The following is a 144,179-nucleotide window of genomic DNA, read 5'->3' as shown; positions in this document are numbered from 1 at the left end:
GAGCCAAAAAAGGGCTCTTGATTGGATCCACATCATTTTCAGTTACATTTTAAAATCGTTTGAAAAAGTAAAATCAATTTACATTTGATGATGTGAAATCCAATCAAGAGCCTTTTTTGGCTCTTTATGGAGGGCTCCCTTGTATCTATCATTCCTCCTAGAATTATCTTTTGCCTTGGTTATGTTTACTCATCAGGGGTAATTGTATTGTATTCAAGAATAATAGAAAATCCCTAATTTCTTCATATGATTTTGTCAAGGGAAGGGAAATGATATATTTACTCCCTTTTCTTTCCTTCCACCCCAATCTAATCATATAATATCTAATAATATCTAATCTAATATCTAATAGTTGCATCAACGCACGGGAAAGAAAAACAAAGAATCAAATGAAGTGAAAGACCATATATAAATTAAAAGGAAATACAAATCCGAATTAAGAATTGAAAGGGCAACTTGAGAGAGAGCCCATCTCCAATCCCTTTTCCATCTCCCCCATACAAGTAAACCATTTATAAATTAAAAGGAAATACCAATATCCGAATTAAGAATTGAAGGGGAACTTGAGAGAGAGCCCATCTCCAATCCCTTTCCATCTCCCCCATACAAGTAAAAAAAGTCAATATATTACCTTTAAACAAACTCCCAATTTTTTATTTTTTTTTAAAAGAGATTATTTATGTACCACAAACTATTTATAATTAAAGGCCCAACAAATAAATGGTCTGGATGATCAAACCGTTTAGGTCACTTCACTGAAAAAAAAATGTGTGATTTCGCACAAACATAATATAGAGGAAAACACGACATGCGGATATTTATTGCAACATAGTATGGAACGTTGATACCTTTTATCTTATCGACCAAACACGTACAATTCTTCAAAAAGTGGTCCGAAAATGACCCTAATGCCCTTCCTGATAGAATCAGAGCCCATATAGCCTCCTTGTATTTGGTGCAAGGCAGTACCCCTCAATCATTCTATTTGCAGCCCCCTTTTCATTGTTTTAGTATTCCTTAATAAGAAAATGGGGCTGCACTTAATTTATCTCTCGTTCCCCACTAATGCATGGATGCTGACAGAATTGCACAAGTAATCCTCGCTTCCTCTCCATGCTTATCTCTATACACATCAAATAAAGGAAATAGTGCTTGCGTTTTCAAATAGACGCTATCGTTATCACATATAAATGTTGTTTTCCTTATGTAAAGAGCGTGTGAATTTTAAAGATTGTTTAGAACGTTGCCGGTATTTGGTTTATGTATTAACTCATTCAGGTCAAGCCTTCGGGTATGCGAAAATCAAATATGCCGCCAGAATTTCTAGGTTCAAACACATGTTCAAACATATCAAGTTGCCGCCGGAATTTTTCGGTTCAAATACATGTTCAAACATATCGAGTATGCTGCCAGAATCTCGAGTACCCCACCGAAATATCTCAAAGCCAGCAGTAAAGAAAGACGCCACCATTCCATCAAAATCTGTCCACGTGTCAAGGATCCACCCGTCTCTGCTTATTTCTGACGGCCAAGACTAAAATGAACCCAAGGTTTTTTGAGTTCAAACATATGTTCAAATGAACCAAAGGATGACATCCAAGGTGGCCTTATGTTTACTCATCAGGGCTAATTGTATTGTATCCAAGAATAATAGAAAATCCCTAATTTCTTCATACGATTTTGTCAAGGGAAGGGAAATGATATATTTACTCCCTTTTCTTTCCCTCCACCCCAATCTAATAATATAATATCTAATAATATAATATCTAATAATATCTAATAGTTGCATCAAAGCACGGGAATGAAAAACAAAGAATCAAATGAAGCGAAAGACCATATATAAATTAAAATGAAATACCAATCCGAATTAAGAATTGAAAGGGGAACTTGAGAGAGAGCCCATCTCCAATCCCTTTTCCATCTCCCCCATACAAGTAAACCATATATAAATTAAAAGGAAATACCAATATCCGAATTAAGAATTGAAAGAGGAACTTGAGAGAGAGCCCACCTTCAATCCCTTTCCATCTCCCCCATACAAGTAAAAAAAGTCAATATATTACCTTTAAACAAACTCCCAATTTTTTTTTTAAAATAGATTATTTATGTACCACAAACTATTTATAATTAAAGACCCAACAAATAAATGGTCTGGATGATCAAACCGTTTAGGTCACTTCACTTCTTTTTTTTTAAATGTGCGATTTCGCACAAACATAATATAGAGGAAAACACGACATGCGGATATTTATTGCAACGTAGTAAGGAACATTGATACCTTTTATCTTATCAACCAAACACGTACGATTCTTCAAAAAGTGGTCCGAAAATGACCCTAATGCCCTTCCTGATAGAATCAGAGCCCATATTGCCTCCTCGTATTTGGTGCAAGGCAGTACACCTCAATCATTCTATTTGCAGCCCCCTTTTCATTGTTTTAGTATTCCTTAATAAGAAAATGGGGCTGCACTTAATGTATTTCTCGTTCCCCGTTAATGCATGGATGCTACAGAATTGCACAAGTAATCCTCGCTTGCTCTCCATGCTTATCTCTATACACATCAAATAAAGGGAATAGCGCTGTGGTTTTCAAATAAACGATGCCGTTATCACATATAAATGTTGTTTCCCTTATGTAAAACGCGCGTGAATTTTAAAGATTGTTTGGAACGTTGCCGGTATTCGGTTTGTGTATTAACTCGTTTAGGTCAAGCCATCGGGTACGCGAATATCAAATATGCCGCCAGAATTTCTAGGTTCAAACACACGTTCAAACATATCAAGTACGTCGCCGGAATTTTTAAGTTCAAATACATGTTCAACCATATCGAGTATGCTGCCGGAATCTGGAGTACCCCACCGGAATATCTCAAAGCCAGTAGTAAAGAAAGACGCCACCATTCCATCAAAATCTGTCCACGTGTCAAGGATCCACACGTCTCTGCTTATTGCTGAAGGCCAAGATTAAAATGAACCCAAGATTTTTTGGGTTCAAACACATGTTCAAACGAACCAAAGGATGACATCCAAGGTGGCCTTGTGCATCACGCCATCTTCCCTTGCATTAATGGGGGACGTGAAATGCATTAAATGTAGCCCCAGTTTCTCTCGAAAATAATACTAAAGTAGAAAAAAGGTTCCTACAAAGACAATCATGACAAGTACTGATTCTGTTAGGAAAGGCATTAGCGTATTTTGTGGACCACTTTTTGAAGAATTGTGCATGTTTCGTAGATAAGATGAAAGATATCCGTGATTCGTACTATTTTGCAATCATTATCCGCCTTCCGTACTTTTCTCCATAATATAATATCACTCATTTTGATTTACAAAGGGACGTGAAAGGAAATGGGAAAAAGAGCCCTACCCGCTTGTGCGTTTCTTGAAGAAGAGAGAATGGAAGATGAAGTGGATGATACAGACAAACCTAAATGTATCACAGTTACAAAGATGAATCGGATTTGTTTCTCTCTCACTCTCTAAATGATAGGAGGAGAGTTTGCTATATAGAGAGATTTCATGATAAGGAAGAATATCTTTTCGTTACCAAAGATATCTCCAAAAGAATAAAAGATAAGTATTACATGGTTTCATGGGGTAAGAAAACACACAACTGTACAATGCATACGGTTTTCACATCTCTATTAATTAGGAGACAGCTGGCCTGCTAATCTTATCTTGAGATTCCGTAACAAAATTGTGGTTATCTGCTTTTTTTTAAAGTAAAAAGCATAAAGGAGAGGGTAGGATTGAAAATATGTGGGTTGAATGGGTGCATTTGTTAAAAAAAGTCAAAAAAGTGATGTGTAATTCTCATAGAATTTTCAAAAAATTCTCTTATTTTCTCTTCTGCTATGTAGTATATAGATAGATACATGTATACATATGTATATATACATAGATATATATATATATATATATATATATCTCTCTCTCTCTCTCTCTCTATATATATATATATATATATATATATATATATATATATATACTAGTGCGACACCCCGTGCGATGCACGGGGAGTGGGAAAACATTATATTTCGCTTCTCATGATAGACAATAGAGAAACTGCATATTATGGAAACCTTATAGATCGGAGAGTTGTGATCATCCCATCGAAATGATTTTGGGGCACAACCTATTTGCGTCGCGGCCTATCAAATGGACGGCTTGGATCATCCTATGGCGTTGACCACAAACTTAATTTGAAAAATCTGGGTGGGGCCTACAATTTGGCCTTAATGTTAACGCACAACCCACACCATAGGATGATCGAAACCATTCATTTGACGGGCCACAATGTAAATAGGTCGTGCCCCAAAAATCATTTCCATTGGATGATCACAACTCTCTAATCTATAGAGGTTTCCGTAATACGCAATTTTTCTTTAGATCGGAGGGCTATGATTATCAAATGGAGGGTTCGAATCATGGGGTGGTGCATACAATTCATTTTGAAAAATACAGTTTTGAAGAAATTAATATTTGGGCCCACCAATTGTGGGGGATAGACCAGTTCAAAGATTTGAAGAGATTAATTTTTGGGCCCATCAAAAAGATTTTGGAAAATATGGGAGGGTTTGACCGACCCGTAAAGGTCCGGGCGAACGGGCTAGGTCAAAATGACCGGGGGAAATTTACGGGTCACGAATCTTGGGCCCGTTGTAGACACCCCCCATTTTGCTACACTTTAAAAAGCAAAATATTTGGTAGTGTCATCGAGTCTTGAGTCGGTCTTCTGCATTTTTGCATTTTTAGGATAAGTTTCGTCTCATTATAGGAGTTTTGAAGTTGATTCGCGATCCTGAAAGTCTCTAGGGAATTCCATTAGTCTCCGGAAGATTAGAATTCAAGTTTCCAATCAAGTAAGAAAACCTGCTATTTTTGGAATTTCTCAGGGTTTTCCCTAATTTCATCAATTTTGCACAACAGGGGTAATTTTCAATGTGTTTCATTTGACCCCCGGGTTGTGTCTGAAAAATCTTGAGTGATTCCATGAATTTTAAAAAGCCTGCTAAATTTAGACCTCTTAGGGGTTTCGCTCGATTTGAAAATTTTGAGTGTTGAGGGCATTTTGGGCATTTTCAGGAAATGTCAAATGATCCTGTTTGATATTACCTACCAAAAGAAGCAAACTTAAAAACTTTCTATTTTTGAGGTTTGACTACGAAAACTTTTCATTTTTAACTTTCTCCTTTAAAAAATGAACCAATTTTGAGGGTATTTTGGTCGTATTTTGGTGAGTAATGGTCAAATAGGGGTGTTTTGGTCCAAAACATTTGTTTATTTAAAGGGGATAGTTCAACCATATATTAGGGGTGCACTATAAAGGTCACATGGGTTAGGTCCATCCATAAAATATTGAATTTAAAAGAGTTTTATTAAATTTTTATGAAAAAAACCTAAAACCCATGTGAGAAGGCCCATTGGGCTAAAGTCCAGAAGATCGGGGTCCATGTGGACCAGCCCATGTGAGTCAGCCACATAAGTGGGTGCCCCACATGAGGAGGCCACATGCAAAAATGTCCAACATGGGATGGGGTGGTTGGTGACATCATATTTGTTTTGAAAAAATAATAAAGAAAGGAACAATTATAATTAGAAAGGGCTTGTAAGGTCAGGTTAGTAAAATGGTCATAACTTTTTACCTTCTTGACTAAAAACTTCATAACTATACTTGTTTCGAACGTTTCGAAAAGATCTACAACTTTCTAGTTTATGACTTTTCCTGAATCAACCTCTAAATAGGTAAACAATGAGATCAAACATCGGGCAGCCCTTTTTGGACGAAAATCATTCATAAAAGCTAGTTTCCTATGTGAGAAGGCTTCTATATTGATCTTGAAGGATCTCAATTGTGTAATTTAGCATTGCTTGGCTTGCAATAAATCAATATTAGAAGTAAATCCAATTTAGAAGGTAAGGGAAAAGCAAGCCATAAGTGAGAATTGGAAACTAACTAAAGGTAGGAGTCCTCACATTGGAAACTTCTAAATCCAATCTAACCCTAAATTTTTCTATAAAAACAAAGCAAGCACAACCTTTGGCTTCTCTTTAGAAAATTCATCTTTTTCTCTCTTCCTCCTTGGAATTCATTCATCTCTTTTGTTGCTTTGGTGTTCATCTCTCTCTCTCAAGTGTTCTTCACAAAAGGGATTCTTAAATTCCTTCTTCTTCTCCAAAGCATCACACAATCAAGGATTATTGAAGTGTTCTTTGGATCTTTTTTGAGCGTATAAAAGGGTTGGACAAAGCGTATATCTTGGATCACCAACCCTAGAGACAAGGATCGCGATCAACGGTAAGAATTCCCTTCTATGCGAATTAGAAAAACATGCTAGGGTTTTATTTTTTTGGAGCATCAAATCTATGAATTTTATTTTAAAATTCCAGTATGATATAACATAGAATTAAGTTTTTAAAATAAAAAATTTCGCCCAAAAATTAGTTTTCCTCCATATTTAGATCAATTTTCTTTCTTTTCTTTTCGGTATGGTTTTAAACGAGATTTACAAAGCAAGTGTTTGAAAATAGGATCCTTTTCAAAAACCAAAATTTTTCTAGGGTTTTAAAAATTCCAAAACTACTGGAAATTGTGATCTTGGACCATGGTTTGACCGTCTCGGTTTCCGTTAGATTTTTCGAAAGGTAACCCAGCAAAGGGTTATTTTTTGAAGAATAAAATGGAAAATAGATCACATCAAGTCAAAAGTTGATGGACTTTTGACCCGAAACCGATTTTAGAATTTCCAGTTTACCCAAAAATGTTCGAAAGTTTTTGAATCTTTTTAGTCGGATTTTCAAGTAACTTAGATTTCGGCCATTTTTAATAAATATCAAAAGGTTTTCAAAATTGATGAAACTCTCCAGAATTAATTTTCAATAATAAATTAAATTTCTCATCAAAAGAAGTTTCGAAAAAATTTTTTTTTATCCGTTTTCTAATCGCTTCTTCGTTTTACGTGTTGTAATTCTTTTTTATATTAAATTAATGAAATTTCGAATCTTTTTCCTACAAACCAGTAGTTTAGGCTATTAGAAAGTTAGTGAAAAATTTTCAAACGATTTTACAAAGGTTTAATATGATTTTACAATTTTCTTTTAAAAAATGGGTTTTAATTCCTAGGAAACGAATTCTCCTTTTTATTCAAAAATTAATTTTATGGAGTATCATTAATGTTTAGGTCTTGTAGTTTTGACAGTAAATCATATAACCTATTTTATATCTACTGAAAATTTTACATGATTTTAGGGCACCATTTAATCTACTTTTTAAATGATTCATTGATTTTATTCGAATTTCATGTGAATTTTAATTGGCATCAAATCTTGATAAAAACCTTGGAAATTTTTGTAGTAGTCTAAAACCATGATTCTATATATGCTTTAAAAGGTTTAGTTGATTTAAGATTTGTATGCTTTTAGTTGATTTGTTAATTTGTAATGTGACCTAAATTTTGGAAATTCTGAAATTGACAGCAAAACTTGTTCTAAATTCATGAAACTCTTCCAGTAGTTTAAATGCATTCATTACTGGTTACTGAAAAATTTTCAATGAATAGGAAGTTTGATTGCTTATGGTTACTGTGTAATCCTAGCAATCTGGTCTTAATGTCGATAAATCACAATTTAATGGCAAATCAACACAAAAGTCAGTAAAAATCTTCAAAAAAGCTTAACTTGTCATCATGAATCCAATCCCTAACTTGTTTGAAACAGAAACCTTAAGGTTCAGAGATCTCCCATGTAAATTCGCTATATCGCGATAGTTTAACGGCCGAGATCGCAACCGTAATCGTATACCAAAATACGATCAATCTTGCATAATTGGAGTGCGTAAAATTATAGTGTGTTATTGGGTCCATTGTCCAGGAAAATCCTGAGAAATATGTCAGGCAATAAGATACTATAACTTACGTGTTAAATTATACAAGGATTAAGAGCACGATTCTCATCTATGGTTGCGATTCAAGGCCGAAACTTGCGAACCATAGAGCCTTTGGTATTCTTTAGATGTTTAGGAATCGAAAAATCCTCAAAAATTGAAAATTATTAAGTTCAACAAATTGAATTAACTCGATCCACGTCTTTGGAACCGTTCGATTACAGTTTCCTATCGTAGGAACCCTTAGGGCCTTCTTAGGAACACCTACGTCGCGTTGTGTCCTAGGTTTTAAGGGAGTCCTAGAGTTAGGAGTCCAACCTCATCACGGCCGTTTGCTATGGATAGCAACAGTGCCATAGATCTAGTTACACTAGTCACCCAATTTTCTCCTAGGACAAACGTAGTTACCTAGGATATAGGTTAACCTGCATTAGTCTAAAGGATGACTTGCACTTAGATAGGACCATATAGCATCTTAGATGAAATTCTAGGATAATAAAATCTTCAACTTGAACTAAATAATTTCTCTTAAACTGTTAAAACAGTAAATCCAGTCTAGATCGGTGTCCTAGATGAGTTAGGCATAAGTAGCTTAGTTCAGGTGCACCGAACTACGAACGACTCTGATTCTAGTGAGGCTGGGGTACGTAGGCAACTTGGATACTTAAGTGGCATACCAAGCCCGAGTCGGCTCCACACATAAGCGGTGGAGTTTAGTATATTAATCCTTAAATTAAAAGTAATTAAATCACTTAGGACTTTCCATGAAATTAGGATTTTAGGAGAACTTTCACTTAAATTGAATTCAAACAAATTAAGAAAATCAAGATACACATTTAGGAATTACATTAAAATTAGATTTTAGGATGCATGTCACGTAGTTCGTACATTCATATAGAGTTAAATGAGCAATTTAAAATAAATTCAAAAGAGTTAACTTTTGGAATTGAAGACCGATTATCGGGCAAGAATGGTGCATGTGGTGGTAACTCCCCATACCTTCCATTCTCGTAACCAGATAACGAGTCTAGATTTATGGTCAATTATGGGTCATAGATCCCTCATTTAGGTGGCGACTCTGTCACTCTCTTTTGCGTGGAATTCGGATTGCTTTAGTGATCCCAAGTTCACGGAAAGGATGAATTAAATCACACCTTGCTAGGCTCGACGGCTTACCCATGCCCTTATGGGTACTGGGTTACACGTTTGTTTGCACCCTATGGCCTGGTTGCTGCCTGCTTGGTTGGGTAATTAAGATCAACAATAAAAAGCACACGCCATTCGCGTGGGTACGAGAGACCAAGAGAGAGGGAGGCGGCTCGCGGGATCGGGTCCCACACCCGTACCCGGCCCAAGAACTGTACGGACCACATTTCACAGGTTGATCCAAACCGTCCATGTGATGGAATACAACATCAACAGGTTGTGCCCCAGAAATCATTTCCTTAGGCTAATCCTAGCCGTCCAATCTATAGAGGTTTCCATAATATGTTGTTCCTCTTACATGGGATGGTTAAGATCACCCTATAGATTTTTTATTACAAAAGCATAAAGGAGGGGGGGTAAGATTGAAATTTTGTGGCTTTCATGGGTGCCTTTGTTAAAAAGCATAAAGGAGGAGGTAGGATTGAAATGATGTGGCTTTAACAGGGCTAGGATTGTAAATATGTGGGTTGAATGGGTGCCTTTGTTTAAAAAAGTAAAAAAAAAGTGATGTGTAATTCTCACAGATTTTTGGGAGAAATTGAAATAATTCCCTTAGTTTCCATTCGTCTATAATATATATATATATATATATATACAAGCAACTATGTCCATGTTCTACATGTTTCAGTTCGTCTGGGCTAGACTGCTTTTACCTCTTTTGATAGGGGAAGCTAGCTCTGAGATCATAATCTTCCGACTGTGTACAATAACGCATGAAGGCATTGTCCTTGCTTCGATGGATTTTAAGTTTTTTATTTCTTTTTTTTTAGAAATTGAATAACTCTTCTATTGATTTACTCTGTGTTTATGAATAGGGTGTTGAATGTGGAGTTTATTTCATTGTTTAAATTTTGATTGTTTTCAATTTTATCTTTTCTCACTTCTTGGATATCTTTTTGACAAGTAGCCTCTTTTTCTCCTGTTTTTTTATTATCTTCCAATTTAGGAGTTGAATTTATTTTGTTTGCAGATCTAGGGGAGAAACTTCTCCTCTCTTGGTCCAGACATGAGCATCTTCAAGGGCTTGCGTACTGATTCTCTCTATCATGTTCTTCTTTTTTCTCCTTCGTGGTTGAGTTCTGAGCTGCGGTCTCATTATTTGCAACAATGTTTTTGCTTATTTGCATATTATTATGTGTCTATTTGCAGGTGTTTGATGGATTGCTTGACCGAGAGATCGCTTTGCTTTCCTGTTCGTATGCGTGTTCTTGTTGTGGACGACAATCCAACATTCTTGAAATTCTTAAATTCTTTTCTTTTTTGCGTCTCTCTCTTATTTTTGAAACGATGAAATTTTATTAGAAAAAAGAGCAAAGGGGGTTTTGGGACTCTTTCCGTGTTATGAATTAGAATTTACATGATTAGGGTCATGTTTTGATTCTTCCTCAAGTATTTGATGTTTATTCTGCAAGCATCTGCTTCTACAAGTAGTAGAGTGTACTGTCCCAAAAATTATGAATACTCATTTGTTAAGAATCAAGTGTTTCAACTGATAGTCTCATTGTTGCCTTTAATTGAATTTGAAGATTTAATTCATTGTATTTTTTGAGTTTACTTAGGCAGTGCACTTGAAATTTAGAAAAGATAAATTTCTTTGATGATTTGTTGATGGATAAAGCGTATAACACTGTTCCAAGCGAATTAATTCTACATTTATTCTTTTTTGTATGGTTTCAATCCACAGTTCCCGAACATCGCACAAGGAGCCACCTCTTATGAATTTGTGCTCCAAGGAGTGTCATTAGAAGACAAACAAATCAATCTATCACACCAAGGCCATGTAAGAAGACCTTATGCATGTTTTTGTGTTTTAAAATTCTGTATCATCTTTGAACTTCACTAATGTTTTATTTTTTTGGGGGGTATTATTGATGAAGTAGCATGTATTTTAGCCAACTACATTGACCAAAACTTTTATATAAGGAGAGCCATCATGGGCTTCTCATCCTTTACCATGTATTTTTTTCTTCCGATTGATATATGATTAGATTTGATAGAGTATCGCTAATTTGGAATCTATACCGACTCCAATTTTCGAATATTTTTATCGAATTATGTATTTTGGTAATAGACAATTCACAAGGATTTCTCATCCTTTTTTTCGCATGAGATATTTACGGTCAGATTTGAAGTTTTATTTATTTTTATTTCTTGATGAAATGGTAATTATAAGCAACACAGTACAAATGCTTTATATGTGTTCTTTATGCTTTGGTTTTCCTTGGAGGTATTTTATTTATATTGGCTATTTCTACCACTCATATATAAGATGCATTTGTTGGTCCATATGGTTTTTATTCATTGTGGCATTTTGGAATGCTCTTATTGAGACATGGGAGTGATGGTATCTAGCTAAGTATTATGGATATACTGCTCTGTTTTCTTCTCTCCTGACTATGAAATTATCCACCTTTCTAACTTTCGTATATGGGTACTTGTGGACCCCGATCCTGAGGAGGCGGAGAGGAAACGGGTCCTCCATCGGTCCTTTGGGATCTCCACATGAAGAGAGCTCTACCAAGGAACTCTCAAAATAGGTGCCACCCTCATAGCATGGCATGAGTGGCAATAAAAATGAGATACCTCTTGATCAGAAGCCAAGGCTCGAAACCAAGACGCATCTAAATTTACTCAGAGTCGCCATCCAAGGAAGTCAACCTTGGAACCCGAAAACAAATCCTCTGTGAAATGGATAACCAGAAATATATATGGGCTCGTGCCTGATTATGAATGAGGAAGGTCCGAAGAGCATCTCAATCCTCCCAAGTGCAAGCACTTGGTCTCTTATGCCATTTTAAAATTAACTTTGATGAATTTTGGGCGAAAATCACATGAAATGGGAACAAATATCCCCGAGAAAATGTTTAACTAAACATGCATGTTCCGGGGATGGGCAAAAGAAAATAAAACATCCAAGTCCTGAGAGAAATGATGCCAGTATCACCCGACATGGGAATAGACACTAGAATCCACTATCTCTCAAAGAGGTGGAGAAAACTAGAGTTAATCCCATATCAGATAACCCTGTTATCTGTCTCAGCACATCCATCTAACATATATACCTAAAGAGAGCTAACATCAGTTTCATCTGTTATTAGAACAAACACTAGAATCCGCCATCTCTCATAGAGTGGCTTCGAAGACTAATGCTACTCTAATACCAGATAAGCCAGATATCTGCCTCTAGTCATACATCTAATACTAACCAACACATCTAGTAAGCAGTAAACAAACACATGTATATCTATAAAAACTAAACACGATGTACCTGCACAAGGAACAAATGTCAGATAATAAAGGCTACAGCTAAACATATAAGAGCTATAACTACGCATGTAAGGAACAAGTAATAAAAAACAACAAAGAAACTACAATTAAACATGTGATGGCTACAGTTAAGCATGAGAGAGCTACAACTAAGCATGTAAGTAAACAAATAAGAAAATCAACTAAGTCAGAAAGAAAACTCACTATCATACACATAAGCAAGAAATAATGATAATCATAAACACAAACCCTAAAACGCTAATATAGACACCCCATTTTGACCAAACCCCAAGTAGGTCATTTTGAATAAAAATCTTATTAGACTAGTGTTTTAGAGTCCCAATTTTTTTCTTGAAGTAGGTTGGAATCTCAAGTGGGTCCTCGCAAAATTTCGTCGAAATCTGTCTTGGTTTGCCTGGCAAATAAGACGGGTAGATTGTGTAGTGTAATATAAGCAATAAGGGGGTTGAATTTGTCAAAGCAAGGGCTGTCCATGGGAAGAAAATGAGACAAATCTATTATTTTTTACAAATGGGGGTGGATATAGCCCTTTTTTACGCATCTTATTCGCACACTCATCACATTTTGTGCGCCCATCACTTGGGTAGTGCCAATATCGGTGGTTGATTTTTTTGTATAAAATCCGAAAATCAACAAGAAAATGGGGGATTTCATTTTTCTCGTCAAAAAATCAAAGAGAGAGAGAGAGAGAGGGATCTCCGATCTTCTCCGATGAGATTGACCAGAGCTCCGGCCCGTGAATCTTCCTCTTTATCTGGTATTTTTGAAGACCTTTATTCTTTTCCCTTTTACTATTTTTCTGACCCCTCGGGCCTCCATTTTTCAACACAAATCCTAATTCCGACCAAGATCCATCGATTCCGGCCATACTTCGACCAGTTGTTCAACTAGATTTTGATCTTCATCGTCAAATTCAAGATCAGATCTAGCTTTTCTAAGCTCTTAAATCTCAGATCTATATTCCTTTCATGATTAAAACCCTAGATCTACCATTTCTTCTCTCATTTTTTTTCGAACCATAATCTGCCCAGAGGAAAAACCCAAATCATCGAAACCTTAACCCATTCTATATTTTTCCGATCCATAGACCTTCTTCTCCGATCAAATTCTGCATCTCCGGCCAAATCATTACCGAAATCTGGATAGTCCATGATAGCGGCTAATCTTTCTTCTTCTGTTTTTCCTAAATCTCTGCTGTGTTCTTCATTTTTTTTATGTCTTTAAACCTTTAAATTTAGTTCTAGAAACCTAGATCCATACCTATAAACCCTACCTTTGTTCTTTTCCTTTCTAGAACCCTAACTCAGAGAACAAGATAGGAAAAGAGATCAGAGAAGAATTAGCGAGGGAAAGAGACCTGTGCAATTTATTTTCTTTGATCTATTCCATGATCTCGATGATCTCATGAGTTCCTGCCTTTGATCTATCATTTTCAGCATCTTTGGCTTCAATTTGCATCATCGGTAAAGAATTCTTTCGACTCAGGTAATTTTACTTCCTCTTTATATAATTTGTGTGAAAGTGGTTTTAGATTGATTATAGTTCTTATATGATTAATTATAGAGTTTTTCTTTCTCTAAAATTGCTTGGATAAGTAGTTGATAAGTAGTTTTTCATGTTATATGAGATAGATCTTATGAAAAGAGAACTTGATTCGAAAGTTTAATGTTCTGATTGCATTTTGTAATTTTCTTGTGATAAAATTTTTGTTAATAGCTTGTTATTTGGTCCTCGAATCATATGCTTTGGTGTGAGATTTTGATTTGGTCTCAGAGTATTGTTGTGGCATTTCTCCCTTTGAGAACCAGTGAAATCAGGTGTTAAAATGAAGGAAATAGCCTTTTCTTTGTTAAGACACAATAATGCTCATATTAATCTTTCATCTTGTTATTGAGACCTGACTATGCTATGTTTGAATTTAAGAGAAACTGCTATGTGAAATTCAGCAGAGGTTCCATGTCTTAGATATTTGGTTAAAACTGAATGAGGTATTCCCTTAGTATCCATGCCGCGAGACTCACTTTTTGCTCCCATGACTTTTGAATTCACATGATCATTTGATTATTTTGTTGCTAGGTGATCTATGATCTTTGGGCATTTGTTTCCTGTACTTTATAACATGAAATCTAGGATGTAGAATGAGGTTACTCACTGTGTATCAATTGAGAGCTGTATGGATTTCTTGATTTTTTTTACTGATTAAATACTTTAGTGAGAATAATCAAAATATTGAGAATAGTGTTGAAGATTTTAGCTCAGACTATAGCTTTGGTATGGATGTGATTTTAGCCCAGAGCTTGTGATCCTTCGAAATTCAGTAGACATTTCAATTACAATGTCTGGTGATTGTGTTGATCTGTGATTGAAGCCTTAGTGTTTCATGCTTGTAAGATAATTTGATGCTATTTTTCAAAAACTAATGTTAGCATGAAAAAAAAAAAGGAAAATAGTTAGATGTCAATATGAGGAGTTTATGACTAAATTCCAAATATAATTTTATTACAGTCTTGGTCTGTATTTCTGGAGTAGTACATTATTTTGGCTGTGCTTACTTGTGTGAAATTTTATTTTGACCGTTGATATTCTCGTCAATAAATTTGGATAATGTGATTCCCCTTCATTATTATTTGTAGTGAGCATCTATTGGTAATAACTTTGTTGAATAGATGAAACCGATTCTCCCTATTGCATGTGTGTACATGAAAAATCAGAAAATGTTCAGTTATATTTGTTCATGGGGTTCAAAGCATGTCCAGCTATATTTACCTATAAAAATTTAAAGCATGCTTAGTTGTATTTGTTGAAAAGGGTCGTACATGCTGCTGATGTGGGTATTGTCATGATAATTGTACTTCTTTAATTGTTCTTTGGTTTACATACTTGTGACAATAACTATTTCTTTGTTGTTCATGGGAAGTTGGTTGTGGTGAGAATGTTATATTTAAGATTTTCTAGCTTCCATTATCATGATCATGAGAGCACCCACTCTAGCTCTAGAACCCAGATTTTATAGCCTTGAGAAATAATTACAGAGGGCAGATTTGTAATTCTGTTTTGGGGTAGTAAATCTATCTAGATAGTTCAATCTATAATTCACCCCAAACATGTTTAACTGTTGCAAAGATTTTGTAAAAAAAAATTGTTGCAAATGGAACAACCTGAAACCAGTTGGTATATAGTTTGCACAGTTGTCTATTTTTGCTGCTGTCAGTATGTTCAGTTTACTCTATAGGGCAGATTTCATTGCATCTTCAGCTCAATGAACATATTGTCTGTTGATGTACCGGTAAGAAGTTAGGATGAATTGGTACAAATTTTAGAATGAAGTTGTGAAAATACTAGTTTTGGGAATATAAACAGGGGATTTGTATTAACTGTTTATGGTATCCGACCCTTATAATGAACAACAGATAATGTGAGCTTATGTTGTGTTGAATAAGATTGTGGTAATGTCATTCCATAGGCAATTAGTATTTGCATTACTATCTTTTAATAATGGCACTATTGTTGCTCTCATCCCCTACATGTAATAGTTGCATTACATGCATAGATTGCTATGGGCATAGTCAATTTTGATTGGATAAGTGTATGACAAAGCCAGTAGTGTTGTTATTAAATGTAATAATGCTACTGTTGAGTCGTTGATACTAATGCTTCTAATCTCTATGTTGTCATGAGTTAATAGCTACATTAAATCAGTTCATAGGTTCCCTTTACAAATTCTTTCAAAAATTGCAAAGGGTTTGATTGATAAGTAAACTAATATCTGTCTTGGGAAATATCTTGAAGTTGATAACCTTGATTTAGTATGCAAGTGTAATGATGTTTTGCTTGGTCATGGGGCTGATTCCATACACGTTTTCTCTTGATACTTTGTCCTTGTGCGTGTGATATTTTGGTGCAAAACTATGGAATTTCTAAGGAGTTATCCCCTAAAGAAAATTATCTTAAGGAGGCAAGTGTATATTTGGACCTATTTTATGTCCTTGAGGATAGGGTAAAGATGTAGTCTTATGCTCTTTAACCCAAATTCTATTAAGGTGTTGAGTATCTGTGGCGTATGAGTGGCTAAGAATGTATATGTGGGTGAGTATGGTTTGTGAGTGTGTGAGCATGGTTGTGAATGTGATGTGTGCATGGCATATATCATTCAGCAGGGTGTTCAAAAGAGAAAACACAACCCTCCTGAATAAATGAATTTAGCACTTGCATATTTCTGTGTTTATTAGTAATAATAGTTCAGTATTTTTTGTGGTTTAGTGCATGTACATACATATGTGGAATAGTATCTGTGTAGTTCAACACCTGTACATTCCGTCCATGCTAGTTAGAAATCCTTATTAATTCAGTGCCAGTATGATTTAGTGTTCGTATATCCTAGTTTTCATGATGGTATAGTGTATTGTGTATGAGTTCAATGATTATAGAGTTACATGTTCATATATATGTTCAGCTCATTCATTTGAAATCTTGTTCATGTGTTGTGTGATACAAGTTCAAGCCCACGAGCCAGCCCTGTTTTGCACTGATTCAGCCCCTGTTATTACCCCATGAGTCAACCTTTTAGGAGACTATCCAAGTCTCAAGTAGAGCACTTCCTTTTAGGTTAAAGACCAACTTGGTCTGTTAAATGCCTTACCCTCTTTTATTCATTGCAAGAGCAATGATAAGTATACTTAGAGCCCGCCTTTGTGTATAGGAGGCATGACTTGCCTCATTTATAGAGCTCTCTCTAAGTTGTACCCCAACTTGTACCCGTACTAGTTGGAGACCAACTTGGTCTATTAGGATGCTTGGAGCCCCATAGGAGACATGCCTTGTCTCATTAGAATTAAATGACTTCCCCATTGGAGACGGGCTTTGTCTCATTTAGAGTGTTTATCCCTTTTAGGAGACATACTATGTCTCATTAAGGCAGTTCTCCTTAGGAGGCAAGCCATTTAACTACCCTGAAATATGATAAAGGCAAGGTAATCTGCTGCCTCCCTAATACTATCAACCTGATTTTTAATAGAGCATTAAACCCATGGTAACATAAACCAACAAATACCCATTTGGATCATTAGAGCTTTACCATAGACTCTCAATATAGATCAGATCAAAAGGAATGTGAAAATTGGTTATGGGAAACTACAAAAGTGATGAAACATAGAAACACACAGGATATAAGGAGATTTCAAAAAATTAGCTATGGGCAGCACCATAAATAGGGTACATTCCAAATTGGACTTGGGTACTCAGGTTACTCCCCTAATGAGCATAATCTTAAGTTTGACTTGAGCCCTACCTTTTTCTAATTTCTATTTGTATATACACTCCTGTTTATTTTTGCCAAATGAAAAATGAGAACGTGAATAATTGGAAATATCAGCACAATACTCAGAGCTTATATTGGTTTAAAACTAAATAGCCACCACAAACAAACTAAGAGAAATCCAGCTGAAAGCATATGAATGATAGAATGTGGGTATGTCCCATCTCATCAGAACTGATAATGTGAAATAGGGGTACAACACCATAAAGCAATAGCACCATTTTAATCTCAAGCATGGATTGCAATACAGTTTCAAACCTAATAAGTTGGTCACATCGGCCACAATTTTCCAAATTTCCTACATGTTAAGAGTATTCCTACAGTGATGCACAAGACTAAAGAAAAATGCTTACATAAATTCAAAGCTTATGAAGTTAAATATATACACCCAAGTTACACAAACAGATGAACACAACCGACATTAGTTTGACTTTTAATCATGAATAAAGAAATTTTCCTAAATCTTTTCTGGCCTAAAATATGTCAAAATACATTCAGTTCTCATGAATTTGATAAGTAGGCAAATAATCTATTGTCAGACAAAACATCTACTGGTGAGAATAGAAAAGAATAAAATACAGCCACATAATTACCAAGCAATTACACCAAATATATGAATGATTACACCTCAACTCATCATAACTTTTATCCATATTACACAAGTTTTCCCTCTTTTCAAAGGGAAACATGATAATGAAAAGAATACAAAATTAACCTAAACCCATGCTAATTAAATAATCTAAAACCTTACCCTTAGTTCATAAATCTTAGCAAAACAGAATGTGCTAATTTTACATTACAACTGATACGGTTAATTTTGATCCATAAAACATGCTGATCATGTGAGTCATAAACACAAATTTCATGCCTTCTATTAGAACCTACTAATGCTGCTCTAAATAAAACAGAGTATGCAGATTCTCTAGTATGAAATGTCTACAGATATCATTGGTAAAAAAAAAATCTTTGAGGTAAAAATGAATAGACCTGCTAACTGATGTTAGAAAAAATTTCCTAAATTAGTAAAGAGAATAAGGAGCAAAGAAAAATATAGGGAATCACCAAATTCATAGATTTCTAAATTTTTATCTATACATTTCTCTGAACAAATCTAATTTTTATTTGGAAATTCAAAAAATCAATTTAGATCCTCATCATATCTCAACATAGGTAACAAATTCAAGAGATCCAAATCCTAACCTTCTCAGCATTTGAAAAATTCTAATCAATCACCACTCAGCAAGACAAATAACAACCAATTTTTTTTTTAAATCAGGTATAATAAAGAGCAGTAAGGAGAACCAGCAAGAAAAATGTTCAGCAAGATGCATAATCCAAGGAAATCCTATTTATTCATCTTATTATACACACATTCAAAGTAATAAATTCCAAAAATTGCACACAATAAGCCATGATCAAAGTAACCTCAACAATTTATAAGTAAAATGATCTCTTCTTAACGACTAATGCCATTTCAGTGATCTACATAAGATAGGAAATAACCTCAATAATCTGTAGCTAGCCACTGAAATTATGCAATTCATACTTTATTTCAAAAGATTCGTGCATTAGCTGAAGTTTCAATGTAAATAAGCTTACCTGAATCGATATTCCTTTTTCTTTTTCTTCTTAAAAATCCGAAGCTTTCCTCTCTGTTGAAGATGTGCGTTCCTCTTTCTTTCAGCTCGATTTGGAGTACGTTCAGATTTTTGCCCTTCCTTCTATTATTCTCCTTATGCTTCAATCACCCTCAGCAGATCTTTGATTTGAAGCTAAATTGGCTGAGATTTATGACTTGATATTTCAGATCAAATGCTAGGGTTTAAATGACATATTTTGAGTCTTATAAAGCATGAATTAGTGGTGGATAGATGAAAGAATGAAACTGTGAGATGAATAGCAAGAAAATCCGGCAAAGATCAAGCCGGAATCTGGCAAGAGTAGTCGAAGAAGATGAAGTAGGTTAGGGTTTGGACTTGGAAAACTACTCTTTTAGAGCTCTGCTAGGTTTTAATCGAATCCCTCTAATCTAAAAAATGAGGCCCAAGCCAAATATTTATAGGCAATTGTCATACTTTTTTGCCCCTATACGTTACCTGGACAACCCCCATATAATGTATTTAGCTTGATTTTCAGTGGAAGTAGTGGTCCATGGAGAAGGTATTTAATGAAAAATTAGGGAATTAATTCGTGCCCCTTTAAGTCACCGGAAGACAACCCTCTGCTGCAATAAACACTAACTGGACCACCCTTAAACTGGATAACCACCCCCCTTCTGCTACACTATACTATACTACGCTACTTACTATACTCGATTGCTAAGCAAGCCACAACGGATTTCAACAAAATTTTAAAGGGACCTACATGGGACCCTAACCTACTCTAGGGACAAATTTGGGACTCTAGTTCAATCATTTGATAGGGTTTTTAATCAAACATGATTATTTGAGGTTCGGTCAAAATGGGGTGTCTACAGTACTATGAACTATGAATTTTTTATATAAATAGTACATAATATACTAACTTTACGACTGGAATTAGTTAGGTCATGCTTTCTTTTAATGCGCACTTTATATTTGTCTCTCTATCTCCATCAATTTATTCTTTTTCCTCTTATGCATTCTCCCGAACTCCATCTCCATTTTTCAGTTTTTTTTTCCTTTTTAATTTTACATTTTTTTAGCATCTAGCTTTAACAGGTGTGTGCATATTAACGGCTAATGATTTTAGATTTTTTCCTTTTTGATTTTAGATTTTTTTTAGCATCTAGGTTTTTTTATTCTTCTTTTCTTTGTTTTTCGTTCTTGTGCAACACACGGGTCTACAACTAGTTATATAAGTAAAACAAAATCCTGCACTTTGTGAGTGCGCCACGTAGCAATCTCTATATATCCCGGTTTATCTCTCATAGTAATTTAAAAAGGTAAGTGAAACGTATATCACAAACTAATCTCTCTGCACTCTGTGAGTGCGCCACAAACCAATCCTGTGAGTGTGCCACATCAAAATCCCTCTACATCCCGGTTTCTCTCTCGTAGTAGTTAAAAAAAGGTAAGTGAAAAGTCAATCACAAACCAATCTCTCTCTCTCTCTCTCTCTCTCTCTGGAGGCATGGAGAAAATCTCACCACTGTGCCGTGACGGATTGTATTCCTGGATTTCCACGGGAAATCTTTTTTCTACAGGCAAGGTTTTAGGGGTGGTTTAAGGTTTCTTGAGATTGTGGGATTTAGGGCTTTTTTCCTATTATTTTTGCATATAAACCCTAGCTATGCCAGGTTTCTTGCTTTTTGGTATATGGTAGGACTTGGGATTATTTTAGGTGTTTTGGGCATGGGTTTTGATTTGAGGATTTTTTTTGGGAAACTTAAGTGGGGATGATAATTTTGATTTATTGATATCATATTTTTTTTGAAAGATAACTTATTGATTTCATGTGTTTGCAGGTGTTGCAGTTGTTGTCTCTCTATAATTGGAGGTACCTTACTTCTGCCATTTGTGAAATTTCCTCAATGCCTTTTGTTTCTTCGTATATCAAAAATGGAGTTTCGTGCACCTATTATTTTTTTCTATATATTTTGTGTTGGGATAGGCAATAATTTATCTTCTTTTGGACTAACAGTTTGGTAGGGCTGCATTATTCCTTTTTTCGGTTGACATATTTACGGTCAGATTTTAAGTTTTATTTACTTTTATTTCCTGGAAAAAATGGTGATTATAAGCAATACAGTGCAAATGCTTTGTATGTGTTTCATATGCTTTGGTTTCCCTTGGAGTTATTTTCTCTAAATTGGCTATTTCTACCACTCATATATACGATGCATTTCTTCGTCCATATGGTTTTTAGTCATTTTGGTATTTTGGAATGCTCTTATTGAGACAAGGGAGTGCAGGTATCTAGCTATGTGATCTAGATATGCTTCTATGTTTTGTTCTCTCCTGACTATGAAATTATCCACCTTTCTAACTTTCGTATATGGGTACTATGAACTATGATATTTTTAGGGAAAACTACTAAAAACTCCCTAGATCAAAACTCGTCTAGTAGAATCCCCTCAATTTTTTTTCAATTACCAATTATATCGTTCTTCTGCTTTTAGGATTTCTTTACCGATTTTACCCTTAATTACTTAGCATTAATTACAGAAAATGTTACTTTTGATAAGATTTATTAAAGGATGGCAAAAGCCAATTCCCTTAAATTTCCCCATCTCTTTCCATTAATAATAGCAACACTAATTGTTTTGACAAAAAAAAAACCAACCCGCTTCCGTGTCTCTCTCAAGGGTGAACTCTTGAGCTCTGTTGAATAATTTGTGTAATAGAAAGCTTTGTTTCTCCATGCTCAAAGCATAAGGACATGTTTAACACAAATCAATATATATATATATATATATATATATATATATATATATGAGTTAAGTGAAGCTACACATATGTGTAGCTAACTTAGCTACACCGACGGCTTAAAATACAGTGGGCCCACACTATTTGGGTGATCCAAACCATTCATTTGATAGGACCTCACATTGATAGGGTGTGCCCAAAAAATCAGCTCCATTGGATGATCTCAACCCTTCAAACTGTGGAGGCAAAAATGGACAGATTTGTGAAGGTTTTTACACGTCCATTTTTGCCTCCACAAATCGTAGGGTTGGGAAGATCCTATGGAGCTGATTTTTTGGGCACACCCTATCTATGTGAGGGCCCATCAAATGAATGGTTTGCATCACCCAAACAATGTGGGCCCACTGTATTTTAAGCCATCGGTGTAGCTAAGTTAGCTACATGTATGTGTAGCTACACTTTTCTCTCTCTCTCTCTCTCTCTATATATATATATATATATATATATATGTGTGGAGGTTAAACTATGGAGGATTAAAGTCATCTCAATATATCTGTTGTAGACACCCCATTTTGATCGAACCCTTGCACACTTTGTTTGAGATAAAATCCTATCAAATGATTGAGATAGAGTCCCAAACTATGTTTTAGAGTATTTTAAGGGGAGTGAAATATCCTGTAAGCCAGCCAGTTTTTACACCAGAGCAGAAAGGGGGGGGTGCATTATCCCTGTAATGTCGCCCAAGAAAAGTTTTACTTGAAATTACCCATTTTTTTTAGTTAAAACACAAAATATACAAGAATAAGGGGTTGTCCAATGTAACTTAAGGGGTGAAAAGTTTCTTTTAGTTAATTTTTCATTAAACTTTTTCCAAATGGCCACTCTTTTGCAATCAAAACTAAAGCAAATTTTCCAAAAGGGGTTGTCCTATCAACTAATGGGGGGCAAAAATTAATGAAAATCTATATAAATAGAGAGTGTGGGCTCTCATTTGCAAAAAAAATTAGGGTTCATAATCTAATTTTAGAGAGAGAGAGAATGCTTTCTAGAGAGAGAAGGAGATCTAGAGAGGGAAAGAATGAGAGATCCAAGAGAAGAGTCCAAGAGATGCTAGAATTTGAAGTTTCTCAAACAAGGTTAGTAGATTTTGAGTTTTATTTTAAGTTTTCTTTGAAAATCTAGCATAAAATGAGAAATCTAAGTGGAAAATGATTAAAAATTGTTAGATCTAGCAACCCAGGGCTAAAATCTATCAAAATATGTTTAAAAACATGTCTCATATGAAGATCTAAGAGAATTCTCCACAGATTTTGAGTTTTAGTTGAATTTCGACGTGAAAATAAAAAAGCTAGGTGCTGTCCAGCCTCCTTTTTGCTATTTTCATCAATTTCAGTTGTAATTCATAAACATTTCTCGCATAGAGATGTAGAACTCGTTGAGATCTTCGATTTGGTGTATAATGGCCCAACATTGGCCACGAAACGAAGAAGTTATGCCAATTCTAAGATTTCAGCTGAAAATTTAGGTTAAAATGGTGAATTCTTGGATGATTTTTGTGAAAATCTTTAGATCTGATGTGTTAGGCTTTAGAATTAAAAAATATATGTGTTAATATGTGTGTGATGTGAATATCTAGTGAAACCTAGAATAGATCTAGGGCTTTGATGTGAAATGCTCTTGTAAGATGTTGAGAAACTTCAAAAATACATGTTGTCCAGATTTGTATTTGTGAATTGTCGCTAAATTCTTGTTAGAATTCGCAATAGTGATACACATAAAATTTGTAGATCTTTTCAATACCTTCAATTGGACATATCATGGCCCTAATTTGGCCAAGGAATGAAAAAGGTATGATATTTTTAAGATTTCAGCCAAAAACCCCTTATTTCCAGCTTGTGGCGTGACCGGAGATGGCCTTTTTCGGCCACTTCCGGCCAGATCTAGCCAGAGTTGTCAACTCGTAAAATTTTTCTCAATGAATTTTCTAAAAATTTGGTCTTGAACACTTTTTCTAAAAATGTGTTTTGGTTTCTCTGTTTTGCAAAACAAAATTGGAACTTTTCAAAACAAAACTGCATAAATGAAATCTGAAATCAGCCTAAAGATGACCATTGTCCGGCCACTTCCAGCGAGAATCGTCTAAAGTACATAACTAATCAAATGTTCCCTGATGTGTACCCTACAACGGTTATATGTATCATCTTTACTAGTTTTGCCATTTGGATAGTGTGATTTTCAATAAAAAATTTCAGCTTCCATGTAGAATGCAAATGCATGCTTTTGATGCTGGATTCTTACTTAGCCTAGTTTGTGATGGATGGGATGAAATGCTTTGAACGTTTTGAGTTTAGTTTCTGATATTATACATATTATATGCTTTTATTCATACTAAAGTTAATTATTTTGAGTCTTGTTATGTTTAGATGCCTTGAATTCCATGCTTTGTGCAATGCTTTGTGATGCAAAAATGTTAAATGCATGCAAGTGGAACTCAAAACTGAAATAAAAGATGTTGGAATGATAATTAAAAGATGCTAGGACCTTGTTAGAGACAAACGACGAACACACTTGTTTGAGCTTCATTGATAACCTAGACATCTAAACTTATAGGATCACTTACATCATATCAAAACTCTCCAAATCATGTAAGTCTTATTAGGAGACATGTTTTGTCTCAGTAGGCCGTTCTCCTTTGGAGACAAGCCTTATCATCTGGAGCCCTCTTAGGATACATTCTTTGTTTAATTGGTAAATTTTTTCATTTAGGAGACCATTTTGGTCTCATTATCGAGTTACACTGGGAGACTACCTCGAGTCTCATAAGTTGAACCCCTACTAGTTGAAGACCAACATAGTCTGTTAGTTTTCTATACTCCTATTTACCATTGCAAGGGCGATGATAGGAATACTTGGAGCCCACCTTTGTGTCTAGGAGACTTGCCTAGTCTCACTGGCACCCTTGTTTATCTTATTTTCATTTATGAGTCATGTTTTGATTTATGTACGTCTATTTTTGGTAGCGCTATTAGTGAGTCTTTGACTTATGTACCCCTATATTGGTAACGTTATTAGTGAGTCTTTGACTTATGTATCCCCCATTTTGGTAGCGTTATTAAAGAGTATTTGACTCATTTACACCCCCTCTTTAGCGTTGTCAGTTAGGAGTTGTCCTTAGTGTTGTTGTCACTCTTTGTTGTTATAGACTAACTCAGTCTTATTAGAGCTTTGCTTACTTGGGATCTTAGATCATTTTTATGTTCTTGGGACACTAATTTACTCGTTTTGGAATCATTTCACTTTTGGTGAGTTTACTTGTTTAGCGTTTCTTTTCTAGCCCTAGGTTTTGCCCTAGGGTGTTGCTTTGTTTGTTTCCTTTGGCCTTTGACCAAAAGGGTGTAAATCATTTTAAAAATCTAAAAACATTAGAAATTCAAAATTCAAAAACATTGAAACATTTGAAAACTAGAAAAACTTCAAAATCATCTAAAGTGTTAAAGTTTTAGGAGTAGTTAGGAAAGTTTATTTTCGAACTACGTTGGCTTGATCCTCTCTCACGAGGTACGTAAGCAACTTGAGATTCTTATCCTAAGTCCAGTCAAACCTTTCAAAATAAACATTTCAAACTTTATAAATAAAACTTTTGAAAGTCTTTTAAACCTTTTACAATAAACCTATTTTCGAAAAGGTCTTCTTTTAGAGTTAGGAGTTTGGTCCTAAATAGAGTGTTTTAGTTGTTGTGTGTTTGTTTTAGAGTTAGAAGTTTGTCCTTATTAGGAGTCTGTCATTGCCTCTGTCCGATCAATTGGCGATCCACATCGCCGATTGATGACAAGATTTAGGATGCGTTAGTGATCCCATTATTTTTCTTAGGACACACAGCCTAGTTGCACATAGGATGTAGGGCCTACCTGCATTAGTCTAGAACTAACTTACATTTAGTTAGGGCATATAGGGTATCTTAAAATCTACAATCCACTTGAACTTAAATATCGCTCAAGAAGCTTTAAAAACTAGTCGAGTCTAGTTGATCGAATCTAGGGTAGTGGTCCTAAATGTCTTAGGCATCATAGTTTAGAATAGGCACGTAAGAACTACGTTGCCTTGATTCTTATGAGGCAGGGATACGTAGGCGACTTTGGATAAACATTAGACCATCCGAAGCTTTGGGCCCGAAAAATAATTTAGAGTCTTAGGGTTTGTTGCTAGTGTTTTAGGGTTTTGTGGTTATCACTATTTCTTGCATAGAACCGTGACTGTGCATTTTCTTTTGGACCGAGATTATTTCTTTATTCGATTACTCACGCTTAGTTGTAGCTCTCACATACTTAGCTGTAGTATTATTACTGTTTTGATCACATATTTAGCTATAGTTCTTTACAGTTTTCCTTATTACTATCTCACATGTTTAGTCATAGCTCTTTACCATTTTCTTTATTTGCATCACATGCTTAGTTGTAGTCTTTTATTGCTTTTCCAGTTTATTATATCTCATCATATCTGCTCATTATATTTATTATCACCTGTTTAGCTGTAGTTATGCATGCTTATGTTTACCGCTTTCTTAGATGTGTTGAGTTAGGATTAGATGTGATGAGTTAGGACTTAGATGCTTATTTTCTTTTACCCATCCCTGGGACATGCATGTTTAGGTAGACATTTTCTCGGAGATATTTGTTCTCATCTCACATGATTTTCGCCCAAAACTCTTCAAAGCTAATAAATAAATGGCATAAGAGACCAAGTTCGCTCGGGCGAGTTGGATGCTCTCCGGACCTTCCTAACTCGTAATCAGGCACGAGCCATTTTATTTCTGGTTATCCATTGCAAACAGAGCATTTATTTTTTGGGTTCCATGGCCTATCCATGGATGGCGACTCTATATTATTTTAGGTATGTCTTGGTTTCGAGCCTTGGCTCTGGATCAAGAGGTATCTCTTGTATATTTCGCCACTCGTGCTATGCTATGAGGGTGACACCTATTTCGAGAGTTCCTTGGTAGAGCTCTCCTTTCATGTAGAAGATCCAAAGGACCGACGGGGGACCCGTTTTCCTCGTTGCCTCCTCAGGATCGGGGTCCACATCTGTGTGTTTGGACCTATATAAAGAGTTGTACACTTTTGATGGTCTTGAGGGATTATCTTCCATAGACATGTTTAGCACCTCACTACTTGCAAAAATGCAACACCTCTTATAGCAGTCACCTAGTTAGTGGATGTGGGTCCACGTACGAACAAATTTCTTCAGTCTTTAAAGTTTATCTTCTAGCTATTGCGGAGAGAGAGAGAGAGAGAGAGAGAGAGAGAGAGAGAGAGAGAGAGGTATTTTCAAAATGATTACCGTTACCATTATTGACTGAAAGAGATGGGGAGATTTTAGGGATTTGTTATTTTCTATTAAGTAATTAAGGGTAAAATCAGTAGAGAAGAATTTTGAAAGTTATTTAAGGCACAAAACTGGAGAATTGGTAATTAAGATTTTTTCGGGGCAATTCTTGTATATAAGTTTTGATCTTGGGGGTTTTTAGCATGGTTTAAAATTTCGGTTTCGATTTCGGCTAAAACTTGGCAAAACAAAGAAAAGTATATTTTATTCAATATTAAATTTCAGTCAAAATTTCGGTGAAATATTAAATTAATTAAAAAAACATGTTTTTTGGGTGAAATTTTGGAAAATCGAAATTTCGACCGAAATTCTGGAATTTCTGCCGGAACCGAAATAAAATATCGTTTCGGCTTTTCGTGATTTCGGTGTTGGTCTCCACCGAAATTTCAGTCCGAAATTTCAGATTTCGGTCGAGATTTAAAACCATGGTTTTTAGTAGCTTCCCCTTTTTTTAATATAAATAGTACATAATATATGAACTTTATGACTGACATTAGTTAGGACATGCTTTCTTTTAATGCGCACTTTTTATTTTTCTCTCTCTATCTCCATCAGTTTAATTTTTTTCCTCTCATTCATTCTCCGAAGAACTCCATTTCCCTGTTTCGGTTTTTTTTCCTTTCTGATTTTACATTTTTTTTTCTGAGCATCAAGCTTTAACAGGTGTGTGCATATTGACGGCTAATGATTTTAGGTTTTTTTTAGCATCTAAGTTTTTTTTATTCTTTGTTTTTCGTTCCCGTGCAACTAGTTTGCTAAACACGGTAAAAAATACTACCTTTCTAACCACGGTTAAGAGTCACAAGTTCTAATTATGAAATTGCCATTTTAAACTGTCATTGAAGAGCGAATGTGAAGAGCTCAATGCCTTTGCTACAGTGTTCTTGCTATGGGGATTTTATGGCATTTTTATGTGGCCTTGCAAGACCCATTTCATTGCTCGTAATCAAACTCTCTACTATTGTATTGTAACTAGTTGCTGACCCGTGCAATGCAAGGGGCAAGGAAAAAATATGCTTTTAAACTGTTTTTCAAATTAAACAGTATGTCGAAAGATGAAAAAATCATTCAAATTGTTCGAGAATGGAAAAAAAATCCTTGAATCAATTAATTGTTTTGTAGATAATCATTTTGAACAAGAAACATGGTATACCTCGATGCCGAATGTGATAAATGATTTTCAACGGGCAATCTAAGTATAGAGTAATGGAACTAAGAACCTACAAATAACCGAAACAAAAAAACGCAAACGGCACCTTCATATACCCTTAAATCTAAGCAAAATCTAAATTTTATGTAAGACAGAATGCACATAAGAGCAGAAACCAAAATCTCATATGGAAAATCAGAAACTAATCCTATCAAGGACAAAACAAATATAAACCAATGTCACACTGTGGACACCCCATTTTGACCGAACCCTTCTTCCCATAGATGAATAAATTCTTGAGGAATCAAAGTCGAATACAGAGAGGGTCCAAATTCTGACTAGTTTACCATTTCTTTCGACGGGCATGATGTCTTTGAAAGGTTTTTAACATTTTTGCAAAAGTCCTTAGGAATTTTCATGGCAATCGGATGAAAAAACGCTGGAAAAGGCTAGCCAAGTTTGTGTCGTTATCAATATTGTAGAAGAAGGGTGTATTATTGAGACAAAGGAAGTACCTATATCAACTCATAAAGGAGGGTGCGTTATTTCAAGAGGGTTGTCCATAGGAAGAAAGAGTATGTATCATTAAAAATGGAGGGTGGTTTATCAAGGCAAGAGAGTGCCCTTACCAAATTTCCATGTACATCTAATCAAGAGAGGAAGGGGGTGAAATCCTCAAGATGAGTGGTGTTAATATCACAATGTGTATGTGCTAATATCATTAATGAGAAAGAGTGAGAAAGATAGTGGGTGTCATTATCATTTAAGGTGCATAATTTTCTTATTACCTACTAGTTGGACGGCTCATATTGATCAAAGGGGAGGGCAACTGTGTGAGGTAAGCCAAAGCTTTGGAGGTGGTAAACTTCCCCCTTATAAGGTAAAAGATTAAGAAAAGTACACTTATAGGGGCTGTCTATATAACCAAAAGAGGAAAAGACAAGTGCAAGGTGCAATTATCAAAAGAGGGTATACCAAAATCAGCAAAGTAATCATAGCTATAAAAAAACCATCCGATTAGATTTTGAAGGAGAGGTTTTCAATTTCATACCAAACAAATCAGAGGGAGGAGAAGGGTGTTCATCTACTGTTGCTACTTCCCATTGCTCTCATCTGTGGCTACTTTAACCACGGACACTCACCCTTTATAGTAGGACAAAAATTAAGGGGGCTGAACTTGGGAAGAATTAGCAATTTTCATTTCATAATAATGTAAAATGAAATCATCTCAGCCACACAAGATGGATGGATGGCTGAGATCGAGGAGAAGAAGAATTATCCAACTACAAAAATCAATGGGGCTGTCTAGTAGAGAGGAAGTGGGGTAGATTTACACTTGCAATGGATGGAAAAGACATGGTACCGTTGTGTGCCTGTCAAATTTTGGGTATTTGCGCGCCGATCATAAAGAGAAGTGCCAATATCACTTCAGAAAGAAGTATAAAAATAGAAGCAAAGCCTCATTTCGCAGAGGAGGGATCTAATTTTTTTCGTTGAAAACAGAAATCAGAGAAGGGGAGAGAGACGAAAGGGATTTTCGCCGGGTCTTCATCTTCTCAGGCAATGCTCGCCGGAATCCGGCGGATCAAGTTCTAGCTTGTACCTAGTTAAAATCATCTTCTTGATTCCTCTGTCTCAAACATCGAGATCATTTTTACTAGATCCTTGAATTTCTTCATTTGAAGCTTCCAAAATCCAAGATCTAGCCGTTTTCAAGCTCTTCTCCGACCAATCCGCCGGAGCTCCGATTGTGCTCTTTCAATGCTGTTGCTACTTACCTCCTTCATCATCACTCGCTCTGGATCTGATTTTTGCATTTGAGTGAAGAAACCCTAGCAGAGCTAAAGAAAGAGGGAAAGAGAAAGGGATTGCGGTTCTATCCCATCGAGTGTTCAAATGCGCTCTCTAACAACTGTGCAATTACTGGGGAAGAAAAAAATAGTTACAAAACAGTTCAATCGGACTTTCTTCTCTATCAGAGAGTTGATAAACTTTAGAAATTTCACTAATTCTTGAATTTTTAGATGCTTTACAAAGAGCCCTAATGTGTGTTTATATAAAACACCCGTAGGTATAAACATAGAAAGAGATCATGATAAGAAGGGAAAGAGATAAACCTAAGGGTGTCAATTTTGGCTCGGGCTCGGAAGCTCGCTCGAGCTCGGCTCGAGCTCGGCTCGAATCCTTACCGAGCCGAGTCGGCTTGCTAGGCTCGTTAAGCTTAACGAGCCGAGCACGAATGAGGCCAGGCTCGGCTCGGCTCGTTAAGAAAAACCCATATAAAAAAGTATTCCTAAATATAATATAAATAGTCGTAAATATAATATAAATATAATACAGCTGACGTATAATCATGACTTTTTTCCGTAATCATGACTTTTTTCCGTAAATGTCATAACTTACTACCTTTTAATTGTATTTTTTTTGTAATTGTCATAATTTTTAACCATTTTTTGATAATTTTCCATTTAAAACTTTATACATTCGCTGCTATTATACTTTTTCCCGTAATGATTACTTCTTTTTTTACTTTTTTTTTCCGTAATGATTACTCTTTCTCTTTGCTGTGATAATCCAAACCGTCCATTTGATATTCGAATATAACCCAAGCTCGATAGGCTCGCGAGCGGCTCGGGAGCCTAGCCGAACCTGACCGAGCCGAGCCTGGTTCGAGCCCGAGCCGAGCCTTTGAGCTTAACGAGCCGAGCCGAGCCTGGCCAAGCTCGGCTCGGCTCGGCTCGTTTACACCCCTAGATAAACCTAATCTAATTCACTAGCCTAATCTAACCCAACTACTCAATATAGCCCAATCAAATCAAATATGAGGAGATTTGATCTTAATCTGATTTTATTCTCTAACATGCCCCCTCAAACGTATATGGATTGAAAATCGATATACGTTTAATTACAATTGATATCCCCAAAACGAAATGTAAATTTTTTTTATGCACATTGTTACATTGATGTCCGCCTGTCGTTGATATTGCTGATGAAGAATGTGTCGCATGAAAGATGAACTGCGCAGAGCCTCAAAGAACTGAATTGGACTCGAGCTGGAATGGGCGAGTCTTTAGGTCGGTTTTGAATACCGAACCTTCTGGAAATGGGCCACAATGGACCAAAGCCTCGATGGGCGAAAGGGTGCCTTGATGTGCCAGACACATGGGTCGGCAAGTACCAATCCTCATGGAAATAAAAACTCTTTCAAGCACGCACTGCAAAAGAAATGAAGCACCTCAACTGAAAAGGGTGAGGGGTCAATATTTCAGGCACGCATCTTAAGAAAGGTACATCAACTGAAATAAGACAAAAAAGAAAGATAAAAAAGAAACATCGATGAAAAGAAACGGCAACAAACGGCTTGAAAGCTAACCGCAAATATCCACTAGAAAAGCATGTATTTAGGTGGATTATGAAATATTTCTTTGGGTGTGCAAATCAAATTTTGGGTTTGCATGTTTGCTAAAAGGTAAAGGAAAGAGGGGTGCCACTATCAAAATCATGAGGTTGAAGTTGAATAAAAGACAAAGGAAGAGAATACCACTATCGAATCCATGGTAAAGAGAAGGGGTGACTTTATCAACTTTGGGTAAGGATGTATCAAAGAAAGTGGCGTCCGCTTGACAACTATTAGGAAAGTTGGATAAAATTTAGTATGAAAGAAAGTTGTCCACCGGACACTACTCTAAGGAAAGTTGGATATAAATTCAATCCTCTTCTTTACATCACCTGTCACAAACTTCAACCATTTTTTTTAGGCATTATTGCCATCTCACCTCTTTGTTGCTCCTTTCTCAATCTTGGGCAGAAGGGCTTTCAGAGAACTCTAGAAATTGGGAAAATGATGAAAAGAGGATGCAAACTAGCCAAGCTGTGATAGGGCGATCTCAGATGCAAAGACTTGAGTACATATGTTGGTGATGGTTGGTAGCGACAAGGGCAATGAACAATAGTAGTAGTAGCAAATGAGAGAAGAATTAAAAAGTGTTGGTAATAAGAATCTAGAGCTCTACAAATACCAGGCGGACGGCTAGGTCAGCCGTCCGCTGGAAAACAACAACCCTCGTGTTGTGATCAAGGCAAGGTCTGATCGACCTGCTCTGATATCATGATAAACTTCAGAAATTTCACTAATTCTTGAATTTCTTAGATGCTTTACAAAGAGCCCTAATGTGTGTTTATATAAAACACCCATAGGGATAAACATAGAAAGAGATCATGATAAGAAGGGAAAGAGATAAACCTAATCTAATTCACTAGCCTAATCTAACCCAACTACTCAATATCGCCCAATCAAATCAAATCTGAGGAGATTTGATCTTCATTTGATTTAATTCTCTAACAAGAGTGCCATTAGGCAGTTGGGTTTGGGGTTTTGCATTTCCAGATGGGTTGAGCTCGTCCCAAGCTTCTATCCATGTGACCATGGCATTTGCTAGCATAAGCAAGTAGGGGTCTACCTTTATGAACAGTTGTGCAGTCCTTTGGAAAATTGGAAGGGTTGCAGATTGGAAGAACGTGATAAGCTCTTTCTACGGGTAGATCCCATTGTATTCCTTTTTGAGGTTCACAAATGGGTTTTTCTTGCTTGGTTGTGCCAGATGCAGGGAAGACCAGTCTTGATTCTCCATCGGATTTCAGTAATTCCACGTTCGAGGGTAAAATTGGATTACTTTTACATGTTCACCATAAAAAACCATAAGCAGATTAGATGAGGTAAGACCATAGTTGACAGGGTGGGAAACATATTCGGGAAGTGAAACGAAAAACGGAAACGGGAAACACAAGAAAAAAGAAGAGGGGAAACGAGAAATGAAAAAACAATAAAAAAATCATATGAAAAATGTCTTATGAAACACATTAGAAACGTTTCAGAATCGATGGAGAATCGTTAATGAAAACGCATGTGAAACACAAGGAAAACATGAAATATATGGCATTGTAGATTTAACTTTTGTTAAGTTCAAATTTTTATTTGGATATTTCATACTTTTAGTTTTTATTATGGTATACGTTGTTGTCTTTCATTTTAATATCTATTTCATAATTATTTTTTTGTGTGTTATTTTTTTAAAAAAATTCGTAAGTTTCACACATATTTCCCTCATGTTTTACATATGTTTTCTACAAGTTTTCCATACTTTTCTCACATCTTTCATATAAGTTCTTTATATGTTTCTCATGCATTTCGGTTCCCATCTCTTAGGGGAAACAAGTTTCCCACCTTTCCGAAATGCACTTTAGGGGAAACGAGTTTCCCACCTGCCCAAGGAGTTTTCGACTACTATGTACAAGACGCTAAAATTTGGGATGAAATTTAACCATTCACCCTTTTTTTATTTCTTCACTGCTTGAAAAAAAAAACACCTACCCAGTACCTGTTGGGGAAAACACGGATTGACAGCAGCAGATAAATCCCCCCTTCTATCTTTGAATCAAGAAACTAGCCATGAACAAGAAAAACCACAAAGCACAAAGATAGCAATCCACCATATAAATCAAGAACACAAGAGTTAACGTGGAAAACCATCCGATGTGAAAGGAAAAACCACGGGACAAATTCCGAAAGAAATCCACTAAGGAAAGAGAAATACGAAGTCTTTCTTCTCAAGTTTTCCCAAAAACTTGAGGTATACAACAATAATAGAAGAGAAACAATAAAATCTTGGAAGAAATACGGGTTGCCTCACAAACCCCTTGCAAGAGAATTTTTCTCACCTCAAGGAACCAAGTGTGAGATATCTTCTTCTTCTTCTTCTCCAAGAGCCACTTCAAAACCCTAAAGTTTTGGCTCCTTCTACTTCCCTCTTCTTTCTCCTTTTCAAAGACTTCAACCTTCAATGGAGATTAGGGCTTCCAAACCCCCTTTAGGATTTAGCCAAAAGCAAACCCTAGAATGCCACAAGAGAAAACCCTTTTTCTTCTCGCCTCTCTCTCCTCTCTCGTTTTTACTTTTTTTTTTACCGTTAAACTCCCTTCACGACTCTCTCTGATTTAAGAGACTTGCATGTTGGGAGTGGGAGCCTACATGGGAATGGACCCCACAGCAATCTCCCCCTCCAGCCCCATGAAGGAGGATCTCTGAACTGGATGCTCACGTGGCACCCATGCCTGCCATAGCTCTGCATAGTTCATGTTTCTCCCTTGGCACTGTCTTCGTCATCATGTCTGACAGATTTCCATCAGTGTGAATCTTCATAATCTTCATCAACCCATTTTCCAAAATATCTCTAATCTGGTGGTACCGCAAATCAATGTGCTTCATTCTGGAGTGGTAAGTGTCATTCTTGCTCAGATCAATGGTACTCTGACTGTCGCACATGATAATGTATTCCTTCTGGTCCAAACCCAACTCTATAAGAAAACGCTTCAGCCAAAGTATCTCCTTACAAGCTTCTGTGGTAGCAATATACTCTGCCTCTGTAGTCGACAATGGTTGCCACTTCTGCAACTTCGATTGCCATGATATGGTTCCCCCTACAAAAGTAAAGGTATCCTGAAGTACACTTCCTCTTGTATATATCTCCTGCCATATCTGCATCTTTATAGCCTTCCACCTTGGGTAATGTGTTTCCAAAACATAAGCATTGTTTTGCAGTGCCTCTTAGATATCTCAAAATCCATTTTACAGCTTCCCAATGCTGCTTTTCCGAATTTGCCAAATATCTGCTAACTACACCGGTAGCATATACTATGTCGGGCCTCATACAAACCATAGCATACATTATGCTCCCTATGGCTGACGCATTGGGAATCTTCTCCATCTCTTTCTTCTCTTCACTACTGATTAGAGATAACTTCTTACTCAGCTTGAAGTGACCAGCTATGGGAGTACTGATGGGCTTGGCATTCTTCATATTGAACCTTTCAATCACTTTCCCAATATACTTTTCTTGTGATTTGTTTCTTCTATCACGCTTGACCGTCATGCATAAAATATGTTTTAAAGGCCCTAAGATTTCATGTCAAAGACTTGGTTCAAATCTTTCCTTTAACCTGTCAATCAGGTTAGCATCTTGACCAACAATAAGCAAATCATCAAAATATAAGAAGAGAACAATGAAATTACCATTAGGAAACTTTTTGACATACACACAATGATCTGCAGCTGTTCTTTTGTACCCTTGATCAACCATAAATTAATTGAACTTCTTGTACAGCTGTTTGGAGCTTGCTTCAACCATACAAATTCTTCTTGAACGTGCAAACCATGTGCTCTTTGCCCTTTACATGAAAACCTTCTGGCTGTTCTATGTAGATTTCTTCATTCAAGTCTCCATGCAAGAAATCAGTCTTGACATCTAGTTGTTCAACTTCTAAGTCTAGGCTAACAGGTAGACCTAAGATAGAGCAAATGGAAGACATCATGAGAGAAAAAATCTCATCAAAGTCAATACCCTTTTTCTGCCGAAATCCTTTCACAACTAGCATTGCTTTGTACTTCATATTCTTCTTGTCATCTTTATTCTTCACTTTGAATACCTAATTGTTCTTCAAAGCGTTTCGACCCTTTGGCAACTCAACAAACTCATAGGTTTTGTTTTTATGCAAGGAATTGAGCTCTTCTTACATAGCCTTTTGCCATTGTTCTTTATGCTCATGTGTCATAGCTTCTTTGAAACTGTCTAATTCACCTTCTGTGAGTGTCACATACTTGATGATAGATATCTCGTCAAGGTCTTTCTTTCACTTTCCGATCTTCTCAGCATAGATAGCTCTTCTTGAAAGGGCGTCTCCCCTTGCTCAATATCACTAGGGCTACACATGGTTCGGTCCGATTCGGTTTATGGAGATTTCTTGATCTGAACAGATCCCATCGGTTTGGGAAAATTCCAAACTGTAACCGAACCGATGGGGAGTATAACTGAACCGAACCAAACTGATTTTTGACTGGTTCGGTTCACAGTTTATCCGTTTTTTGCTGCAAAATTAACGTATCACATTGTATAATGAAAAAAAAAAGACAGCTAACAAAATGAAAATAAAAATAAAAATCAGGGCTTATAAGTTTCGTGATACATTTACAAGAAGAGGCTTTTGACACCCCCTGAATGAAAACCTAATAAACCAAAACCTAGTGACATAGTGGAAGAACTCTAACCAAAACCGAATGAAACCCTAAAACCATAACTGGAATAGAAACCCTAACCAAAATTATGAGAAATAGCCGGAAAAAAAATCACAATGAAGAGAAATTTACCTGTTTCTTCTTCTTCTTCTTCTTCTTCGGCAATAACTCGTAGAGGGTTTTTTGGGAGAGAAAAAAACTCGGAGAGAAGAATAGTCGGAGTTCTGGGAGAGAAAAAAAAACTCAACGAGAAGAGAAGTTGGCTAGGGTTTTTTTGCTCAAAAGCCACAAAGTAACCCATATTGGTGTATTCCCGTAAATCCAAAGGGAAGTGATATATTATCCACCCCTTTTCTTTACTTGGGACACCCAAAATAAGTATAGGTGGCAAACTGGCCCTTTGATTTACAACGCTTTATAAATTATAACTCAAATGGCAAAACTGCCATCGGTTCGGTTCGGTTTTTCGGATTAAAAATAAAAAACCGTAAACCGAACTTATCCCATTGGTTTAGTAAAATTCATAACCGCGACCGAACCAATGTGTAAGCCCAAGGGTTCCCCATGGGTTCATTCAATCACCTTGTTTTGATGATTAACAAACGCAAATTGATTAGTCGTTTATGGACTAATCATCTGCCTTGAGTGTTGCTTTAGACAGGTCCTACACAAATCAAATCATACTAGCACATACCTTGTTGGCCTATGCTTGAAGATGAACCAACCAATGGACAAAGGAGCTAGAGCATTCTTGGACAAATCACACCTTGGAGGATCCACCAAGGAGAAGCTCAACATCATCCATATCAAGCATTGAACATACAGAGAAGATCATGAAGGCCAAAGCTGGAGGATCAAGAACCTAATGCAAAGGACCAAGGAGCTTGTACCACAACTTGAAGATGTCAAGCATGGAAGCTCAACCATAGAAGATCCCAGCTCAAAAGAAGAGTTCAAGAGAGTGATAGAAAGGGTAGAATGTATTCCTATCTCTCTTGCATATTTTCTTGTCAAGGCACATTGTTTAAACCCCTAAAACTATGTTTTTCAAAGAGACTAACACACCCTTTATGGACTTAAAGGGATAAGTGAATGGCCATGGTGGTGTACCAACATGTTGGGACCCATATGGCATTCAACACAAGAATGAACAAAACAGAGTTCCGAAGCAACAACCCGGACCAGCAACTAAATCCTATCAAAACTTATTTAAAACATTTTCAAATATTTTTAAAAATATTTTTAACAAATAGCTCTCATTTTTCTCATATCCATAGAGTATAAGAACATCGAAATCCGAAGAGAAATGAGGGAGATATGAATTTTTCAAATGAAACAGTGTTTGCTGGAAATCCAGTCTCGGAACTCCGAGAACATTCTCGGAGCTCCGAGAACATTCTTGGAGCTCCGAGAAATGGTCCAGATTCTAAAATTAAAAGCTCTGTTTGAATTCTCGGAACTCCGAGAATTTGCTCGGAACTCCGAGAAATGTTTTTCTTCAAAAAAAAAATATAGTCGTTGTAGTGCAACGGCTAGTTGAATTTTTGACCCAGTTTTGACTGTTTTACCCCCCAAACGGTCACATGGAGTTGGGACTTTATATATACCCATTCAAGGGTCCAAAACACATGAGGAACATTGTCCAACTCTAATAAACCCTAGAAATCCATTTGTGAATCATTTTTGGGTTAATCTCTCACCAATCCTTCATTGTGCCTTGACTTTGAGAAAATCCAATTGAGATTGGTTAGGTTTAAACTTGTTTATCTTTGAGAGCATCCTTGGAGCTCCAACTTGTAATCAAGCCTAGTAAGAGGCTAATACTTCTTCTTCTTCTTTATTCGATCGGTGGCAAGGGCTTCCGTTGTTTTTAATTCCCTTGGGTGAAGCGCTTAGAACTCGGCGGAGAAGGAGAGTCATTGTAAAGGTGGAAGGGCATCCTCATTTAATTCCCTTGGAGCCGGGCGTCGTGGAGGTCTCAATAGTGGAAATCCTCAAGTGCGACCTTGAGTAGAGTGGAGTAGGCCGTTGGCCGAACCACTATAAATCCTTGTGTCGCTTGCGTTGGTATTTCTCAATTTCTCACTTCCTCTATCACTCTCTTATTTGTGCTTGTCTAATTATTTAGAATTGAGTGAGTTAGCATTACCATCCAACGTGAATATCTTTACATTGCTAATTGGCCCACTAAATCTCCTAATTAAGTTGGTTGTTTAAACAAGGGTTTTTAAGCTTATATACATTTGTGAAAATTGGTTAAGCTTAACTAATTCAACTTAATTAACCAAAGGATAAAACTAGGGTGAAATTAGTAAAAATTTTCAAAAGGTAAAATTTTTATAAATATCCTATTCACCCCCCCTCTAGGTTGCCAAACCAAGTCTCTACTTAGATTTCACAATGGCTAAAAAAACCAAACAAACCAAACCGAAAGGCCCGGTTCGGTTCGGTTTAGCCGGTTATTTGTGCAGCCCTAAGTATCACCGTGCACGTCCTCATGCACATCATCTTCATCTGTTTGAGGGGCCTCACTACCCCAAGACTGATCTTCATCATCTTCAGCTTGTTGCTAAGGGTGTCAATTTTGGCTCGGGCTCGGAAGCTCGCTCGAGCTCGGCTCGAAAAAAGCTTGGCTCGAATCTTTAACGAACCGAGCCCGATTTAGGCCAGGCTCGGCTCGGCTCGGCTTGTTAAGGCTCGTTAAGAATTTAATATATTTAAATATATATATATTATATATTAATATATACACTAACAGGGTTGTCTAGGGAGTGAAAGGGGGGAGGCAAAATATGTCACTTCATTTTTGGAACCCCATTTGTTACTTGGACCACCCCTCATAGTGTAAAAAAAGTAGTCAAATTACGCTAGATAGGGCTGTCCAGGGAAGATCAGGGGTGTGAACTTAATATAACCCGAGCTCGGTAAGGCTCGCGAGCCTGGCCGAGCCGAGCCGAGCCGAGCCCGAGCCTGGTTCGAGCCCGAGCTAAGCTTTTGAGCTTAACGAGCCGAGCCAAGCCTGGCCAAGCTCGGCTCGGCTCGTTTACACCCCTACTTGTTGCTCATCATCATCAAATGTGGGTAAGGGCACTTGAGCTTCTAGCAGCTCAAATATAACATCTTTTGGTGTTTCTTCCTTACCAAAATCAGAAATCGTCTGATCTGCGCGAAAAACCTCATCGTGGCTTCTATGCTTCTTGGCCTTGGGATCCCACAACCTATACCCAAATTCATCATCACCATAACCCAAAAATATACATTGGGTTGCCTTGTCATCAAGCTTGCTTTGATTCTCCTTAGGTACATGCATACAAGCCTTGCGTCCAAACACTCGTAAATGTGAGTAGGACACATCTTTGCATGTCCATACTCTTTCTGGCACCTCTCCTTCTAATGGGGATAAAGGAGATCTATTTATCAAGAAGCACGTTGTACACATAGCTTCACCCCAAAACTCCTTAGGTAACCTAGCCGATGAAGCATGCTTTTAATTCTTTCCATTATTATGCGGTTCATTCTTTCTGCAACACCATTGTGCTGTGGCGTGCAAAGGACAATCTTCTCATGTCTAATCCCATGCTTCACACAATAATCCTTGAACTTTCTTGAGGTATACTCTCTGCCATTATCCGAGCAGAGACATTTCAAAGCCTTAGACATTTGCCTCTCAACCATAACATGAAACCTCTGAAAGATTTCAAATACTTCATCTTTGCTCTTCATAGCATAGGCCCAAACTTTGATAGATGCTTCATCAATAAAAGAAACAAAATACAATGCACCACAAAGTTTCTTAGTCATAGGGCCACATACATCAGAATAAACTAAATCAAGGATGTTAGTTTTTTTGTTAGATTTTGAATGCGAGAAAGAAACCTTCTGTTGTTTTCCAACTAAACAATGATCACAAGGAGTTAATGACGTACCTTTGAGTTTTGGAAGAGAATTGTTCTTCACCAAAATCTCCAAACCTTTCTTACTCAAGTGCCCAAGTCACAGATGCCATAAATCTGGTTGAGATTCTTCAAGGGCATTTATCTCGCCCTTATATAACTGACCTTCTGTATTTTAGTCTCATAGTAGTTTTCCCTTTTTTAGGACATTAGCTAAGTCTCATAGCCTTGTCCTCCATTTATTCTTGGGGGGTTTGTTCAGTTCGAGTAGCACTCCCTTCTTTTATTAAAAAGACTAGCCTAGTCTTTTAGACAAGAACCTTGAAACCATTAGACATTAGGTTTTTCTATTCATTGAACGGGCAATGACAGAGTCATCTAGAGCCCTGTTTTAGGAGATAAGCTATGACTCATGTAGAAATGTCATACCCTTTCAGGAGACAAGCTATGTCTCGTGTAGAAATGTCACATCCTTTGGAGACATGCTTGGTCTCATTGGTGAGTCTTCCCATAGGAGACTATCCAAGTCTCACGAGTAAAATACCCTTATTGGTTGAAGACCAACTCGGTCTATTAATCGCCCATACCTTTTTCTATCATTGCAGAGGCAATGATAAGGTTACTTGGAGCTTTTCATAGGAGACATTCAGTGTCTCGTTAGATGGTCATTCTCATTTAGGGAGACTCGTCCAGTCTCATTCTCTTGTCAATTCTTCTCTTTTAGGAGACAGACCATGTCTCATTGATCCTAATGGTCATTTTCATTTGAGAGACAGGCCTTGTCTCATCTGCACACTCTTTCAGAGAAGAGCAATGCAAGAATTTATTTCTGATTTAGTTCTTCTCCCTTCTTGTAGGGTTTAACTCAGTCTTCTTAGGTTTTCACACCTTCTTTGGAGTCCTTCCATTCTATCATCTATTTGAGACACCGATTTGCTTGTTTAGGACAACCCTTAGGCTAAAAGAGAGACCAGGTGTTTGCACTTGAGCGGATGAGGTGCTCTTCGGACCTTCCAAATTCGTAATCAGGCACGAACCTTCTTTTATATCTCTGGTTATCCATTGCAACAGACATAGTATGGGATCCAGGGCCTACTTCCTTGGATGGCGACTCTTCTTTGTTTAAGGTACGTCTCGAATCCGGGTTAGTCCCTGAATCAAGAGGAATCTCACCTTTCATCGCCACTCATAGTGTGAGAGGCACTCTTTTTTAGAGTTCCTTGGTAGAGCTCTCCATTCACGTGGATGATCTAGAGAGACTTTCTGGGGGCTCGTCCCCCGCCTCTCTCGGATCGGGGTCCACACACATCAAACTAATAATGCAATAAAAAAGAGTCCAGACTAAAACCAAAAAGAGTGCACACCAAAATAGAAAGCAAGCAACCAAGAACACAATGGGGGAAAAAGAAATAAAGAAGCTTTCAACAACAGTAAACAAATACCAATGGAGAGAGAGAGAGAGAGAGAGAGAGAAGAGAGAGTTCTAGAAGATTTCTAGTGACCCCAAGTGGGTATTCTTCACGATCAATTACAAAAGGCCATATGGGTTTACACAAATTCAATTCTTCCAATGATTGATGTGTTGGACTTTTTGGTCTTTTTCATTGTTTAATTCTAGGAGATTAAGTAGGTGGTTAACTCCATTGAAATAATATGGCCTAAAAGTTTAATCTTCTAAATTGGGTTAATTACGCTACCACCAAAGTGGGCTAATTAATACAATTTGGATGATAATCGAATACTATCATTTTATGTCTCCTTGAATATTTTTTAAGATGTTGCTTCAAATTGACATAGATGGCGATCATGCCCAAAGGTGGGTTATCATTCTATATAAATTTGAACGCTTCAAGAGAGGTTATGTGAATGTAACAAACTAAAGGAGTTTAAGCCTAAAGGATTAAATTCTTTGAAATTTTTTACAATTACCCTAAATAATCTTCAATTAAATTAAAGCTCACCATTTGAGAGAAAGCTAGTATGTTGCGATCTCGACCCAAAGGAGGGATTGCAATGATACATTATTTCTTCATATAATTGATCCCATATGGGTCAAGTATCCAGAAGGCATGAGTAAAGTTTTCTTTTGATTTTCATGCATACAGTATTTTGGATACTATATGGTGAGTAACTCATGATTTGTCTTGGTAGGTTTAAATATCTCTGCAATCACTAACAACATAGGTGGAATTGTACCTTCGAATGTTACAAACCTCTTTGATTGGAAACAACTTATAGAGATAGTTCTAGGAATCTTGGACCTAGATCAAGCTCTTTCTGAACCCAAACCTGCAATGCTGACTGAAACTAGCCATCCATATAAAAGGTTAAGTATGAGAAATGGATGAAGTCAAACAAAATAAGTCTGATGATCATGAAATGTTCCATTTCTAAGAATATCTGAGGTGGCACTGCTGATGAGACAAAGGCTAAGAGCTTTATGGCAAAAAGATACAGGAACAGTTTGTTGGCTCATCAAAGGCATATGGTAGTGCCCTAATGTAAGCCCAAGGGTACATCCCACTCTTGTTTTGGTGATCAACAAACCCAAATTGATGGTAGTTTACTAATGGTTGCTCTAGTGTTGTGATTAAGACAGGTTTCATTCATATCAACACTTGGAGCAAGAAGAACAAGGGCTAGTCTTAGAGAAAGTCAAGTCTTGGTGGTTATCCTTCAAGCCATATGGTGTATTGAAGAATCAAGGGAACAACAAGCACAAGAACATGTTCAAAGACTATCTCAAGACAAAGGAAGCACCCAAGAAGACTGAAGATCAAGAAGACTCAAGGTTCATATGTTTAGAATGCATAGGAGTCCTCTTGGCATTTAATGTTTGCATGTTTTGATATTTTCAAATCATATTTAAAACTATTTTTCTAAGTGTATTAATGTATTTGAAAACACATGTTTAAAGCCCAAAGACCAAGGCCCTAAGTCCCTCTCACAAATATTTTTAAAAAATAAGTTTTTAAAGCAGGGCCGGTCGACCGGGCTAGGCCAGGTGACCGCGGGATGCTACCTGGAATTCCAGGGCATCTCAAAATTTATCGGGCCGGTCAACTGGGCCAAGTCGGCCGACCGTGGGATGAATTCTCAATTTTGAGAAATCATCAAGGTTAGTCTCAGCGGACGACCGCGACCCCCTCGGTCGACCGCGATATTATTTTTAAGCCAAAATATTTTTCGAACAGGTAGCCCTCGGAGGGCGATGGCGGTGACCCCGGTCGACCGCGGCGATAAAAATTTTGAAAATAAAAATGAGGTGCCAGATAAGGGTTGGCGACCGCGGTGGCTCGGTCGACCTCGCCGGTTGGGCAAAAGAGCCGTTTAAGCCAGTCAGTGGTAGGTGCAACTACCCCACCTACCCAATTTTATTACGGTTTTGCCATTTAGGTTTTCTAAATCAACTATGGGTATTTAAACATGAAGAAAAACTTCATTTTATACCTTTTGAGCATTTATCAAGCCCTAGAACTTTACTCTTTGAAATCAAAAGGATTCTTCTTCAAATCTCTTGAGCATTCAAACTTGCATTCAATTCTTGCCAAGAGGTTCTCCTTAAGCTTTTAGTTTCAATCATTGGAAGTCTTGTGAGCTTTGAGAGTTGTATACGACTATAAGAGGCTTGAGTGTGTTTCATTTTCCTTCATCCCTCTTTCATTTGTATTTCAGATTGCAAAGAGGAGTTTCTTGCTTCATGGCTGGAGTGCAACGAAAAAGAACATCCTTGGAGGTGGATTTGTAATACAAGGATGTGTCCCCTTGTTGAGGTGGTGATGTTGTATACGCTTTGTGAGGCGGCGTTAAGGAGTCTCATCATAGTGGAGAAAATCACAAGGAAAGGCGAAGAACTTGGGTAGTGGAGTAGGTCAAGTTGTGACTGAACCACTATAAATCATTGTGTGGTCTCCTTACTCTTTCTCCTCCCTCTTGTGGTGTTGGTAATCTCTTTCCCTTTTATTTTGAATATAACTTGAACAAGGGTTAGAACTAATTAGGCTAATCTCACTTGCCCTAGCTTTTGGATAGAAAATTTTGAAAACACCAAGTCACCCCCCTCTTGATTGTTGCCCTTTGGGATTTCACTTGGTATCAGAGCTAAAGGCTCTTATAGAGATTTTAGATCCTAAAATCTACAAGAGAAAGATCCATGGCAACCGACCTCCGTATTTTAATGGACTAAACTATAGATATTGGAAAATTAGAATGGCCTTTTATTTAAAATTCGTAGATTTTAAAATTTGGGAGCTAGTCCAAGATGGGTACATTGAACCCACAACGGATAGGAAGGAATGGAGTCCCGCTGACAAGAGAAAGGCTACATTGGATGCCAAAGGAGTAACACTATTATTTTGTGCTCTCTCTCCTGAGGAATTCAATAGAGTCTCAACTTGTAAGACGGCTAGGGAGATTTGGACCTCACTTGAGACAACTCATGAAGGGACGACTCAAGTGAAGAAATCTAAAGTTAACATGCTTATCAGTGATTTTGAGGCATTTGAGATGCATGAAGGAGAGTCCATCTCCAACATGTTCACATGGTTTACTAATATTGTAAATGAGTTGAATGCCCTAGGAAAAACTTACCCAAATTATGAGTTGGTTCAAAGACTCCGTAGATGCTTCCCGGATTCTTGGGATCCAATGATCACGGCAGTAGAGCAATCAAAAGACCTGGATACCCTTGAACTCAATGACCTCATGGGTAACCTCATCACTCATGAGATGAAGATGAAGAAGAGGGAAAGCAAAAGAAAAGGAAAGAAGGAAGAATCTAGGAAGAATGATGTAGCTTTCAAAGCCAGTGTGGAAAGCGAAGAAGATGACAATGAGAGAGAGTTAGAAAAACTTAACTTCGGAAATGACTCTCCTCTCCAAAAGGATCTCTAGGTTTGAGAGATTCAATCGGAAAAATAAGAGCTCAAGAAGGAGCACCTCCCCAAAGAGAGACAAAGACAGAAGAAGAAGAGATAATGATGATGATCCTATTTGGTGATTCGGGTGTGGCAAAGAGGGACACATTCGTACTTACTGTCCATTATTGAAGAAGAATGAAGATAGAAGAAAAGGAAAAGATGACAAGAAGAAGAAGAGTTTTAGTGCTAATTGGGATGGCCTGAGCGACACATCAGAGAGCAAATCAAGTGGAGACGAGAAATCCAACTTTGTGTGCTATATGGCAAGTGATTCCTCCAAACTCAATGTAAGTCAAATCTTAGACTCTTTTGTTCAAAGTAGTGATAGTGATAATAGTAGTGGTAGTGAAAGTGATAATGAAAATGAACAACCTACCATGAATTAATTAATACACTTGTCAAAAAGTCAACAAAGCACTACTTCTTAAAGTTTCCAAAAATCAAAAATTGAAAAAAGTCTCTTGAAATGATGACCAAGGATTTTGGAAACTTGAAGAATGAGCTTGATGAAAAATCTTCATTAAATGATCAACTCTTTATGGAGAACACCTTACTAAAAGGAAAACATAAAAATCTATGGTGTAAATTTGATCATTTAAAAGAAGAAAATGAAAAATTGTGTATTGACATTAAAAAATTATATGATGAGAACAAAGTACTTAAAAGTGAGAATGATAAACTTATTCTTAGACATGCATGTGGGAAGGACAAACTTGATAAAATTTTAGCAAGCAAGGTTTCTATTGGGAAACAAGGTCTTGGTTACCAAGAGCCCCAAAAGAAAGTTGCTTATAAAACCAAGTTTGTTAAGTCCAAAACTCCTTACAAGAATTTTAACACTTATTCGCCGACATGTTATTACTGTGAAAATTTTGGACAGTATAATTATAAATGTAGATTGAGAAAATCATCTAACCTTGTTTGGGTAAAGAAGGATAAGTCTTTTGATACTAACAATGGAGGACCCAGCATAGCTTGGGTACCTAAGGGCAAGACTCAACCTCTTTTTGTATGGGTGCTTGAGCTCAAGAGCCACAACAGATAGATGGTACTTGAACAGTGGATGCTCAAGACACATGACCGGAGACCCCACCAAATTCTCAAGCATTGCCATGGGAAATCAAGGTCATGTCACCTTTGGAGACAATGGCAAAGGGAAAATCATTGGGGAAGGTACTATTAAATTCAAAGGTCTTAGAATAAAAAATATTTTTCTTGTTGAAGGCCTACATCAAAACTTGTTAAGTATTAGCCAACTATGCGATGTTGATTGTGAAGTTTTATTTAAAAATAACAAATGCATAGTTAAGAAAGAAAAAGAAAGTAAAATTAAATTTGTAGCGGCTACAGATGGAAGTCTATATTCATTGGTTCTAGAAGAGCTAGATGACCAAGACGTGAAATGTCTTTCCTCCGTGGAAAATAATTCATGGATTGGCATAAAAAGCTAGGCCATGCAAATATGGATCTAATGTCGAGGCTTGCTTCAAAAGAGATTGTGAAAGGTTCACCTAACTTGAAATATGAGAATGACATTGTATGTAGAGGTTGTCAACTTGGTAAACAGCATAAAGTTTCTTTTAAACCCAAGCATATCATATCTTCATCTAGCCCATTACAATTACTGCATATGGATTTGTTTGGTCCCATGAAAACATGTAGTCTTAATGGTAGAAGATATGTGTTTGTGATTGTTGATGATTTCTCTAGATTTACTTGGGTTTGTTTTCTTGCATCCAAAGATGAAACATTTGAAAATTTTTGTACTTTATGCAGTAGATTACAAGTTAAAAAAGGTTGCAAGATTTCAAAAATTAGGAGTGATCATGGAACTGAATTTGAAAACATTCACTTTAGTTCATATTGCAAAGAACACGGAATTGATCACAACTTTTCAACACCTAGAACCCCACAACAAAATGGTGTAGTGGAGAGAAAAAATAGGGTTCTTCAGGAAATGGCAATGTCTATGCTTCATGAAAAAATGTGCCTAGGATCTTTTGAGTGGAAGCCGTTAACACAGCTTGCTATGTCATTAATAGAGTCATGATTAGGCCTCACACTCACAAAACACCTTATGAGTTTTGGAATGATAGAAAGCCCAATATTAAATATTTTAAGGTGTTTGGATGTAAGTGTTAAATCTTGAATATAAAAGATAACCTTCACAAATTTGATGCCAAATCTAATGAAGGTATTTTTCTTGGATACTCTACTAGAAGTAAATCATATAGAGTATTCAATAGAAGAACACTATGTGTTGAAGAAGTCATCCATGTGAAATTTGATGAACTTAGTGAAGAAATGAAAAGATCACATGATGATGAAGATTATGAGGTTACTCCCCTAAACACAAACCAAAACAACATTGAAAATGAAGTGCCTATTGATAGTATTAGTGAAACCTTAGAGACACTAGTGCTAGAAAGTCCTCCTAAAGATGTTAATGATCAAGGAAAAGGGAAACGGAATCTATCCGGTCACCCAAGTACCCAAATCATCGGTGATACATCTCAAAGAGTCAAAACTAGGTCTCACTATAGAAATGTGTGAGGAAGTGCATGTTGAACAACCTCCCGGATTTAAAGACTTCAAATTCCCTAACCATGTCTATAAGTTGGACAAAGCCCTATATGGGTTAAAGCAAGCTCCTAGGGGAAAGCTTTGTTATGCGGGATCCTCACGCAGTAACAAGAAAGGGAAATTTGTTATGTGGAACCCTCACACAGTAACAAAAAGGAGAAATTTTAATTAGGTTGAACCCTCCCGCACTAATCAAAAGGGAAAGCTTTGTTATGCGGAACCCTCACGCAGTAACAAGCAAGGAAAATTTGTTATGTGGAACCCTCACACAGTAACAAAAGGGGGAGTTTTAATTAGGCGGAACCCTCACGCACTAATCAAAAAGGAAAGATTTGTTATATGGAACCCTCACGCAGTAACCAACAAGGAAAATTTGTTATGTGGAACCCTCACACAGTAACAAAAAGGGAGAATTTTAATTAGGCGGAACCCTCACGCACTAATCAAAAGGAAAAGCTTTGTTATGCGGAACCCTCACACAGTAAAAAGCAAGGAAAATTTTGTTATGTGGAACCTTCACACAGTAACAAAAGGGAAAGCTTTGTTATGCGGAACCCTCACGCAGTAAAAAGCAAGGAAAATTTTGATTGAGGAGTAAAATTCTTATGAAAAGATTGATACTCTTTGCTTTTGATTGATTGATTGATTTAGATTGATGGATTTGGATTGATTTCTTTGGAGAATGCTTTGTCTCTCCAAAGAAGCGGGAACTCTTTTTTTTTAACCTGATATGCTTGTTGGATTGATTGATTGATTGATTGATTGAATCAGATTGATTCCTTTGAGAATTTCTTTGTCTCTTGCCGAGAAAATGAGAGTGTGAGTTCCTTGCTGAGGACTGGACTCACATGATTTGCTGGGATTTTGGATATTGACCTTTTTTGAAAGAATTGGATTCTGCTGGGAGTTGAATACTTTGAGCAGTTGACAGCGGATCCTCTTGAAAGTGGACTTTAGGCTCCACCAGGGAACTAGTTTTGTTGATGAGTTGACTCTGTTGTAGAGTAGGCTTAGCTGGGGAGATTGGAGGTTTGACTCGGGATGTGCTCGAGCTTCTCTTATCTCAACTTGCTAGAGACATTGGTTTTGATTACCTTTGTGGATTTGACAGTTTTTATAACTTGGTGTGATTTGCCAAGTCATAAAAGATGCCCCTAGTGTATTTTCATACTTCCATGACTAGTGTCTTAATAAAGCAATACAAATGCAGGGAAACAAATATTTCATTTCATGAATATTGGATTTACAAAGCTCTGCGCGTAGAGGAAACATGAAAACCATGAGATCAATTCTGCCTGAAAGGTCTCTTTCAAATCTGCCAGCTGACAAAATTTTAATAGGCCTGATAGCCTGCTATTCTTCTGAACCTTGTTCTGATTTAATCTGTCTTCCGGAGACGCTACTTCTTGCTTTCGTGCCTGTCACCCCAGCTCTGGGAAAGGTACAGACCATACAAGACCTTGGAGATTTAGACTTGACACGCGATAGACTTCGACAAGTGACAAGTAAAAGACATTGACAAGCACAGGACTTGGATTTCAAGAAAGACTCAACTTGCTTCTTGTCCTGACAAATGTTTAAATGGTGAAGGTTAACCACTCTTAGAGTGACTTGAATACCATGCTTAAAAGTGATTCATTCCCTGTTCGGTATTACCGTCATGGTCATTAAACCCTTTAGATTGCTTAGTCTTGAATGCCCCTAGTTTAAAGGAAGGTCAACGCAAGTCATGCTGGCACTATTCAGACTTTGATGATGCCATTGCTGGGTTACAAGTTTTGTCTGCTTCCAGCTGTTCAGCTTCTTTAGAAATCACGGCCACTAACCAGATCGTCCTTTCAGGCTTTCAATCTGGCGGACCGCTTGCCTTAATTTTTGCCTGAATTGCCCTTGCAAGTTTTCAATCCAGCAAGCACACACCTTAATTTTTGCCTAAGCCGCCCTTTCGGGTTTTCAACTTAGCAGGTGAATGACCCTAACTTTTGCTTAGATCGCCCTTGCGGGTTTTCAATCTAACGGGTCTTCAGACTCCATTATTTTTATTTTTATTTTTTTTAGCCCCAAACCTTTGCCTATTGCACCAAAAGGACTTTTTAGGTAGGTTAGGGTTTGAAAGAACAGAATTTGGAATTATTTTCCAAGGTTTCGACCGAATCTGGACTAGCCAGATTGCCTACGTACCTCCAAAGGATGAGGATCAGGTCGAGCGTAGTTCAAGGCACAAATGCCCCTAGTTTATGGGTTTTGAAAAGATAATGGTTTTGATTTTGTGTAAGCTCAAAAGGGTTTTGCAAAGGATTCTTTTGATATGTTTGTTTTTTTAAAGGATTTTTGGTTTGGAGTTCTGGTCGGCCAAGAAGGCCTTTTGGTGTGCTAAGCATAATATTTCTTGAGTTGGTCAAGGTTTGTTGGCTCTGTTAGCTTTTCTCCATTTTCATCGAGGAGTCTGACAGCTTTTTTAGGCAGGACTTCGTGAACAATGTATGGACCTGACCATTTCGGCTTGAATTTACCCCTGGGATCATATACCGGTGCCTGGAAGGATTTCAGAACAAGATCTCCCTTCTTGAGGTCTCAAACACTAACTTTCTTGTTGAAGGCTTTCTCAACACGGCGTTGATACCCATGAACGTGGTACAATGATTTCAGCCTCTTTTCATCAATCATTTGTAACTCTTGATATCTAGCTTGAGCCCAAACAGATTCTAGCAACCCAGCTTCCATCATCACTCTCAGGGAGGGAATTCGCAGTTCAACAGGTAAGACAGCTTCCATTCCATACACCAGAGAATACGGAGTTGCACCTGTAGAGGATCTGATTGACGTCCTATAGGCCCACAAAGCATACGGGAGCTTGTTCGACCAATCTTTGTAAGTCTCAGTCATCTTGCTGATGATCACTTTGATGTTTTTGTTAGCAGCCTCAACAGCTCTGTTAGTTTGAGGTCTATAAGGCGACGACTTATGATGTTTAATCTTAAACTCCTCACACAAGCGCGCCACCTCCTTCTTGAAATGGGACCCATTGTCTGAAATTAGCTCATGTGGTACTCCGTATCTGCAAATAATATTTGCTCTGATGAACTTCGCAACAGAAGCTGAGGTCAATGACGCATACGAAGCAGCTTCTATCCACTTTGTGAAGTAATCAATGACAACCAAGATATACTCATGCCCACTAGAAGACTTCGGACTTATCTTCCCAATGATGTCTATTCCCCATACCGAGAACGGCCACGGTGAAGTGAGAGAATGCAACTGAGAAGGTGGTACATGGATGAGATTGGCATAGACCTGACACTTGTGACATTACTTCACATAGGCGAAGCAATCTGCTTCCATTGTCGGCCAGTAATATCCAAGTCTGAGAATCTTCCTTGACAACATCTTTCCGTTCATATGCGGTCCACAGACTCCTTCGTGCGTTTGCTCTACGAGTTCTGCTGCTTGATCCTCATCTATGCACAAGAGTTGGATCCCATAAAATGACCTTCTGTATAACTCTTCACCACAGATGACAAAGTTAGAGGCCAATTTCTGAAGAGACCTTCGCTCTTTTCCTGAAGCTTCCGGTGGATGCCCCTTGCCTAAGATGAGGTTTTTGATATCTGTGTACCAAGGCTTGCCATCTGAACACCTCGCTGCTATTTCAATGGCGTTAACATATGTCGAGGCCCATTGAAACCTTACTTCTAATGGCTGAACCTCCATTGTTGCAGAAATATTGAGCATTGAAGCCAGAGTAGTTAATGCATCTGCAAAATGATTCCTTGTTCTAGATAGGTGCGTGAATGTGATATTTCTGACTTTTCTGACCAAAGACTCTAGGTACGTATTATACGGAATCAACTTATCTTCTCTTGTTTTCCAATTTCTGTTGATTTGACAGATGATCAGAATTGAATCTCCCAATACGTCTAAGTCCTGAATGTGCAAGGCCATGGCTGCTTCCAAACCTGAGATACACGCCTCGTATTCTGTCATATTGTTTGTGCACTTGAACTGAAGTTTGATGGATATAGGGATATACTCTTTTCTTGGTGACACCAACACCGCCCCTACACCTTGGCCTCGATTGTTGACTGCTCCATCAAAGTACATCAACCACTTTGTGTCCGGAACTTCATCTTCTACAGTCATTATTTCCTCATCCGGAAATTCTGCTTTCAAAATTTTATTATTTTCTACTGGTGAATCTGCTAACTGTTCAGCTATCACGCGCCCCTTAATTGACTTCTGAGTGACATAGGTGATGTCAAACTCAGACAATAACAATAGCCACCTAGCAGTTCTCCCGGTGAGGGCTGGCTTCTCGAACAAATATTTCAACGGGTCCATCCGTGAGAGTAGAAGAACCCTATTCGATAACAAATAATGCCTAAGCTTTTGAATAGCCCAAACCATTGCTAGACAGGTCTTTTCGATGATGGTGTACTTCTGCTCGTACTCCAACATTTTCTTGCTGATGTAGTAAATGCCTCTTTCTCATTTCGACTCTGGATCTTGTTGCGCTAACATACACCCCATCGTTGTGTCAGTAACAGACAAGTACAGCAACATCGGTTGTCGTGGTATGATTGGTGACAAAACTGGTGGTAAAGCCAAACACTGCTTGATTTTCTTGAAAGCCTCTTGACACTCTTCATTCCACTCCTTGGAAGCATTCTTCTTTAAGAGTTTGAAAATCGACTCACAAGTCGTTGTCAACTGTGCGATGAACCTTCTCAAATATTGGACCTTGCCTAAGAACCCATGGATCTGTTTCTCGGTCTTTGGAGGCGCCATTTCTTGGATAGCTTTGATTTTCTGTGGATCTACTTCAATCCCTCTCTGGCTGACCAAGAATCCTAGCAGTTTTGCTGATGTAACCCCAAATACACACTTATTCGGGTTGAGACGTGTAGACACCCCCATTTTGCTATACTTTAAAAAGCAAAAAAATTGGTAGTTTGTCAAGTTCCGAGTCCGTATTCCACCTAGGATTAAGCATCTCTGCATTTTAGGGTTGATTTTGCCTCGTTGAAGGAATTCTGAAGTTGATTCACGATCCTAAAGGTTTCTAGGATGTTCCAATGGTATCTAGAAGATGAAAATTCAAGTTTTCAAGCAAGTGAAAAAATCTACTATTTTGGGGATTTTTAAGATTTCCTTCATTTTCGACCATTTTTGCACTACAGGGGTATTTTGGTCATTCCCGATGTGTCCCGTTTGACCCCCCGAGTTGTGTCTGAGAAATCTTGAGCGATTCCATGAATTTTGAAAAAGCTGCTATTTTTACAGTTTCCCAGGGGTTTCGCTTGACTTGGAAATTTTATGTGTAAAGGCATTTTGGGTATTTTCAAGGAGTACCAAATGATCCTGTTTGATATTGCTCACCAAAATGACCCAACTTTAAAAGTTTCTATTTTTGAAGTTTGATCACAAAAAATTTTCATTTTTAACTTTTCCCTTTAGGGGTGAACCAATTTAAGGGTATTTTGGTCACATTTGAATGTGTAATTGTCAAATAAGGGCATTTTGGTCCGAAAAATTATTTTCCCAAAAAAAATGGTTCGATCATGTGTTAGGGATGCACCATAAATGTCAAATGGGTAGGTCCATATATAAAATGTTGAATTTAGAAAGATTTTATTGAATTTTTACGGAAAAAACCCGAAACCCGTGTGAAATGGCCCATTGGGCTAAAGCCCACAAAGATGGAGCTCATAGGGTTCACCCATATGGGTCGACCACCATGGTGGGCGCCCCACATGGCTGACCCACATGAGTTGAGCACCCAACCTTGATGATGTCACAATGGTGACATCATATTTGTTAAAAGAAAAATAAAAAGAATAAAAAAAAAGAAAAGAAGGAAAGAAGGAAAAGATGAATGATTGCTTAAAAATATTTTCTTCCAAAGAAGCAATGTGGAATGGGAATAGCATATCTTGATTGACAAGAAATTAAGATTGGAATCAAATCCAATTTGGAAACAAGAAAGAAAGAAAGCAAGAGGGGAAAATTGAAAACAAGCCAAAAATGGGAGCTCTCACATTGGAAACTATTATTTCTCTCTTAACCCTAGCTTTTTGTATAAAAATCAAAGTAAACAATCAGATGAAGGATTCAAAAAAATCCAAATTCATCATTTTTCTCTCTCCTTCCAAGAAAAAAAGAGAAAAAGAAACCTCTTCTCTCTTGAAGTGTGTTCATCTCTCTCAAGGGTTCTTCACAAAAGGGATTCTTGAATTCCCTTTTCTTCTTAAACAAATCACACATCAAGAATTTTTGGGGTGTTCTTTGGGTCTTCTTCATCATATAAAAGAGTGTGACAAAGCGTATACCTCGGATCTACGCACCCTAGAGACAATGAGCGCGATCAACGGTAAGATCTTTATCTTTGTAATATCAAAAGTAGAAAATCATGCTAGGGTTTTTACTTTTGATAAATCAAATCAATGAATTTTTTCTTGAAATTTCAGTAGGTTTCTTTAAAAACTGATATTTTTTAAGATTTTTATAAAATAAAATACTATTGGAAACTTAATTTCCAATCGCGGTTTAGCCGTTTTAATTTTCATTCTATTTTTCAAAAAATAACCTCGAAAGGGATTATTTCTTGATGAACGAAGCCAAAAGTATATCAAACCATGTCCAAAATTTGTGAAATCTTGTTTCCAAACCAATTGTTTGATTTTCAGACCACCCAAAAATTTTCGGAGTTTTTTTAATTTTTTCAATCCGGTTTTAAATTATTTTAAATTTCGGCCATTTTTAATAAATATCAAAACGGTTTTAAAAATTGATGAAACTCTCCAGAATTAATGTTCAATAATAAATTGAATTTCTCATGAATATTTTTTTTCGAAAAAGGGTTTTTTTATTTATTTTCTAATCGCTTCTTCATTTTACGTGTCGTAATTCCTTTTTATATTAAATTAATAAAATTTCACATCTTTTTCCTACAAACCAGTAGTTTAGGCCATTAGAAGGTTAGTGAAAAGTTTTCAAAAGATTTTACAAAGGTTTAATACGATTTCACAATTTTCTTTTTTAAAAAATGGGTTTTAATTCCTAGGAAACGAAATCCCCTTTTTATTCAAAAATCAATTTTATGGAGGAGCATTAATTATTAGGTCTTGAAATTTTGACAGTGAATCATATAACCTATTTAATATCTACTGGAATTTGTACATGAGTTTAAGATACCATTTAATCTACTTTTTAATTGATTCATTGATTTTATCCGAATTTTGTGTGAATTTTAATTGGCATCACATCTTGATAAACACCTTTAAATTTTTTACAGTAGTCTAATACCATGATTCTATCTATACTGTAACAGTTTTACTTGATTTGAGATTCGTATGCTATGAGTTGATTTGTTAATTTGCAATCTGACCTAAATTTTAGAAATTCAGAAATTGATAGCAAAATGTATTCCAAATTGATGAAACTCTTCCAGTAGTCTAAACTCATTCACATCTTGTTACTGAAAAAGTTTCAATGAATTTGGAGTTCGATTGCTTAGGGTTACTATGTAATCCTAGCAATCTGGTCTTAATGTTAATAAATCACAGCTTAATAGCAAATCAACACAAAAGTCAATGAAAACTTCCAGAAAATCCTAATTTTTCATCATATATTTAAGCTTAAAATTGTTTGAAACAAAAACCGTAGAGGTTCTAGATTCCCTTTGTAAATTGACTATGCTGTGACGGTTTAACTACCGAGATCACATTCATAATCATATGCTAATTGTGATCGTTCCTGCATAATTTGAGCATGTAAATTATAGTATGTTGTTGGCTTCGAGGTCCACTGTCCACAAAAATCCTGAGAATCATGCCAGGCAATAATATACTATAATTTATGTGTTAAATTATACAAGAATTGAGTGCACGATGCCCTTCCATGGATGCCCTTAAGCCTGAAATTTGCCAACCATAGAGCCTTTGGTATTCCTTAGATGTTAGGAATCGAAAATCTTTGAAAAATTATTTACTTAATAAATTAAGATCATTTGATCAATGCTTTTGGAACCGTTGGATAACGGTATCTCTTCGTAAGGACCTTTAGAACCAATTAGAAACACTTACCTCGCGTTGTGTCCTAGGTTTTAAGGTGTTCTAGAGTTAGGGAGTTCAGCCTCATCACAACTGATTACTATGGATAGCAACCGTGCCATAGATCTAGTTACACTAGTCACCCACTTTTTCCCTAGGACAAACCTAGTTACCTAGGATGGAGGTTAACCTACATTAGTCTGAGGGACGTCTTGCACTTAGATAGGACCATATAGCATCTTAGATGAAGTCCTAGGATAATAAAATCTTCAACTTGAATTAAATAATTTTTCTTAAACTGTTAAAACAGTCAATCCAGTCTAGGTCGGTGCCCTAGATGAGTTAGGCATAAGTAGCTTAGTTCAGGTGCACTGAACTACGTCGACTCTGATCCCAGTGAGGCTTGGGTACGTAGGCAGCTTGGATGCTTGATGGCATACTAATCACGAGTCGGCCCCACACACAAATGGTGGGGTTTTATATATTAGTTTTTTTTATAAATTCTTAATTAAAATATGTAGGATTTTCCTCAAATTAGCATTTTAGGAGAATATTCACTTAGATTCAATTCAAACAAATTAAGAAAACCAAGATACACATTAGGGAATACATTGAAATTAGATCTTAGGTTGTATGTCACGTAGTTCGCACATTAATATAAAGTTAAATGAGCCATTTAAAAGAAATTCAAAAGAATTAACTTTTGGAATTGAAGACCGATTATCGGGCAGGAATGGTGCATGTGGTGGTCAATCTCCATACCTTTCATTCTTGTCACCAGATAACGAGTCTAGATTTTTGGTCAATTATGGGTCCTAGATCCCTCATCTAGGTAGCGACTCTGTCACTTTCTTTTGCGTGGAATTCGGATTGCCTTAGTGATCCTAAGTTCACGGAAAAGATGAATTAAATCACACCTTGCTAGGCTCGGCGGCTTACCCCTGCCCTTATGGGAACTGGGTTGCATGTTTGTTTGCACCATATAGCTTGGTTGCTGCCTGCTTGGTTGGGTAATTAAAATCAATAATAAAAAGCACACGACATTCGCTTGGGTACGAGAGACCAAGAGAGAGTGTAGTGCCTCGCACGCTCGTGACCCTCTCGCGGGATCGGGTCCCACAGTTTGGTGACTCTGCTGGGGATCACCTAACTTCATTAAAATTTTAAAAGATAATTCGTTTGAATTTATTTTAACTGGCTCATAAAAAATTCTATCTTATATCTTATACTTGTTAGATTAGTTTGTATGTTTTATTTTCTCATCACATTTTACTCAAATTTAATCTAACAAAACCTGAAGGCATCATAGATTGCGCAAACTTATTGCACACACTTACATCACTTGCATCTAAACCCTTGCATCTCAGATGCACACACGTCATATTTTAGGAACCCGGAGTGTTATCTAGCATGGTTGATTGGGATTTCATCACCTGGTGCCTCTGTGCTAGAGAAGCATTCAACTCTTAGCCTAGTACCTTTATGGTGCGTAAACGGATCTCTTGTTCACGTACTGATATGCCAGACACTGGTACAGTATATTGAGCACGGATTCGAGCTAAGGGAACTCTTGGCCTTACCCCTAGATTACCCCACACATGCATATAGTATACGAACACACGTGCATCACGTGTGTGAGCTTAGATTAGGATATCTTATCCAATGGTGTTTAGATTAGGCCGTAGTCCATGTTCCAATGGCTACAATCGGTTCTTAGGAACACTAACAAAGTCTTGAGTCGAGATCCTCTATCCACTCCGCTAGATTAGGATTAGGGTTTGATGCCTTCAGGTAACAATGTACGAAGATTAAAAAACTTTCCCTTTGGGATTAAGATATAAATCTCATCTTTCCTAAGATCTCTTAGGATTAGCCATTCCTGATCTACCCGTTGAAAGCAATCCTATGTAATCTCATCTTTTGATCATGTGTCTATCATTCGCCTCTTGTGGGATTCGATTATGTCTTCATTCCCTTTCTCAATTGGCAGGAATTGTGTCTCAATTATTTGATTGTGCAATCTTGATGATCTGATCGTACTTTTACCCTTAGTCTCTTCTTACTCTAAGGGCAACATTTTCAAGAATATTTTGCTAAGTCCTTCAGAGTTCACTCTCATGATCCTTGAACTAGGGGCATTTCCTTATACGATTTTGTCATCATTGTCATGTTTTGGTCCTTTAGGATTCATCTTATTGTCCCAATTACTTGCTTACTCCATAATCTTTTTCAGTTATTGAGAAGAAACACTCCATGAATATAAAGCTCATATACCTCGTGTTCATTGTTTCCATGATAGGAAGTTGGCACCATAGCTAAGTCTACCACTCCTTGGGTTCGGACTTCTTCACGGTTGGAGAGGAAATCTGTCTCTCCACCACCCTCTGTGAGAACTCCGGCATCCCCTTCTTTCTCCTCACCCATGGCAGAAAACCAAGAGAATCCTCTGCTCGCTACTGTTGTTGAAACTCTTGCCTTAGTTCTCCAGCAATTACAAGAGATCAAAGATGAAAATCAGGCCATCAAAGCCCAACTTGCTGAGAACCTCGGGCCATCGCCGTCCAGTTCTAAAGGTAAAGAGCCCATGCACCATACAGCTACTTCTGCAGCACCAGCCCAACCAACACTCATCCCTATCCCAGATAAAACTAAAGAAGAGTTTGAGAAAAAATAGTACAACGAAGATCACAATAAACTTCCTCAATCGATGGTTGATAGGTCGGTTATGAAAAAATTGGACAGTCTTACCAAGCAGGTTCAAGATATGCAATGTCAAGATCAATGAGGTTTCAATCCGAGTGACCTCACATTGTTCCCTGAAATCCGTCTCCCGGCAAACTTCCAGATGCCAGACTTCGACCAATACGACGGCATTGGTTGTCCCGTCACTCACTTGCAGATGTTTACCATCATGTGTCAGCCTCAAGGCCTATCTCCCGAGCAAATGGCCCAACTATTCCCTGTTTCCCTCACTAAAGTTGCTAGAAGATGGTTCATGATCTTAGACAAAACCCGTTATAAGATATGGAAAGACATAGGGGAACAATTTATCAAACAGTTCAAGTATCATGATGGCACCAAGATCACCAGAAAAGATCTGGAGAGGACCGAACAAGATACGAAGGAGTCTGTCCTAACTTTTGTGAAAAGATGGAGAAGGTTAGCGGTGCAGATGATGGAGTCCCCTTATGAAGAAAAACAGGTCCAGATGATTATGAAGAATATATCCTCTCAGCTCCAATATCACATGTCTCTCCAATATTATCCGGATTTCAAACACTTTATCGTAGCAGGCACACAAATTGAGGAAGCTATTGCTCAAAGAGTATTTAACCGAAGTAACCCGAATACCAGAGAATTCAGGAAGCCTCCATCAGTCGAAATTAATAACATTTTCCGCTCCAAGCCTCAGCCTCCAAAACCTCAGAACCCCATGGTGATAGACTATACCCAACCTGCTGCCGCACCTCGACCACATGCCCAGACAGAATTTACCCCTCTCCCTCTTCCACCATCTGAGATACTCAAGGAGTGTCTAGCCTCAGGTCGCATAACCCTACCCAACATTAGGGCTCCTCCCAATCATTTGCCAGCATATTGGCGAGCAGATCAACACTGCGAATACCATAGAAATTCTGGCCATCTCACTGATAATTGCATTGCCCTAAAATTTCGAATCCAGAGGTTGCTCGACAATAGAGGCCTTGTGTTCGAGCCAAAACCCAATGCTACCAATAACCCATTACCTGGTCATGCAAACCACGCTGCTGCTGTCAATGCTATAACCATAGGAGACCCAAATTTTGATCATCTCACTCTTATCTGTGCCTTAGAACCTACCTCTGAACGTCTGGGTCAGAACCTTTTGAAGAAGAAGAAGATACAGATAGTGAAGATGTTCTAGTAGCTGCTATCCTGATGTGAACCAGCCTTCGCCGAGCCTCTTTACATAGATAGATAGATAGATGTACGTCATGCGATTGATGGAATCTTGAAAAATCCTCTTTGCTGGTTTGGACCTATATTTCCACAGTGAACGACGTGTCAGGAATATGTACTGACCTATACAACCATAGAATACATCAGACGGTGGTGATAGGAACATGGGACTTGCCTATGGAATTAAGCCCTGAACGTGGTACTGGGAATGATCCACTAGAGTTTGTCTAAAGGGATCGACTCTTCAAGACCGATAGCCTTATGTGCAGGGGCAGAGCTAGAAATTTGCACCAGGGGGCAGGCAAACAAAGGTACAATGTGGCCACTTCAAATGTGTGCATACATATAGTCATCTGATGATCCAAATCCTTCTTTTGTTGGGCCACAAAATAAATAGATTGTACCTCGTAGATCACCTCCATAGCATGATCCTTACGCTCCAATCTGTAGAAGGATTGCAGGAGCCTCAATGAATCGGAGGGTTAGGCTCATCCTATGGAGATGATCTATGGGGTATGATCCATTTTTGTGGTGGTCCAACAAATGAACTGTTTAGATCTTCCTATAAAGTGTGCCCCATTGTACTTTTCAAAAAATATTGGAATTCACGCGTGCACATCATATGACAACTCCGGATCCATATTCTAATGTCTAAAATTATTTTTGATCCGCCCCTAGACATCTCTGTCTGTTGTTCAAACAACGTGACCAGACTCTAATCAACATAAATGAAACCCGATAATTGTCTTTTAGGAAAGAGAGTAAAAGAACTTTATTGTATGCTTTTCTATAAGGCTTTGTTCACTTGTTTTCTAGCTGCATGAAAAGAAAAGAAAGGAAAAGAATCTGACGTGGAAAACTGGAAAAGAAAGGAAAAAAAACTGTGAGAAAATTCTGTTGTTCACTTGGCCGAGAAAGGAAAAGAAAGTATGCAGGCAAAGTGGTTTTCTCAGGAAAGTGATTTTCCCATCGTTTTGGTGCGAAAATTTAGAGGGAAAGTGCAAGAAAGTTGGTTTTCCACGTCATTATTTATATTTTCCACCTGTTTAATTCCACTTTCTAGAAAAAATAAGTGAACGGCTTTGAAAATGTCAAATCGTAATATTTTCCACCTGTTTAATTCCACTTTCTAGAAAAAATAAGTGAACGGCTTTGAAAATGTCAAATCGTATCCAATCACGAAAAAATTTGGCTTACTCTCTTCTCATTTCCTTTCTCAAGAAGGCAAGTGAACAGAGCCTAATAGAATATTATTTTGCTACAACTGGTTGTTACCAATAGGGTGTTCAATCGGTTATAACCGAACCGAAATAACCAAAATTTGATAACCGAAATAATTTCGATTATCAAATTTCGGAAACCGAAACTGAACTGAATTTTAGGAAAACCGAACCGATTAAAAATTCGGTTATTCGGCTACCGAATAGTGATAGAAAAAGGCAAAAAAAAATTTATTTGGGCGGTTTGATCGGAGGGCTATGATCAATCTATCGAAACTATTTTTTAGGCACAACCTATTGAAGTTGTGATCAATCAAATGGACGGTTTGGATCATCCTACGGAGTGCCCATACACTATTTTTTGAAAAAATAATGTTTATTTTTGGTTATTCTGTTATCCGAATTTTTTTCCCAAGATAACCGAAACCGAATAACCGAATTAACCAAAAATAAAAACTGAAACCGAACCGAATTAGCAAAAAACCGAACCGAACTGACCGAATCAATTCGGTTCAGTTATTTGGTTTTAACCGAATAATGAACACCCCTAGTTACCATATCAAACAACTGAATGACTTCCAAAAGAACCTTTCTTTATTTGGTCCTTCTCTTGACTTCCACTCTTTATTTCCTTTCTTTTTTTATTTAAAAAAAAAAAAGATTTTTGCTGTACATGTGAAAAAGGGAGACTTGAAAGAGAAGAAAAAAAATACCCAAAATCGATGAAAATGAAAATCGCCTAAAAACAACATCGTGCGAGATTTTAGGAACCCACAGATTTATTTTTTTATATAAAAGGGTAAAACAAATAAAGGAAATTTGCCCCCTTTCACTAAAATAAGGAAATCTAAGGGGGTCACAGTGTAATTTTAAAGATACAAAATATCTATAAAAAATTGAGATTTTTCGTTGGGGGGGGGGGCCTCGTCCCCTCTAGATTTGTCCCTGCTTATGTGTTTGAGGAAACACGTGGATCATGTGTTGGTGTGGCTTACAGTAGAATGTACTTATTCACAGCATGTGAAAATATACACATATTTTCACTTGTGTGTGGATTCAATATAGTAATTCAATGGAATTAGGCTCTTTAAGTTTTTTTCTGAAATACTTTTGAATTACATATATTGTATTATGATAGAGTGTAAGAGGTACGTTTAACTAGAGAAGTTGTTGTAGTGAAGTGTTTGGTATGAAATGTAGGGCACTACGCAGTACATAGTGACAAATGCTCATGCTGGTAGTCATTGCAATATGCCCATCAAAGTTAAGGAAGTAACTATGGACTTTCTTATTAATTTATATTTAATTTAAGTGTATTTAGAGGCCTCAATAGATGCATGATAATTACTTATAATTACACCGATGTTACTCGTTGTTCAATCAGGCCAAATTGGAATTTTTATAGAAATATTCCCCTAATTGTACTTGATTCAAATTTGGGGGTTTAATAAGTATGATTGATTGGGAAACTATCAGAGAGTTGTGCACACTGTGTCTTTATAGAAGCACCAACGGATGATGGCGAAGTTGGTGATTGAAGCATTGTTAAAGTGTAGAGCAATTTGCCCCTAATAAATTTGGAATTTGCTGGCCTAACCCTAGCTCTAGGGTTATATGGATCGTCTCTAAAAGCCAAAGAGATCCCGCTCCCTGATACTTTCAATACCATACAATTCTAGAACTTTGAAATTGAAAGATAGAGCCGTTGGACTCAATGGTGAACAAGGAGTGGATCGAATTAGTTAATGATTAAAGAACATTCAGATCTGCGGTCATTGATATGGACATCGTTCGTTCTCAGGGCAATCTGTGGATGATCAGCCTTTAGAAAACATGATCTGGCATGACTCTCGTCATGATTGTCGATCTGTGCCATCCTGTGGTTATCCGAAGGTTGAATTAGATCTCGGCCTTCAAACGACGTAGATGCACCTTCATCACCAGGCCAATCATTCATCTCCTCCTCTTGCACCTTAGATGCACCTTCATCACTAGACCAATCATTCATCTCCTCCTCTTGCACCTTAGCACTCCTTCACCCATCCCCTAATTGTACTTCATCCAAATTTGGGGGTTTAATAAGTATGATTGATTGGGAAACTATCACAGAGTTGTGCACACTGTGGCTTTATAGAAGCACCAACGGATGATGGCGAAGTTGGTGATTGAAGCATTGTTAAAGTGTAGAGCAATTTGCCCCTAATAAATTTGGAATTTACTGGCCTAACCCTAGCTCTAGGGTTTTATGGATCGTCTCTAAAAGCCAAAGAGATCCCACTCCCCTGATACCTTCAATACCATACAATTCTAGAACTTTGAAATTGAAAGATAGAGCCATTGGACTCAATGGTGAACAAGGAGTAGATCGAATTAGTTAATGATTAAAGAACATTCAGATCCGCGGTCATTGATATGGACATCGTTCGATCTCAGGGCAATCTATGGATGATCAGCCTTTAGAAAACATGATCTGACATGACTCTTGTCATGATTGTCGATCTGTGCCATCCTGTGGTTATCCGAAGGTTGAATTAGATCTCGTAGATGCACCTTCATCACCAGGCCAATCATTCATCTCCTCCTCTTGCACCTTAGATGCACCTTCATCACTAGGCCAATCATTCATCTCCTCCTCTTGCACCTGAGCACTCCTGGTGGCACTATTTCACCCATCCCCTTCAACATATGTATTGGATCTCAACACAAAAAGCAAGTGCCAACACCACCCACTCCAAGCAAAACTTCAATATGGCACCTCCCAATTTCAATATCACCACCCCATCTTTCTTTATAACATAAGATTTCAAACCTCTAATGATCGGATGGCTACTATCATCCGGTTAACATGATTTTTCTACCAGGGCCCACTAGGTCGAAAATCATGATCAGCCTTCACATGGCATTGGTTCAACAATAGATGGCCACCACCCTTTTAATGATGATCCAACTGTTCATCAAATACTCTCATCAGACTATCTTAACCATTCAATTTGTGATGAGGTTCAAGTAGGGATCATTATTAATGATCAGTTTGTGGGTCCCATATTGGGACATGAATGTATAATCAAGACCATTGATCTTGTATATCATTATAAGGTAAGCCACATGGTCCTTGTCCCATACCAAGACTAGAAATCAATGGTTCAACTTTTCTTTAGAATCTGATGCAATGTAAAAAATAGACACTCGATACGAAAATATGCAAATTTTGAAGGGCCGAGGTAGATTTTTGTATCCTATAGTTGGCCCCAGGACAGTACAAATCATGGAAAGTGATAAATTCGCCCCCTTTCCTTCCCTGGGCCACCCCGCTAGACGCTAGTAATAAATACACTAGAGTGGGGTGGCCCAGGGAAGAAAAGGGGGCGAATATATCATTTCCCTAAAAATCATTGAAAGTGTGGTCCCACCTGTAATTCTGCTCACTGCTCAGTGCCCAAAGCATATTTTTCTTTGTAATAATGAAGCCAGACAACATATTATTCGCAGCAGGGAAGTGATAAATTCTTCCCCTTTTCTTCCCTGGGCCATCAAATTTAGTGCATTTATGGTTACTTTTTTTACACTAGATGGGGGTGATTCAGTGAAGAAAAGGTAGCGAATATATTATTTTCCTTTTTAATTCCCCTGGGTCCAGCTTGATATCGCCACCGTCTAAGAAAGTCAAAAGCAAGTGGATCCCACTCCCACCTCTAATATTTCGTTAAATCGTGAAAAGGAATCACTTATATAGGATGATCACTTCCAGGGAGTTTTTATATGATGAAAGGCCTTATGGACCTATGGTCCATTATTTTTCAAAAAGTATCGTATGGCCCACAATATAGGATGATCCAAACCGTCCATTAGATAGGCCAGAACCTAAATAGGATGTGCCCAAAAAATCATTTCCATAGGTTGATCCTAACCCTCCGATCGATGAGGACTCAAGATTACAGGGTTGATCCTAACTCTCTATAGATCGGATGGTTAGGATTAACCTATAGAAACGATTTTTGGAAAACAACCTATTTATGTTGTATCCCATCTTATGGACGGTTTGTCCTGGGGCCAACTATTTAGGTACTTTTTTAAAAAATAATGGACTATAAGGCCTTTCACCATAAAAAAAACTTCACTTAACTGGAAAAATTCCCCTTTGTCCATTAAATTTTGGAAAATGATAAGGAGACCGGGAGTACCACCGATGGAGGGACCTACAATGAGAATCCGCCATGTGTGCAACAAAAAATTACTTTTTTTTGCTAATTGTCCTAAACATAAGGCATGCTCACGTCACTTGTGATTTTTTGGCGATAACCTATTTGCTCGGTCCCTGCTCTGTGGTACTCTCGGTTTCCGTAGCATTACTTTTTTATTTTGTTATAAAAATATAAAGGAAAACACTTTGAAAACGGGATTCCGTTTGGAAAATAAAAACGGGACTGAAATGACTGTTGATGTGACCCTTTTAAATGTGTATTTATCGCTTTATGGGGATTTGAGCTTCTGAGCTCCCTCTATTTGTCTTTTAGTGGACGTGGCTCAAATGGTTAAATCCCTCTATTTCGAAAATGAAATAATAATAGAAGTTAGAACTAGGGTCATCAACGGACAGGGGATGTTCTGATTGGATGAATCTTGGATGCTAATTTTGATTGGACGAATCCTTTAAAGGGAGTAGAGATAGCATAAAAAATCCCTAAAAACTAATGAAAATAAAATACCTATTGAGAATTGGTTATTTGTTTTCCTGGTTATTATGAGCTTTTCATGCACCCCTCACTCAAGTCTTTCCATCTCCTGCCCATCTCTCTCCTACCGGGATATTTTTTCATGGTGGCCAAACAAGGCTTTCATCTGTTTCTTTTTGGACTTAAACCATGGGCGTAACAAGGCCTTAGGCTCTGTTTATTTGGACCTTAAAATGGGTGTAAAATTTGTTTTACGGCTGTTTTACAACAAAAGAAAAGGAGCTTTAGGAGCTTTTTGGATAGCAAGAAAACCATTTCTGATGGAATTTTTTTTTTATAGGTAAAATCTTTTTCTTTCTACGATTGAGAGGGAAATGATATGATTAGGGATATTATCATAAATTGAAGGTCCCTCTAAGTGAAAATTGAACAGGATTGGTTGAAGTCATCTTTTATTATGGGTGAAAAAAAAGTACGAAATTTTAGAACCATTCTTCCTTTCCAAACTTACCAATTGTTGGATCCTGATTCCTGGACGATCCCAATCCGAAGGGACTTGGATTCAAACACCGAGAGTAAGATTGGGGGAATTATCTGATTAGGGTCTAATCTGATTAGATGTTTAGTAGATCATGACATGGATTAGCGTCAAATCCAATTTGGGTGGAGGGGGGATTCGTTTTGAACCTCGACCGTTGATAGCCCAAACAAAATGTTATCCAGACCCAATTAAAAAGAAAAAGTGAAATTATCCATGGCACATCATTTGCACCACAGTATGCCACAAAATGTGGTGTATCATTGATATGAAAAAGGCCCTACCTTTGTGTTGGGACCCCGTACACCCTTAAAGGCTACTTGCTTAGGGGATGGTGCTCAAGTCCTTATAAGCTCATCGACATCCATTAACTTTGCTGACGTGGGATCTTTGCTTTCACGTGGAACCCCAACAATCTCCCCCTTCACACGGAAGCAACATAGACAATATTCTCGCCCCTCCACGCACTAGCAATGTCGGAACTACGAGATCTTCCCCAAGTCTGTCCTCGAGGGTTTACCAGGGCTACCGAGATCTTCCCCGAGGGATATTTTCCATCCTCGAGAGCATACCGAAATTACCACGCCCAAGATATGATACCACTTGTTTGGATCCGGGTAGAACTCACCCTTAAAAGCTAGTTATTAAGGGGAGGCTGCCCAAGTCCTTATAAGCCAATCCACATCCATTCACTTTTCTGACATGGGATCTTTGCTTTCATGTGGAACCCCAACACTTTGGTTGATCAAGACCAATGATCTAAGTAGCCCTACATTGGATCTACATTAGCCTGAAATTATGATAATCGGACAATGCAAATATACATTTGGTTGATAAATTTAGATCCATGTTTTTATAGGTAAGGTGGGATTGTACAGAAAATAAATTTAGGCCATGTTTGGGAGGCATGAAAGTTTCTTCTATCGAATATTAGTTTATCGAATGGTGGGAGGGGAGCAGGGGGTGTAGAATTAAGAGGGCATGAACGAGGAAAGGTGAGAAGTGGCTGGAAAAAAGGGAAAAGAAAAACTTACATATAGCAGGATAAAGATGATCGTCAGATTTGGACCTCTAATCTGAGAGGTCTCTTCTCTGTCAGTTCATTTTTTCTGGTTTCTTGGCCTCCCCTCGGCTTCTACATTCCCTTGGTTTAAATTTTGGAACTCTCTAATGCCAACAAGAATCCAAGCTTTCTGCTGGACAATAGAATTGAATAAAATCAATACATTGGACACGCTCAATAGGCACAATATTTAACTGGCAAATAGGTGCTTCTTTTGCTCTATAGAGGAAGAATCTATTAATCACATATTCATTCATTGCAAAGAGGTGCATCGTATATGGTCACAGGTGTATGATTTGTTTTGATCCGTCTCTTAGCGGCAGTGGCACATGAACATCAACAAGCAGCGTCTTCTTCGGCAATATACATTCGGCAACAATATCAAGGGATATTCATCATCAAATTTTGGCTGTGTGCTTCAAATCAAATGATTCTATTTTCTTATGGGGATTCTAATGGAGGATTTTATTTTTCATATTTGGGAATTCTATTGTAATCAAACGTATGTAGATTTTTCAATCCACATACGTTTGAGGGGGCATGTTAGAATATGTGAGATCTCATAAGATCTCATTGGTGGATTGTGTCAAGATCTCATTGTTGGATCATCTTATTATACTAGGCAAGTTGGCTAGTAGAGGTAACCTAGATAGATTAGGAAACTAGATTTGATTAGTAATTAGGTTAGAATATTCTACACATATCTCCTACAATAGTTATCTTAATTTATTTCTATGTTTATCATGTAAGTGCTCTAAAGAAGTACCGGTTGGTTCTCTTGTAATTGCATCCAAGAATTAGTGAAATCTTAGAATTTATCAGACCCCATCAAGAATCTTCTATTGAGCTTGAATATAGCAGGTTTTGGCTCATTGGGAAAAATACTTTGGTGTCTCATCCGCTTTGCGGTAATGTGGGAGATTTGGTTGGAAAGGAACGCTAGGACTTTTGAGGAAAAGTCTTCATCTTCCCTTATGCTAGCTTGGAAGATCAGATTCAATGTGGAAAATTGGACTCGGCAAGACAGTGCCTTTTGGGCCTACTCTATGGCTTGCATTTTACAAGATTGGAAGACAGTCATGATGGGTTCCATTCCAAAGGAAAAGATATTATCGATTTGGACACCTCCCCACCTAATTTTTTGAAGCTCAATGTCGATGGTTGCTCTATTGGCAACCCCGACAAAGCGGGAATCGGAGGGGTTTTTAGAGATAGCAACGACACCATTATCTATGTCTTCTCTAGGCCGAATGGAGTAACAGACTCTATCAACGCGGAGATTCGTTGTCTTTACTTCGGCATGTGCTTATTTAGGGATCAAATGGAAGGCAAGCTAGGGTGGATGGGGATTCTTCAAATGTTATTTCGTGGGTTCAAGGATTAAGCATTGGTCCATAGAGATTAGCTAAGTTTTTGGATGATATTAGTTCCATGTGTAATGAGAGCTTTCTCTCTTTTGTTCATATCCCTAGGAGTGCCAATGATATAGCGGATCGGTTGGCTAAATCGGGGGCTTTAAGGGATACGATGTGAATCTGTAATCTATTTTTATGCTCTAAATTTAGTTATCTTTCATTAAAAAAAAGGAAAAGCAAAAACTCCACTCAAAATAGAGTTTTTGTTTTCCTTATTTTTCAGTCACTTTGCATCACCTCCTCACTCGTGTCCTCTCAATTCGCTTCCTCTCCCACTCTCTCTACCCTTCTCTCAACACTGATGGCCTTAGTTGTTGTAATCACACTATTTGTTGTAAACCAATAATAGAATTGGAATGTATAGAAGAATTGTTAGTGAGATAATCAACTAAATGAAGTGAGGTATGGTTTACTGAATCTCCTTAAAGGGATTTGTTCCTGCCTATGGTACTTTGCAGATAATGAACAATGCTTCCCAAGATACAACACTTCCAACCAGGCTTGATTAGCACTACCAAACTTGGGCGCGATCGAAATTTACTTGGATCAACACACTCAGAGAAAACATTTGGAAAATTTGATTTGATATCAAAAGGATGATCAAAAAATAGTTTTCTTTCAGAGAACAACTCTTTCTGCAGAAAAACAAATTCTGTATTGGATGAGAAATTCGTTTGCTATTTATAGAAAACGAATGGACATGTCTTTTCACCAAAAAATTAAATGGAGAATTTGTAACTTTCAGGAAATAAATAGAGAATTTATAACTGTCATAAAATGAATGGAGACTTTGTAACTTTTAGGAAATAATGGACATGAGCCATTAAACCATTTTAAGCTACAACAATCCATTTTAAATTACAAAGGAAATAATGGACATGAGCCATTAAACCATTAGCCATTAAACCATTTTAGGTTACAACAATCCCCCACATTTCATGGATCAACAAGATAAAATATTTTGACTCGAGGAATTTTGAGTGTGTCTGTTGAAGGACACTGCATCAAGATAGGTAGCTTTCGCTTTGAACCTTCTTTAGTGATAGCCTATCGGACTTACTTAACTAGTCGATGGACTATGCCTTGAATCGCTAGTTGTTTGTGTAATCCCAGATAATAGACCTCAACAGAGCCCCTCCAATCCAAGATTGGTTTTCTGTTGTGTTCATTATTTCGGCCCTGAAACTCTCGGGATTCATGCGTGCTTTAGAAATTCTTGCCTTTAAAGAATTTCATAGAGTCGGCCAGCTCCACGCATATAGGTGCATTCCTATCAAAAGTATCCTACTATACCTCACTTGGTGTACCAAAATATTGGTTTTCCAAGATATAAGAATCATTAAACGCTTAGTGTATCCTTAAAACGTTGTAGGTAGCACTAGTGCATGATAGGAAAAGGAAACAGTGCTCACATTAGAGTTTCCAAAATTTACGTTTTCCTATTAAACCTAGTCCACGGGATCTCCGATCGCTAGGTTAGGTTTTCACCCCTGTAATCTCTTTATTGGGTTAAGGCTTTTAACCCCATTCCTCTCGATGCGCAATTCACTTGCTCTCTCGACAAACCTTTTGTCAGCAGATCCGCAATATTTTCCTTAGACTTCACAAAGTCTATGGAAATTATACCATTCGAGAGCAACTGCCTCACGGTATTGTGTCTTCGACGAATATGTCTAGACTTACCGTTGTATATTACATTATGTGCCCTTGCAATTGCTGCTTGATTGTCGCAGTGTATGCAAATTGCAGGTATAGGTTTTGGCCATAATGGAATATCCTCCAGAAAATGTCGAAGCCACTCTGCTTCTTCACCAGCTTTGTCTAAGGCAATGAATTCAGATTCCATTGTTGAGCACGCTATCAAAGTTTGTTTAGAGGATTTCTACGAAACCGCAGCTCCACCTAGCGTGAATACATATCCGCTAGTCGATTTCGATTCATCAGAATCCAAAATCCAATTGGCATCACTATAGCCTTCCAGAACAACCGGATATCTGGTATATTGCAGAGCATAGTCTTTAGTTCTTTTAAGATAACCCAACACTCTCAACAAAGCATTCCAATGTTCATGACCAGGATTACTTGTGTATATACTCAGTTTACCAACTGAATATGCAATATCCGGTCTAGTGCAATTCATGATGTACATGATGATCCCAATTACTTGAGAATACTCCAGCTGCCTAATACTATTTCCAGTATTCTTTCTCAGAGTTAGGTATGGAAGAAAAGGATTATTCACATTTTTAATGCCAAACCTTTTAAACCTCTCAATTACCTTTGCAATGTAATGAGATTGTGTTAAACTTAGGCCATCAGAATTCTTTATAATTTTTATGCCAAGTACAACATCAGCAACACCTAAATCTTTCATCTCGAAGTTCTTTTTGAGGATCTTCTTGGTTTGTTCAATAACCTTCAAGTTATTACCAAAAATCAACATGTCATCGACATATAGACAAATGAGTACACAACCATCCGAATTGGATTTAATGTATACACATTTGTCACACTCATTAATTCTATTGTCATTTTGTATCATGACTCGGTCAAATTTCTCATGCCATTGTTTAGGAGCTTGTTTAAGTCCATACAATGATTTTACAAGTCTACACACTTTGTGTTCTTGTCCTTTGACCTTGAAACCTTTTGGTTGTTCCATATAAATCTCCTCGTCAAGATCACCATTCAAGAATGCAGTTTTTACATCCATTTGATGTATCTGCAAATTGTATAGCGAAGCTATAGCAATTAACATCCTCACTGATGTTATTCTTGTTACAGTTGAATAAGTATCAAAGTAGTCTAGAACTTCTTTTTGTCTAAACCCTTTGGCTACTAGCCTTGCTTTGTACTTATTAATGGAACCATCAGCTTTACGCTTTCTCCTGAAGATCCATTTACAACCAATTGGTTTATTTTCCGGGGGAAGATCAACCAATTCCCAAGTATGATTACTTAGGATAGAATCTATTTCGTTGTCTACAGCTTCTTTCTAGAAAGGAGCATCTGGAGTTGACATAGCCTCTTTAAATGTTTGAGGTTCACTTTTCAACATGTATGTTCTAAATTCAGGACCAAATGACTTTTCAGTTCTTAATCTCTTGCTCATTCGAAGTTCGACTTCCTCATTCTCAGAATTAGATTCTCTTGATCTTTTCTGAGAAGGTTCACCTTGATCTCTCTTTGCAGGATATATATCCTCAAAGAATTCAGCATCTCTTGTTTCCATCATTGTATTAACATGGATATTGCTTATTTCAGATTTGTGAACAAAAAATCTATAAGCACTGCTATTTTGAGCATAGCCGATGAAAATACAATCAACAGTCTTAGGACCCAGATGAATCTGTTTTGGAGGAGGGACTGCTACTTTTGCAAGACACCCCCACACTTTCAAAAAGTTAAGGGATGGATCTCTACCTTTCTATAACTCATATGGAATTTTACCTGTCTTCCTGTGGGGCACTCTATTTAGAATACAGTTTGCAGTTAGTACTGCTTCCCCACACAAGTTCTGAGGTAAACCTGAACTTATAAGCATGGCATTGACCATCTCTTTTAATGTTCGGTTCTTCCGTTCAGCAACACTATTTTGTTGCGGAGTGTATGGTGCAGTAGTTTGGTGAATTATTCCCAAATTTGAACATACTTTCTCAAATTCGGAAGACTCATATTCTCCTCCTCTATCAGACCTAAGCACCTTGATCTTTTTATCAACTTGAGTCTCAACATCATTTTTATACTTGAAAAACGTGCTTAAAGCCTCATCTTTGCTAGTTAACTAATAAACGTGGCAAAATCGAGTACAATCATCTACAAACATGATGAAGTACTTCTTTCCACCTCTACTTTGTACAAACTTTAAATCACATAGATCACTATGGATTAGTTGTAAAGGTTCAGATTTCCTTTCAATTGAGTTGAAAGGTTTTTTAGCAAACTTAGCTTCAACACAAGTCTCACACTTGTATCCGGCATTCAAATCAAATCTTGGAATTAGCCCTAAGTTGGCTAACTTTTTCATAGTTCCATAATTTACATGTCCTAATCTACCATACCATAGAAAAGGAGATACAACCATGTAAACTAAATTTGTATCTTTATTGATAATAGAATTGGGTACATAAACTTGTTCTTTACATCAATAACAGCCACATTGGCTTTGAACAAATCACCACATAAGTACCCCTTCCCCACGTATATCCCCCCCTTAGAGAGTACAAATTTGTCAGATTCAAATACAATTTTGAACCCCTTCTTGACAAGTATGGGGCCAGAAATTAGATTCTTCCTTATTTCTGGAACATGCAACACATTCTTCAAGGTAAGCTCCTTTCAAGAAGTAAACTTCAGGACCACGCTTCCCTTTCCAACAATGTTTGATGAAGCAGAGTTCGCCATGTAAAGCTTATCTCCTTCTTCAGCCTTTTCATAGGATGAGAACAAGTGTTTATCGACACAAATGTGATTTGTGGCACCGGTATCGACAAACCAATCCTTGGTGTTAGACACCAAGCAAACTTCTGACATCACCACAGCAACAAACTTCTCATCATCTTCTTGCTCAGTTAGATTTGCTTGTTTGGCTTCTTTGTCCTCGCCTTGTTTCGGGCGCTTTCTGCAATCTTTAGCCTGGTGGCTAGGTTTGTTGCAGACGTAACAATTGCCTTGGAACTTCTTCTTCTGTTCCTTTTCTTTGCCTTTTTCTTGGTCAAGCCTCTTCCTCTTCCCATCATTTTTGAGTTTTGAAGATTCAACAATGTTTGCCTTTGGTTCTTTATAAGGGTTTGTTGCCCTCCTGTTGTCTTCTTCGATTCTCAACCGAAGAATGAGATCTTCTATATGCATCTCCTTGCGCTTGTGCTTCAAGTAATTCTTGAAGTCTAACCAAGCAGGTGGCAGTTTCTCAATCACAACCGCCACTTGAAATGACTCACTCAAAGTCATTCTCTCAGCATGGATGTCATGCAAAATGATTTGCAAATCTTGAACTTGACTAATGACTGATTTTGAATCAACCATCTTGAAGTCCAGAAATTTAGCAACGATATGCTTCTTTGTGCCAGCATCCTCGGTTTTGTATTTCTTCTCCAATGACTCCCACAATTGCTTGGCTGTTTCAAAACTGCTGTAAAAAGCATATAAATTGTTAGCTAAACAATTGAGAATGTAGTTGCGGCAAAGGAAATCACCATGTTTCTAAGCTTCCAACGCCGCAAGGGTTGTGACATCATGCTCATGAGGAGACAATATTGGGCACACCTCCGACAAAAACTTCACAAGGTTCAGAGTGGTCAGATAGAAGTACATTTTCTGTTGCCACTGTTTGAACCCAACGCCAGTAAATTTTTCTGGCTTCTCATTTGGTGGATTTAGCATCACCACATGAGGAATGGTTTGTGGAACCATACCTCCAATAGTAGAACCAAAAGGCATAAAACCTGTATTGGTAAAACCAATTCCGGATCCAAAAGCCGTGAGGCTTGAACCCGCGCCACCATTTGTGGTCTCGGTACGAAGACCCGCAGCATTAGTTGCATTGTTACCAGGCGCTCAATTGTTGTTGGTCGGATTGACCACTGGAACACTTCCATCATTTGCAATGTCCTCTCTGACATTCAAGTTTAGGATATCGGGCAAGTCATCAAAGATTCCTACCATTTCAATTCTTCTATAAACCCAACAAACAGTTAGATCTAAATCGCTTTAAGATTGTTGTAATCACACTATTTGTTGTAAACCAATAATAGAATTGGAATGTATAGAAGAATTGTTAGTGAGATAATCAAATAATGAAGTGAGGTATGGTTTACCGAATCTCCTTAAAGTGATTTGTTCCTGCCTATGGTGCTTTGCAGATAATGAACAATGCTTCCCAAGATACAACACTTCCAACCAGGCTTGATTAGCACTACCAAACTTGGGCGCGATCGAAATTTACTTGGATCAACACACTCAGAGAAAACACTTGGAAAATTTGATTTGATATCGAAAGGATGATAAAAAAATAGTTTTCTTTCAAAGAACAACTCTTTCTGCAGAAAAAAAAATTTGTGTATTGGATGAGAAATTTGTTTGCTATTTATAGAAAATGAATGGACATGTCTTTTCACCAAAAAATTAAATGGAGAATTTGTAAGTTTCAGGAAATAAATAGAGAATTTATAACTGTCATAAAATGAATGGAGAATTTGTAACTTTCAGGAAATAATGGACATGAGCCATTAAACCATTTTAAGTTACAACAATCCATTTTAAATTACAAAGGAAATAATGGACATGAGCCATTAAACCATTTTAGGTCACAACATTAGTTTGATGTTAGGATTGCACAATTGGTGTCATCTTTTGGTCATCTTAGATCCAACATAGGACTAATCAGATGAACGTTCTGGCTCAACCAAAGGTAGGCCCACTATTACATGCCCTATTTTATTACAATGAGTCCACATCCTAGTGAAGCATTCTTCTTCATCAAATAAAAACTAATATGGTGCCTGATGGGGTGTAAAAACAGCAGCCTATTAGCTGTCGACACGTGGCCCAAGGATGGCCCACCGCAGACCCCGCGTCAGCAGGGGTAGTTTGGTAATTACAGCAGAGTAGGTGAGCTCGAACCTATCGCTGGCCGACACCTGTCCTGGAGTAATAACTCCTCAACTACCCCCGTTTTCCCTCCATAAAAGGGCTTCTAAAGCTCATAAACAGGGTAATAACTTCTTCACCCACCACTCTAAAACTAGCTCTGCACTCGTGCTCATACTGACTTGAGTGTCGAAGGGCCTGTCCGGAGTAACACTCCGGTTGGTCATTCTGACCTCGTTTGCTTCTGTGCAGAACGCAGCAGAACTCAGTTCCACAAGACTCATTTCCTTCACTTCGGCTCCTCGAGTCCTTCAGCTCGCCTCTTACGTCACTGTCATATCTGTTACCGATTTTAGGCCTAACAGATTGGCGCCATCCCTGGGACCCAGAACTAAAATTTGTTCCCAGATATCTCACAAAAATGACAGGGCGCAGGAGTGCGCGGGTGCCAACCGCGCGGACTACCCGAGCCGTCCTGCCTCGCAGGACCCGGAGTGAGCGAATTGCCTCGCTGGTGGTGGCAGCTTCTGCTACGGCCGAACAGAGCCAACCTCGTTCGGAGCACCTGAACCTCATGCCCACTCCAGAACAAGTCCAAGCTCTCTTTCAGCAAATGACAACTCTCGTTGGTCAGTACCAGCAGCTACTCCAGGCGCCTCCCCAACCTCCTCGGGAAGCTCCGCGACCTGTCCAAGAGAGGCCAGATATCCAAGGGGGAGAGTCGTCGCGCCATGGTGAGGACCGAACTCACCAGTCCACCAAAGAAGTCTGTCACCCCACAGCCAGGCATGCACAGACAGAGTCGCACCACCGTCGGAGGTCGCGGTCTCGCTCTGCGCAAAAGTGCCGAGCTCATGAAGAGTGCGCACCACAGGCAAAATCCCTGTCCCGTCGTAGGAGTCCGGAAAGCCACTCCGGTTTCGCGGCGAGCCAATCTGTAGAAAGAAACAGGTCACCAGACTGTAGAGCTGACCCGATGCTGCGGAGAATAGAAGAGATGGACCACCGCATAGAAGAGCTGGCAAAAGATCACAGCCGACCTACTCCGCGGGCGTTCTCAAGCAGAACGCCATTCACCGATGACGTCATGGGTGCCCCAGCACCCAGAGGATTTAAAATGCCAAATGTCCCGCAGTACGATGGGACCACTGACCCAGTGGACCACCTGGAGACGTTCAGGACGATGATGCTCCTCCATGGTGCGTTGGACGGGTTCCTCTGCCGAGCATTCCCGACGACCCTGACCGGTGCGGCAAGGGACTGGTACTCAAGGATCAGAACGAACTCCATCAGCAACTTCGACGACTTCGGGGAAGATCTAGTTTGCCACTTCATGAGCAGCCGCAGGCCAAGGAAAACCACAGCATCCCTGATGGCCTTGCGGCAAGAGGATAATGAACCTCTCAAAGCCTTCGTCAGCCGCTTCAACATGGAGGCACTCCAAGTGCCAAATCTAGACCCCTCAGCCGCTACAAACGCACTTCTCGCAGGTGCTAGATCTAATGATTTCCGCCGAGCAGTGGCCCCCCAGAATCCTCACTCCCTAGCAGATCAAATGGCCGGGGCGGAGGAGTATATATCAGTAGAAGAGACCCTGGCCGCCTTGGATTCGAATCGGAGGAGAACCTCCGAAGACAAGAACCCTGCTAAACAGCGTAGGGATGACAAGGCCGTCAGAAGAGAAAAATCCCCCCAGAGGAGGGAGGAGAACTTCACCCCTCTGAACACTTCCCGAAGAAATATCATGGCCGCTATCAGCGGAGAAGAGTTCATAAAGTGACCAACCCCAATGATCTCTAAGGGAAACAGGAGAGACAAGTCGAAGTACTGCCGGTTCCACAGGGACCATGGCCACAACACGGACGACTGCTGGCAGCTGAAGGAGGAGATCGAGCAGTTGATCAGCAGGGGCTATTTGAAAAAATACGTCCGAAGCAACGCATGCCGAAGTGAGCACAAGAAGAAAGGTCCCCAGGGCCGGAGCCCTCGGCGGTCACAACCGCCCCCCGCCCAGGGTCAATCTCCTCCGCTGCCCAGTCCACAACTAGAGGCACACCGCTCCCAACCAAGGGGGGTCATTGGCACAATTATGGGTGGCCCGGCAGCTGGGGGCACCTCGTCCGCTGCTCGAAAAGCATACGCACGCCGAGTCAATGCCGTGCACACATGCAACAAGAAGGCGAAGACGGAGAATGAGATCTCCTTCTCGGATGCGGACCTTGACAACCTGATATTACCACATGACGACGCCCTGGTCCTCACCATGCTCGTCGCAAACTGGGAGCTGAAGAAAACCCTGGAAGACAATGGGAGCTCAGCCGACATTTTATACTATCACGCCTTCGAAAGGATGATGATAGGTGACGACCGTTTAAGGCCGGCGAATTCAGATCTTTTCGACTTCTCTGGAGAGGTCGTCAAGGTGGAGGGACAAATCGAACTTCCTGTCCTCGTCGGGGATCCACCCTGCCAAGCTTTCGCCATGGTCAACTTCCTAGTAGTGAGGGCCACTTCGGTCTATAACGCTATTTTAGGATGGCCTGGCCAGAACCTAATCCGCACCGTCGCGTCTGCTTATCACCAGAATATGAAGTTTATTACGCCAAACGGCGTTGGAGAAGTAAGGGGGGACCAGCCACAATCTAGGGAGTGTTATGCAATGGCACTCAAGGGCAAAAATGCGACGGAGTCGTTGCCGATCGAGCTACTGGACCTGAGGGATGAAGCTTAGGGAACTCAGCCCGCCGAAGACCTTATTTCCATCCCCCTGTGCGAGAATGATGATGAGAAGGTTGTTCAGATCGGCTCCTCCCTAGACAACGGCACCCGGCGCAGCCTCACCCAATTTCTTCAGGACAACGCAGATGTCTTTGTATGGGCCCCCGCAGACATGCCCGATATTAACCCGGAGGTCAGTACGCACAGACTAGGTGTTGACCCAACCTGCAGGCCGGTAAAGCAGAAAAGAAGACATTTCGCCCTCAAAAGGCGGCAGGCGATCAAAGAAGAAGTGGAGAGGCTCCTGAAAGCCGACTTCATTCGAGAAATCCAAGACCCGGACTGGTTGGCAAACGTAGTCCTGGTGAAAAAGGCAAATGGGAAATGGAGAACCTGTGTCGACTTCACTGATCTGAATAAAGCCTGCCCCAAGGACAGCTACCCGCTCCCAAAGATCGATCAGCTCATCGACGCCACCGCAAGTCACTAGTTATTGAGCTTCATGGACGCCTTCTCCGGATATAATCAGATTAGAATGTATGAGTCCGATATACCGAAGACCTCCTTTGTCACAGACCAGGGAACCTACTGCTACCGTGTCATGCCCTTAGGCCTGAAAAACGCCGGAGCCACATATTAGAGGCTGGTAAATAAGCTCTTCCGAAATCAGATCGGACGCAACATGGAAGTCTATGTCAGCGACATGCTGGTCAAAAGCCGAAGCGCGCAAGATCATGTCTCCGACTTGAAAGAAACATTTCAAATCCTGAGAAACCATAAGATGAAGCTCAATCCCACCAAGTGCACCTTTGGTGTCAGCTCGGGAAAGTTCCTAGGGTTTATGGTTAGCCAAAGAGGGATAGAGGCCAATCCAGAGAAAATCAAGGTCGTGGTGGAGCTCACTCCGCCAAAAACCATCAGAGAAGTGCAACGACTGACCGGGATGGTAGCCGCGCTTGGGCGGTTCATCTCAAAATCTGCGGAGAGGTGTCTCCCCTTCTTTAACGCAGTCAAAGGACTCAAGACCGCGCCCTGAACAGAGGAGTGCCAGAACGCCTTCGAAGAATTAAAGCAATATTTGTCCTCTCCACCACTATTGACGAAGCCGGAGCCTGGCGAGGAGCTACTCTTATACCTGTCTATAAGCCCCCTGGCTCTGGCAGCAGTCTTAGTTCGTGAAGAGCGCAGCCAACAGCAACCAGTCTACTATGTTAGCAAAGTCCTGCACGATGCCGAAGTCAGATACCATCGGGTCGAGAAGTTGGCTTACGCCCTGATTATGGCAGCTAGGAAGTTGAGACCGTACTTTCAAGCTCACACGATAAAGGTCCTGACTGACCAGCCGCTCAGGCAGGTTCTCCACAAGCCGGACACCTCAGGAATACTCGTGAAATGGGCCGTGGAACTGAGTGAGTTTGACATCCGGTATATGCTAAGGCCCGCGATCAAGGCTCAAGTACTAACTGATTTCGTCGCTGAATGCACCATCCCCCAGCAGATCACCGATCCTGAGGTCGCCCAAGCCCCAGCGGTGGAAAAGGCAATTGCAACTGAGGAGCTAACAGAAGCTGGAGCCGGAACAGAAATCATCCCTGTACCACCAGCGGAACAGGGCCCTTCAACCGCCGAACCGCTCTGGGAAGTGCACGTGGATGGATCTTCGAACAAGGTTGGCTGCGGAGCCTGTCTGGTTCTAACCGGGCCGGAGTGCTTCACTCTAGACTACGCCTTGAGGTTCGGATTCCGCGCATCCAACAATGAGGCTGAATATGAAGCCCTCCTCGCCAGAATAAATCTTGCAGTCCAAACTGGCGCCCAAAGATTGAAAGCCTACTGTGATTCCCAGTTGATTGCAAACCAGATCCAAGGAGCATACAAAGCCCGCGACGAGCATATGATCAAGTACCTCTCCCAGGTCCGACAGTTATCCACCAAGTTCAAAAGTTTCGAGGTCGTCAGAATCCCCAGAACAGAGAATACAAAAGCAGATGTACTATCTAAGCTGGCCGCATCCGGATACACGACTCTCAGAAATATATGTATGAAGTTTCTACAGAGCTCCAGTATCGAAAGAAAGGCCGCTGAAGTCATGCAGGTAGAGCACAAGTCCTGCTGGATGGACGAGGTCGTCGACTACCTACGTAGTGGGAAACTACCCGAGGCCAAGAAAGAAGCCCGCAAGGTGATCCAAAGGGCAGCCCGGTTCTCACTCGACGGTGAGAACCTGTACAAAAGGTCCTACACCCTCCCGTACTTGAAGTGTCTCCGGCCCAGCGATGCCACGTACGCCCTGCAAGAGACACACGAAGGTATTTGTGGGGAACATCTGGGGGGCAAGGCCCTGGCGATCAAAGTTTTGCTGAGAGGTCTGTACTGGCCGACATTGAGACAAGACGCACTGGCTCTGGTCAAGAAGTGTGAGAGATGCCAGAAGTTTTCGCCCACCATTCATCAGCCCGCTGTATCTATGGCTCCAATCATCAGCCCGCTACCCTTCGCAATATGGGGAATGGATATCTTGGGCCCCTTTCCGCCGGCCTCCGGAAGGCGCACCTTCGTAGTAGTGGCCATCGATTACTTTACCAAATGGGTGGAGGCTAAACCTCTAGCCCAGATCACCGAGCAAAACGTGCAGAATTTCTTTTGGAAGTCAGTGGTCTGCAGATTCGGGATCCCTCGTGCCTTGATAACAGACAACGGTAAACAGTTCGACTGCCGGAATTTTCAGAAGTTTTGCTCCGACTTGAAGATTGAGCAGAGGTTCACCTCAGTAGCGCACCCACAAACCAATGGGCAGACAGAAGTGACAAACTGAATCCTACTGCAAGGGATAAAGAAAAGGCTGGATGAAAAAGCTGGCCGATGGGCAGATGAGCTTTATCACGTCCTATGGGCATATCGTACCACCCCGCGTACACCAACGGGTGAATCACCATTCAACCTGTCCTTTGGAACAGAGGCAGTGATACCGGTCGACGTAGGCACCCCTTCTCCCAGAGTCAACAACTTCAATGAACAGCTCAATGGTGACAGACTCCGCGCAAATCTCGACTTATTGGAGGAGGCCAGAGAAGAATCCCTAATAAGAGTCACCGCCTACAAGCAGAAAGTGTCCTGCTACCACGACTCCAAAGTACGCCCCAGAGAACTCCGAGTAGGGGATCTGGTCTTAAGGAAAGCTGCTATCTCCCAACCCAAGAAGGTCGGAAAACTCTCCCCAACCTGGGAGGAGCCTTACCGAGTAAAAGAGGTGGTGCGTCCGGGGAGTTATAAACTGGAAACACTCGATGAACAGCTGTTACCCCATGCCTGGAACTCAAAGAACCTTCGCAAATACCATCAGTAGCGGGCTACCCAGCGCAAAAATGACTTTGTAAATATATACTGAATGTGAATGAAGGAAGCTCGTTTGCAAAACTCTTCATACTCATCAACTTGGAAACCCAGTTCACTAAAACTAGGGTACTTGACGCTTGGTTCGCCACGGCTCGTCTCCGCAAAGACCGGGAGCCCACTCCTGGTCCGAAACCAGCCCGGATGCAAAACCGAAGCTCCTTGGAAACCCAGTTCACTAAAACTACGGTACTTGACGCTTGGTTCGCCACTGCTTGTCTCCGCAAAGACCGGGAGCCCACTCCTGGTCCGGAACCAGCCCGGATGCAAAAACCGAAGCTCCTTGGAAACCCAGTTCACTAAAACTAGGGTACTTGACGCTTGGTTCGCCACGACTCGTCTCCGCAAAGACCGGGAGCCCACTAGGATTAACCCGAGCCCAGGACGCCCGTCTAGAGCAAAATCAACACAGTATACGGCCAAACAGTATAAACCAGAGACAGATAAGTGGAAAAGGGGCGGGCAATAAGAGTTTACTTTCCATTCACAAGTTAAGGCCTCTAAGGACCATTACAAGGATAACGCCTCAAAAGGCTGTTACAAAAGTTGGGCCTCCAAGGGGCCATTACAAAAAGGAATCAAGAAATCGCCAAAAAGAGAGAAGGGGAGATCAAGGCGCCTCCCTGCTGCCATCTATCGCTAAATATGTCCCTGGAGCAGAGGGTGCGACCGTGGTGGCCGGCTCATCACCACCAATCGTCGGTAGGTCGGGGAGAACCATTCCCGTCAGGTCAACGCCCGGATTTGATTCCTTAACCTGCTCAAGGCAGTCATAGAACCCAATTTTGTACGCCTCACTGGAGAGCTCGACGAGTTCGTCCTCCTTCCTTTGAACGGCTACTTCTTGCCTCTCTCGGGCTCTCTCCCTCTAGACGTTGAAGGCTTCCACCGTTTTCTCCTTCTGCGCAGTCAGCTGAGCGGCGAAATCTTCTTTAAGCCGCTTGTTTTCCTCAGCCGACTTTTCAATAGTCCTCTGAAGCTCCTTTGCCTCTTGAATCAGCTTACCGTTCTCCTCCTCGGACTTCGTTATTGCCTCCGCAAACTTCTGACTCTTCTGGTTGAGGTCATTATAGTACAACAAAATCTGCAGGCAGATCGACCAGCGTTAGCACAGAAAAATGAGGGATAGAGCAAAAATAAATAAACACTTGAAAGCCATTTCACCTGGTAAGCTGACGAAAAAATGGCCTCTTCAGCCACGGCGGGAGGTTCGTTGAGAACCTGCTGCTTGTCACTACTAAGGAGGACTTTACTACGTAGATCCTTAGCCACCCGGGTCTCACCCAGGCCGGTGTCGTTTTTCTGGACGGCCCAGTTGGGCCGAAAAACATTGTCTCCAGTCCTCACGCGGGAGGACGGGCTCCAGCTGATGCCCCTCCCGACTTGGAAGATTCCACGCCATAGCTGTGGGCGCCCACCAACTTAACCACTGTCTTGGCCTTAGCAGGCGATGCCGTGGCCTGGGATGGCGCCGGACTCGCCATCTCTACGGTCTTCCTTTTCTGGCCCTGATGGGTCTTCCCAAACGCCCCTTTCCTCATTTTGTCTATCAAAGATTGTTGCTACATCTCTGAAAATCGACACACAAGCGAAACCAGTCAAAAGCAAGGAAAAAGAGGAAAGGTAAGTTTTAAACAAGACTAGCCACGTACGTGCCCGGATCGCAGTACTAAGGCCCAACCCGACCAGAACCTCTTCCCCTTGGAAGTCCGAACAGTCAGTAGGTCCCTCACGGTCCAGCACCTCCCGAAGCAAGGCAAGCGTCCTCGCATCTTCACCCTCAAGAAACGGTTTGTGACTCATCGCGACTGTATCCGGGGTGCCCCATGTCAAAGGAACCGGCCAGGGCTCACTGGACTCCCTGTCCTCGTCATAAAAGAACCTGGTCCTCCACAAATGTATCGAGGAAGGAATACGAGTAATCATTTTCACCTCCGGGCGCTGGCTAATGTAGATCCAACCCCCGCCCTTATGCTTCTTCAATTGCGCACACACGCGGAACAACGGCACTGACAAGTTCCTCTGAAGCCGGCCCTGAACAAGGTACACGAACCCGGTCAGTAGCCTCCATAAGTTCGGCGCTACCTGAGCCAGAGCTAGCCCGTAGTATTGAAGCACCGAGGCGAAGAACGGGTGTATAGGAAATCTGAGTCCAACCCTCAAAGACTCATCGTATATGCAAACGTCAGAGCTTTCGTTACAAGCCCTATCTCCCTCCGTCGCCTCCCTCAGCCCAAACCTGGACGGAATACAGTATCTATCCCTAATTACCACCAACATGGACTCATCCAGGTGATTCTCCTCGTTGAGAGCCTGTATGTTGTATTTGGGATTGGCATCCATCAGGGCCCTCGCCACGACCTCAACGGCCCGGCCAGGGATAAACGTTGTGGACCCCTCGCCGGCGTCACTACCAACACTCCCCCCCAGTGGGAAGTAACTATCTGTCGGAAGCGGAATGGCGTTCAAGTCCAATATCACTTCGTCCTCCACCACTTCCCCATCGCTACCTATGATATCCACACTGACATCTGGACTTGCCATTTTCGGGGCTGGTGACCAGGTTGGCCTATCCTGGGTCCTAATCGACGATCTAGACCCTGGACTACTAGAAGACGACTCCCCCGAACCGGACTCAGAACTAGAGCTACTAGACATAAAAGCAGGAAAAGAAACGAATGAGGCGCGCTCAAGAAAATTACCCGTCCGAACTGAAACCTTCGGGTATCGAACTGAAAGCTCCCGAATCCACCGCCGTTCCCTACCACAAAACTACACGAGCCGAACTGGCCTTCGCCGAACTGGCAGAGAAAAGAAGAAGAGGAGAAAAGAAGAAGAGGAGAAAAGAAGAGGAGGAGAAGTAAAAAAAGTACAAAATAAGAAGGTAAAAACCTCAATTTAAAGTTTTACCCGAGGCGGTGTGCATTTAATAAAGGGCACACATTTCGAGGGCATTTTACTGGTGCCACGTGTCTTATCATTTATGATGGACACACGCGTCGAAGCGAAGGCGCAAGTGACAACGCGCGTATCTCCAAGGAATTAAGGGCATCCGTCAAGTGTTCGTGCATCAGTCCGGCCCAAGCCGGACTGGATATGACGTGTCTCGCTAAACGACAAAAAGCAGTCTGGCCCAAGCCGGACTGGATATGACGCGTCTCGCTACGCGACAAAAGCAGTCCGGCCTAAGCCGGACTGGATATAACGCGTCTCGCTAAACGACAAAGAGCAGTCCGGCCCAAGCCGGACTGGATATGACGTGTCTCGCTAAACGACAAAGAGCAAGCCGGACTGGATATGACGCGTCTCGCTAAACGACAAAAAGCAGTCCGGCCCAAGCCGGACTGGATATAACGCGTCTCGCTAAACGACAAAGAGCAGTCCGGCCCAAGCCGGACTGGATATGACGCGTCTCGCTAAACGACAAAGAGCAGTCCGGCCCAAGCCGGACTGGATATGACGCGTCTCGCTAAACGACAAAAAACAGTCCGACCCAAGCCGGACTGGATATGACGCGTCTCGCTAAACGACAAAAAGCAGTCTGGCCCAAGTCGGACTGGATATGACGTGTCTCACTACGCGACAAAAGCAGTCCGGCCCAAGCCGGACTGGATATGACGCGTCTCGCTAAACGACAAAAGCAGTCTAGTCCAAGCCGGACTGGATATGACGCGTCTCGCTAAACGACAAAAAGCAGTCCGGCCCAAGCCGGACTGGATATGACGCGTCTCGCTATGCGACAAAAGCAGTCCGGCCCAAACCGGACTGGATAAACTCCATACTGCTCCAATTTTCGGACCGCTCCAAATTCCGGAATGATAACTTCCGGACTGCTCCAATTTCCGGACTGCTCCAATTTCCGGACTGCTTCAGTTTCCGGACTGCTCCAGATTCCGGACTGCTCCAAATTCCAGACTGATAACTTCCGGACTGCTCCAATTTCCGGACTGCTCCAAATTCCTGACTGATAACTTCCGGACTGCTCCAATTTCCGGACTGCTCCAAATTCCTGACTGATAACTTCCGGACTGCTCCAATTTCCGGACTGCTCCAAATTCCTGACTAATAACTTCCGGACTACTCCAAATTCCGGACTGCTTCAGTTTCCGGACTGCTCCAGATTCCGGACTGCTCCAAATTCCGGACTGATAACTTCCGGACTGCTCCAATTTCCGGACTGCTCCAAATTCCTGACTGATAACTTCCGGACTGCTCCAATTTCCGGACTGCTCCAAATTCCTGACTGATAACTTCCGGACTGCTCCAATTTCCGGACTGCTCCAAATTCCTGACTAATAACTTCCGGAGTACTCCAAATTCCGGACTGCTTCAGTTTCCGGACTGCTCCAAATTCCGGACTGATAACTTCCGGACTGCTCCAATTTCCGGACTGCTCCAAATTCCTGACTGATAACTTCCGGACTGCTCCAATTTCCGGACTGCTCCAATTTCCGGACTGCCCCAGATTCCGGACTGCTTCAGTTTCGGGACTGCTTCAGATTCCGGACTGATAACTTCCGGACTGCTCCAATTTTCGGACTGCTCCAGATTCCGGACTGCCCCAGATTCTGGACTGCTTCAATTTCCGGACTGCTCCAGATTCCGGACTGCCCCAGATTCTGGACTGCTTCAATTTCCGGACCGCTCCAGATTCCGGACTGCTCCAAATTCCGGACTGCTCCAAATTCTGGACTGTCTCACCGGGCCTCGACCACTGCCAATCAGAGATGTACCCTGCCACATTTCCCCAAGTCACCATAATAACTTGGAAAAGTGGGGGGCAACTGATGGGGTGTAAAAACAGCAGCCTATTAGCTATCGACACGTGGCCCAAGGATGGCCCACCGCAGACCCCGCGTCAGCAGGGGTGGTTTGGTAATTACAGCAGAGTAGGTGAGCGCGAACCTATCGCTGGCCGACACCTGTCCTGGAGTAATAACTCCTCAACTACCCCCGTTTTCCCTCTATAAAAATTCTTCCAAAGCTCATAAACAGGGTAATAACTTCTTCACTCACCACTCTAAAACTAGCTCTGCACTCGTGCTCATACTGACTTAAGTGTCGAAGGGCCTATCCGGAGTAACACTCCGGTTGGTCATTCTGACCTCGTTTGCTTCTATGCAGAACGCAGCAGAACTCAGTTCCACAAGACTCATTTCCTTCACTTCGGCTTCTTGAGTCCTTCAGCTCGGCTCTTACCGATTTTAGGCCTAACAGTGCCAACATGAAACTAATTCCCAAATAAAAATAACAAAAATAACACATAGAAATAGTCTTTCAAGATGGAATTCTATTTTGGAAATAAAAGCAAAGGTAAAAAATGGACAAAATAAATTTCTCAAAAGGAACAAATTCCATCAAAACTAAACTCGTCAATGTTCGCATGGGACAAATGCCAGAGTGGAGATCCCCTCACAGAAAACGCTGTCTATTTTTTTGAAAATTTTATTCTTAGAATAAGGATATTCTCGTCATTTCATTGAAAGCTGGAATAAACCCCAACTCCGTGGCTCTCTTTCTTGTCTTCTTGATAGGTGTCAGGATTCTTTGATTCCAAAATGTAGGAGCTCTCAAATCACAGGCCATGTTCGGCAATCATGAAAAATTATTCCATGGAATAGTGACCCATTGTGAAAGATGGGCATGCAGGGAGAGGGAGAGACGAGAGGGAGAGACTTGGGATGGAATGAGATATCCTTCAAAATTGTGAGTTTTTTCATGCATGCTCCCCTCACTTCCACCCTCTTCTTAAGTCTCCCTCTCCTCTCATCTCTCATAATTGGCCCCACTAATATTCCATGGAATATTATTTCATGGTTGCCAAAAGCAATTACTCAAGTGCAAATACAACCATTATAGGCCAATAACCAAGTTGGCAATAATGATTACTATGCGCACACTCTGTTCCCACTTGTAGATACAATGAGGCTGTCCCGCCTTGTTCCAACTGTGTAAATATTGTTCGGTTCTGATTTTCCTACCCTAGCTCTCCGGTTTTGTTTTCCAGCAGCATTATTGTGCCCGACCCACTCCGCAGGGACCCGCCCTTTGGAAATGTTGAAAACACATCTACACCGGGAGAGCGAGAATCCACCTATATAGCCCAACAATATTCTCTCCATTTTCCTATGTGGGATCTTACGGAGGCCAAATGTACACACGTACCTAGCTGGTTTCACATGATAAAAATTAAAAAATAAATAGACAAATAAAAAGTGGATTACAATACATCATTCCACTCCCGACCTCTTTTTCGTTGTTTTCCAACTGAAATGATTTTGATTCTCTCTTCATTTCCTTTTTCCCATTTCTTCACCTCTTTATAAAGACTTGAGAGGGCAATCCTCTCCTCAACATAAAAACCTTCTAGCATTCTTGCTTCTTCTCTTCCTTCTCATTTCTATCATATCTCTGGAGTTGCATTACACGGACGATCGTTGTTAGGATTGATTTCTAACAATCAGCATTGGATCCCACATAGGACACGTGGGCATAATCAGCACAGTTGATTTGGTGGATCATTGTCAGGTGACATGTGGTACGTACTGCTCCCTTGAGGAAGGGCATTCCATCGGTAAGATTATATGGCCTACAAAATCCAACGGTTTAGCTTCTCCTCTTGGTGGAACCAGAAACTATGCCTTGCACATCAAGGATCTAGATGGGGGGCAACTGTTAGGAGAAATTCCTAATGGTGATATAGATAATTTATACAATGGACGGCCATGCATGCATGGGCGAGGCCCACATTTTTTGGGTGATCCAGACCAATTCATTTGTTGGGCCCTGATGTAGATAAGGTGTGCCCCGAAAATCTTCTCCTAAGATCGGACCGCACAGTATAAAAACCTCCCCAGATCGGAGGGTCGGGATCATGGCTAAGAGGGCACACCGCGCGTATCTACATCAGGCCCTAACAAATGAATGGTTTGGATGACCCAAAAAACGTGGGCCCATTGTATTTTTAGGCACGTGAATGCACCGTTTAATTTTCTATGGTGATATCTTCCTTTTCTCTTTCTCAAAGTATACGTACACGCTCACATAAATGCAGAACGCAATCGTGGATATTTCCACACCTTCTTGTTTGTCTTTTCGGCTGTGTTTCTTTGGACGTAAAAATGGAAGTAAAATTTGTTTTATGTTGAGCGTAAAACAAATTTTAGGTCCATTTTTTACGTCGAAAGTAACGAGCCTTCCTGGAAATGAATAAAAGAGATAAAAAAAAAAGGCTATTGATAATGGCACTTCCATGTTTTGATAATTGCACTAATTCATCTTGATTTTTATAATTTAAACAGCTGTCAGAGGTCAATACAATTAGTAAACAGCTCTAGGAAGCTAATTAAAAAAGAAAAGGCAAGCTGAGTTTGTACAATTATTAAACATGTTAGTGCTAATATCAGTAGCCAAAATAAAGATGGTGGAAATGTAGCATTTTTGAAAGGGAGATGATATTTTTGCCCCGCCTGTAGGATTATGCGCCTCTCTTGTCACATGAATTGTAGGCAGACTTTGGCGCTTTTTGACGTCAAATCACGTGAAAAGGGAGGCGCATAATCCTACAGGGGGCAAAAAAATCATCGCCGTATTGAAAAAATAAAGATAAACAAACAGAGGTGGAAACATTTTTAGGAAAACACAAACAAAATAGGGTGAAATTGCTGAGAAAAGTGGTGGAAATATCATTTCCCATTTTTAGAACAGATAAAATGTATGTGTTGGAAGAAAAAGAAGAGGAAAAAAAAAATGTAGTAGCATATTTCTGAATGTTGAAATACATCATGGAATTGATATTTACACCCCTCTTGCTCTGTATGCAGGTCTTGTATTTTATTTCGGGAGATAAAAAGCGATGTTGCCGTGGTTCAATCCGAAGGCCGTATTTACAAGAGGAGGAGAGAGTAAAATGGTGTCAGATTGAGCCTCGCCAATATCGCATTCTCTCCCTTCATTCTCATATCAGGTCTTGTATTTTGGGTTGAATTTCTCGAAATTTTGGACTAAATATTAAAAAAATAAAATTTCGGCCGAAATCCGGTACCATTTGAAGGTATTGGTGATTTCGGTTTCGGTGTTGACCGAAATTTCTGATTTCGGTTGAAATTTAAAACCATGATTGCGACCACGAATGCCTTGTACAATTTTGAAGAAGCTTTGGGTTGTATATTTCCAGCTTAGATGCATTAGACAAAGAAGAGAGACTTGAAAAGCTTATTGAGCCTCACCTTTGAAACGTACAAGGAATGGGTGGTAGACGTAGTTACTGTGCTGTTCACATATATTTGTAGAGTTTTGATAAAAATTCCTTGGAGCTTTGGGTCTTAAATTCTATGTTGTCATGTATGTGCTAGAACAAAAATCCATTCTTAGTGAGCTTCTAACCTACCTTATTTTTTAATCTTTAATGTATGTATGTATCTATCTATCTATCTATAATATATACTAAGAATGTTTCTTTCCATTGTCATTCTATTTCTTTCGAAGAAAAAGAAATTTTTTCAATGGAAAACCCTTTTGTGAGAAATTGTATGGTGGCCACCCTTTACATGTAAAGGGCAAAGAGAGAAAATGTCAATCCCCTTGATTTTTTTTATCAAGGGGAAAGTGAAAAAAAGGGTTTAGGGGGAGAGGTTTTTCTATCTCCACCCTTGTTGTTTGACAGTCGGCTACCATATAAATTCTCCCTTTTCGTTATACCTCAGGTTTTGTTTTGATAGTGTAGATCTTTATACCAAGTATAGCATGGGTGGGGGCCCACCATTTTCTACTTGATCTGCTGGGCCCACTATTTTGCACCTCATGCAATGATGGGGTGGACCCAGCATTTTATAACATGCCTATCATGAGTGGGACACACCATCTCTACACATACTTATCCAAAGGGTGGACCCACCATTTTACCCCTAATGTTATCGATGATGTGGGATCCACCATCTCTCTATTCAAAACTATGCATTACGGTGAGCCCCAGCATTTTACACCTCATGTATTGATGGTATGGGCCATCATTTGACACTCATGCAGAGCATGGGCACATAATAGTAGTGAACGTTATAAAGCTTACAAACTTAGTTTAAATGGCTTTTGTTTGCCCTCAATTTGTTGCACTCGCACAGTTACACTGCTACCTTTTTTAATGGGATTTGCTAGGGTAGAGCGCGGAAGGGCATTTCACAGGCCGGCTGTTGCACGACAGAGCAGCCTCATAGGCTCACTTTTCAACAGATTTTGTTTTATTCATTTAATTTATTTATCCCGGGGGGGTGTCTCTAAATGAACCAAGGCCCGAAATTCCTTCTAAGATGGTCCCTAGCAAATCCCTTTTTCAATAGGTGGGCCTAGGTAAATTTGATCGTTCTGATTTGTTGCATGATAGAAAATCTCTGTAGATCGGACGGATAGGATCATCCTATGGAGATGATCTAAAGGGTACATCCTATTTTCTATCTTTAACCAACGGTTTGGATCACCACCCCTACACTACTTTTTTGAAAAATACTTGACTTCACGCGCTCACGCAATCCATAATAGTCCTGTATTTTTCAAAAAGTATGGTAAGGACCACTCTATAGGATGATCCAAACCGTCCATGTGATGGGCCACAACTGTAATAGGTCGTGCTGAGAAAATGTAGAGAGGAACTGCATATTATGGAAACCTCTGTGGAAATGATTTTTTGGGCCAACCTATCCCAGTTATAGCCCGTCAGTATCACCCTACAGTATGGTCCTTACCATACTTTTTGAAAAAATACGGGACTATAAGGGCTTACACCGTATAAAATCTCCAGCCCTACGGAAAACCTCACTACTCTCTCTCTCTCTCTCTCTCTCTCTCTCTCGGAAAACCCTCGTTTCGGTAAGTCCTTTCTCTCGCCCTTTAATTTTCATGATGGCCATATCTCTCACGGACTCTCCTTCCCTCCCACGACTATTATGTTTTTTGGGTTTCAGGTTTCACCTTTTTTTTTCTTTTCCGAATCATCATCCGATTTAGGGTTTTTGCTTGGGTTTCATTCTACATTTCGGAAGATTCTCGACTTTTAGTGATGGAAATGTAGATTTTATAGCTAGGATCTGCTTTAACCCTTCTTGATTACTCTGTTTTTCAGCTGTTTCCAGCTTATTTTCCAGTCAAGATTAGCATGTTCTTTTAATTTTTTTTATTGTATTGTTTGAGTTGCTGTTTGATGTGGAATATATAACTTTACAAGAAGATGGACAGGAACTCATAATTAGATCTGGGAGCAAACCCTTGATTCAATATCCTCTCCTTAGATGGTTCAATGCCCAAAAATTTGTTATTTGAGTGATCCTAAGTTTCCGATCATGATCCATTGTTATACTATAAAAGATTAAAATAGCGTGTTGGGGTTCCACACAAAAGCAAGGAGATGCCACATCGGAAATGTAAAGGGATGTGGATGGGGTTATAAGGGCACCCTCCCTCTAACAGCTAGCTTTTAGAGGCGAGTTCTACCCGGTTAAATTCCCTACATAGCGCCTTCTCCAACAGCTTAAGCTTTTTGAGCAATTGGTTGTTTGACATGGTATCAGAGCAAAGGTCCTGGCTTCCAAACTCCTTGATATTAAAAAAATCCACATTTAATGGCCAACCTAAAACGCGGGACCATATGGAAGAGACCCACTCACCTTTGTATAAACACCATTTCTTCAAGTTACTCATGAGCGAGGAAAGGGCTGCGAGGAAACGGATTTGGGAGCTTACCAGGAAGGTGGCTATTAGACACATGGGAGCAAGAATCTCTATCCGAAAAAGCCCTGGTTTTTTGGAGGGGAACCCGGATGCCGCCCTCACAGGTTTGCCAGTTTCCCACCTCCAACAAACTCTGGAGGAGCTGGAGAAATACGTTTCCTAGATGTGCATCCCCGTGTTGGGGCAGCCCTGGGATTCTGTGGCAGATAGACTACCTCTGTAGATTTAAGGAGGGAAGAAAGAGATATGCTATTGTATCTTGTTTTGCTTTAATTTTTTCCTCTACTTGGTCCTGGGTGTACCCGGTCCATCCTCCATATGATATTTTGTAATACAGGACGGGACTCCTAGTCCCCAGTGTTATTTTAATATCAATGAAATATGTCACTTTTTAACAAAAAAAAAAGCGGGACCATATGTGCCACGTCTATGCCAACCCTAAAAGGAAGGGCCACACGTGAGGGGGAGTGTTATAGTATATGTTGAGAGAAGGGTAGAGAGAAGAAGATGAGAAGAAAAATAGTGAGTTGGAGACTTCTCCCCGTCACTTACGTATTTATATAAAGAAGAAGGTACAATGACCACTATGCCCTTGAGCACCACATACATACATAATACACACCCAACACTCCCCCTCAAGCTGGAATGTAAATATTGAGCATTCCAAGCTTGGTACAAATATCACTAAGTCTAGCCTTGCTTAAGGGCTTGGTGAGAACATCAGCAAGTTGTTCTACTGATCGAGTGAAAGTAGTGCATATCTCTCTCTGCTGAATCCTGTGACGTATGAAGTGACAGTCCACCTCTATATGCTTCGTACGCTCATGGAAGAGTGGATTGGTAGCAATGTGGATAGCGGCCTTGTTGTCACAGTATAGCTGTGCAGGGGATGAGGAGGGAAATCTGATCTCAGACAGAAGAGATCGTAGCCAGATAAGCTCACTGCCAGAATGTGACATGTGTCACGGGGAAACAGTTCAGGACACAACCGGTATTAAAATTCATCCCGTCTCGTCTCGTTGCGTCTTGGAAATGCGTTGTTTATAGCACATTTGGTTGTCACTCGCCGCTAAGCTGGTTGGTTGGCCAAACTCTATAGGAGGAGTTGACCCCGTGACTTGCTGACTCCTCCCCCGTTAGGCCCAGCAGGTGTGGGCAGAAGCCTTGGTGGCTTGCTCATGGGTTGCAAGAGGACTTGCTTGTGCATCTGTTGCACACAGTAGGAAATCATACTTCAACTCGTAGGCGTGCCCTAAGGGAGCTTTGGGTGCGGACTGCGAGCTATCCATAGGGATGCTCCAGTTTCTTTGGTCGAGGATGGGGGCCAAAGACAGTGCATGTAGGGTTGGGTTCCCACATGTATTGCGCGTACGGACCGGTGCAGGGGGCTACTTATACTGTTTGCCCCCCTCTGCACCGCGGTACGTCTCGTGGGTAGGCCATTCTTTAGGTCTTCCATGGGTTCGTGCCGGGGCGACTTCGGTTGCCCTCGCGAGGTGTACACCTTGCGGATCAGTCCATGGGGCATCTTGCTTCTTGGATGACCAAGCCTGGCGCTTGGCGGATTGGTGCGTGGCATCGTCATGCCTCGTACTCGATGGACTTTGCATTAGGCCCCGAAGCCTTATGTTCGATGTACTCGTGATGCAGGCTGATCATGAGTGTGGGTATCTAGAAGCACATGTCAAGATCTGAGCCAAGTAGCCTATTGAACGGCTTAGAGTTTGTGTGCTCATTCGAAGCATCAAGGGGTGTTGGCGTGTAGGGCCTTTAAAGCCTTGCGCGATTGAAGGCTTGCCCTAGCATCGGTGCATGTTGGGGCGCCGCACGGGTTATTCCGTTGCTCAAATATTTGGCCCGTAACAGTTGGTATCAGAGCAGAATGTCCAAGCTATGTATTCAGAGTGTGCTTTGAGAATTGGTGCCAGATGGTATCTAGTGCCAGATCAGAGCAGGTTGTGAATCAAGAGTTTTTCAAGGAGCTATGATATAGTTGGTGTCTGTGCTGGCATAGTTACAACAAGTTGCGATGTTTGCGGCTATGATTAGTGCATCTCTAGTGCATGTTGCTTTGCACAAAGGAACGGGAAATGCTTTATGTTGTTGCGGAGTTGGAAAGAGCTTGAATGTTAGCACACCAAGTTGGAAGTGCTAAGTTGCGGATGTCTTTGAATCTAACACTTTGAAAGTCCATTAGTCAGCCGAAGAAGAGCTGAAATTGCGTGGGTATGTTCCTTTCGATGGACTCTCCCTTATTCTACTTGAGTCGCGCAACAGAGGCGCGATGGCCTGCAAAGATTAGTACCATCAGTGTTTGTTCAAGCATTGCTCAATGGATTTGCTCGAAGCTTGATACAGTGTTAGAGCTGCAACCGTCAGCGAACAGGTTGGCATCTTTCGTGACACACCGATGTGTGAGATCGGAAGTGGCAGTTGGGGAGTTGTGAATGCTCCGTTGCAGTGTTGGCTAACATTGATGTGTTAGCATATGGCCTTAAGGGCGTGCTATGAAAAAAAGGGTTGGCTGCTGGCATAAGCCTTCCCCTATCAGATGAGGTGTTGAACGTGTCGGCACCAAAGCGCTCATCGAAGTGAATTTGCTTGCTCAGTGTGATGGCATAACCAGTTTGACGAACTAGCAGACATGCTCAGGATGAAGAGCTGTTCAATGACTGAAATACTTTTATGGCAGTTCACAATTACAATCGAGCATGCGTGATGCTCTTCTCAGAAAGACCTTGGAACGAACGTCAAGGCCGCTTAGATTTGACAATGGGTTTGCTGTGTTGGTATGGGACGACATGGTGTGTTTGTGTGTTTCTTGCTGCTTTAGAATCTCGTTGTTTGTCGAAACCGAAAGGACAGCTCAATCTGAATGATGGAATATTTGGGTGGTTAGCAGTGTGAGTACTAGCCGCAAGTGCCCAAGGAGACCATTTGTGGCATAAGGGTTGATTGTTCAAATCAAGTACTATGGTGTTGAACCGAAGCAGGCAAGACTAAGCGTCGCAGTTGATTGATCCCAACAGGGGATTCTTGGCCTCAGGAGGAGGCGAGACTGATGTGGTGGTCTCTTTGCTTGGGAGTGCTTGTGGACTTCGTGATTGGTTTGCACTTTGCAGGTGGCAAGTGCTGCACTTGGTCGAAAGTGAGGCAGGTGTTGTGCCAGAAGTGGTGGCACATTCAGGGAGAGACGAAGGGGTGCAAGTTGGCCATTTCGGAAGACCACTCCAAAGGAAGCTCGAGTGTAGCTAAGGAGGAACTCGAGAGTTGCTCGAGGAAAGGATTCAAGTTTGGTCGCTCTGCCCTCATGGAGTTTAGTGGAGTGCTCAGAACCATCATCACCGGTTGTAGGTGAGCCAAAACCTTCCGTGCCGAAAGTGATGGCACGTTATCCGGTTGTAGGTGAACCAAAACCTTCCGTGCCGAAAGTGATGGCACGCTATCCGGTTGTAGGTGAACCAAAACCTTCCGTGCCGAAAGTGATGGCACGTTATCCGGTTGTAGGTGAGCCAAAACCTTCCGTGCCGAAAGTGGTGGCACGTCAGCCAGTTGTAGGTGAGCCATAACCTTCCGTGCCGAAAGTGATGGCACGTCATCCACAGCGTTTGTAGGCACCGTCAGAAAACCTTCGCCTAGTTTGATGCAGTCCGGAAAAACCATCGTTATTGAAGATAACTCCAGCAGAGCTATAGTGCAGTGATTGGCAGAACTTGAGGCAGTGTAGTATGCAGTAGAAGTCAGAATACGCTGATTGTCGAAGTACCAGTGGCAGCTGTTTTCAAGATTGAGAAGTCATTGTTATTGTGGAACTGAGCTTCACAGAGCGTTCAGTGTCGACAAGGGCGTCGACGTTATCAGGTGGGGGAGTGTCACGGGGAAACAGTTCAGGACACAACCGGTATTAAAATCCATCTCGTCTCGTTGCGTCTTGGAAATGCGTTGTTTATAGCACCTTTGGTCGCCACTCGCCGCTAAGCTGGTTGGTTGGCCAAACTCTATAGGAGGAGTTGACCCCGTGACTTGCTGACTCCTCCCCCGTTAGGCCCAGCAGGTGTGGGCAGGAGCCTTGGTGGCTTGCTCATGGGTTGCAAGAGGACTTGCTTGTGCATCTGTTGCACACAGTAGGAAATCATACTTCAACTCGTAGCCTTGGTAGCTTGCTCATGGGTTGCAAGAGGACTTGCTTGTGCATCTGTTGCACACAGTAGGAAATCATACTTCAACTCGTAGGCGTGCCCTAAGGGAGCTTTGGGTGCGGATTGCGAGCTATCCATAGGGATGCTCCAGTTTCTTTGGTCAAGGATGGGGGCCAAAGACAGTGCATGTAGGGTTGGATTCCCACATGTATTGCGCGTACGGACCGGTGCAGGGGGCTACTTATAATGTTTGCCCCTCTGCACCGCGGTATGTCTCGTGGGTAGGCCATTCTCTAGGTCTTCCATGGGTTCGTGCCGGGGCGACTTCGATTGCCCTCGCGAGGTGTACACCTTGCGGATCAGTCCATGGGGCATCTTGCTCCTTGGATGACCAAGCCTGGCGCTTGGCGGATTGGTGCGTGGCATCGTCATGCCTCGTACTCGATGGACTTTGCATTAGGCCCCGAAGCCTTATGTTCGATGTACTCGTGATGCAGGCTGATCATGAGTGTGGGTATCTAGAAGCACATGTCAAGATCTGAGCCAAGTAGCTTGTTGAACAGCTTAGAGTTTGTGTGCTCATTCGAAGCATCAAGGGGTGTTGGCGTGTAGGGCCTTTAAAGCCTTGCGCGATTGAAAGCTTGCCCTAGCATCGGTGCATGTTGGGGCGCCGCACGGGTTATTCCATTGCTCAAATATTTGGCCCGTGACACATGGCTCGATACTCAACTTCAGCACTAGACTTGGCTATAACATTTTGCTTCTTACTACGCCAGGACACTAGGTTACCCCCCACAAAGGTACAATAGCCAGTGGTGAAGCGTGTATCTGCTGGAGAACCTGCCCAGTTAGCATCACTGTATCCCTCAACTCTCTGATGGCCATGTCTTTTGAGCTGCTAAGTGGAATGTACGAGGAGCGCTCATAAACTGGCTAACAACTCCCACGGCATAAGAAATATAGGCTCGAGTCACGGTGAGGTATATGAGCTTCCCCATAAGTCTCCTATATCTACCAGGGTCATGTAACAAGTCACCTTCTTCTGGATGGAGCTTTGTATTTGGGTCCATGGGTAGTGGCCGATTTCATGCCTGACGACCCTGTCTCATCTAGAAGATCCAACACATACTTCCTCTGTGAGAGAGAGAGAGAGAGAGGCTAGTACCAGAGTATGCTACCTCAATCCCTAAAAAGTAACGAAAGCGGCCAAGATCTTTTGTGGAGAACTCCAAAAAAGTCCAACTGTTGAATACCAACTGTGTCACTCCTTGTGATAATAATGTCATCCACATACACTATAAGAAGAACATGACCAGCACCTGACTGATGGTTGAAAACTGAATGATCAACTACACACTGCCTCATATCATATCTCATGAGGGCCTTACTGAATCATCCAAACCAGGCTCTAGGAGACTGTTTGAGAGCATACAAGGATTTGCGAAGCCGACATACTGAGGAGGAAATCTCCCCTTCAGCAACATAACCAGGCAGTTTCTCATATACACCTCAACCAAATCACCATGGAGGAAGGCATTTTTTACGTCTAGCTAATATAATGGTCAGCCATGATTGACTGCAAGAGAAATAAAAACGCGCACTGATGGAATCTTAGCAACATGAGAGAAGGTCTCATGGTAGTCAATCCCATAGTTTTGCGTATACCCTTTGGCCACCGCGCCTTAAGGCTCTCAACCGTCTCATCTGGAAAATATTTGATGGCATACACCCATCGACAGCCAACAAGATGAGCTCCAGGAGGAGGGGAAACTATATCCCAAGTATGATTGGCCTGGAGAGCGGCCATCTCGCTGTCCATAGCAACACGCCGCCACCTGATGTGATCCAACCGTTGGATCATCATTTATTTGCTTTGTGGACCATTAGATTGCTATATTTTAGTGTTATTGGACTTATTTACTATTATTCTGGTTTCTCCTAGATGTGAGGGGATGTCCACATCACTAGGGCCCACTCACATGCTCACACACTAACCTCACATACCTCTAACCCTTTTATTTCATTTGTTGAGACTGTTTTACCCTTAAAGGCTTATTTTCATAAGTAGTGGGAGCGGGGTAGGATAGACATTGGGTTTCACTTAAGTTCTTTAAAAGCACATGGGGAATTAAGTAGAGATTTGGGCCCACTCTTTTAACTTCACTATATAATAGAGCCTTGGGAGGAAAAACCCTAGTTTTTCGAGTTTTAGAAAATAAAGTGCAAGGCATCCCAAGAGAGCCGACGGCTACTCCTCTCCTTCTTCTTCTTCACACGCCATGGGCGTTCTCTTCCCTCAAAATTCACACCCAAGGTGAGTTTTCTCCCTCTTTCTTCCTCCTTTCTCATCTCTTCCATCCATAACCTTTTCTTCTCGTCTAATCTTCTTCAAACATCTTCTACCCTAATATTTCACATCTCCTCTTTCTACCTCTTCTAATTCTCTTCTTCTCTACCATTTTCACCCCTTTTAATGTCCTTTTCTATTTGTGGATCACCATCTCACTATTCTTTCACCCATTCTTCAATCTTTTCACCATTCCCTCGCACATTCCGAAGGTTCTCTTGGAGGTTGCTGCTGCCCACACAAGATTCACGCCCCGAACTTCTCCACCATCTTCTTTTGGGACCCGTTGTGAGTATTTTTTTTGAGTGAAAGTGCTGCTGCTTTTTCCGGAAGGTATTTTAGAATCCTAAACCCTTCATTTCTTGGTCTTTTAGCCCTCATTTCATGGTAGGTTTAACCCTTGTCCCTCATTAGTGCCATAGGAGGCTTTTCACCCTTGAATAGTGTTTGTGGGCCCTAGTTTTAAACATTCAAAATTCTGGACAGCAAGCTATTATTCTCAGTTTTTCTTGTTTTAGACTCCGTTTCGTTCTTTTAAATGCAATGGAACTTTATCTTTAGATGATGATTGATTTAGCATCAAGTTCGCATTGATTTTTTATCTTTAAAGCTAATCGTACGTGGGTTTTCATGGATGAATTAATTACTTCTGTTTATGGGGCTTGCACTAAACTGGTATCAGAGCCTAGAGCTCGTAGTCTTATTCGTGTCCATGGTCACACGCCATCTCGGTGTTCCTTACATCCATATAGGGTTTAGTTTGTCTAGTGCAGACCAAGTGTTCGGTTAAATTTCCGATAGAGTCTAGATTAGTCAGTCTTGCCTTGTAGGGCATCTTTAGGTCATAGTGTCAGTCTAAGTTAGTTTCTTAGTCATCCAGTGTAGAGTTTCATTTCGTGTCAGTTGAGTTTCACCTAGTTCTTGCACTTCCGACGCGTTTTCCCATGGCACATAGGGCCAACGCTCCCGCACTGGGCCGGGGCCGGGGTCATCTGCAGCCTAGAGGAGCATGGCAGCAACAAACTCAAGATGCACTAGACCAGCAGGCTCAGATGATGGTTGCGATGAGCGCGACCTTAGAGAGGATCAGTACCCGTCTAGGGATACCACCTACAGGGCCAACCGCATCTCTTCGACAACAGCTTCCTTTGTCTCCTACTACCACAGGTGGTGAGCATGGTCGTCGAGATCCAGATCTAGTGGGTTTCACAGACGGACTATCAAATCACGATGATACCTACGATCCAGATGAGAAGCAGGGCTGGTCCCAGGATGGGTCCCACCCCCGTTTTGAGGAGAGATTGGTTAGAGCCTTAGAGCATTCACGAGATTATGGCGTCAGGTTAGATATCGGGGATTTCCAGGGTCATCTCGATCCTGATGAATTCCTCGATTGGTTCGAGAGCGTTGATAATTTCTTCGAATGGAAAGAGCTCCCCGAGAACAAAAAGGTTAAATTTGTGACCACGAAACTGAGAAGTTTTGCCCTCATTTGGTGGAAACAAGTGCAAGCCAGGAGAGTTTAGCACGGTAAGCGCAAAGTCGAAACTTGGGAAAAGATGAAAGGAAAAATGAAAAGTACCTCCCAGCCAATTTCAGATCCGATCTCTACCAGAGATTGTTAGAAACTTAGAACTTCGGCAAGGTGCGAGATCCGTGAGGGAATACACGGAGGAATTCCACCTGTTGACCGCTCGCAACAGTATCATAGAGGATGATGAGTAGGCTGCTGCTCGATATGTTCACGGTTTGAAGTACCAGATTTAAGATGCCATTTCCTTTCACACTATTATTACGGTGGACGAGGCCTCAAGTCTAGCCTTGAAAGCCAAGAATATAGCCCAGCGTTCTCAGAAGCAAGACGCATCTCGATCCCAGCCCAGCTCGTCCAGTCAAGGGACCACAGTCATTTGACCACCACCCACTCCCCCACCTCATAGTACGGCTACGAGGCCCTATCAGGCAGATATGGGTGCAGGTCGTGGGCTCCTTGGGCCCAAGCCACAGACCATGACAGGCAGATGCTTCAAATGTGGTGAGCCGGGCCAAACCCTCAGCAGAATGCCCACGCAGGACATTCAATCCTCAGAACCCTTTAACGGGACCAGTAGATGTTGAGGGTGAGGATGATCCTGAGTTTGCTGAGGATCATCTCTATGATGTTCCTCTGGGGGAGGATACAGGAGATCGTGAGGCTACACTTGATGGAGACCAGGGCCATGACACACTCATTATCCATTAGGTCATGATGTCTCCTAGGGTGCCTAGTCTAGATAGATGGTTGCGAAGCAACATTTCCACACTGCATGCACATCAGGGGGAGATCTTTGCCCCATCATTGTTGATTGTGGGAGTACGGAGAATTTGGTTTCCCTGTTGATGGTCGATAGGCTCAAATTGAAGACTGAAAAGCTTAATCGACCTTACAACATCGCATGGTTTAAAGGAGGAGCCGAAGTGCCCGTCACACACCGATGTCTTGTGAACTTTTCCATTGGAAACGTTTACAAAGACGAAGTTTGGTGCGATGTGGCTCCTTTAGAGGTATGTCATATTTTGCTAGGGCGTCCTTGGCAGTTTGACCGTAAGACCACCCATGATGGGGAGCGAAATATGTACTCATTCGTGAACAAGGTTTTAAATTTCGACCAAAATCCGAAATTCGGTGGAGACCGAAACCGAAATTGATGTTACCCGAAATGGTGAGAAATTTCGACCGAAATTTCGGAATTTCAGCCGAAATTTCGGAATTTCAGCCGAAATTTATAATAAAATTCCTTTTTTTATTATTAAAATAATAATTTCGTCCGAAATTTCGGTCTAAATTCTGAAATTTTGTTCGAAATTTTGAAAAATTATTATTTTATTTAATATATATAAAATATTAATTTCGAAGTGAGTATTCAATTTCGACCGAAATTTCGGTATTTCAGTCGAAATTTCGGTTTCGCTAGGGTTCGAAATGGGTTTCGAAACTGAAATTTAAAACCTTGTTCGTGAAAGACAGCACTCGCATTACATTGAATCCTGTAAAGGATCCACCTAAGCCGTCTAGGAGTGTGTCAGTACCACATGAGCCAGTTAGATTGGGTGCTCCACCAAAAGGAAAGGAGCTGACACTATTCCTGTCACAATCTGATTTCGAGGGTGCTTGTAGACAAGCGAACATGGTCTTCGTCCTCGTATCGAAAGAAGAGTCAGATAGTTTACCTATCCCGTCGGAGATGTTGTCATTATTAGAGGAGTTTCGTGATTTAGTTCCTGGCGATTTACGTGATGGACTTCCTCCATTTCGCGACATTCAGCACTGTATCGATCTTGTCCCATGCTCGAGTTTACCTCATTTACCTCATTATTGCATGAGCCCTACTGAGCATGAGGAGTTGCATTGACAGGTCGTAGACTTGTTGAAGAAGGGATATGTTAAAGAGAGCATGAGTCCATGTGCAGTTCCTGCCCTTCTAACTCCTAAGAAAGATCAGACGTGGAGGATGTGTGTAGATAATCGCACTATCAACAAGATAACTGTCAAGTACCGATTTCCTATCCCAAGACTTGATGAAATATTAGATATGTTGAGTGGTACGAGCATCTTCTCGAATATCGATCTGAAGAGTGGATATCATCATATTTGCATACGACCAGGCGACGAATGGAAGACCGCCCTTAAGACCCGTGAGGGTCTATATGAGTGGTTAGTCATGCCATTTGGTTTGTCCAACGTACCTAGCACATTTATGCGTGTGATGAACCAGATGTTATGACCCTTCATAGGGAGGTTCGTTGTTGTTTACTTTGATGATATTCTCCTTTATAGTAGGGACTCCAACGAACATGTTTCCCATTTGCGTCAAGTTTTTAATGTTTTAAGGGAAAACAAGTTCGCGAATCTCAAGAAGTGTGTTTTCTCGACTAATAGTTTAACCTTCTTGGGATATATCATGTCGGCAGAGGGCATTAAAGTAGACCTCATTAAAATTGAGGCCATTAGGAGTTGGCCAGTGCCGACATCGATCAGTGATGTGCAACGCTTCCACGGACTTGCCTCTTTCTATTGGCGATTTATTCACAACTTTAGTTCCGTGATTGCGCCAGTCACTAAGTGCCTAAAGAGTGGTGTATTCCATTGGACTCCTGAGGCTGAGCGGAGTTTTAGCCTCATTAAGACCAAAATGACGAGTGCTCCTATCTTAACACTCCGAGACTTCAACAAGGTCTTTGAGGTTGATTGTGATGCCTCTCAGGTAGGCATTGGAGCCCTCCTTAGTCAGGAGGGAGGCTCGGTTGCTTTCTTTAGCGAGATGTTTCGTGATGCGAGGTTGAGGTATTCGACGTATGATGTCGAATTTTATGCCATCGTTCAAAGTCTCAAACATTGGAGGCACTACCTGATCCAGCGAGAGTTTGTGCTTAACTCTGACCATGAAGCGTTGCGCTACATAAATTCACAGCATACCTTAAATAAGCGTCATGCCAAGTGGGTTACTTTTCTGCAGGAGTACACATTCAATCTTAGGCACAAAGCAGGGGTTCAGAATCGTGCTGCAGATGCCTTGAGTAGGGGGACATATCTGCTTGTCACGTTGAGACCAGTAGTTGTCTCGCTTGATTCCCTTAAGGACCATTATCTGACTGATCCATTTTTTTGTTCTATTTGAGAGTCATGTTTGTGGAGCGGATCCTAGTTCGACATTTGTTGTCCAAGAGGGATTCTTGTTCCATGTCACTCGCTTATGCGTTCCAGAGAGTTCTTTACGCGAGACATTGATTCAGGAACTTCACAATGGTGGTTTAGCGCATCATTTTGGGCAAGCAAAGACTCTTGCTCAGGTCGAGCAAAGGTATTTTTGGCCTAGGTTAAAACGTGACGTGATTCGTTATGTGCGCCAATGCCGGACATGTTAGTCATTTAAAGGTCAGGCCCAGAATACAGGTTTGTACTCTCCTTTGCCCATTCCTAGTAGGCCTTGGGAGGATGCCAGCATGGACTTTGTCACAAGTTTACCCCGAACTGCTAGGAAGTTCGATTCAGTTTTTGTGGTTGTTGATAGGTTCTCTAAAATTTCGCATTTCATCACATGCAAGAAAACTTCCAATGCCAGTCACGTAGCTGATTTATTCTTTAGGGAGGTTATTCGTCTGCATGGAGTCTCTAGGTCATTCACTTCAGATAGGGATACTAGATTTTTGAGTCATTTTGGAGAACTCAATGAAGCAAAATGGGGACTAAACTTCAATTCAGTAGCGCATATCATCCCCAGACAGATGGGCAAGCAAAGGTGGTTAGTCGCAACTAGGGAAATTTACTGAGATGTTTAGCTGGCGAGAGACCACATCAGTGGGACTTGATTCTACATCAAACAGAATTTGCATATAATAGTTCCACTTGTAGATCCACTAGCAGATCACCCTTTGAGATTATTTATGGCTATCCTATTCCCCATTTACTTGTTCGTACCCCCATACCATACCCCGGACGTAGCAGTGCTGAAGCCGAGGACCTCACTCGGCACATAAAAGAGGTACAACAAGAGGTGTTTGAGCGGTTGCGTGCGAGCACTGAGAAATACAAGGCAGCGGCAGATCGACACCGCAGAGAGCAGATATTTAGCAAGGGTGATTGGGTGATGGCGTACTTTCGACGAGAGCATTACCAGTTGGAGCATACGGCAAGTTGGAGCGGAAGAAGTATGGACCTTACAGAATCCTCAAGAGGTTGGGTCCCAATGCCTATTTATTGGACCTCCCTATGGATGGTGCGACTTCTCCCGTCGTCAACTTTGCCGACCTGTACCAGTTTCATGGAGACCCACTAGAGCACAGATAAGTGACAATTGGCATGGGTGGGAGGTTAAGAATTTACGTAGACCTCGAGGGTCAAGATCTTTGAAGTCCATTTATCAGGTCAAAGATGATTTTTATATGGGGAATAGGTTTAGGGTGGGGTTGTGAGAGTACTAGGCTTTGGGAAGACCTCTATTGCTTTGGGCCAAGCTTTTATAACCAGGATAGTGAGGGATTAGGAGGTCAAAATTTCATATTGCTAGTGGGTGGAGAAGGCTGGTTTTGGTAGTGGGGTTTTTTTAAATAAAAATTTAAAACATGAAAAAGTAAATTTTATTGTTAACCTTCGGTGCATTCTTAGACATTTATGCCTCCCATGTGGGAGAACGCATTTGAGCGGCTTTTCTCCCTTCAACTATTCTCTAAGAAGCACGAGTCAAAGACAAATTGGAACTTCCAGTACTTGCATGCTTTCTATTGGAATTGGACTGCTATGTTGGGAAATATCAGTACCCGAGATAGGTTGAAAAGTGGAAGTTCTAACTTGGCAGTAGAGGAATTCTATTCGACGAGTATGAGGGACCAATGGGACTTATTCATTACATAATTTGCAAGTGGACATGAATCATTTAGAACAAGGTGATTGGCTTGTACTGAGTTGAGTGTTCCTGAAAATCTGAAATCTGTGAAGGCGCTCATGGATGGTTGGTATTGTTGTTTTCTTGGGACTTTAGAGAAGACCCTTCAATGGCTCCTTTTGCAGCTATGTGGTCAATTTGGGTTGGAAGGAACAGAAGGACATTGGGAAAAAGTGTCACCATCGCCCGCATATGTCTTGCCATCCTACTTTTGCTAATTGGGCCTTGGTTAGAGAAAATTTATGGGCCATTCAATTCAATATTTTTTTAGAAAGTGATAGAATCTTGATAGGCAGGATCCTAAAGAGAATGACTAAAGCTAAATGGACCCCTCCAGCTTTTAACTCAATTAAGCTAAACTATGATGGGCGTTCATTGGCTTATTTGGGAGCATCCAGTATCGTTGGGGCATTTAGAAATCAAAATGTAGACATCGACCTCTCCTTTTGGAACGATTGTCATCTCCAGCTCAAACAATGTGTGCTTCGATTATGGGACTGTTTTTATGACGGGCTTGACCAGGAGGCTTATTGTAGAAAGGGACCCCATAAATGTAATTTTATGGGACAAGAGGGAAATGTGGGCCATTGGAGATTGACTAAGTGCATTATTGAGGTAAAGAATTGATGTAGAATGAATAATTTGACCTTTTTATATGTGCCTATGAGAACTAACAATGTGGCAGATGGTTTAGTGCAATCCGGAGTTTCTAGGAACTCATTGTTTAGGGCAGCCTCTCCCCATTATTTAGCTTTGCAATTTATTTTCTTCCTAATAACAGCACCACCCCCCTCCCCCGCGCACCCATTCCCCACGCCCACTCACACACACCAACAACAAAAAAAACCCACCACGAAAAGAAAAAAAAAACAATTCTTTGGTCGCTTGCCTTGTGAATAATTCCTTTTGAAGCAAGGTTTTTATTTTGGTTTCAGGCGACATGGAAATGGAAACGTTTCAGTTTCGGTTGATAATTTTGGTGGAAATCTTGTAGAATTGCGGAAACATATGCAAATGATGAGTATTTAAGATGGTACTTTAGGAAGTGCTAGGATAAGCCAAAATATGTACTTAAAAACCATCACATAGCAAAAAACCACTCATAATAGTTTAACAACATAAAAAACATAGTGACATGCGTTGTCGCGCATGTACGATAATACCGTAGATACCACATTTCACATGTAATTATACAAATACATACACCACAATTCACATGCAAGTTCATTTAAATATAATTATGTAACACACACTGCTATAGTATACCACTAATACATATGTGGTTTTGGTTTCGCTAACCGTTTTGATTTCAGTATTTGTTTCGGTGGGGAGGGAAACATAAACATTTTTATCAATTTGTGTCGGTTTCAATGAAAATTTAAAATCATGTTTTGAAGAATGCATGAATGTGCATTTACCAACTAACTGATCAAGCATATTTTTTCCTATATGTTTAGCATCTCAACCGTATTTTTGTATTATGAATTTCTAATTCTGCTGAACAGTTCTGGTCATGTCATACAATTCCACAGTTGTATCCCTTTTGTGTATGTTGCCCGAGGTATGAAATCAAACTCATGTTTTTCTAAGGGCTTGAGGGTACCACTCTCCAATGACACAATATGTCTTTTATTCTTCATTGAAGCCACCCAAAAGAAGAAAAAATCTTTTGAGCCTAATTTTAGTAAATTAGTAATCTTCTTTGACTAATTAAAAAGCAACAGTTCACAACTCTTTGTATCAGCCTCTTTAATAAGGTATCATAAGAACAGATCAATCAGATTGTTTAGTTTGGTCTACTTTGTGAATACTGGTCCCTCCTAGCTTTACTAGTAACCGCGTAGATAATTCCTGTGTTAGTGTAGAAGAGTGTTTCTCCTAATTTAATTTGTTTTTTTGTTTTTTGAGCTTTTACCTTATGCATGATGTCTTCTTTTAATTAAATTTCAGGATATCATCCGAAGAAACTTTGACCCCTAATTTGCAAACATCAAAATGCTTGGTATGCCGAGAGAAGCTGAAAATGCATTGGTTATGGCCGGTCCAAGACCGATGGAATGGTCTACAGTTCCATATAGTTCTTTTCAAGTACCAGGACAAAATGGAAAACAAAGGACTTCTAGTTTGGCATCACCAATTATGTTGCTAACAGGCCACCAAAGTGCCATATACACTATGAAATTCAATCCTTCAGGAACAGTGATCGCATCTGGGTCGCATGACCGGGAAATTTTTCTGTGGAATGTTCATGAGGATTGCAAAAATTTCATGGTCTTAAAAGGGCACAAGAACGCAATCCTGGATCTCCAATGGACCACTGATGGAAGTCAGATAATATCAGCAAGTCCTGATAAGACTCTGCGGGCATGGGATGTTGAAACTGGGAAGCAAGTTAAAAAAATGGCAGAGCACTCATCTTTTGTGAATTCATGCTGCCCTTCTCGGAGGGGCCCACCCCTAGTTGTCAGTGGATCCGATGATGGAACTGCAAAACTTTGGGATCTGCGTCAAAGGGGTGCCATTCAAACATTTCCAGACAAATACCAAATCACCGCAGTTAGCTTCTCCGATGCTTCGGATAAGATTTTCACAGGTGGAATAGACAACGATGTGAAGGTATGGGATTTACGTAGAAATGAGGTGATTATGACTCTCCAAGGCCACGCCGATATGCTAACAGGTATGCAACTAAGTCCTGATGGGTCTTATCTCTTAACAAACTCCATGGATTGCTCTCTTAGGATTTGGGACATGCGCCCATATGCCCCACAAAACCGTTGCTTGAAGATTTTAGCAGGGCACCAGCATAACTTTGAGAAGAACTTGTTGAAATGTAATTGGTCGCCTGATGGTAGCAAGGTTACGGCAGGTAGTGCGGATCGGATGGTTTATATCTGGGATACAACTTCGCGGCGCATTCTTTATAAGCTTCCTGGCCACACAGGTTCTGTTAATGAGAGTGTTTTCCACCCCACTGAGCCTATTATTGGATCTTGCAGTGGTGACAAACAGATTTATCTGGGTGAAATTGATGCTACTTCAGGATACCCACAACCCCCAAAATAAAAATGTGAGGCTGCCAACCAAGAAATGTTAAAAGTGCTGGCTAAGAGGGCAGAAAACTAGCATGTACTGTGTAATTTCTTCACTCTGTGCATATGTTTCCATGGCAATGTGATGCATTTTTATTACTGTTGTGATAGTCTTGCTACTTTGGGAGTTGCAGAAATTACATCTCATTTTATGTTTTTTTCTAGTACAAGAGGCTAACTATACTGAGCTCATATCATTTGCTGGATTGATTGATTGCCTAAATGGGCTTTTTTGGGGTAGGTAATTCATGGTAAGTTCCATGTTATGCTCACTTTTTGCAATGTTACTCTTAGAATATATATTGTGATTTTGGCAGTTTGGCAACTATGAATTTTTTTTTTCAGGGAATATTAGCTTACCAAGTGTTGAGAGGGGTAGGGAGAATGGGATAGGGAGAGAATTGAGAGGGCATGGGTGAGATGGTGTGTGTGGGGGCTGAAAAATAAGGAAAACAAAAACTCAATTTTAGTACAGTTTTTCTTTTCCCTGCTCTCTCTCTCTCTCTCTCTCTCTCTCTCTCTCTCTCTCATTTGTTTTCATGATAAATAGGGCATCTTCAAATGGAGATGAGGGTGAAGACGCTGAAAATCAGGAAGCAAGATCCTGGAAACGGCTGTTTCCATGATGAGAAGTTGATAAAAATCGGAAACAAAAAACTCTGTTCAAAAGTCAAAACTGATCAACATTTTATGGATTTCTAGACAGCGGTTTCGTGGATTTTGTTTCCTGATTTTCAGGGACTTCACACTTTGAAGATGCCCAATTTATAATGAAAACAAATTCCCCTTAGTGTCTGAACTGGAATCATGAAGAAGGTAATTGAAGGGGTGTGCCATCCAAGATTCTTATCACCAACCATATTGATGGTAGACAGAAATGGAAACTTCAACAATTTCTTTGTCGTCAGCAGGTCCTAGGTTGTATTCTTGTTGTATTTGTAGAAAAGCCAAGTTTAAAAAAACAAGCTAAATATTTGGGACCAAAAGTGGTTAGCAGAAGTATCATTCTTATATAAATTGGTGATTATCGATCCTTTGTAAGAGTGGCTAGGCGATTTCACAAAATCAATTTTGTGGCCCAGATGGAAATATCATCTCATGTGAATGTGAATTAAATGAAGTGGTTTTTGCAAAATTAAAGTCTCTTTCCGAACTAGATAGATAGGGCTGCTAGTTTCCTTTCTAATGGCCACATTTTTTTGCCCACTTGTACCATGTGTACATATCATATATGTTGATTTGACCCGTCCAAAGAATATCACCATACGTGTGCCCTTGATATATTGTCTCGGCATAGACTCAAGCTGTAATGGACTAAGTAGTCAACAAGGAGGAGACAAGCATTGTATTTGCCTGGAACTTACCTTGGAGAATAGTAGTAAGTAGTGTTTAGTTATCATAACCTTGTAGAGTAGTGGTAGAGGTGTCATTACCAATATAATAAGAGAGGGAAGAGAGAGAAAGAGCATTCTTCTCAAGAAATCCAAGAAAAAATCCAATTTTTTGGTGGTTTTGAAATGGATATTATGGGGAAGAGATACGGGTGACACAACAGTAAACATGCAATGATTAACTAGGAAACATCCCTAAGAGTCTCTAGGGAATATCATTCTCCGTGCACCCTATTAAAATGAGAAAAAGCAAAATTCTACTTGACAGATTCTTAAGTTTTTGAAGAGAATGGTATGGAAGATACAAGTAGGGAACATGGGTGCCTCGTCACCAGACAAGCAATTATAACCTTTGAATCTTGTCTATTAGTCTCTAAGGATCGTGATGCTAAATTGGCTACCAAACAACATAAAGTTACCAAAAAAGGCCTTATTCTACTTGGGACATCATTGAGGATGCCAGGCATGTGGCAACCAAACAAGCCCTCAGCCCTTAGGTGTACATAACTCCCTTTCAGGTTGTGCACCAATCAACTTACCCCAAGCACCCGGATGCCTATATAAGGCCCCAACTTACCCCAAGCACCCAGATGCCTATACAAGGCCGTGGTGAGATAGTATAAAAACATATTACACTGACATGAGATCAAAAAGTTCTAATAATCTTAACAAGAGAAGTGGTTAATCAAGTAAGTTTAAATCATAGAGACTCAAACCAGTGTAATAAAAAAGTTGTAATAATCTTAACAAGGGAGTTCTACAAGAGAGGTGGTTAATCAAGTAGGTTTAAATAATTGAAACCAAAACAAGTGTTTTTTTTAGGGAAATGATAAATGTGCCCCTTATCATCACACGGGACACCATCAGCAGTGTACATGGCAATCAAATCTGTTGAATCCATCTGACGTGAAGTACATCAGCCCCTCTGCAGTCATTAATAAACTGCTCTGGGTGTCCCGAGTGATGATAAGGGACGCATTTATCATTTCCCTTTTTTTATTTGAAGTTTTTTCTTAATTGGTTTAGCATACTTCCCTGCTTACGAGTCCAAGCAAACAAAGCAAATAGGTCAAAATTTTATTTTATTTTTAAATGTAAGATTTGATGATCAACTTAGCTCAAGAAAGGTGATAGTAATTGACCAAAATGGTTGGTCTAACATGCTACAGACCAGCCAGGAAATGCCTTTTGCGATGGATGCTAGCAATTCCCTAATTTTAATCGGAGATGCCAACTAAGTTAGAGTACAAATTGAGTCTGGCTAAAGTTAGAACCCCATAATGCCAAAATTCTCTAAGCTAAGATTCAAGGTTAAGAATTTACTCATTTTACAAGCTCATGCGGTCATGCCCAACAAATAATACATGGCTAGTGACTCATGCCATCCACCGCAATCCCATGATAAATAGATTAATTCTATGTTTTTACCCTGACAAATCATGACCGCATCGATCATGACTCACCCGAATTGACTCTCTTTTACCTTGTCAAGAGGTTTAATATGTTGTGCGCGCCTGAAGTCCAGTATTTTTCAAAAAGTAACGGGCCCACTCAGGATGATACAAACCGTTCATTTGTGGAGCCACACCATAATAGCATTTTTTTTTATATAAAATTTCACCTTGTCACTAGGAGAATGTATAATCGGATTCCTATAGTCTGTAGTGCTCCACCGGTGTCGGACAAACAGAGGGAACTAAAATCCACCTTTTCTTTGTTCAAATTATCCAAAATAATGCGGCAAAGGGAAGCCATCCTTTGGACTGGCTTTGTTCAGATCTCTGAAATCAAGACAACACCAAACTTTTCCATCTTTCTTGGGGACTGGAATGATGTTTGCTCTAAGAACAGAGTTCCTACACACTAGTGTAGATAACTTATCTACATCCTAGGCTTAAAATACAGTGGGGGACACATTGTTTGGGTGATCCAAATCATTCATTTGATGGGCCCTCACATAGATAGGGTGTGCCCAAAAAATCAGCTCCATACGATCATCCCAACCTACGATTTGTGGAGGTAAAAATGGAACCTTTACAAATCTGTCCATTTAAAAAATCAGCTCCATAGGATCATCCTAACCTTTCGAACTATGGAGGAAAAAAATGGACAAGTTTGTGAATGTTTTATACACATCCATTTTTACCTTCACAAATCATAGGGTTAGAATGATCCTATGGAGCTAATTTTTTGGGCACACCCAATCTATGTTAGGGCCGATAAAATGAATGCTTGGATCACTCAAACAATGCAGCCCCAGTGTTTTTTAAACAACAATATTACATAGTAGTTCTCTCTTCCTCTCTCTAAGTGCTCGTAACTGTTGTGTGACACCTTCACTATATAGTAGTGGATCCATCTTTGATTGTCATTGATCATGCATTTGATCATCCCAAAATCACTTTGATCTAGCACTGATAGCATCGAATGTGTTGCTTGTATATAGTTTTTTAACCTCCGTATTAAACAACAAAAATTACATTAAATGGGACATTTAGATTGGATTATTTGTCTAATTTTTGAGCTGTAGAAGATCCAAAGCAAGGCCTATCAATTGGACGCCTCATCGTATTACAATGAGGTGTTCTATTGTTCTCCTTTGTTTTGGATTGTGAAAAGGCTTACAGCCCGCCCTTCAATTCATGTTAAAGTGGTTCTTGGCAATAAATTTTTAATTTTCAAAGAAAAAAAAAATCATGTTAAAGTGGTGCGAATTATCACACAAGGTGCAAATTTATCATCACCCAAAAAAATTGAAGTTTTATTAGGGTTGCAACGGGGATATTTTACAGATTTGGAAAACATTGTCAAGGAAAACAAGTCAACCAAACGCCAAACAAGTCATTTTCTAAGGATAGTTTTTTTTTGTTTCTAAGATTGGGCTCAACCCAAATCCAAAGGGTTGAACCCAATTTTGGGTAGGGTTGGGTAGGGCTAGGATTGAGGCCTTGGGCAACCCATCCCAACGCATTACCCTAATTTCATCTTGATTTTATCATAATTTTAAAATCTCAAGGTTCCGACATAACCCAAATTGGGAATTTGGGTTAGACAGGTTGGGTTAGGGTTCCGAGATTTAGAGCCAGGTCGAGTCAGGTTCGGGTTGAGGCAAAGCTACCTGGTCTCCAACCCAACCTGGTCCGAGTTGCCTAGTTAAAGCTCTCTTGGTTTTGATGAACCACAGAAAAAAATTATTTTCAAGGCAAAACATAAAAACTTTGAAGAGGCTTTTTATATAATCAGAAATGACAGAGGATTGGAGCAATGTGATCAAATTTGCTTAGGCAGAAACAAATCCTCTTGAACTAATAATTGCTAAAAAAATCCTCAAATCAGTCTCTTAACTCAAACCCCAAAACAAAGAACTTAATATTTGAGCATATTTAAATCCTACATAAGCAGTAAAACAATGCCAAAACTGACCAAGTATGCCAAATCATTTCTTCTTGCCTGCCTTCGCAGCATCTCCAGCCTTGGTCTGCATATGAAAAAGAGGAGAACAAAAGCAAAGGTAAAAAAAATTTAGAACCAAGCGAGAGGAAATTTGAAACACAAGGAAAAACTGCTGTCACTTCACCTTCTTCACACCCCTAATCTTCTTTGCCCTGTTCTTTCTCTCCTTCATCTGCTTTCTCGATTTCTCGACCTTTGTATCTAGGCCATTCTGCCAAATAACAACACATACAACAGTCATAAACGAGACATCAATGGAGAAAATTAAATGTGTTCTATAAGCAGACATGTAAGTTTATCTAAAAGTTTAGATTTGCTTCTCTAAAGGTTTAAACAGATCGACATTTTTAGTAAATAGTATGATCAGGATGCCCGTGGCTACAAAAAACACTGCTTCTATAGCTATTGTCAAGAGATGACTATCAGAGGCTGTAACCATAGTTTTAAATTTCGTCCGAAATTCAAAATTTCAGATCTCGGTTGGGACTTGGGACCAAAACCAAACTTTTTGCAAAATTCGAAATTTTCGGATTTCCCAAATCCGAAGTTTCGAGAAATTCAATTTTTTTAATTAATTCCTTTTTTTGTAACGGATTTCAGCCTAAATTTAAACCGAAACCGAAATTTAAATCCATGGCTGTAACATACTGGGAAGATAGATTTACATCAGGTCTTGCAGTTCCTTTTTATGAGGACAAAAGTTCAATAAACAATCTAGTCGGAGAGAGTCTGCTATTCATGCAACCAATTACAGGATAAGCGAATATTAAGGTTACAATGAAGAGTTAAATTATTAAACAGAAAAGGTAATTGCAGTGATTTTAAATAGATTATCTGATTAACTAAGGCCCTGTTTGCTCTGGATTTTGAGAGCCAGTTACGAATCGAAGAGTGATTATTTGTAAATGCCACTTGCCTAGGCACCCAAAGGAGGGAACCAACATGACTTGAAATAACCAAAATAGTTTTTATTGCTGAGAATGGAGAGATTTCTTGGGATACCAATCCTCGAAGCTACAATTTAAAGGTCTAAAGACAACACCTTTTACCAGCAAAGCAATGGAATAACGATGCAAACTAACTACATATGATAAAGGTCTCACCACTATACGTCATATGCTCGTACATATTACCTGAACGCACGCAACAAACAAGCTTTATAGCTCAAGAAATCATTTGACTTGAGTGTAAGCCCACTTGGACCTTATGGCTTAATTAAAAATGGAAGAGAAGCATTGTTTTGAATACGATTCAATCAATCTGTCTCCTACATAATTTTTCACGGGAACCATCTTAGGGCCCATATTCTAATTTTTTGGTGTCCTTTAGGTATCTTTTAAATCCCGTCAAGTTATAGGAGTACCACGGTCTTTTCTCACCAATATTACTTAGTTTCGTTAAGATGTAAGTGTTTAAAATGGGGCCCACATATTTACTAAGAAAATCTTAAATGATACAAGCATTTAAGCATTTGTAATTAATCACTAAAATTGTTAAGTGATCACAACATAAGGGAGTTCTTAATCCTTATATTTGTGGAACTTGACTTGGGTAAGTTTCCATGATGGGTTTGAAGAGACCTAATTTATTTGTAGTAGGATTAGATACTCCATCTAATGGGAGTCCTTAAGTCTTTAGGAATTGACTAAATCAATTGACACTCGTCTTGTTACTATTGGCAGAAAATAGTTCTTAAAATGTTCATAATTTTTGTTTTAAGGAAAGTCCATGAAAAAGAGTCTTGAGTTGATAGGAGTCCTAGTAAGGATAGGAATTGAGGTTTACAACTTGATTTGGGTGAACTTTAGCAGTCTTAATCCTCTAATTATGAATACCATGGAGTTTGAAGCATCTATAAATTGTAAAGATCTATGACCTTAGCTACGATGGTATGATTGAATAAAATTGAGTTTGTACTCCCAAGCTTAGTTGCCAACCATCTCTCTTTCACGGGAGCATCCGCGTCTTCCCTACTCGTTCCCTTTCTTTCCTTCTGCTCTCTTTCTTTCTTTTCCCAAGAAGTAATCTGCAAACCTCTAATTCGCATCAATTTGGTATCAGAGCCTAGTTGATAGAGCCTAATAGACACACTAATAAGGGTAGCAATTGAGCTTAACAACTTGATTTGGATGAAGTTTAGGACTCCTAATCCTTTCTTAATTGTGAATGGGGTTTGAAGTATCTATAAATTGTAAAGGCTTAATGACCTTAACTACCACCATTTTATTAAATAAAACTCAGTTCGTACTCCCAAAGATTGGTTGCCCTCCCTCCCTCCCCCTCTTAAGGGAGGATTAGTCCTCTCTCCTTGTTCCCTTCCCAAACCTCTGATTGGCATCAATTTGGTATCAAAACCTAGGTTTGAATGACTTTAAATAGCTGGATTGTGATAGAAAGATCCGAGCCTATGGATCATAATCAATACATTATAAGAAGTAGAGACATACCAGGATTTTATGGAGTTAATGAACAGGAATATCTTGATTGGGTATTACTGTTAGAGACATATTTATGGTAGCATTATCTAGGCGATGTCCAAATTAATTGCATTACCAAGATAACTTTGCTCAGACATGTCTTAGAGTGGTGGCTAACATTGAAGCAGAAACGATACATAATAGGAAAATCATCTATTGATATGAGAGATCCGGAAAAAAAATTCTCCGACGGCTTTTCAGGAATGCAAATACTTTGAGCTAGAACGATTTGAGGAGAAAGACAAAACTCGCGTGATGAAACTATCTATTTCTCTAAGAATCCAGAAGACTTGGCAAATGTACAGCCAGGAATCCAGGTCTTGCAGGAATTGGGGGAGTACTGAGGGGTGAGTTGGGGTCAGTTAAATGAGCTTTTGCGGGCCTAATTGGAGTCACAGACTCCAATGAGGCGGAAATGCTGCGTCCCCAGGGAATTAAGCTATTGGAGAAGGATATCATTGGTAATATGGCGGTGGAAGGGGATTCCCTCAAAGTGATCGGATGGCTCAGAGGCTCACCCTCAACCGTAGAGATTTGCCAAATACTTTGATCAGATAAAAGATCGAGTGGGAGCCTCCCAGATTTCTTTCCATCATATCAGAAGGTAAGCTAATAGTGATGCCAATATTTTAGCCAAGGCGGGGGTGTTGAAGGAGTGTTTGGAACTATTCGACTTCCTCCCTCCTCGATCATTCCCAACCTTTTTTTTTGAATGGCGAAATTCTAGTAGAATAAATATGGGGAAAATGATTGTTGAGATTTCAAGAGAAATATAGATGAAACCCAACTGCCCATCTTCCCCAAATTCATGTTGCAAGGAACACTTTCGGCACGAAATGCATTGGAAATAGCACAACACCGATACACACAATCCTTGCCTTTTCAAAAACAGAAGAAAAAAACAAAGAAAAAGAGTTTCCTCAAAAAACATAAGATAAAATGGGAAGATCTTATTCATTGAGGTGGGTTATGGGTGCCTAAGATCTTTATCGGTTATGGTTATCTTGAGAAATTATGGGTTTCTGAGAGAGGAAGGGAAAAGAGGGGCTTTCTTGAGCATTCCCTTCTTGCTCTTCACTTTTCTTGCTTAAGGATTAGTTTTGTTGTTATGTTTCTTATGTGTGAGTTTTTGGTTTTTATTCCTGTACTGACCATCTCCGTCTATTTCTCTCCTTTATTTTAATGAAATATTTCTGCCATTCACACACACACACAGACTTCAGAAGATCTAGGCTCCAAACTAGGGAACCGTGAGCTAACTGATACGGCAGATTTCTGCACTTTGGCAAAAACATGACGGTGAAATTCGTCCAGATCTGCTCGTTTCTAAAGCAAGAGGCTGAGTCTCTTTTAGTATCTTGATGTACAAGATTTTAGTGAATGATTGGAGGTGGAATCATGTAAAAAATCCAAGTAAAATGAGAACACTATCCAGATCTACAAAAAATGTAGATCTAGGATCTTTATCTTGAGATTTGGTCTCAAATGATCTATGAAAATACTTCAAGTGTGGAGGTTTTCTGATGAATTTCAAGAAGAACTCCGATCACAAACAGATGGAACATCAAAAGAAACAAGGATATGGCATATCTGTCATCAAGTGAACTAGACTGCTAGTTCATTATTTTGCCTTTGGATTTAGATCGTGATCTGAGTTCAAATCAAAGATTTAATGAAAAGAAAAGTAGTTGAGGAAGATCCACTTACAAAGGACAAAATCTCAAGGAAAATCTCACTAAAATTCATACATGGATCCATTCTTTGCAACTTAATTACAGTTCCAGTACAGCTCTATGTGTTCTTGCATCTTTCTTAAAATTCTTCAAGAAATCAGCTTAAAATCTTGTGAGGATATGTAAGATCTCCAGATCTCGGAATAACCTTGCATTAGAACAAGGATAGGATAGAAAGAAATAAAAGAAAAACTTGAGATAAAGCCTTCAAATCTCCTCCTTCAAAGATAGCAGAAATTTCCCACCAAAACCAAAATTCAGATCTAAGATCTACTTCAAATTAAAAAATCTGGCAAAAACTATAAAAAATGAAGACTTGAGCACTTTATATCTCCAACTAATTACAAGGTAAAATGACTACATTACACATACTTAAGCAAAAAAACATAAAATGACATGAAACTACAAATTGACTAAACTAGCCTCTAATACAACTAACTAGTGAAAAGAAAAGGCCTACACTTAGGAGCTATGTAGGGCTGACGTAATTGCCAAGGGGATGCTTCTGCATCACCTTAGAACCTTTCATGCCTATTATTGAAAAACGGGTGTGGGTGAAACCCCAGCCCATTCTTGAGGGTGAGGGGAACTGGGGTTCCATGAGATTCCTATGTCTAGCTTTGCTATCAGCAAACAAACAGCCCATGTAGGCCTATTTGGGTGCCACGGGATAAACGAATGGGATGATGAGACTATCACCTCATTTGATTTTTTTCCGAGGGAGGTGTGTTGGCCAGTAAGGTTGTCTCCTAGAATGTGGGTAGATTAATGAACAAGAGCTTATTTCTGCCAAAAGCAGAAGTGATGAATTCAACCGCAAGTAAATTCATTCACATCTCTGTAAACTGGGAAGACATGACTAACCCAGATAGCCTGATGCTGAGACAGGTTTCTCAAGTGTTTCGCATATCATACAGATTTTGAGTATCATAGAAGACACTAGGGATGATAGGACTATTGCTTCATTGGAATTCTTTCGCAGGCCGGTGTATTGGATACTAGGATTGTCTCTTAGAAGTTAGAATGTGGGTATATCAATCAAGGAAAACTTATTTCTGCCCAAAGTAAAGCCATCAACACTTGTGAACTGGGAATATGTGAATGGCCCCGTTCCCAGAAAGAATGAATCCGAAACAGGCCCTAAGCGCTGACATATCATACACGTATCGTCCATTAGGTTGCAACAAAAACTGGAAAATCAAAGTAAAAGGACACATTTTCTTTTTTCCTAGAATTGTTTAGTTTTCATTTGCTATACATACAACAGTCCCTGTTAGCTGCAAATGTTCCAAATGCAAGCATTTTTTCACTGTTTGGCATTCCTCTCAAATCAAGATGAAAAAGGAAAATAAAGAACTGGGAATCTATGTTCTCCTTTCCTTTTACTTCCCTATACCCAAATGAAAGAAATCAGATACAATGGTTTAGAAGATCAGTTTACTACATTTTAAAGATAAAAAAAATAAACATAGTGAGTCCTCAAGATGCACACGCAATAGCCAGGAATAACAGTCTACAAGCAGATAAATTTACACTCTAACATATTTAAAATGCAAAAGAACAAGAAGAAAAAAGACAGAAATTGAATTACCCTGATGAGCCTGTATTTAGGCTCAAACTTCTTGGCATTTTCAACAGAATCATAAATCAACCCAAAACCCGTCGATTTCCCACCACCAAAATGCGTACGAAACTTAAATACAAAGATTGAATTTTGGTCCTTCACTTCATACATCTTCCCCAACCTCTCCTTCAGCTCAGCCTTGTAAAACAAAAACAAAAAAACAATGTAAAACAAAGGGGGAAAACAAAATCATTAATTAATTCTTCTACCATTCAAAAAAAAAAACAAAAGAAATAGACGATAAATTGAAATGTAAAATCCATACCTTGGAAACATTTGCTCGTCCCGGATGAAGAACATCGATGACCTAGGTTAGAAAAAATTAGAACTTTATCTTGTATGGGAAAAATAAAAGATGAAATTGAGAATCGAAGGGTAAAAGACTTACGAACTGCTTTCGTGAAAGGAGTCTATTGGTCATAAACTTTCTGGTTCGAATCGTTACAGCTTTGGTATCTGCCATTTTTGCTTCGGATTTACAACTCAACTGCTGTTCTTCTTTTGGATATTAGAAGAAGCTCTCAAATGAAGAGACAGAGCAGAAGCAAACCCTAGCAAACCCTAAAAACTGGAGTTTTATGACCATGTATATATGAGCCGGGTTGAAAGCAATAGTCTATGGCCTAATATCTACCGTACACGTGTATGGTGATTTGATCCAGTCGCGCTGTGTAGGGTAAAGGACTAACGGTGTGGCACCAATTAGATGATCCTGGCCGTTCGATTAATGGAATCTGCCCTTGATATTTGATCCAGGGCTGCTGTTAGATTAAATATCAAGGGCGGATTCCCCTCTTTTGCTATCTCTGTTGAATCATACATGAGGAATGAGAGATTGGAGATGATGTTAACCATAGAATAAGAGCTAGTTGGTTGAAGTTGAAGCAATGCCTACAGAGTTGAAGGGAATGTTTTATAAGACAACTGTGAGGTCAGCCATGCTTTTGTGGCTTTGAATGTTGGGCCACTAGGAAGCAACATGTGCATGAGATGAGTGTAGTGGAAATGCGACTGCTTAGATGGAGGTGCGGCGATACAAGGTTAGATAGAAATAAAAAATGAAGACATCGTAAAACGATGGTATGGCACCAATTGAAGAGAAGATGAGAGAGCACCGCTTAAGATGGTTTTTGGGCATATCCAAAGAAGGCCTTTGGATGCTTCGGCGAGAAGAAGTGACTTGTGCCAAGCTGACGGAGTAAAAAGGGGTAGGGGCAGACCGAAAATAACTTGGGTAGAAACAATGAGGAAAGAAAGACTTGATGGTTAGGAACATAACAGAGAACATGACCTTGGATAAGAAATAATAGAAGTAAATGATCCGTGTAGGCGAACCCAACTACTGTCGAGATTAGACTTAGTCAATTTGAGTCGGGTAGATTCTTTCACATTTTTCATGAAAATTTTCTAAATGATTCATTAGCCGACCCTTACTAGTTTGGGATAAAGGCTTAGCTGAGTTGAGTTGATTATCCTTTTCCAAGCAATTATATGGATGGTTAGGATCATTGGGTTGGAACATGTGCCCCAGCTCATCCATGGTGGATCTAGGGCTAGCAATTTCACCCGTGAAAAACGGGGATCTGCCCCACCCCGTTTCAATATGCAAGCCATTATCAATACCCTCTTATTTTAGTACTGTTTTAGTGTTTTTTTTTTGTGAGCAGTAAATATTTCTTTTAGGTTAGTGATATTGGCACTATTATATTTTGGTAAGTGCACAAACATGGCTTGTCTTTTCTTCTTCATGGGCGTTAAAAAACATTTTTTGAGGCGAGGATTTTTGTGCGGGGATGGGAATTAGAAATTCCTTGTGGGCGAGGACAGGGAGTAACCTAGGGGTGGCAACGGGGCGGGTCGGGGCCGGATGTTGGGGTCCCCTTCCCCTTCCCCTCTGCGGGGAATTTTCCCCCTCCCCTTCCCCTTCCCCTCTGCGGGGATGGTGGGGAATCCCCCTCCCCTCCCCGCGGGGAATATCTAATCCCCTTCCCCTTCCCCTTCCCCTTCCCCTCCCGGCATCCTTCGGGGACAAAATCCCCGCCCCGCCCCCTCTTTGGAACCCAATCAAACCAGCAAACAGAGCTTCTTTCTTCTACGTCCATTACAGACAATATTGTGATGAATGCTATGATTCTATTCATGTGATCAACAAACAGATTGACAAAATCAGAAATGCATGGATGAGACAACAAACATAAATAACAACAGGACCTCATCTTTCAGCAATTTTCTGCATAAATTATGGAATGATAAATAGGAAATGAGCACCAGGATTACCTTCATTAACAGACAGCTAATGTGCAAAAAGTAACTATTTCAGTAGTCACAATGAACTTTAAAAGTCCATAAGTGGGCGCTCACACACGCAAAATAATGTTCATTAGTTCATTCTGTATAGCATGTTAACCCCCAGATGAGCATGAGAAATGAGAATGGAGAAGAGAACAAAATCAACAAATGACTTATTTCTTTAACTGCAATTCAGTATAGTGCTGACATGAAACAAATTTCTAGTAGCTAAATTTTTCTTGTTGAAAATTAAAACCTGCAATCCAACCCTAAAATTTTGTTGGCACTACGATTTTTTGATAATTGCATACACTCAGCGTCTCAGGCTCTCAGCTTGTCTTTATTATTTCAACATCTGTGAAAAGGTTATTATAGTTCCCAAAATGCTCTCAGAAGCTAATTAAAAGGAAAAGACAAGCTAAGTTTATGTTTGGGGGAATCTTGTAGCCGATCCACAGAGTTTCTAGTAGTTTTCCTTAAAAAAAACACTTAAAAATTTACAAAAAAATGGCATTGATTAGCGGGGCGGGTCGGGGCGGGGCGGGGACAACTCCATCCCCTTCCCCTTCCCCTCCCCGCACCGGGGAATTTTTATAATCCCCTTCCCCTTTCAAATCGGGGAATCCCCTCCCCAAACGGGGCGGGGCGGGGCGGATCCCCGCTTTTTCGGGTGAAATTGCCAGCCCTTGAGTAACCCCACCATCCCCGAAGCGGGGACGGGGAATTTTCCTTCCGACGGGGACCAGGGATGGGGGATGCAACATCCGGCCCTACGCTCATCCCGTTGCCAGCCCTAAGTCGATCCCATAGCATGAGGAGCACTTATTAGGTTAAATAGGGATGCAACTTCGGTCGGGATCAACCCGGACCCGACAGGATTTTGGCTCATGCTGGGTTGGGTTAGGTTTTGAAAAAGCCAACCCGATTAAATTTTAGGTTTGGGTTAGGGTTCAGGTCATGGCAATCAGACCCGAACCGAACTCTACTCTTGTCTTCTAATTTAATATTGATTTTCTTTTGGCTATGTTTCTTTCTTTATTTTTCAATGGCTCTGGGTTATGTTTTTTTCTTGTCTTTCTCCGTTTGGTCTTAGGTGAACCCGAACCAAACCCACTCAATCCAACCTAATTTCAGGTTAGATGGGTTGGGTTACGATTGAGAGATTTAGATGCGGGTTTGTAAGAACCGGTAAAATATATATATATATATAAATATAAAAATGGCCTCATAGGTGGGTAATCATCGGCCATTACTCATTTTCCCCAAGTTAATCGGGCATGAGGACATCTGGCATAATGGGGCGTACACGATTCGAACCCAAGTCTAAGCTAAGATTGAACGGCTTCCTACCACTAAGCCACCGCCCCAGATGTCAACAAAAACGGAATAGATATATATATATGTTAAAAATTTCCAATAGTCACTATTCACAATAGTCACTATGCGAGATTACTATGCAGAAATACTATGCAAGTTCACTATTGAGATACACTATTTAAAAGTATTATTCACAGTAGGACCCACCGAGTACTATTTACAAACGAGTCCCACCATCAGTAGGTCCCACATCAGCGGGCCCCACACCCGCAGGTCCCACATCAGCGGGCCCCACACAAGTAGGTCTCACACAAGTAGGTCCCACACAAGCGGGCCCCACGACCAGCGGGTCCTACCACCAGCGGGACCCATCCCTAGTGGAAACGAAAATATCATCGCACCGACGAAAATAATAATAAAAAAATGCAAAAATACTATTGACCGACAAAATTAATAATAAAAAAAAATATTATTAACTATGCAAAATACTGTTAACCGACGAAAATAATAATTTAAAATAGTAAATAGTTTTTACTATGCAAAAGTACTATGCAAAAATACTATTGACCGACAGAAATAATAATTTAAAATAGTAAATAGTCTTTACTATGCAAAAGTACTATGCAAAAATACTATTGACCGACAGAAATAATAATTTAAAATAGTAAATAGTCTTTACTATGCAAAAAGTACTATGCAAAAAAATATCTATAAATAGAGGAGGAGGAGGAGAAGAAAAGGAGAAGAGAAGAGAAGAGAAGAGAAGAGAGAGAGAGAGAGGAAGAGAAGAGAAGAAAGAGAAAGAGGAAGAGAGAGAGAAGAAGGAAAAAGAAAATCCACTACCAAGTAAGTCTTTTATAATAGTCTCTCTTTCATGGTTGGTTCTACCACCTAAAATTATTTGAAAGCAATGATCTCTTTCAATGGTTGGTTCTACCACCTAAATTATTTAATGATCTCTTTCATGGTTGGTTCTACCACCTACATATATTTTATTTGAAGTAATGGTTGGTTTTACCACCTATATGGATAAAGTAATGGTTGGTTCTACCACCTATATACTTAACGGTGAAATACTAGCATAGTAACCGTAAAGTAAACTTTATCAACTTATGGTGAAATGAATAGTGACATGATGGGGCCCACATAAATAGTGACATGATGGGGCCCACATAAATAGTGACATGCAGGGCCCACATAAATAGTAACATGCGGGGCCCACATGAATAGTAACATGCGGGGCCCACATGAATAGTAACATGCGGGGCCCACATGAATGAGTAACATGCGGGGCCCACATGAATAGTAACATGCGAGGTCCACATGAATAGTGACATATAGGGTCCACATGCATAGTAACATGTGGGGTCCATATGAATAGTATAGCATGTGGGGTCCACATGAATAGTAACATAAGTGTCTGCTAGGCCCCATGATCTTGAAATATGAATTTGATATCCAATAATATGGGGTCCACAGGGAACATTATCTTGGACATAGATGGACATTACCTGGATAGAAAGGACACTACCTTAAAATATGAATTTTGATGATAACTGTTACTTTTTGGGCCCACTTGGTAGGGAGGCATACACGTGCAATGTGGGACCACCCTCAACTTGGGGTATATCATCTTTGGTGGAAGTTTGATATAAAAAAATGAGACAGCAGTATAGCGCCTCAAAATGAGTGTCTATGCCAAAACAGAACGTGAATATGATTTTATCTTCAGGATGATGCCCCTCACACCCTCACTTAGAGGCCGTCCCAATATATATACATCCGAAGTCTTTACAAGGCAGGTGATACCTAACTTTGCTCGTACGACTTTCAATGTATCCAACAAGAATGGTGAAGTATTTGATTTACATTGTTTCTAAGTTATTCTATATTATATGTTGAAATGGATTCAGTTTAAATTGTATTTATTTGAAATGTTGAAATGGATTCAGTTTAAATTGTATTTATTTGAAATGATTCTGAAAATCTCGAGGAAAGGTAGGAAAGGTTGCTGGGCTGTATATGGAAAATTTCTCCTCACTATGTAGACGTGTTTTAAAACTGGGGAGGGCGTGGACCCAAAAGGGCAGTGACCCAAAAGGGCATGACCCAGAACCGGATAATAGCGGACAATATCTACATGGGTAGGATCGGGATTTCACATCATGGTATCAGGGCTGGACCTTCTATCATATTGGAAAAGTATTTGTTCAGTTTATTTGAATTGAATTCTGGTTTAGAAAATCTCTATGAATTATTATGTTGGAAAAGTATTTGAATGTTATTTGAATAAATATGGATCTTGATCTGCTGTTTAGATTGAACTATCATACCTGCTAGGTTACTATCACTCTGCTTGACGTTGATTCCTCCACCACAGGAGTTGAGGCATTAGATGGCGGAGCATTTGCAAATGAAGGAACCATGGGATAAGGGACTGTGTGATCAGAGAGTTTGTTCCTGAGTTTTTACATTTTGACGCCTTGCGTCATTTACTATGTCTATCAATACTTTGTTATGATAAGACATATTTCAGTTGTAATAAGATTCTATCGGGATCGTCGTTGATGCTTGTATAAAAAAAAAAAAAAACGTCATGATTTTTACTTTCTTTTGCTCGTAGCGACTTGACGGAAATCGGGTCGTTACAGGGTTGGTTTATCCTCAACTTGCAGCTCGGGTTAGGGTTGAGGAAATGCTATCTCGGATTGGGCTAGGGTTGGATTCAACCCAATCCAACCCGATCCAAGTTGCACCCCCATGGTTAGAATCCAATTAAAAAAAAAAACAAGTCGAGTTAGTGTATTTATCAAAATATGGTGGTGCAGAGGAAAAAAATTTAAATAAAGAATTTTCATGAAAGAAATTTCCGGCAAAAAGATTTTGGCGAGAGAAAAAAACTCACGATCAGCATATACTATGGACAACTAAATAAAAAATGTAGCACACTGGAGTCATGTACGTAAAAACCCTTCATAAGGACTTATACACAATCAAAAGCACAAGATACTTAAATTCCATGTATACACCTTAACTTTTCCTTTATTCTCAAACATGTCCTCTGACTCCGAACCCTCTCCTTCCACCAACAGAGACTGGTTTTTCCCATCTTCTTCTTTTCTCCACCAAACTCCCTCCTCCAAAACCCTAACCCGAAACCCTAGAAAACGCTCTACCTTTCCTCCTCCAAATAGAATCCGAAAACCCTACCTCTCCGAGACTAAATCTCACGAAATCACAACTAATCAGAACTTTTCCCCTTCCCCGTCGATCCCTCGCCGTGACGCCAAATATGCCGGAATCCTTCGAAAACCCGATTCGGCTCTCCGATTCGAAAAATTGGCGAAATCGGTGGATTTTTCCGAAAAATCGGCGAAATCGGTTGGTTTTTCCGAAAAAACGGTGACGTCGGTGGATTTTTCAGAAAAATCGGTGTCTGGAAAGGGATTAAAAGGAGTTTCGGATGCAAGATCGAAGATAAGATGGAAATTTTTGTCATCAGTTGCAGTGAGTTGGAATTCTTTAAAGAAATCTTTCATTATTTTTCTTTTTTTCTTTTTATCATTTTTTTTTTTTTTGGATTTTTTGTATTAATTTCTAGTTGATAGATTAATTGAGCGCGTGTTTAAACAAGTGAAATTGAAATTTAGTATTAATAAACTTTGATTTTTTGTATTAATTTCTCTTTGATTGATTAATTGAGCTCTTATTTAAACAAGTGGATTTTAGTATTAACTAATTTTGTTTCATTTTAGGGAAATGATATCTGCAGAGCCCTGTTTTAATATTTGCACAAATGCATCTTGTTTTTTCTTTTTTAATTGCCTTGTGAGAGCTTTTTGGGAACTGTAATAATAACCTCTTTTGTGTCTTTCAGTAATAAAAAAATGTATGATTTATTTCTCTTTGATCGATCGATTGTGCTCGTATTTAAACAAGTGAATTTTAGCATTAACAAATTTTATATTTTATTAATTTTCTGAATTTTATGCAGTACTATGAACTGGCTCAACTGCCACTGATATTTTAAAATTTTAAATTGTGCTGTTCAGTAATCACAAAATGCATGATTTATTTTATTGATTGCTTGATTTTCATCGATTTTTTTGTGTTGATTTCTCTTTGATCAGTTGATTGAGCTTGTATTTAAACAAGTGAATTTTAGTATTAAGTATTTAAACAAGTGAATTTTAGTATTTAGTATCAACAAATTTTATTTTATTTTATTTTATTAATTTTCTGAATTTTATGTAGTATGAACTCACTCTATTGCTCCCAATATTTTGAAAATTTTAATTGGGTCTTTCTGTAATCACAAAATGCATGATTTATTTTAGGTCTTTCAGTAATCACAAAATGATGATTTATTTTATTGATTGCTTGAACTTGCTGATTACATATTGTTAGCATTGAGTATTTATTTCATCTCATTCCTTTTTTTCCTCTATTTTTTGGAAATTATTTTGATATATGACTAAAAACTCCCAGTTATGACACTTGAATATTTCCTCTAATATGTTTTTTTTGCTGTTTATTGCAGCTTAGTATCACATGTTTCTCATCCCTGCTACATAGAAACTTCTCTTTACACAACCAGGTTAGAAGTTTACAGGTAATTTACAATCCAAATTGGTCTTCTTACTCCTCTGTGCTGCTGATGTTTAATTTCAAGATCTATTTGATACCCCCCTGTGATGTGGACATGTAAGTTCTTGAAACAAATGTCATATCAGATATGCATTTCAATTGTCAAATCTGTAGACATGGCAATCAAGGAAAACAGTCACCTTCTCTTGTTTTTCAAGTTCCATATCTGTATAGTTAGTTAGGTATACATCTAAACTCATCTGCATATTGGGTGTTTTGGGGTTCCCATGTTTGTCTACATGCGTCAGTGTTACATGGGTCAATAATACCATCTTCTGATTTCTTGCTGGTGATCTATTTTCACTAAAACTTGCCCACTTCTACACTGTGGTAGAGGTATGTTGTATATCACGGCTGTATCTGAGATAGTTTGGGGAAAAGAGCAGGTACTCCAAGGAAGGTTGTGCTCTGCCTTATTGATTGGTGCAAGTAATGGGACATCGCTGACGTGAGATGTCGCCCCCAGTGTCGTCATGGGTCCCCCATTGATACTACTGGTGGGATCAAGTGGAACCTTGAAAATTGTCATAGGAGCCCCACACAGAATATGCATACAGGTTGCTTTTGTTTAGAAAGTGGGGTCACACATGCACATCTTCAACTAGCATACTCTCAAAAGACCACATATTACACAACCATGCTAGAATATGCAGCTGTGGGAGAGTTCTATAAGCATCATACATGAATTCGTGTATGTTGCATCAGTACGGATACGAGTGTCAGAATCCGACACGGGTATTGTGTGCGGATTCAGCAAACCTCAAAAAGAACGATTCGTTGATTCACCAAAATATTTTAATCAATTCTTAATTTTTTTCTTTCATATATGGTTATAACAAGTAATAAATTGAAAATTTTAATAGGCTTAAGTAGATATAATATTTTATTTTCATTTAAGAAACTTATTGTTAGGGGATGGGTAAAATTCAAAATAAGCAGTAATTGTAAAGTTGTGGTACCAGATTCACAAAAAAAAAAAAAAAAAAAAAAAACAGATAAAAGAGATCTAGAAGTGTCTCAAAGAATCCCGAAGTGCTGGAATCAGAGACGTCCAACATGAATTCTTCGCCCATTTAGAAGAATCCATGTAACATTTGAATTGGTACTTGAAATGTATCTGACAGGGATGGACATGTGATATGCATCTGATATGGTCTTCCGTCCGAGTGAAGTTTCTATGTAGCATGGCAATGATATCTAAAACATTATTTACTTGAAGTTTCTATGTAACATGGAAATGATATCTAAAACATTCTTTACTACTTTAACTTGATTTTCCATTGGCAGGGCCAACTATCTGAGCTCAATTGGAGACTACAAGCTTGTGATTTGTTGGATTCTTTGGATATTGGGGGAATTGTACAACAAGAGAGCAATACTGTTACTAATAAAAGTTTAAAGAATTCCGCTCTTTTCATAACTCTTGCTGTTCTATCCATCCCTCTCCTTATCTTCAAGTATGTTGACTATGTTTCAAGGTTGAGGAGATCACAGGAGAATGCCAAAAACTCAGAAGAAGTTTCTATAAACAAACAGCTAGCATATCGGGTTGATGTATTTTTATCGGTTCGACCCTATGCCAAGCCATTGGCTTTGCTCCTTGCAACTTTATTGCTTATTTGTTTGGGTGGCTTAGCACTCTTTGGTGTGACTGATGATAGCTTGGCAGATTGTCTGTGGCTGTCTTGGACATATGTAGCTGATTCTGGCAACCATGCAAACTCTGTTGGATTTGGTCCAAAGTTAGTTTCCGTTTCTATCAGTTTTGGTGGAATGCTTATATTTGCTATGATGCTTGGACTCGTTTCTGATGCAATATCAGAGAAATTTGATTCATTGAGAAAGGGAAGAAGCGAAGTGATAGAGAAAAACCATACGCTTGTTCTTGGGTGGAGCGACAAGTTGGTATGATTTTGACACTTTTTTTTACCTTTTGAAAGTGCATTTTCCTTATTCACATTGTGTTAATTATAAGAGATGGTGAAAAGTTTATCATCTGGTCTGCTTTATCTTGTTCTTCACGGTTGATTTGTGATGGAGGTCCCTGTAATATTTAGTTGTCGACACTCATACAAATCAAACTTTTTTCGGAGCTACTTTCTTTTTAAATGTTCAGAAACTAGATCGGGTACTTGAAAGCTTCACTGGATTGAATTGACTAGGTCAAGGCTCGGGTCCATTGAACGAGGTGGACTCTGACCACTGTGAAACACAAGAGTATTCAACTGAGCACGTTGAAAACTTTCTCGAATGCTAAGCAAATTTGGCCAAACACTTGACAACTCGAAAGAGACCACATATTAAGTTTCTACACATGATATTTCGAATTTGGCATTGTGTCCTCCATTAATTCCTTTTTATGACACTAATAAGAGTGCTATTCAGATTGCCACCAATTCTATATTTCATGAACGAACGAAGCACATTTAGATGCTATCATTATATATGATAATGCCATTCAAGAGGAAGGATCCCATTACCATATGTTCCTTCAACACAAAAGCTTGTTGACACATTCACAAAAACAATGCCATGCCATGCAAATTGAGGCTTAATGATCCTGTTCATCACTTTGAGGGGGGTTTTGCAACATAGCTGGCTTATATACACCATTGCTGGGTGTTTATACATCACATGGAAATGTCTTTGTAAACAAGACTATACTTACACCATCTTAAGTGTATATAACAAGATAGTCCTTTTATGCCCCTCAGCTAATGTAATATACAAGAAGGGTGTTCTTGTAATTGGCATAAGAAATTATTATTAATACAAGGAGAGACAAGTCATCGGATTGAACGTGGCTGCTCCCATTCTCCCCTTTTCGTGTGCGTTCTCTAGGGTTCGTCTTCTTTTCTCTTCTCTTTTCTTTAAGATATTTGGCTTGACTTGTCATACAAGTCATTTAACATGTCATTGATATATATATATATATATATATATATATATATATATATATATATATATATATATATATATATATATATATATATATATATAGAGGAAACTGTTGGTGAGCTTAAGCTCACCAAACCGCGCTTAAGCTCCCCAATCACATGGCTCCCCAATCACATGTGGTGATCCAAACCATTCATTTGCAAGGCCTTATGATAGATAGGGGGTGTACCAAAAATCAGCTCCATAGGATCATCCTAACCCCTCCATTTGTGAAGGACAAAAATGGACAGACCATCTATGTAAGGGACTTTAAAATGAATGCTTTGGATCATCCTAACAAAGTGGGCCCCCATGTGATTGGGCGCTTAAGCTCACCATAAGTTTGGTGAGCTTAAGCGCACCAACAGTTTCCTCATATATATATATATATATATATGAATGCTTTGGATCATCCTAACAAAGTGGGCCCCCATGTGATTGGGCGCTTAAGCTCACCATAAGTTTGGTGAGCTTAAGCGCACCAACAGTTTCCTCATATATATATATATATATATATATATATATATATATATATATATATATCATTCATTTTAAAGTCCCTTACATGGATAGGGGGTGTACCAAAAATCAGCTCCATAGGATCATCCTAGCCCCTCCATTTGTGGAGGACAAAAATGGACAGACACAAATCTGCCCATTTTTGTCCTCCACAAATGAAGGGGTTAGGATGATCCTATGGAGCTGATTTTTGGTACACCCTCTATCTATCATAAGGCCTTTAAAATGAATGCTTTGGATCACCTAACAAAGTGGGCCCCCATGTGATTGGGGAGCTTAAGCGCACCATAGGTTTGGTGCGCTTAAGCTCACCAACAGTTTTCTCATATATATATATATATATATATATATATATATATATATAGCAGAAGAGACAAGGAGAGAATTATTTGAATTTCTCCCAAAATTCTAATAGAATTACACATCACTTTTTTGGACTTTTTTTAACAAAGGCACCCATTCAACCCACATATTTTCAATCCTACCCCCTCCTTTATGCTTTTTAACAAGGGCACCCATTAAAGCCACATAATTTCAATCCTAACCCCCTCCTTTATGCTTTTGTAATAAAAAATAGTGGACAAAGTCAACATAGTGACTTGCAAAATTACGGATTGGGTACATTTGTTATATAATACTACGGATTTTTGTGAACATATTACATAATAGTACGGATTCAGGAAACCTTTCAAAATATTGACGAATTTCGGGCACCTTAAGAGGAACAACATGTTATGGAAACCTCTATAGATTGGAGGGCTAGGATCAACCTATGGAAATGATTTTACAGGCACAACCAATTTCTGCTGTGTTCCATCACATGGACGGTTTGGATCAACCTATGATATGGTCCGTACAGTTCTTTGTCGGCCCGTGCATCGCGCGAGGTTTTTTACTAGTATATATATATCAATGACATGCTATATATATATATATATATATATATATATATATATATATATATATATTTTTTTTTTTTTAGACACACACACACACACACACACTTTCTTGTAATGTGTGTATTTCGTATGTTGACTAGAGAACCTCACACACAAATTGTGTGTTCCGTTTCCCATCTCTCTTCTCTTATCATTTTCTCCTTCGCCAACTTCGAGTTTTCTACCACTTTTGATTCATAGTTAGCGAAACGCCGTTTTAAACTGCGTTTTTTTGTTGAAAAAAACGTGTTTTAATGGTTTGCTGTTTAATACTCCGTTTAAAACTTTTACAGTAAAAAAAAGTCTCCGTTTGTTTTTGAGGAAAACATTTTAAGCGTGTTTAAAACGCGTTTTAAACATATTTAACGTATTTTTTTGGCCAACTTTCCAATTTCCCACCACTATATGTTGTAAGTTACAAAATTTCAAATGCATTTTTTTATGTTTCTGTTTTTTTTACTATGTTTTTTGTTTTGAACCAATGCCTTATTAAACTCGAATTTGTCCATCACGGTTTTGCTAACTATGCTTTTGACAAGTTGTCCAGGCGTTAATGCAAGCAAGGAAAAACAAAGCACATGTTCCTGACCTACTTGAAGGAAATCTCCGATAAACAAAATCATGTGACTTAATATCCTCTCTAGACGCCTCAAAACTGAGAGGCCAATATCCAAGTGCACCCCAGAATTGTTTTGGCATTTTCTGTTTTTTGATGGTTACACTATAATGCATTAAAGAAAAGAATTACAACATACTATGCTGGGTGACGAGGTGGCCCCGGCATACAAATATACTGGCACTGTTGTTTCAATCCACACAAGCACACTAAGTAGCCCTTCGAATCCCCATTGATGAAATCTGCACAACAGGCTAAGAAGCTTCTAAAGGAGTTGGATTGACTGCCTCACTTTAGGCCAAGGACATGTTCAAACTCATTAATCTATGATCCTAATTACCCATCAATAGAATATTTTTTTTTGAATGGCTCCCATCAGCAGAAAATAGAAAAAAAACTTTTGAAAAATCTTCTCACAAGACTGATAGGACCGAATTCCTAGTAGCTATCCTACTTCCTAAGCTAGGAATTAAGAAACTTTTGAAATATCTTCTCACAAGACTGATAGGACCGAATTCCTAATAGCTATCCTACTTCCTAAGCTAGGAATTAGTGTAGTAAAGGAAACAATAAAGTCATATTGATGCAGATAATAGGCCAATAAGTGGCATATTTGCCCGTTAGGATTTATTTCCATGTTATTTAGTTTCTAGGATTTTATTTTCCATGTTATTTAGATTTAGGGCTTTTAGAGGAAGATGAACATGGTGAAAGTTGGATTGGTGTTTGGCTGCTAAAGAGGAAGGGTTAGGGTTTATGATAGGGATAAAATAATGGGAACAGGGGGCTGGTTTCTGTGACTGAGAATAGAGGAAAGGGATGGCTGAAGCTTTTAGGTTTTGGAGGGGGAATTGCCGGCGATTCGTGGTTCGATCTTTCGACGGTGGCTTGAATCTTTAGCTCTGATACAAATTTGATGTAGGACTTGGAAGGGAAATAGAAGAAAGAGGAGAAAGAAGAAGAAGAGAAGATTAGAAGTAGAAGAGAAGATTCCAGGAAGAAGTAGAAGAAGAATAGGAGAAGAGGAGGAGAGGGAAGAAGAGAAGAAGAGAGGAAGAAAGGAATCTGGGGGAGAAGCTCTCAATTAATCTTTATTCATCAAAAGTTAAAAATCCCTAATACAAGAGGCCTATATATAGGCAATGAGATGGAAATAAAATTCCATGGAAAATAAAAGCCCTAAATCTAAATAACATGGAAAATAAAATCCTAGAAACTAAATAACATGGAAATAAATCCTAATGGGCAAATATGCCACTTATTGGCCTATTATCTGCATCACATATGCTCTAAAGATTGGTATGCCTCAGAAATCAGACCATTTAATATTCATATGTGCGAGCGCATTCATCTCTCTGAAAGCTGATCATATGTGCGAGCGCATTCATCTCTCTGACAGCTGAACTGCTGTCCATGCTCTCCCCCGCCTCCCAGATGAATAAATAACTTCCCTCTTTAGACTGTTTAACATAGTTAAAATATTCTATTTCCCTGTTCATAAATCTTAAGAAGAATCCAGATATAGTATAATTATATGTTGATGGAGTTGTTAATGAAGATTTGAAGTTTTTATGTGTTGACTTGTGCTATGTGTTACACACTCAACTTTCTCATGATCCAATGTTGCACTTCGAAACAGGGTTCACTATTGAATCAGCTTGCTATAGCCAATGAGAGTTTGGGTGGAGGCACTGTGGTAGTGATGGCTGAGCGAGATAAAGAAGAAATGGAACTTGATATTGCCAAAATGGAGTTTGACTTCAAAGGAACATCTGTCATATGCAGAAGTGGAAGCCCTTTGATTCTGGCTGACCTGAAAAAGGTTGAATTCAATTTGTTCTGAATTTGTGAATTTCAAATATATGCTGCAATTATATGCTCTCTGGCTTCACCAATATAATTCCTGTATGATCAATGAAATTTCTTATGTGATGGTGGATGATGATAACATATTTTCTGCTAAAATTATTTGTAGTTTATGTTAGCTTCACTTTGATATACTAATTGCATGGTATTACGTAGGTATCCGTTTCTAAGGCTCGTGCAGTGATTGTCCTTGCTGAAGATGGAAATGCTGACCAGGTCTATTCTATTCCAATATGATAAAATTAACATTTAGACCCTGTTCGTTTAAGATTATGACAACTGATTGTCAGTAACAAACCGACTATTGGACATAAAATTACATTTAAATTTGAGTCCAATAATTGGTTTGGCACTCACAATCGGTTGCCATAATCTTAAATGAACAGGGCCTAAATCTCGGACATGAAACTGATTGCTCTAAATTCCTGTATTTTGGCAGAGTGATGCACGTGCATTGAGAACTGTTTTAAGCTTAACTGGAATCAAGGAAGGGCTGAGAGGACACATAGTGGTGGAACTAAGTGATCTCGATAATGAAGTCCTGGTTAAACTTGTTGGGGGAGATCTTGTTGAAACTGTTGTAGCCCATGATGTAATTGGTCGCTTGATGATCCAATGTGCTCGTCAGCCAGGCCTTGCACAGGTCAATTTCAGACCAAGTAGGACTTACATGCTTTCAGGACGAGCAATCTAATATGCATTTATTTTTATTTCATTTATTTTCAGTTGAAACATAGTTTTATTAAAGTGATGCAATGGAATGGAATAACTATATCAGTTGTATTTTATAAACTAATGAAGCTCATGAGTCATGTCTGTAGAGCAAGGCTAAGGAGCTGTAGTAGGTAATGCAGTTACTAACATGGTTATAGTAGAGCACTGACAAGCTGAAAAAACTGCTTTTGCTGCTTTTTTCTCAACTAGTCGTGAAAGAGTGGATAACCAGATGTTTGCCTGCCTGCCCGTGTGATGTAGAGAATATATAAAGAGTGGATAACCAGATGTTTGCCTTCCTGCTCAGACTCAGCTTTAAGAATATGGTTGGAAAGCATTACCCAAGCAATGAGTTAGCAGTTAAAGTTATAAGTTTTCCGGATAGCCTATGTAGGATTAGAATCTGTCATTTGTAGATGTTTATTCCAGTCATATTTGTGGTATTTCAGTTGATCGACAGTCACTGGGAATAAAAGTCGGACACCGGCTTATCACCACACTGCAGATGTACGAGTTCTGAGTAGACATCACGGATCCATGTCAAGTTGTTCACGCCAAGTAGAGGGTTTCAGCACGTTTCCAAATGTCTTTGGAAGTGCAAAGATACATCATTGGACCAGCAATCTTCGGCTCCATGCTATTCTACAAAAGAGTCTTGATGAGCGCATCCTCCTGGCCCCACTTACCGTATGATTTGTCATCAACATGGGGTGCATCCCATTCAATATACTCAACTTTGCCCCAAGCCTAAAGGAACGTCTCAACCACCATACGCCACGAAGGGTAATTAGATCCATCCAACTTGATGGACATTATCTGAACCATAGGAAGGTCCATCGAAGAAGAAGAGGCTGGGGCAGCCATGAACACAGAAGGCACAGAGAAGAGAGAAAATCAACCCACGATGAAAAATAAAAGAATCACAAGGGTGTCAAATGGTCAGCCCAACACGACATTACACGGCTCCGGAACGGAAGAAAGCTAAGAACACAAGCAACCAACCAACGGAAACGACATAACCAGGAACAAGATAGTCCCGGAGCCCCACAACAACAAGGGATAGGTATAGAGAAACTTTTTTTCAGATCATTAGAGAGGGGAACCTAGAAAAAGATGGAGGTCAGTGGAGAGCGGTAGGTGGCCGCAAGGGGGGAAAGCCAAACTGGGTTTTCGAGAGGGAAGGGATGGCGGTAGGGGCGGCTGGGGATGGGCGTAGGGTAGGGGTGGTGGAGGTGATGGGGGAAAGGGAGACGGTGATGAGGGTAGGGGTGGTGGCAGAAGTAGGGGGATGTTGGGGCCGAAGGTACATGGGAGGGGAGGTGGCTGTGATGAGGAGGGGTGGCAGCAGCAGAAGGATGGGGGTGGGGGCTGAAGGTAGATGAGCGGGGTAGGGGAAGAAGAAGTGGAAGAGAGAGAGAGAGAGAGAGAGAGAGAGAGAGAGTTAAGACTAGGGTTATACATAAAGACTAAAATACCCTTGTAACAATGATCAATTCTAAAAGACTTGTTCCTAGCTGGGCAAGGGGGGATATTTATGTTCCAGCTTGAAGGGATGTTCAAGTTTAATAAAGTGTAAGAGAGGATCAGTCATTTTTTATCTATTTTTCACTTATATGCAGCATTTCTTTAATATTATTAACTTAAACTCAAAGACAAAAGTCGTGTAGGTTGATTAACGCTCACTTTCAGCCTCACAACTTCTCTCCTATTCGCCTAGGAAGCACGTGTACTCTCCCGGGGCTCCCGTACCCGTACCCAACACGTATTGGGTGCGTGTACGTTCGGGTACGTCCTGGGTACGTACCCACATTTTGAAAGGAAAAAAAAACCCAAATTTGCGTGTCGGGTGCGCACCCATGCGTACCCGACACATCCTACTTCTCCCAGCTAGTGTAAATCCTTCCTGCTTCTTCTCTCTCCTCCTCTGTACTTAGTATTTACATGTAAATAACGGAATACCCCCCCCCCCCATTTGGATTTATTAAAAATAGTTTCAAGACCTAAATCTAAAAGGAAAAAAAGTCAACTCTCATGTTCTAGTACAAAATTCGAAGAAAAATGGTGGGTCAAAATTTTAACTTTCATAACTTCCAAACGGTGGGGTATTTTTCAAATTTTAAAAATCCAGAAAATCTATCATGTCCAAACATTATTAAATCCCAAAAGTCCGGTATAAAAAATCTTATAATTTGGTCTCTAAAAATTATTCATCTTGTCAGGCATTGGTCAACACACTAGTCAACACTAGGGCTGCAAATGAGCCGAGCCGAGCCGAGATTTGGGGTGTTCGGGCTCGACTCGTTTGGTTTTTATGAAGGCTCGTGTTCGGCTCGGCTCGTTTAGTTTTTGAAAAAGCTCGGCTCAGCTCGGCTTAAGCTCGGCTCATCTCAAGAATGTTAAAAACATACAATTGTGAGATTTGAACCCAAGACCCTTCAAATCCAACGCCTTAACCACTTGGCCAAACTTTCATTTGTGATAAACAACCCACATTCTTTTAATATATAGAAAAAACAAACATAATCCAAGCTTTAAAGCTCGGCTCGGCTCGGCTCGTTTATGAACCGAGCCTAAAAAGCTCGCGAGCTTTTCCGAGCCGAACTATACAAAGCTCAAGTTTGGCTCGTTTATTTGGCGAGCCTAATTTTTGGGCTCGGGTTCGGCTCGTTTAGTAAACGAACGAGCCCGAGCCGAGCTTTTAACGAGCCGAACCCAAACATGTTCGCGAGCCGGCTCGGTTCATTTGCAGCCCTAGTCAACACACTGGCGACAAACTTTTTTTCTAATGAATGATGTATTGATGTCTCGTGTTATGAAATATGGAACTTAATCACTTATGAAATGAAGAGTAATATTAGAATTTTTCATTTTGGTGATGTTATTGTTATTTGATTGCTGTCCAATTATTATTTTTAAATTTTTATAAATATATAATAAAATAATAAAATATATTATTATATTCGGCGTACCCGAACGTACCCGCACCCGTGTCGTGTCGTACCCGCACCCCGTACCCGTACCCATGCTTCATAGCTATTCGCTCAATCTCTTCATCTGTCTTCTCTTCCCTTGTGCTTCAATCTCCTCCTCCTTCTTCTTCCTTGCACTCTTAACAGTATGAAACCAATAACAGGGGCCAAATGGAAGAAAAACCTAGATGCTTTTCTTTATAACTGCAGATTCAAGAAGTACGCACTTTAGCTGATATACTTCTTGCCTCGGCTCTTGGTGTTCTCGACAATCCCCTCTAAAATACCTCTGCATAACTGGCCTTATCAATTAGAAAATCTTGAAATATTAATGTTCTTATGACTTAAAAGAACTGGAAATCAGTAGTTAGTTGAGTTTTAGCAAGACACGAAGACAAATAATTTAACTATACCATTTAGAAAAGAAAGAAAAATTATCTTTACTTTTCTAACATCATGGTCCTTGATTAAATCCATTAAATATTCAATCGAATCTTATTCATACTGTTCCAATGATCCTATCTCTAAAATAGGTATGCTCTCTATGGTTCATCCCTTAATCATTGGACTGTACAATTATAGTTATACTTTATTGTTTTCCTTTTTCTTTCTGAAGACAACTATGATTAATTTGTAATCCTAATGAACCTAATGAGTTCATTAGGATTAATAGTTAGTGTTCTGGAGTTTTTGTTTCCATTGTTTAGTGCTTTGTATCATCATTTTGTACATTGTAAATATTAGTCTTTTTATGATTTATTGATTGATATTTCTCTCGTCTTTTTTTGCATTGGGTGTATGACAGATATGGGAAAACATTCTTGGGTTTGAAAATTGTGAATTTTACATTAAAAGATGGCCCCAATTGGATGGGATGCAATTTGAAGATGTATTGGTCAGCTTTCCCGAAGCCATTCCTTGTGGAATCAAGGTGGCATCTAGCGGAGGAAAGATCATTTTGAATCCCGATGATTCCTATGTTCTACAAGAAGGGGATGAAGTTCTTGTAATTGCAGAGGATGACGATACCTATGCTCCAACAACCTTGCCCATGGTGCTTTCCTTTCCTCTAGAATGTTGAACATATCATGGGATGTCTTCTACATGCATAATCCATTGCGTGATCTATGTGATATTTTTTATATCCCTTTTTTTATTTTAAGTTGATCAAAAGGAATTTTCAATGAAGTATTTCCAAATTTGATGTATGTCTGATCCATTTTGAGTACTGAACATTTGTTGAGTGAAAACTGCTGCCCCTCAACCTTGTGTACGTGGTACTGCTAGAGTCTTCCATAATTTTTTAATTTTTTTTGTTAGTCTATACGTCCTCATGAACTCTTTGTATATCTTAAAATCTAATGCCGCCACCTGGGTGGTTCTGGTCTATCAATTTCTAGGGGATTTGGACAAATACAAATGAAGAAATTATAGTGGCTCGGCCAGGATCAAGGCGAGAGAGGGGTTTGGCCTTTCTTCTTGATTTGAAATTCTAATTTCATTTATACCCGAAGAGCTGTTTCTAATTGTTAGACGAAGCGGTGTAATTACATACACGATTAGGGGCATTTTAGACATTGTACATAAACCCTAGTTACACACATATATACAATACATGTTATGAGAGGGAGAGTCATTCTACTCTCTCCTCTTCTTCTCTTTTCTGAGAGGGAGAGTCATTTTACTCTGTCTTCTCTTTCTCTCCATCTCTTCGCTTCTTCTCTTTTCTCTTTTCTAATCCTCTCCGATGGAGCTATGAATACTACGAACATGGTATCAGAGCTATAGGTTCTGATTCTTGGTGGAAAAAGGAGAAAATCCAAAAAACCGACTTCGATGTTGGGTTTTTCGTGGAGCAACAAACCTTAGCCGCACAACCCTTCTTTTCCCTCATAACCCTAGCCGCCCAACTCCCTACACCTCAGACCCTCTCAATATCTTAGCGCCCCCCAAAGAAAAAAAACTTACCCCTTGCTGCCACCCCCTTCTCCGTCCACCACAAAACCACAACCCTTTCAGCCGCCCCTTCCCCACCTCCTGCTTCTTATTGCCGCCCCACCAAACCCACCCCGAAACTCCGTCCATGCTTCCCTCCACCTCCATCTTCAACCCATCCCTTGTTGATGCACTCTACATACCCACGGTTAGGTTTCTCCTTCGTGCCGATTTGTTTTTGATGGTATGAGGTCTCTACGCTCTCCTTTCACTTTCTGGTTGTGGGCTTCTGACAATGGTTGTTGCTGTTTTTTCATTCGTCAATGGTTGGTGTTGGCATGTTCCACTCGGTTTTGTTCCGGAGCCGTGTGATGTTGTATTGGGCTGATTGTGTATCGCCCTAATGAGTTTCTTCTTCATCGACTTGGGTTCTTTTTACTTCGCTCGCACTGATTATGTGGCTCGCATGTGCCTCGTCTCTGCTGGCCTTACTCTGATCTGTTGGTAGTTGTGCTTATCGTTGGTATGGTTTGGGTTGTTTTCCCTGGTTCGTTGTTGGTGGTCGCTTTGATCTCTTCTCTGTAGTTTGTGTTCTTATGGCTACCCCTTCTAGTTCTACTTCGATGGAGCTTCCTATAGTTTGAGATGACTTCGATCAAATTGGATGGTTCCAAGTATCCTCCGTGGCATCGGTAAGTTGAGATGTTTCTTCTGGCTCAGGGCAAAGTTGATTATCTTGAAAAGGACACTCCACCTGTTGATGATAAGTCGTATAGTAAGTGGTTCCAAGAGGATGCGCATATACAGACACTCTTATGGAATAGCATGGAATCGAAGGTAGTTGTGCCGAACTGCCGATGATGTTTCTTCATTCCTCTAAGGATGTTTGGAAGCGCGCAAAGACTTTATTTCGATGTAAATAACCTCATATAGATCTGTGATGTTTTACTTGGAACTCCTCCATCTCTAGTGTCGTGGGTGGTGATAAGCCTGTTTTGGAACATTCCTCCAAGTTTGTGACGTTATGTCAGCAGCTTGACATGTACATGCCTTCACCACGGATGCTACCGTGTTGGCCAAGCGTCAGGAGGATTTGCGCTTTGTTCAGTTCTTGAATTCCTAAGTGCCTGAGTTTCTCCCCATTTGTCAGTAGATTGTGGGACTTGGCTTGATGTTGGGGGGGGGGGGGGGGGGGGGGGGTGGTTCTCTAGAATGTAGCGGTCTATGTGGGTTGAGGTTCCAGTAGATTCATTTGTCGAGCGATTTGCTCTTGCTATTCAGTTTGGCTATGGTCATGGTGGCCGTAGCAATAGAGATCGTGGGCACTGGTTGGGATTCAGGGGGAGCCGTGGCACTAGTGGCCATAGATCCTGGTTTTGTACTCACTGTGGTTTGGAGGGCATTCTGTCGACTTCTGTTATGACCTACATCCCGAGTAACGGCCCACTCAATATGCTCATCATGTCTCTAATGTTGCCCTGGAGAGTTCTTCCTCGGTTCATGCTGAGTAGACTGACACTTGAGTCATTTCCCGTGCTGAATATGATGAATTCTTGTTGTCCAAGGAGAAAGGAAAACGGCCACTCTTGCCACGGAAGGTAGCACCCCATCTTGTTTTCTCAGTAGTCCAGGCCCTTGGTTCATTGACTCTGGAGCCTCCACCACATGGCTGGTAAATTTGGTTTACTTAGTTCTTTTCAGTCATATTCCTCATCTGACACTTCTGTTACATTGGCTGGTGGGACTAGCTCTCTGGTTTATGGGGTTGGGGTAGCATCCCCTAATTCTAGCATGTCCCTTTCTTCATTCTTTTTGTTCCCAGTTTTCCGTTTAATTTGCTTTCTATTAGTCAACTTACTAAAAATCTTCATTGTTCACCAATTCTCTTGTGCCTACACTTCCCAGCAGAATGGAATTGCCGAGAGAAAACTTAGGTATCTTCTCGATATTGCACACACGATATGTTTCAGATGCAGGTCCCGAAGACTTATTGGGCTGATGTTGTTGTTGCTGCTAGCGTCCTAGCAAATCGTCTTTCGTCTTTTGTTTTGAATATTCAGACTCCTTTCTCGGTTTTGCATCCCTCTGGCAATAATTTTTCTCTTGTTCCTAGAGTTTTTGGTTGCCTTTGCTTTGTAAATAATCTCTCTCCTAGCCTAGATAAGCTCGATCCTCGTGCATATTTCTTGGCTACTTCAGAACCCAAAAGAGATACCGTTGTTACGGTCCTAAGCTGAGAAAAGTCTATGTGTCTGCTTATATAACCTTTTTTAGAATACCCCGTAGTTCGTAGACTCTCCCGATATGTCTACTGGTGATCCTCCTCTTCCTCTTCCTTTACCGTCCTTGTCTTTGTCTTCTTCATCGTCTCAGTGCAGGTTTACTCCTGTGGTGTACTCGAAAGATTGTTCTACCTACTTGTACGGATCGCCCTTCATGCAACCCACCTCTTTCTCAGCCTGGTAGATTCGACTCCGACTTTCAGGTACCTGTTTCTTCCATTCTAGCTGATGATGCACCAGTTTCTTCTCGCACGCATTCTCATTTTGTTGCCCATTCTATTTCTGATGTTGTTCTTATGCTCATCTTTTGCCTCATTGCCATTCTTTCCTATATGCCATGTCCTCTATTTCTCTTCCTCGTTTGGTTGCAAAAGCATTAGCTCATCCAGGTTGGCGAGTTGCAATGGATGTGAGATGGGTGCACTTCACTTGTAATGATTACACAAAGACCTTCTCTCTTGTTGCCAAAATTCCATCAGTCCGTATTTTGATGTGAACATGTGCTGGCCTCTTTATCAATTGGACGTCAGAAATGCCTTTCTACATGGTGACCCACAGGAAGAGGTCTTTATGGAGCAACCAACTGGGTATGTTGCTAGGGGGGAGATGAAGCATGCCATATGCCGTCTGATGAAAGCATTATATGGCCTTAAACAGTCTCCTTGAGCTTAGTTTGGGAGGTCAATGAGGCAGTTATGCGATTTGGCATGAAACAATGTCTTGTTGATCATTATGTTTTTAGCTCTCAGTAAGGCTACACCTTCCCCTTTGTCTATGTGGATGATATTATTATTACCAGTAGTAATAGCAAAGGCATAGAGAGACAGAAGGGGTTTCTTCAGAAGGAATTTTGCACCAAAGATCCTGGATGTCTTATGTATTTTCTTGGAGTGGAGGTAGCTTATTCATGTGGTGGATTATCTTTGTCGCAAAGAAAGTGTGCATTGTATATATTGGAAGAAATGAGACTCATGGGAGTGAGACCTGTTGAAGTAGCTATGGATCCCAATGTCAAACTCTATCTTGATGAAGGGGATTTACTAGAAGACCAAAGTAGGTACAGAAGACTAGTTGGAAAATTGAATTATCTTATTGTGACTCGTCTAGACATCCCATTTGTAGTTAGTGTGGTGAACCAATTCATGAGCTCACCTTGTTCATCTCATTGGACAGCAGTTACCCAAATTATAAGATACCTGAAGAAATCTCTTGGTAAAGGGTTGTTCTTTAGAAGGCATAATCACATGAGATTAGAGGGTTATACTTATGCAGGGCTGGGTCACCTGCGGATAAGAGGTCTACCATAGGGTATTGCACATTGTTGGGGTAATTTGGTTTCATGGAAAACTAAAAAGCAGGATGTGGTAGCCAGGTCAAGCGCAGAAGCGGACTATCGGTCCATGGCCCATGCATGTGGTGAATTGATTTGGTTGAGATCATTTTTATTAGAGATTGGCTTGCCTTCCTCATCTCCAGCATCACTATATCGTGATAATAAGGCAGCGGTTCATATTGCTTCAAATCCAGTCTTTCATGAGAGGATGAAGCACACTGAGGTGAATTGCCACTTCATTCGCGAGAAAATTCAAAAAGGAGAGATATGTACTGTTTTCATGAGATTGGGAGATCAGGCAGTTGACATGTTTACCAAACCGTTAGGTAGAGCGAGATTAAATGATATGTGTGCCAAGCTGGGGGGATGTATGACATATACACTCCAGCTTGAGAGGGAATGTTAGATGAAGAGGTGTAATTACATACTCGAATAGGGGTATTGTAGCCATTTTACATGAACCGCAGTTACACATGTGTATATATATATATATATATATATATATATATACACATGTTATGAGAGGGAGAGTCATTCTACTCTCTGTTCTCTTTCTCTCCATCTTTTCTCTTCTTCTCCTTTCTCTTTTCTTCTCCTTCTCTGCAATGGAGCTATGAATACTACGAACACTAAATTATGGCTAGCTGGTATACTCTCCTGAGAAGAATCATACTTCTCTAGGTTCTCTCCCCTTTCAAGGACTGCCGAAAAGAATGTGCCTCACCATTATCATTCTTCTTGGTTTTGTTCTATGGCTTGTCTGTCCAAACATCTTCTTCTTTGCTTGTCGTCAA

The 144,179-nt window shown here is 39.9% G+C and overlaps 4 protein-coding genes and 1 non-coding gene across 8 annotated transcripts in view; 2 read left to right on the top strand and 3 right to left on the bottom strand.

The window, feature by feature from the left end:
* The first annotated feature begins 27,194 nt into the window (after positions 1-27,194).
* Positions 27,195-108,509, top strand: LOC143858502 (Transducin/WD40 repeat-like superfamily protein). Of its 3 annotated transcripts, XM_077369140.1 has the most exons (3): positions 27,195-27,206; positions 91,445-91,487; positions 107,204-108,509. In XM_077369140.1, the coding sequence occupies exon 3, from the start codon at positions 107,249-107,251 to the stop codon at positions 108,317-108,319; it is 1,071 nt and encodes a 356-aa protein (XP_077225255.1). In that variant the 5' UTR covers positions 27,195-27,206; positions 91,445-91,487; positions 107,204-107,248; the 3' UTR covers positions 108,320-108,509. The 3 variants fall into 3 exon arrangements, with proteins under 3 accessions (XP_077225255.1, XP_077225256.1, XP_077225254.1); XM_077369141.1 differs by lacking the exons at positions 27,195-27,206; positions 91,445-91,487 and adding an exon at positions 89,467-89,592; XM_077369139.1 differs by lacking the exon at positions 27,195-27,206 and having other exon boundaries at positions 91,349-91,487.
* On the bottom strand, positions 51,341-52,486 carry LOC143858438 (uncharacterized). The gene has a single exon (XM_077369091.1). The coding sequence runs from the start codon at positions 52,484-52,486 to the stop codon at positions 51,341-51,343; it is 1,146 nt and encodes a 381-aa protein (XP_077225206.1).
* A 4,502-nt stretch (positions 108,510-113,011) lies between the features above and the next one.
* Positions 113,012-119,600, bottom strand: LOC143858741 (small ribosomal subunit protein eS24z). The gene is made up of 5 exons (XM_077369455.1): positions 119,412-119,600; positions 119,289-119,330; positions 118,991-119,161; positions 113,314-113,400; positions 113,012-113,214 (listed from the first exon to the last, which is right to left on the bottom strand). The coding sequence occupies exons 1-5, from the start codon at positions 119,484-119,486 to the stop codon at positions 113,173-113,175; spliced, it is 417 nt and encodes a 138-aa protein (XP_077225570.1). The 5' UTR covers positions 119,487-119,600; the 3' UTR covers positions 113,012-113,172.
* Positions 116,400-116,547, bottom strand: LOC143858864 (small nucleolar RNA snoR135). The gene has a single exon (XR_013239060.1). It is a non-coding gene; the product is annotated as a small nucleolar RNA snoR135 (small nucleolar RNA).
* A 5,981-nt stretch (positions 119,601-125,581) lies between the features above and the next one.
* The window catches only part of LOC143858389 (ion channel CASTOR-like), a 24,734-nt gene continuing 6,136 nt past the window's right edge, over positions 125,582-144,179 (top strand). Inside the window, exons 1-7 of one of the 2 annotated variants that reach the window (XM_077369028.1) lie at positions 125,582-126,136; positions 127,170-127,241; positions 128,564-129,181; positions 133,926-134,108; positions 134,309-134,368; positions 134,592-134,795; positions 138,641-138,889. In XM_077369028.1, the coding sequence (XP_077225143.1) occupies positions 125,684-126,136; positions 127,170-127,241; positions 128,564-129,181; positions 133,926-134,108; positions 134,309-134,368; positions 134,592-134,795; positions 138,641-138,889 (1,839 nt within the window). In that variant the 5' untranslated portion in view covers positions 125,582-125,683. The remainder of the gene's footprint in view (positions 126,137-127,169; positions 127,242-128,563; positions 129,182-133,925; positions 134,109-134,308; positions 134,369-134,591; positions 134,796-138,640; positions 138,890-144,179) is intronic. The other variant, XM_077369027.1, reaches the window with a different exon arrangement.

Source organism: Tasmannia lanceolata, unplaced genomic scaffold (genome assembly GCF_043159265.1).
Source record: "Tasmannia lanceolata isolate RefF3 unplaced genomic scaffold, GAP_Taslan_0.1 ptg000026l, whole genome shotgun sequence".
NCBI lineage: Eukaryota > Viridiplantae > Streptophyta > Magnoliopsida > Canellales > Winteraceae > Tasmannia > Tasmannia lanceolata.
This window is presented reverse-complemented; position numbering and strand designations above follow the sequence as displayed.

What these genes read in the sequence shown, in the direction of transcription:
- LOC143858438 (XM_077369091.1), bottom strand. Translation starts at nt 52,486, where the DNA reads ATGTTGGAGTACGAGCAGAAGTACACCATCATCGAAAAGACCTGTCTA.
- LOC143858502 (XM_077369140.1), top strand. Translation starts at nt 107,249, where the DNA reads ATGCTTGGTATGCCGAGAGAAGCTGAAAATGCATTGGTTATGGCCGGT.
- LOC143858741 (XM_077369455.1), bottom strand. Translation starts at nt 119,486, where the DNA reads ATGGCAGATACCAAAGCTGTAACGATTCGAACCAGAAAGTTTATGACC. An exon ending in TCCTTTCACGAAAGCAGTTC is followed by an intron (nt 119,331 to 119,411) that starts GTAAGTCTTTTA and finishes TTTCTAACCTAG; the next exon opens with GTCATCGATGTTCTTCATCC. An exon ending in GACGAGCAAATGTTTCCAAG is followed by an intron (nt 119,162 to 119,288) that starts GTATGGATTTTA and finishes TTGTTTTACAAG; the next exon opens with GCTGAGCTGAAGGAGAGGTT.